This window comes from Balaenoptera acutorostrata, chromosome 7 (genome assembly GCF_949987535.1).
Source record: "Balaenoptera acutorostrata chromosome 7, mBalAcu1.1, whole genome shotgun sequence".
In the NCBI taxonomy this organism is placed as follows: domain Eukaryota; kingdom Metazoa; phylum Chordata; class Mammalia; order Artiodactyla; family Balaenopteridae; genus Balaenoptera; species Balaenoptera acutorostrata.
This window is the reverse complement of record NC_080070.1, coordinates 62,213,929-62,358,107: the sequence shown is the minus strand read 5'-3', so window position 1 is coordinate 62,358,107 and position 144,179 is coordinate 62,213,929. Positions and strand designations below refer to the sequence as shown.

At 38.7% G+C, this 144,179-nt stretch overlaps 1 pseudogene; it reads right to left on the bottom strand.

The window, feature by feature from the left end:
• Positions 1-67,619: 67,619 nt before the first annotated feature.
• Positions 67,620-139,321, bottom strand: LOC103020062 (liprin-alpha-2-like; annotated as a pseudogene).
• Positions 139,322-144,179: the final 4,858 nt, after the last annotated feature.

Below are 144,179 nucleotides of genomic sequence, written 5' to 3'. Positions count from 1 at the left end.
TTCTCTCTGGAATAAGAAAAGGAAAGTGGTGCTCCCATCTCAGGGGTCTATTACCAGAAGTAGAGAAAACATTGACAGTTGGGCTAGCTGCTGTTTCATTGTCTTCAGTGGGGTTTAGTTTTTTCAGTCCTGAAACCTCCTCATCACTGAAGTAGCTGGAAGAGCACTGACTGATGGCATCCTTCTGTCTGAAGGAACACTGCTGCACCTAGGAAGAGAGGACTAAAGAGGAAATGACCTGAGCTCAATGTGCATGCTTCCAAGAAAGGATGCCAAGGTTACTGACAGTACATGAAATACTGTGTATATTTCCTTTTCTGGGGGAAAGAGAGGTTCTGGATATGAAAGGGTATTTTGCCTGTTGACTACTACCTGATGCCCACTGAGCCTAGTTTAATTCTCTCCTGCATATCCCTTTACAAGGATGAGTTCTCCACCGCTGTCCATGATCTAAACTGAAGAGCATGTCACTCTGGATATGTGTGTCTGTGTGAGGGACATTTGTAAAATAAGAAATGAATGTTGGCTCATTCAGTGTGCTTTCTTACTTGAAATAAGAATACTAGAGTTTCCCCATAATTTTAATTTGGAAACTCTAGGCAAGCATCTGATAATCAGAGTGAACCTTTTTGAGGCAGAAAGGATAGTGATTTAAGAGCACAGGCTCTGGAAGCAAACTTCCTGGTTTCTAAACCTGGCTCCACTGTTCACTACTTCTATGGCCTTGGGTGAACTTACTTAACATCTCTTCACTCTTGCTTCCTCATCTGTAAAACAGGCAAAAGTACAAATACCACAGAATTGTGGTGAGCACTACATAAATTACTACATGTAGTAAAAAGTATATATATAACCAGCACATAGTGAATACTCAAAATCGAGCTCTTATTAGTTAGAATTCAGGCAGTCAAAAATGAGGGGTTGTGGTCATCCATAATTCAGGAAGTGAGACCAATAATGATTATTCTCACATAAAATTGCTTTGGTTTATAAAACCACAAATTTAAGTTATGTGACATAAGATGTTCTGTAGATTTTCATAGTCTCCTCAAAATCCTTTGAGATCAAGTGTTTAAAAGGTCCCTGGAAATCATCTACTCTACACATTTTAGAGCTAAGGAAAGTGGATTTCAGAGAGGTTAAATGACTTGGGTCAAATGACAGCAATAGCACCTAAACATCCCTTTAAGGAGACTGCTTAACAAAAGAAGAGAAGGTGAGATTATGAACAAAACAACTTCCCATCCCTCACCCAGCCTAACTCTTCAGAACTCCAGCTGAGTGCAACCAGAACCAGCAGACCAAGGAATGGAAATCCAACCAGAGAGAGGGAAGAGCCAGGAATTTGCTGGAGCTCAATTAGGATACAAATGTATTGTGGACCTGTGTATGTTCATTCCTCAAACACTTGTTGGCCACCCAATATCCACACTGTGTTTTGGTTAGAAAGCTCGACATCAATTCTTTTATATGCAGGAACACTTGAGCCTCAGATCCCTCTGTCTCATTCATGTCTTAAGATCTGGTACATAGCAGTAGTCACAGATGAAGTCTCTCTCCATGCAATGGTGTGGCAACATGGGAAAACATGGGGTTTAGAGTCTCCAGTATGTCTGCCACTTAGGAGCTCTGTAATCTTTTTTTTTTGAATTTTTGAATTTTATTTATTTTTTTATACAGCAGGTTCTTATTAGTTACCCATTTTATACATATTAGTGTATATATCTCAATCCCAATCTCCCAATTCATCACACCACCACCCCCCATCCCACCACTTTCCCCCCTTAGTGTCCCTATGTTTTTTCTCTACATCTGTGTCTCTATTACTGCCCTGCAAACTGGTTCATCTGTACCATTTTTCTACGTTCCACATATATGCATTAATATACGATATTTTTTTTTCTTTCTGACTTATTTCACTCTGTATGACAATGTCTAGATCCATCCACGAGTCTACAAATGACCCAATTTCGTTTCTTTTTATGGCTGAGTAATATTCCATTGTATATATGTACCACATCTGTATCCATTCGTCTGTCGATGGGCATTTAGGTTGCTTCCATGATCTGGCTATTGTAAATAGTGCTGCAGTGAACATTGGGCTGCATGTGTCTTTTTGAATTACGGTTTTCTCTGGTTATATGCCCAGTAGTGGGATTGCTGGATCATATGGTAATTCTATTTTTAGCTTTTTAAGGAACCTCCATAGTGTTCTCCATAGTGGCTGTATCAATTTACATTCCCACCAACAGTGCAAGAGGGTTTCCTTTCTCCACACTCTCTCCAGCATTTGTTGTTTGTAGATTTTCTGATGATGCCCATTCTAACTGGTGTGAGGTGATACCTCATTGTAGTTTTGATTGCATTTCTCTAATAATTAGTGATGTTGAGCAGCTTTTCATGTGCTTCTTGGCCATCTGTATGTCTTCTTTGGAGAAATGTCTATTTAGGTTTTCTGCCCATTTTTGGATTGGGTTGTTTGTTTTTTTAATATCGAGCTGCATGAGCTGTTTATATATTTTGGAGATTAATCCTTTGTTGATTCATTTATGAATATTTTCTCCCATTCTGAGGGTTGTCTTTTCATCTTGTTTGTAGTTTCCTTTGCTTTGCAAAAGTTTTTAAGTTTCATTAGGTCCCATTTGTTTATTTTTGTTTTATTTCCATTTCTCTAGGAGGTGGATCAAAAATGATCTGGCTGTGATTTATATCAAAGACTGTTCTTCCTATGTTTTCCTCAAAGAGTTTCATAGTGTCCGGTCTTACATTTAGGTCTCGAATCCATTTTGAGTTTGTTTCTGTGTATGGTGTTAGGGAGAGTTCTAATTTCATTCTTTTACATGTAGCTGTCCAGTTTTCCCAGCACCACTTATTGAAGAGACTGTCTTTTCTCCATTGTATATCCTTGCCTCCTTTGTCATATATTAGTTGACCATAGGTGCATGGGTTTATCTCTGGGCTTTCTAACCTGTTCCACTGAGCTATATTTCTGTTTTTGTGCCAGTACCATACTGTCTTGATTTCTGTAGCTTTGTAGTATAGTCTGAAGTCAAGGAGTCTGATTCCTCCAGCTCCTTTTGTTCTCTCAAGTCTGCTTTGGCTATTCGGGGTCTTTTGTGTTTCCATACAAATTTTAAGATTTTTTGTTCCAGTTCTGTAAAAAAATGCCATTGTTAATTTGATAGGGATTGCATTGAATATGTAGATTGCTTTCAGTAGTATAGTCATTTTCACAATATTGATTCTTCCAGTCCAGGAATGTGGTATATCTCTCCATCTGTTTGTATCATCTTTAATTTCTTTCATCAGTGACTTATAGTTTTCTGCATACAGGTCTTTTGTCTCCCTAGGTAGGTTTATCCCTAGGTATTTTATTCTTTTTGTTGCAATGGTAAATGGGAGTGTTTCCATGATTTCTCTTTCAGATTTTTCATCATTAGTGTATAGGAATGCAACAGATTTCTGTGCATTAATTTTGTATACTGAAACTTTACCAAATTCATTGATTAGCTCTAGTAGTTTTCTGGTAGCATCTTTAGGATTCTCTATATATAGTATCATGTCATCTGAAAACAGTGATAGTTTTACTTCTTCTATTATGATTTGGATTCCTTTTATTTCTTTTTCTTCTCTGATTGCTGTGGCTAGGACTTCCAAAACTATGTTGAATAATAGCAGTGAGAGTGGGCAACCTTGTATTGCTCCTGATCTTAGAGGAAATGGTTTCAGTTTTTCACAATTGAGAACAGTGTTGGCTGTGGGCTTGTCATATATGGCCTTTATTATGTTGAGGTATGTTCCCTCTATGTCCACTTTCTGGAGAGTTTTTATCATAAATGGGGGTTGAATTTTGTCAAAAGCTTTCTCTGCATCTATTGAGATGATCATACGGTTTTTCTTCAATTTGTTAATATGGTGTATCACATTGATTGGTTTGCATATACTGAAGAATCCTTGCATCCCTGGGATAAATCCCACTTGATCATGGTGTATGATCCTTTTAATGTGTTGCTGGATTCTGTTTGCTAGTATTTTGTTGACAATTTTTGCATCTATTTTCATCAGTGATACTGGTCTGTAATTTTCTTTTTCCGTAGTATCTTTGTCTGGTTTTGGTATCAGGGTGATGGTGGCCTTGTAGAATGAGTTTGCGAGTGTTCCTTCCTCTGCAGTTTTTTTGGAAGACTTTGAGAAGGATGGGTGTAAACTCTTCTCTAAATGTTTGATTGAATTCACCTGTGAAGCCATCTGGTCGTGGACTTTTGTTTGTTGGAAGATTTTTAATCCCAGTTTCAATTTTATTACTTCTGATGGGTCTGTTCGTATTTTCTATTTCTTCCTGGTTCAGTCTTGGAAGGTTATACCTTTCTAAGAATTTGTCCATTTCTTCCAGGTTGTCCATTTTTTTGGCATAGAGTTGCTTGTAGTAGTCTCTTAGGGTGCTTTGTATTTCTGCAGTGTCAGTTGTTACTTCTCCTTTTTCATTTCTAATTCTGTTGATTTGAGTCCTCTCCCTCGTTTTCTTGATGAGTCTGGCTAATGGTTTATCAATTTTGTTTATCTTCTCAAAGAACCAGCTTTTAGTTTTATTGATCTTTGCTATTGTTTCCTTCATTTCTTTTTCATTTATTTCTGATCTGATCTTTTTGATTTCTTTCCTTCTGCTAACTTTCGGGGGTTTTTGTTCTTCTTTCTCTAGTTGCTTTATGTGTAAGGTTAGGTTGTTTATTTGAGATTTTTCTTGTTTCTTAAGGTAGGATTGTATTGCTATAAACTTCCTTCTTAGAACTTCTTTTGCTGCATCCCATAGGTTTTGGATCATCGTTATTTCATTGTCATTTGTCTTTGTGTTTTTGATTTCCTCTTTGATTTCTTCAGTGATCTCTTGGTTATTTAGTAACGTATTGTTTAGCCTCCATGTGTTTGTGTTTTTTACATTTTTTTCCCTGTAATTGATTTCTAATCTCATAGCATTGTGGTCAGAAAAGATGCTTGATATGATTTCAACTTTCTGAAATTTACTGAGGCTTCATTTGTGAGCCAAGATGTGATCTAGCCTCGAATGTTCCATGTGCACTTGAGAAGAAAGTGCAATCTGCTGTTTTTGGATGGAATGTCCTATAAATATCAATTAAATCTACCTGGTCTGTTGTGTCATTTAAAGCTTGTGTTTCCTTATTTTTCTGTCTAGATGATCTGTCCCTTGATGTAAGTGAGGTGTTAAAGTCCCCCACTGTTATTGTATTATTGTCGATTTCCTCTTTTATAGCTGTTAGCAGTTGCCTTATGTATTGAGGTGCTCCTATGTTGGGTGCATATATAATTATAATTGGTATATCTTCTTCTTGGATTGATCCCTTGATCATTACATAGTGTCCTTCCTTGTCTCTTGTAACATTCTTTATTTTAATGTCTACTTTATCTGATATGAGTATTGCTACTCCAACTTTCATTTGATTTTCATTTGTATGGAATATCTTTTTCTATCCCTTCACTTTCAGTCTGTATGTGTCCCTAGGTCTGAAATGGGTCTCTTGTAGACAGCATGTATATGGGTCTTGTTTTTGTATCCATTCAGCGAGCCTGTGTCCTTTGGTTGGAGCATTTAATCCATTCACGTTTAAGGTAATTATCGATATGTATGTTCCTAATACCATTTTCTTAATTGTTTTGGGTTTGTTTTTGTAGCTCCTTTTCTTCTCTTGTGTTTCCCAGTTAGAGAAGTTCCTTTAGCATTTGTTGTAGAGCTGGTTTGGTGGTGCTGAATTCTTTTAGTTTTTGCTTGTCTGTAAAGCTTTTGATTTCTCTGTCAAATCTGAATGAGATCCTTGCTGGGTAGGGTAATCTTTATTGTAGGTTCTTCCCTTTCATCATTTTAAATATATCATGCCACGCCCTTCTGGCTTGTAGAGTTTCTGATGAGAAATCAGCTGTTAACCTTATGGGAGTTCCCTTGTATATTTGTTATTTTTCCCTTGTTGCTTTCAGTAATTTTTCCTTGTCTTTAATTTTTGTCAATTTGACTACTATGTGTGTCTTAATGGTTTCTCCTTGGGTTTATCCTGCCTGGGACTTGCTGCATTTCCTGGACTTGGGTGGCTATTTCCTTTCCCATGTTAGGGAAGTTTTCGACTATAATTTCTTCAAATATTTTCTTAGGTCCTTTCTCTCTCTCTTCTCCTTCTGGGACCCCTATAATGTGAATGTTGTTGTGTTTAATGTTGTCCCAGAGGTCTCTTAGGCTGTCTTCATTTCTTTTCATTCTTTTTTCTTTATTCTCTTCCGCAGCAGTGAATTCCACCATTCTGTCTTCCGGGTCACTTATCCGTTCTTCTGCCTCAGTTATTGTGCTATTGATTCCTTCTAGTGTAGTTTTCATTGCAGTTATTGTATTGTTCATCTCTCTTTGTTCTTTAATTCTTCTAGGTCTTCATTAAACATTTCTTGCATCTTCTCAATCTTTGCCTCCATTCTTTTTCCAAGGTCCTGGATCATCTTCACTATCATAATTCTGAATTCCTTTTCTGGAAGGTTGCCTATCTCCACTTCATTTAGTTGTTTTTCTGGGGTTTTATCTTGTTCCTTCATCTGATACATAGCCCTCTGCCTTTTCATCTTGCCTGTCTTTCTGTGAATGTGGTTTTTGTGCCATAGGCTGCAGGATTGTAGTTCTTCTTGCTTCTGCTATCTGCCCTCTGGTTGATGAGGCTATCTAAGAGGCTTGTGCATGTTTCCTGATGGGAGGGAGTGGTGGTGGGTAGAGCTGGCTGTTGCTCTGGTGAGCAGAGCTCAGTAAAACTTTAATCTGCTTGTCTGCTGATGGGTGGGCCTGGGTTCCCTCCCTGTTGGTTGTTTGGCCTGAGGTGACCCAGCACTGGAGCCTACCCAGCTCTTTGGTGGTGCTAATTTGGTGGACTCTGGGAGGGCTCACACCAAGGTGTACTTCCCAGAACTTCTGCTGCCTGTGTTCTTGTCCTCATGGTGAGTCACATCCACCCCCTGCCTCTTCAGGAGACCCTCCAACACTAGCAGGTAGGTATGGTTCCATCTCCTATGGGGTCACTGCTCCTTTCCCTGCATCCTGATGCACACACTACTTTTTGTGTGCCCTCCAAGAGTGGAGTCTCTGTTTCCCCCAGTCCTGTCGAAGTCCTGCAGTCAAATCCCACTAGCCTTCAAATTTGATTCTCTAGGAATTCCTACTCCTGTTGCCCGACCCCCAGGTTGGGAAGCCTGACGTGGGGCTCAGAACCTTCACTCCAGTGGGTGGACTTCTGTGGTATAAGTGTTCTCCAGTTTGTGAGTCACCCACCCAGCAGTTATGGGATTTGGTTTTATTGTGATTGCGCCCCTCCTACTGTCTCATTGCAGCTTCTCCTTTGTCTTTGGATGTGGAGTATCTTTTTTGGTGAGTTCCAGTGTCTTCCTGTTGATGATTGTTCAGCAGTTAGTTGTGATTCCGGTGCTCTCGCAAGAGGGAGTGAGCACACATCCTTCTACTCTCCCATCTTGAACCAATCTGAGCTCTGTAATCTTGATTTACACCTTTATCATTTCATTTTCTTTTCTTTGTTTCCAGAGTAAGGATAATGTTAGGCTCTGAAAGGAGGACATGTCATTGAGGTGAGATATTCTGAGAACTGATTTCAAGGGGCCCCACGAGTCGGATTTATTGTTTCCTTTCTGAGTCTTGTTTTTCTGGTGAGATTCTTCATGAAGATAGCAGCTCATCTGATGTCACTTGTTTTCTCATCTCTTTCCAGAAATCTGAGGCACTCTCCTTTCCATTTTGCCTCAGTGCTTTTATAATCTCTTTTTGTGACTAGTCATTAGAGGTCAAGCCTTTTAGCTTTTCCCTGTGCCCTGTGTGGCCTATCTGCCATTCTGGTGCTCTTCAAATTTAGATGTTGGGATACTAGGCAACAGAAGACAGATATGAATTTGAAGAGGGGAAATCCTCAGAACAAAGACTCCAGAAGCACTCTGAGCCATCTGGGGACATTTAGAATGCTGGTAGTCCAGGACAGCTGTTCCAAGAGAGAACTTTCTTATCCAAAGAAAGATAAGAGCACTAGATCAGCCATGGAAAAGAAAAATAAAAACTCTCCTTCTACCTCTGTTGAATTTCCCAGCTGTTTAGGGATGTGCGTTGTTATGGCAACAAAAGCAGAAGCGAGAGAAGATACTGAAAAGAAAGAAAGGTATCTGGCTTTATAAAGGTTAGAAACTTAGTCACCCAAAGCTTGGCCATTTCGCATGCTCAAACAAGAGATACTCATAGCCATCACAAGATCAATCATAAGACTCAACAATGGATTTGTTACCCCTATAGCAACAGGGAAGCCAAAGACAGTAAAAGAAATAGGACTGGAGGGGAGGGGAAGAATACTACCTACCTCTTCAGGTGATTTTGAAGATTAAATGATGTAAGAGAAAGCACTGGGAAAATTATAAAGTAATACTACATAAAAACAACTTGATATTAAAACAGTAGAAGACCCAATGGCAATACATGGATTAAGAAAAGCCAAATTATTGATACTAAAACTTTTAAGATTAGATGTGTAATGTAACTTACAAGTTATGGATGCTTATTAAATTTGTTTAATTTCTAAAAATTTTTCTGTATAGTCAACCATTATTTACTGTAGGGACAAATTAATCCTTTTGCAATATTTTTTGTTACACTTATTTGGAGACATGCTAATCAAGGCTCAACTATTTGCTGAATAGAATGGAATTCACCTTATTTATCATTTTCCAGTTGATGAGTTACTTTTGGATACATATACCTTGATCCCTGTAAGAATGGGAGGTCCTCAGGGAAGATGACATCATCCCCAGTTTGGTGAAAAGGAAATCAAGGTTCAGAGGATAAGGCACAGGTCACTTGTTCAGGACTGAAGTTCACAAGAAGTGTAGCTAGAATTTACATACAGACTTTCTGACTCCAAATTCAGAATTCCCTCCACTACCTTGTGTTATTCTTGGTACCATCCTTTGGTAAATAAAAACTTTGCAGCCTCCAGGCTGCACAGACTAAGGTATTTGTCTGAATGAAGCTAAATAGATTGACAATCCATAATTCTGAATTTGTGCTGTATATGATTCAGTAAATCATCACTATCATTAAATGTTCTATATATGAAGAAGCACTCACTTTCCAGGAAAACTCAAGTGACATACAGTTGGCCACTCCTCTCAGGAGGTTTCACATCCACAAATTCAACCAACTGGGTATAGAAATTTTGACCTGCAGTTAGTTGAATCCGAAGGAGAATCTGCAGGGGGCTGACTGTATATTTATTGGGAAAAAAATCTACATATACATGAACCCGTGCAGTTCAAACCTGTTGTGTTCAAGGATCAACTGTATTCATTGTGCTGCACCCATAAGGGACTTGAGCATCTTCCAATTTGGTATCCTCAGGGGCTCCTGGAATCCCCCACAGATATTGAGGGAGGACTATAATTGTAGAACACCCACTTACCTAAAGCAATACTATAATCACGTGGTTCTCAAAGTGTGGTCCTCAGACCAACAGCAGCATCACCTGGGAATTTGTTAGAAATACATGTTCCAAAGCCCCATTGCATATTGGCCTAATCATAGGCTTTGGGGTTGGGACCCAGCAGTCTGTGTTTTTACAGTCCCTCAAGTGGTCCCAGTGCACAGTCAAATTTGAGAATCCTTTTCATAATCTATTTAAGGGAAGACCTGGCATTCTATAAAGAATGGTGCCCTAGCATTTCCACCTCCAGCCAAGGTTTGGATGCAGGTGTGTTTCCACTGAATGTCATGCTCTATAATAAACAAATGCTGAGGGGGGTGAGGGGAGGTGGGGGAGAAGAAATGGAATTTGGTGCTCATATTTACCTGATACAATATATATTAAAAAAGTTAAAGCAAATATGTATTTTTAAGGCAATAGTTCCCATATTAGAGAGCTTAATTATTATGATTATTTAAGGTCATTCTTCCTCTATTCTTAAAGTCTCTTCACTTAAAACTTGGAAACAATCTCTGGATTTTTGCTTGAAATCCACGGAAAATGACAGATCATGATGACATAAGTACTCCCCTCTTTTCCTCTTCAAGAAGTGAAGCTGTTTGTCAGGGTGTAATCATCCATAATTTAGCAATCTGGTTGTTGCTGATCACCCTTTTCTCCACAGCATAGCCAGGGTGACAAGTCTCAAAATATCGGGAAAGATATTTAAAATCATACCTCCAAGGCCCTGGTTAAGAGGCCATCTTTGTTCACTTGACTTGCCTTGAGTAGCAGCTTAGGAGTTCATGGCTTTACATGGCTTTATTACTTTTTTTTCTTGGAGAATTTCATCTTCAAGAGTGTTTAAGATTATCATTTAACATCTATGTTCTTCTTTCTGAAAAAGTTGCAAAGCACCCTTAACCTTAATTTCTTTTTTACGATTATTGTTTCAATTCCTGTGTAATTTGGATTGTAAAAATGTGAATTCTTCATTACTATTTATTAAAATAAGTGTAAATTGTTTAGCAACTGTATATTGCTCTCTGATAACTAAAATAAGGCTTGTTCATTAAATATACTAAGGATATATCAGAATTTTTTAATAGGGATAAATATTTGAATTATAACTGCTATTAAACTTCACTCCCAAGAAAAATGGGCTTTGGTCCTGGGCTGCCCCAATGTGAAACTCACTATTTCAGAAGCTGGGTTGAGTGTAAGTCACATCTCTGACCACAAATGGGAGTAGATTCCTTGTGATTTTGCTATGCAATTATGGTCCCATTATGTTCCGCTACAGCAGGAACATTGCCAAATTAGTATCAGCAAATAAAACAACTAATGAGTGTATATCCTAAGAGCCTATGTTTCCTGCCTCATGATCTAAGCTCGGGCCCAAGACTGAGGTAAAGAGAAAAATATGCCATGTGCTAATGAAGAGTTAGGGTGTGTGTGTGTGTGAGATGAAGCTATTTATCCAAGGTGTGCGACACCTAGAGTGTGAAAGAGTGCTATATGCAGAGACAGAAAATCTAGGATCAAATCTAGTTCTTCTGTTTCCTAGCTGACTAACCTTGGGCAACTTCCTTAATGATTTGGAACTCTGAATGTCAATGGAGAGTAGTAACTTCCTTAGAGATTAATTAGGAGAAAGGTACTAGCTCCTGGATAAGAACGACTTTTACCAACTGTCTAGACTTAACAAAACATGGCAGTCATTTGCTTTATTACGAGCTACAGTTCTGGTTCTGCAGGTGACCCAGTTTTTTTCCCAGAACAAACACCTGAACGTGATTAGGAAGGCAGACAAGTTGAACTGCTGCTGCTTTCTGCTGCCAAGCACCATGATGAAGGCACAGTATTTTTCTCTAGCAGCTGTAATAGAAATTTCAGCTTCCAGATCCTAGTTTGTTGGGTGTCAAGTGGCAGTGTATGCAGCTTTTTTTTTTTTTTTCCTGACCAGGCCCGATACCAAAGCAATGTTATTTTATTTTATGTTTTTAACATCTTTATTTGAGTATAATTGCTTTACAATGTTGTGTTAGTTTCTGCTGTATAACAAAGTGAATCAGCTATATGTATACATATATCCTGCATTGACATATATACACTACCAAATATAAAATAGATAGCTAGTGGAAAACAGCTGCATAGTACAGGGAGATCAGCTGGGTGCTTTGTGACCACCTAGAGGGGTGGGATAGGGAGGGTGGGAGGTAGACGCATGAGGGAGGAGATATGGGGATATATGTATATGTATAGCTGATTTACTTTGTTATACAGCAGAAACTAACACACCATTGTAAAGCAATTTTGTTCTAATAAAGATGTTAAAAAATAAAAAAATAAAAATCTGTCAGTAAATTTCAAATATACGATACTGTATTAACTATAGTCACCATGCTGTACATTAGATCCTTAAAACTTATAAATGAAAGTTTCTTCCATTTAACTTAGCTTTCCCCACTTCCTCCATCCCCTAAACCCTGGAAACCACCATTCTATTGTTTCTGTGAAATCAGCTTTTCTCTTAAGATTCCACGTAAAACTGATACCATTCTCTGCTGTCTTGTCATTCTCTCTCTGGTTAATTTCACTTACCATAATGCCCTCCAGGGTCATCAATGTTGTAGCAAATGACAGGATTTCCTTTTTTATGGCTGAATAATATACCATTGTATGTATATACCACATTTTCTTCATTCATGAAAGGCAACCTACAGAATGGGAGAAAGTATTTGTAAACCATATATCTGATAAGGGATTAATATCCAAAATATATAAGGAACATCTGCAACTCAATAGCAAAAAAAAAACTGATTGAAAAATGAGCAAAGGACCTGAATAGACACTTTTTCAAGGAAGACATATAAATGTCTAATAGGTCCATGGAAGGTGCTGTATATCACTAATCATCAAAGACTTGCATATCAAAACCTCACTGAGATCACCTCACACCTGTTAGAAAGGCTATCATCAAGACAGGAGATAGCAAATGTTGGTGAGAACATGGAGAAAAGGGAACCCTTGTGCACTGATGGTGAGAATGTAAATTGGTACAGCCACTATGGAAAACCGTATGGATGTTCCTCAAGAAAGTAAAAAATAGAACTACCATATGATCCAGCAATCCCACTACTGAGTATATATTCGAAGGAAACTAAATCAGTATCTCAAAGAGATCTGTACTCCCATGTTCATAATAACCAGGCTGTGCAAACAACCTATGGAAACAACCTAAGTGTTCATGGATAAATGAAAATAAATTTTAATAGCAAGTACTAGAATCACCTTTTGCTGTAGGATATATAAGATTTATTATTCAGAAATTACATTTCTGGCTATTTGTCCTGTCCAGTATCTTTTAAGTACCTTTCTGTATTTTGATACATTTCCACATTATGAATCTGTCTTCCTAAGGAAAAATTAAAAACAAATTTTTCCCAGCATCTCTTGTGGGTTGTGAATATACAGCCTAGGTTCCAGTAATTAGATGTACCTACAGGAGGCTTGGATGCAGATGAGAGGAACATGAGGAGGTGTTGGAACCCAGTGAGATCTACCACTTGGCAAATACAGAAGCATCTGTTCTTCTAGAGCTTAGGATGTCTAGCACCAAGCATGATCAGCATCTAGGAGGTAGGTAGCAGTAGGACTGGTATCTGCACTATAACTATTCTGCAGTATATATAGTTCAATGTCTTTCTGGTTATGCAGTCCCTGGTCTAGTAGCATCCATACCTGCTTTTCAGGCTCTCTGAAAGATTCATTGCACTACCTAATATCCTTTGATAAATTCTGTTGTTTGCAACTGAAAATCCTGATTGAGTAATCATGTAGTCTTTTTGTCTTGTGATTCTTACCCGGCTAATATCTGCCCTATATTCTATAGTACTTTTCCATGGTTCATAGAATTATAAATTCTTTTGAGCTAAAAGAAATCTCAGAAAAACCACCCAGTAGCCACCTTACTACCTGCCATTTTATAGATGTAGAATCTTAGTTGAGAAAGGTGAATTGGCTTGAAGAATAGTAGGTCTGGATTCAGAGCCCAAACCCAGGTCTCTTTAGCACCAGTATGGTGTTTTTTCTAGTGTTCATTCCACTATGCACTGCTCTCTACCAGAGAGAATATGCTGAGCTACAGAGGAAAGAAAAGGATATATGCCAGAGAACTTGGTAAGAGAGCATTGAGGTCTTTATTTAAGAATGCTTTAAATCATTCTCATAAAGGAATAGTAATTATACTGTCTCAGTCCAGTGCTATCCCAACTTCAATATTGTAATAAGCACCTTAAAAGTACATTTTACCCCAAACTCTCAAAATGTTGAATCGAAATCTACCCCTTTAACAATGGCAAGTGACAGCTTATGAAGTGTAGCAACCTGCAATCATCTCTAAAATTATGCATGGTTTTCCAAATTAAACTCCGTAGTGCATTCATACTTTGTACAAAGGATATACCACGACTGATTGATAAGTTTATGGAGGCAAATATTAATTGTAGGTTCATTGCAAGTTAACAGCTAAACGACTTAACTACTTAAGTAATTTGCATTGTACATGCTTCAGTATTCTACTATTTACACTTAATAAAAGTTTTATTAGATTACAGCATTCTCATTGTTAAAATTATGGAAATATACAAAGCAAAAATATTAAAGCCCTCCCACTGTATAATCTCAGTTCTCTGGCTGGTATGTATCTTTCCTAACAATATGTAATCTCTACCACCTGGAAATCCACTTAATTATGGGCGTTAGCCTCCTTCTGTGCTTCTCTAAAAGTTACTTTCTTCTAGTATATTTAGGTATTTAATTCATCTCTCCACTGAGATCTACTCTTCTACTTGCACTAGCTCCTAATATTTATTTTCGACTATGCCCTGACCTTCCATTCACTTTGCCCTCAGGCACTGCCTGTGGCTTGGACTTCCACCTTCCTTTGTATGAGGTGGTTATTGCCATTCGGGCCTCAGAAATATAGCAGGGAGATCACGCTTCTCTTGTCCCAGGTCCAAACTTTAATTCCTCATTCCACCAGTGGCACAAGGGTGTTGTGTATGACAGACCTTTTGAAAGTTTGGCGACAACTCAAAGGGATTACATTATAGGGGGGAAAAAAATCTTAAAACTGGGATTTAAACATGATTGCTCCCAGAGTCTGCAAAGATGAGAACCTTGTAAAAGGATCATCTAATGGGTACCCAACCCAAGTATTCCTTTCCTATCTTGCTTCATATGTAGTCCCGTCCCCTGCTATACACATTCTTCCAAGGCCAAATAAGAAATCTTAAGGATTATAAAGTCTAAATTTTACTATGTGGTGATAACTTGCAGAACCCCCCTCCCAATACTTGTTTCTCACGTCAAAGTCTGATCCAAGTTTGGCAGCCTTCCTGAATCTCCTAGGCATGCCATCTAGAACACAGGCCTCCAGACTCGATAATGGGGAAGAGAAAGAGAAGAGACACTTGAGCTCTTAACAGCCTTTGCCCAGAGGTGCTGGTACCTTGTTCCATCACATTTCATTGGCTGTAACCAGCCACATGGCCCCAATCTAAGATTAAGGGAGGCTGGAATATGTAGTCTGTGTGTCCAGGAACAGGAAGTGGTGTTGTAAACTCTGCCATATGTATAAGAAGGAAAAGAAATAGCTCCTGAAAGGCAGCATAATCTACAAAGATTATGCCCAAATATACCTTTTTACATTATTACATACAGAAGTCTCATTTCTCCTTTTGATAACTTTCTGGTTTCAGATTATCTCTGGGACCCAAACAGTACTTTAAAATATATATATATATAACCTCTATAAGGGAAGGAATTTTTTTTCCTGCCTTTTTAATTTTTCCCCACTACTGAATCTTCAGAATCTAGAATGGTGCTTAGCAAGTAGTAGGATTTCAAGAAATGTTTAGTGTTGAATGAATATAAAGAAGGCCCATTAAAGCCATCCTTTGTGTTCACTTACACTCAGCTTCTAGGCATCCTATAGGTAAGTCCTCTGAGAATAAACCATTAACCACCTCCCCTATCATAATGAAAAGCTGAGAGGGGACAGATCAGCTTGGGTTAATCCTTTGAACCTGCTTGAGAGAGATTTCTTGGCTCACCCAATCATACTAGTGGCCTCCCTCTAGCTTCTTCATGTTGTTGTAAACCCTGAAATAATGCCAACAATCTGGAAACCTGAAGGATTTTGTACTCACACGAGGGTGTAGATGAGCAGAAAAATCTCTGGAGGTTTCAGATGGTGCTAGGAGTTATGGTCAAGGCAGGTGGATCCAACAGGAAATAACATAATCAGCTGCAGAGGTTTCCTGTCCAGGAAGTATATTCTGAAGATGGCAACTTTAAGACTTGAATGTTCAGGCCATACTTAAGACTCTCATTCCATTTGGGAAAGACCCATAGAAGGCAGCCAGGTATGCAAGGTTTGGTATCTTGTGTGTTGCTCTGCAGAATCCAGTTGACAATGGTGGATCATATCTCACGGTAAAGTGTAGTGGTTATACGCTTGGACTCTAGGGACAGATTGTCTGGGTTTAAAATCTGGCACTTATTTACTAGTTGTTCACAACCTGGGAAAGATAGCTCGGCTCTCTGTGACTGTTTCATCAACCGTAAAATGAAGATAGTAGTACCTACTTCATAGGGTTATTGTGGGAATTAAATGTGATCATACCTCTAAAGAGCTTAGAGCAGTGCTTGGTGCATTGGGGTCAGTAAATGTTACCTACTTTACTCAGTGGTGTGTTGTATTGCTTGGATTTTTAACACACATTAATGCAGAAGGAAGAGAATATCCTTGGCATTCTTTACACATTGATGTGCTAATTAAACTTTTCTCATACAGATCACTGATAATTTTAATGATGAGAGCAAGAGTACTTGAGCAGGCTTTAAACACTGACAGGTGGACAATAGTGTCTCTAACACACAACCTGCATCCACTTCCTCCTCCTCCTCCATCAAACAAAGCTTTGCTAATTTGCCATTTAGAGGCTCATCCTCCCTTACGTTTTGTACTCTTTCCAACACAGACGCAAAGAGATAGTATGTGGAGGACAAAGGAGAGAAATGTGTTAGAAGAAAACACACTAAATTTTGACCCCTGTAACCCAAGCCTTTGAAGGGAAGGCACATGTCCTACATTTTATTCGATACTCAAATTGCCTATCATGTACCAAGTCCAGTGCTGGGCACCTAGAAGGAATAGGAAGTTTCTCCAGATTTAGTCCCTGCCCTAAGAAGAGCTCACAATTTGGTGATGGAGGCAAAGAAGGGTGCAGACAACAGGAAGGAACCCCACAGAAGGAGTTGGGGTGGGAACTACAGGTGGTGAGGGGGGCGCTGTTTGGAGCTGGAGTCTTGATCCTCTCCTTGGGGGCACCCGTCAGTCCATCCATTGGGGGTGGTCAGTGATGATAGTGTTGCTTGGGCTTGAAAAGAGGAGAATAGGTCCAATAGAGAAATTTCTTAAAAATAAGTACATAATTTTGTTTCCTTCCTGAGGTACCACATGATTACAGTAGAACATTTAGAATTAAAAAGAAAAAAGTAAAAATAGCCATTCATCTCATTCCAGACGTAACCATACATCACACACTGATGTATTATCTTCTAAATTGTTAACGTGTGTACACACATGTAGTTTAAAAATATTTTGAAATCCTTATGAGGAATGGAAGGGCTAATTTTAGAGGCAACACAACTTATGTGTGTTATTTCTTTTTCACCTACTTTCCCTTAACAAAATATCCTGCATATCTTATTATGTCACTTAAAATTATAATTTTAATTGTTGTGCAACAGTCCACTGAGTATATAAGCCATAATTTATTACATAAATCCCCAATTATTGGAGAGTCCAATGTCACTATTACATCACAGCAAATATTACTTATTAGCCTTGATTATTTCCTTATACTAAATTCTTAAAAGTAGAATCGCTGAGTCTAAAGTTCTCACATTTTAAAGTCAAATTTTGATTTATTAGAGAAGTCACTTTGTTATTTTGGCAAGATATAACAAAATTTACCAGTTTAACCATTTTTAAGTACACAGTTCAGTGGCATTAATACCTTCACATTCTTGTGCTGCCACCACCACTACCATCTAGCTCCAGAAATTCTCATCATCCCAAAGAGAAACACTATACCCCTTAAACAATAACTCCCCATTCCCAACTCTCCTCAGTCCCTGATAACCTCTATACTACTTTGATTCTGTAAATTGACCTACTCTAGGTATATTTTGTAAGTAGAAACACACAATATTTGTCCTTCTGTGTCTAGCTTATTTCATTTAGTATAATGTTTTCAAGACTCTTCCATCTTGCAGCATGCATCAGAGCTTAATTCCCTTGTAAGGCCAAATAATATTCCATTGTATGTATATACTACATTTTATTCATTCACTTGTTGATGGACATTTGGATTGCTGAGCAGCCACTTTTTTTGTTTTGTTTCCAATACAATTTATTATGAGACAAAGTAGTAGGTGGAAAAAAATTCTTAATATTATTCTTCAGGCAGATATAACAGGTAGAAAAGCATTCCATTTAAAACATGTCACTGCAGGAGTGACTTAATTATCCATTTTGGCTTCTGAATTGTGTGTTCAAGCTTTGTAACCTTTTGATGAAAAACAAACAAAACAAAACAACAAAAAAATCCCTGCCATTTAAATAGTAGTTTAGGGGCTTTTTTTTTTTTTTTAACATCTTATTGGAGTATAATTGCTTTACAATGTTGTTAGTTTCTGCTGTATAACAAAGTGAATCAGCTATATGTATACATATATCACCATATCCCCTCCCTCTTGCATCTCCCTCCCACGCTCGCTATCCCACCCCTCTAGGTGGTCACAAAGCACCGAGCTGATCTCCCTGTGCTATGCAGCTGCTCCCCACTAGCTATCTATTTTACATTTCGTAGTGTATATATGTCAATGCCACTCTCTCACTTCATCCCAGCTTGCCCTTCCTCCTCCCCGTGTCCTCAAGTCCATTCTCTACGTCTGCTTCTTTATTCCTGTCCTGCCCCTATGTTCATTGGAACCTTTTTTTTTTTTTTAGAATCCATATATATATGTTAGCATATGGTATTTGTTTTTCTCTTTCTGACTTACTTCACTCTGTATGACAGACTCTAGGTCCATCCACTTTGCTACAAATAACTCAATTTCATTTCTTTTTATGGCTGAGTAATATTCCATTGTATATATGTGCCACATCTTCTTTATCCATTCATCTGTCAGTGGACACTTGGGTTGCTTCCATGTCCTGGCTATTGTAAATAGTGCTGCAGTGAACATTGTGGTACATGACTCTTTTTGAATTCTGGTTTTCTCAGGGTATATGCTCAGTAGTGGGATTGCTGGGTCATATGATAGTTCTATTTTTAGATTTCAAGGAACCTCCATACTGTTCTCCATAGTGGCTGTATCAATTTACATTCCCACCAACAGTGTACCCTTTTCTCCACACCCTCTCAAGCATTTATTGTTTGTAGATTTTTTGATGATGGCCATTCTGACCAGTGTGAGGTGATACCTCACAGTAGTTTTGATTTGCATTTCTCTAATGATTAGTGATGTTGAGCATCCTTTCATGTGTTTGTTGGTAATCTGTGTAGCTTCTTTGGAGAAATGCCTATTTAGGTCTTCTGCCAATTTTTGGATTGGGTTGATTTTTTTTTTTTGATATTGAGCTGCATGAGCTGCTTGTATATTTTGGAGATTAATCCTTTGTCAGTTGCTTTATTTGCAAATATTTTCTCCCATTCTGAGGGGTGTCTTTTCGTCTTGTTTATGGTTGGCTTTGCTGTGCAATAGCTTTTAAGTTTCATTAAGTCCCATTTGTTTATTTTTGTTTTTATTTCCATTTCTCTAGGAGGTGGGTTAAAAAGGATCTTGCTGTGATTTATGTCATAGAGTGTTTGCCTATGTTTTCCTCTAAGACTTTTATAGTGTCTGGCATTACATTTAGGTCTTTAATCCATTTTGAGTTTATTTTTGTGTATGGTGTTAGGAAGTGTTCTAATTTCATCTTTTACATGTAGCTGTCCAGTTTTCCAAGCACCACTTATTGAGGAGGATGTCTTTTCTCCATTGTATACTCTTGTCTCCTTTATCAAAGATAAGGTGACCATATGTGCATGGGTTTATCTCTGGGCTTTCTATTCTGTTCCATTGATCTATATTTCTGTTTTTGTGCCAGTACCATACTGTCTTGATTACTGTAGCTTTGCAATCAAGCTTTGTAGCTCCAACTCTGTTTTTCATTCTCAGGATTGCTTTGGCTATTTGGGGTCTTTTGTGTTTGCATACAAATTGTGAAATTTTTTGTTCTAGTTCTGTGAAAAATGCCAGTGGTAGTTTGATAGGGATTGCATTGACTCTGTAGACTGCTTTGGGTAGTATAGTCATTTTCACAATGTTGATTCTTCCAATCCAAGAACATGGTATATCTCTCCATCTGTTTGTATCATCGTCAATTTCTTTCATCAGTGTCTTCTAGTTTTCTGCATAGAGGTCTTTTGTCTCCTTAGGTAAGTTTATTCCTAGGTATTTTATTCTTTTTGTTGCAGTGGTAAATGGGAGTGTTTCCTTAATTTCTCTTTTAAATTTTTCATCATTAATGTATAGGAATGCAAGAGATTTCTGTGCATTAATTTTGTACCTGCTACTTTACCAAATTCACTGATTAGCTCTAGTAGTTTTCTGGTAGCATCTTTAGGATTCTCTATGTATACTATCATGTCATCTGCAAACAATGACAGTTTACTTCTTCTTTTCTGATTTGGATTCCTTTTATTTCTTTTTCTTCTCTGACTGCTGTGGCTGAAACTTCCAAAACTATGTTGAATAATAGTGGTGAGACTGGGCAACCTTGTCTTGTTCCTGATCTTGGAGGAAATGCTTTCAGCTTATCACCATTGAGAATGATGTTGGCTGTGGGTTTGTCATATATGGCCTTTATTATGTTGAGGTATGTTCCCTCTATGGCTACTATCTGGAGAGTTTTTATCATAAATGGGTGTTGAATTTTGTCAAAAGCTTTTTCTGCATCTATTTAGATGATTATATGGTTTTTATCCTTCATTTTGTTAATATGGTTTATCACATTGATTGAGTTGTGTATACTGAAGAATCCTTGCATTCCTGGGATAAACCTCAATTGATCATGTTGTATGATCCTTTTAATGTGCTGCTGGATTCTGTCTGCTAGTATTTTGTTGAGGATTTGTGCACCTATGTTCATCAGTGATGTTGGCCTCTCGTTTTCTTTTTTTGTGTGTGACATCATTGTCTGGTTTTGGTATCAGGGTGATGGTGGCCTCGTAGGATGAGTTTGGGAGTGTTCTCCCTCTGCTATATTTTGGAAGAGTTTGAGAAGGCTAGGTGTTAGCTCTTCTCTAAATGTTTGATAGAAGTCGCCTGTGAAGCCATCTGGTCCTGGGCTTTTGTTTGTTGGAAGATTTTTAATCACAGTTTCAATGTCAGTGCTTGTGATTGGTCTGTTCGTATTTTCTATTTCTTCCTTGTTCAGTCTCAGGAAGTTGTGCTTTTCCCAGAATTTGTCCATTCCTTCCAGGTTGTCCATTTTATTGGCATATAGTTGCTTGTAGTAATCTCTCATGATCCTTTGTATTTATGCAGTGTCAGTTGTTACTTCTCCTTTTTCATTTCTAATTCTGTTGATTTGAGTCAGCTCCCTTTTTTTCTTGATGAGTCTTGTTAATGGTTTATCAGTTTTGTTTGTCTCCTCAAAGAACCAGCTTTTAGTTTGATTGATCTTTGATATTGTTTCCTTCATCTCTTTTTCATTTATTTCTGATCTGATCTTTATAATTTCTTTCCTTCTGCTAACTTTGGGGTTTTTTTGTTCTTCTTTCTCTAATTGCTTTAGGTGTAAGGTTAGGTTGTTTATTTGAGATATTTCTTGTTTCTTAAGATAGGATTGTATTGCTATAAACTTCCCTCTTAGAATTGCTTTTGCTGCATCCATAGGTTTTGGGTTGTCGTGTTTACATTGTCATTAGTTTCTACATATTTTTTGATTTCCTCTTTGATTTCTTCAGTGATCTCTTGGTTATTTAGTAGTGTATTGTTTAGCCTCCATGTGTTTGTAGTTTTTACATTTTTTTCCCCTGTAATTGATATCTAGTCTCATAATGTTGTGGTTGGAAAAGATACTTCATACAATTTCAATTTTCTTAAATTTACCAAATTGGTAAAGAAATTTACCAATTTTCTTAAATTTGTGACCCAAGATATGATCTATCCTGGAGAATGTCCTATGAGCACTTGAAGAAAGTGTATTCTGTTGTTTTTGGATGGAGTGTCCTATAAATATCAATTAAGTTCATCTTGTTTAATGTGCCATTTAAAGCTTGTGTTTCCTTATTTATTTTCATTGTGGATGATCTGTCCATTGGTGCAAGTGGGGTGTTAAAGTCCCCTACTATGATTGTGTTACTGTCGATTTCCCCTTTTATGGCTGTTAGCATTTGCCTTATGTATTGAGGTGCTCCTATGTTGGGTGCATAAATATTTACAATTATGATACCTTCTTCTTGGATTTATCCCTTGATCATTATGTAGTGTCCTTCTTTGTCTCTTGTAATAGTCTGTATTTTAAAGTCTATTTTGTCTGATATGAGAATTGCTACTCCAGCTTTCTTTTGATTTCCATTTGCATGGAATATCTTTTTCCATCCCCTCACTTTCAGTCTGTATGTGTCCATAGGTCTGAAGTGGGTTTCTTGTAGACAGCATGTAGACAGGTTTTGTTTTTGTATCCATTCAACCAGTCTGTGTATTTCGGTTGGAGCATTTAATCCATTTACATTTAAGGTAATTATTGATATGTATGTTTCTATTACCATTTTCTTATTTGTTTTGGGTTTGTTATTCTAGGTCTTTTCCTTCTCTTGTGTTTCCGGCTTAGAGAAGTTCCTTTAGCATTTGTTGTAAAGCTGGTTTGGTGGTGCTAAATTCTCTTAGCTTTTGCTTGTCTGTAAAGGTTTTAATTTCTCCATCAAATCTGAATGAGATCCTTGCTGGGTAGAGTAACCTTGGTTGTAGGTTTTTCTCCTTCATCACTTTAAATATGTCCTGCCACTCCCTTCTGGCTTGCAGAGTTTCTGCTGAAAGATCAGCTGTTAACCTTATGGGGATTCCCTTATATGTTATTTGTTGCTTTTCCCTTGCTGCTTTTAATATTTTTTCTTTGTGTTTAATTTTTGATAGTTTGAGTAATATGTTTTTTGGCATGTTTCTCCTTGGATTTCTCCTGTATGGGACTCTTAGTTTTCCTGGACTTGACTGACTATTTCCTTTCCAATATTAGGGAAATTTTCAACTATAATCTCTTCAAATATTTTCTCAGACCCTTTCTTTTTCTTTTGAGACCCCTATAATTCGAATGTTGGTGTATTTAATGTTGTCCCAGAGGTCTCTGAGACTGCCCTCAATTCTTTTCATTCTTTCTTCTTTATTCTGCTCTGTGGTAGTTATTTCCACTCTTTTATCTTCCAGGTCACTTATCCGTTCTTCTGCCTCAGTTATTCTGCTATTGATTCCTTCTAGAGAATTTTTAATTTTATTTATTGTGTTGTTCATCATTGTTTGTTTGCTCTTTAGTTCTTCTAAATCCTTGTTAAACGTTTCTTGTATTTCCTCCATTCTATTTCCAAGATTTTGGATCATCTTTACTATCATTACTCTGAGTTCTTTTTCAGGTAGACTGCCTATTTCCTCTTCATTTGTTTGGTCTGGTGGGTTTTTACCTTGCTCCTTCATCTGCTGCATATTTCTTTGTCTTCTCATTTTGTTTAACTTACTGTGTTTGGGGTTTCCTTTTCACAGGATGCAGATGCAGGTTCATAGTTCCCGTTGTTTTTGGTGTCTGCCCCCAGTGGGTGAGGTTGGTTCAGTGGCTCATGTAGGCTTCCTGGTAGAGGAGATTGGTGCCTGTGTTCTGGTGGATGAGGCTGGATCTTGTCTTTCTGGTGGGCAGGGCCATGTCCAGTGGTGTGTTATGGGGTGTCTGTGAACTTAGTGTGATATTAGACAGCCTCTCTGCTAATGGGTGGGGTTGTGTTCCTATCTTACTAGTTGTTTGGCATGGGGCGTCCAGCCCTGGAGCTTGCTGGCTGTTGGGTGGAGCTGGGTCTTAGCATTGAGACGTATATCTCTGGGAGAGCTCTTGCCGATTGATATTACATGGGACCGGGATGTCTCTGGTGGACCAGTATCCTGAACTTGGCTCTCCCACCTCAGAGGCTCAGGCCTGACACCAGGCCGGAGCACCAAGACCCTGTTAGCCACACGGCAGAAATATAAAGAACAGTTTTATCCTCAAGTGGTTTATTGCTTTGAAAATGAAGGTTCAGAACTCATCACTTTCCACCTGCATGCAAGGCAGTAATCAACAAGGCCACATAACTCACTTCACAAAGCCCTAGATGATTCAGGAAATGTCCCTTCTAATGCAGTCTGTCTTGGTGTCTGTGGTGCAGTGGGTTCTTCAGCCTCAACCCCGTGTTGTAGGACTCTCTCCGTGATGTCCTGTTCATGGATAGTTAGCTCTTACTGTGAGAGAATGCCAAGTCAGGAACCACCTCATTGCCATCTTGATGACATCACTGAGCAGCCACTTTTAAACCAACATGGATTCAATGAACTGATAGACAAGGTCCACTTTTTTTTTTTTTTTTAAAGGAATCTTACTTTGTGTGGTCAAAGCTGGCTAAGATTGGACAGATTTATTTATAAGGTTTATTTATTTATTTATTTATTTATTTTGTCTTTGTTGGGTCTTCATTTCTGTGCGAGGGCTTTCTCTAGTTGTGGCAAGCGGGGGCCACTCTTCATCGCGGTGTGCGGGCCTCTCACTGTCGCGGCCTCTCTTGTTGCAGAGCACAGGCTCCAGACGCTCAGGCTCAGTAGTTGTGGCTCACGGGCCTAGTTGCTCCGTGGCATGTGGGATCTTCCCAGACCAGGGCTCGAACCCGTGTCCTCTGCATTAGCAGGCAGATTCTCAACCACTGCGCCACCAGGGAAGCCCACCTGATCGGTTTTGATTGTAACTGAAAATTTGTTTGAATCAAAATCAAACTCTGGAGTTAACACTACTAGCAATAATTGGAGATAGATAATCCTCTTCAAAAGTCTTTAGTAGACAATGCTGGTGAAATGTTGATAGCTGTTGAATGATGGATATACAGGGGGTTCATTGTACTATTCTCTCTACTTTTATGTATGTTTGAAATTTTCGATAATTAAACTTTCTTTAAAGAATAAAAATTATTTATATGACCTTGGGCAATATACCAACATCACCTTGGTTAGAAAACAATACAATGTATCGACTTAAAAAAGAAAAACAAAACAGTATGTTGCAACAGTTTTCTTATGTGACAGAACTTTGCTTTAATTATGGCTTGGTATCCAAGTCTTTTCTTGTCTGTGTCAGGGCTTGGTGCTAAAAAAAAAACCTGCGCCCAAAAACCCTGACAGGTGTGTTCAGAGCTGGGAGCTGAATGAAACCTCACCTATTTCCAAAGCACCACTGGCAGCAGGGTCCCCAAAAAAACTATCTTGATTAGTTTGTGAGCCTAGAAATGCTTTGCAAATATATACATGAACAAAATAAATACTACATGACTGTGAAAAATAGCGTTCTAGGGCATCTAGTATATATCATTTTAAAGCATACTTAGCTTTTAAATGTTTAACAGCTTGAAAGGTTGGCAGGTTTGAAAACTGATGTTCTTCATCCCAGGGCAGGCAGAGCAAAATGTTTCTGAGTAACTTTTTTTTTTTTCCTGTCAAGTCCTCACATAGTTAATAATCTTAAATTATACTCTATTACATGAGAGATGGAAGTGCTCATTTTAAGGACATAACAACAGTGCAAGTAAAATTGAGAGATTACATCTTCTGCTAATATTTAGTGCTCTTTGAAGGATATGGCACAAAAAATGGGAGGGATGGATGAAGAAAATGTTGGCCTTTATCCAGTGATTTAGTGAGCTTAAAATAGGTTGAATCTAGTATTAATCATTACTGAGAATAGACAAAAGATCAAAGGTGTGCCTTGGCAGATTTGGGGCCAACAATGTGGACTGGTAGTTTAAGTGGGAGACTATACAAAAACCAAGGCAGATGTTGAGAAGTATCGAGCCTCATTTTTTGGAGGGATTTATCTAGACATTCATGTACTGAGTACGTGGGGTTAGGAAACATATAACCAGTTAGTCCTGTGTATTGCGTCACTTTAAGTAGAGAGTTAGAGCTTTGTACTAGGGTGTAGGGTGTTCTATCAAAAAAGGAATATAGTCTCTGCCTGCAAATTAATCTGCAAGTAGAGAAATGAGTTCTGAAAGGATGAAAACCCCTCATTTTGAAATAGACACACACATAGGGTTTGGTTGTCTTTGGATTTGGGTCCATATAAGTAATGGGAAGACTTTCTTCAGGGTTGTGTTAGAGCTTTAGATTTCAAGTGCTAGAAACCTAACCTATACCAGCCTAGGTAGAAAAGAGCTGGCAAATTCTGAAACACACAAAAGGCAGGGTGGACCTGACTTGAGGATAAATTAACCAGGATCTGACTCTATTAGCCCATCTCATTCTCTCTCTAATCATTTTCTTTTTAGTTGGTGTGTGTGTGTGTGTGTGTATATATATATATATATATATATATATATATATATATATATATATATAAAATTCACCATTTTAAGTGTACATTTCACATTGCACCTTGTTAAGTACATGCACCTTGTTCAACCATCACAGCTAACCACTTCCAGCCCTTTTGCATCATCTCAAGTAGAAGCTCTGTATCCGTTAACAATAACTCTGCACTCCTTCCCTCTCCACCCCTTGGTAACCACTATTCTACTTTGTCTCTTTAAATTTGCCTATTTTAGGTATTTCATATAAATTATAGAAATCATAAAATAATTGTCCTTTTGTGTCTGGCTTGTTTCATTTAGAACAGTGTATTCAGGGTTCATTCATGTGGTAACATGCATCAAAATTCCATTTGTTTTCATGGATTAATAATACACTATTGTATGTATATACCACATTTTGTTTATCCATGTATCTGCTGATGGACATTTGGGTTGTTTGCATGTTTTAGCCCCTGTGAATAGTGCTGCTATGAACTTTGGTATACAAATACCTGTTTGAGTTCCTGCTTTCAATTCTTTTGGGTATATGTCTTGGAGTGGACTTTCCAGATCATATAGTAATTCTGTTTAACTTCTCGAGGGATTCTTTCCCGTTCATGTTTGCTTCATTCTCTCAGAATAACACCTCTACAAGGATTTAAACCATGGCTGCTAGCAGCTCCAGGTACACATACTCACAATGTTGGGACCAGAGGGGAGAGGACTACTTTCCCCGAGTCAAGGTCCAAAACCCTGGAAAAGAAAGGTAATTGGCTAACTTGGTTCTTACCCTCTTACCTGAAGCAGTCACTGTAGAGAGGCAGGGGTAGGGCATGGATGTGGATTCTTGGGTGATTGGATTAGGTAGAGAGAGACTCCTACTCCTTGGCTGGGGAAGTGGGGTCTTGTAAAAAAAAAAAAAAAAAAAAAAAAGACAGTGCCCATTTGGGATATGTGTCTAAATCTGGGAGGAGGAGAGTACAACTACCAAAAAGGAGGAGGGCAGGAGCAGCCTGGACATGGATCCTGGAGAAATACTGTGAGCTAAGTGATTTCAAATCCACAAATATCAAAATAGTTTTGTTTTGTTGTTATCCTTTGTAGTTCACATAGGATAGGTTCGTGCATACGTGAGCACGTGTGCACACACACATACACACACACAGAAAGGATCTTGTCTGAATGAGACAGTTTAGGACATTTCATGCAGCAGTCCATAGTAAATTTCTTTGAACACTTGTTTAACATGTACAGTGGTATTTTTCAGGAAAAAAGGCTGAAAATCTTCATATATCACTTCATATAGATAGATGGTTGAAGGTTGCATATTTTTAAAAATATGTTTCCTATATGAGCTGGTTTTTCAGCTTTAGTAACACTATGGACATATTTACAAACTATAGAGCAGCAGAGAATAAAAGCTGCTTACCTTGGCTTTCATCTTGTTTCATTTCCATTTTAAGCTGTGCCTGGGATTCAAATTATGTCAGATGGAAAGTGCCTGTAAGTATCTATCGAGAATTGTGTAATGAGCAATTTCTTACTTCTACAGGTTTGGAACACAAAGCCAAGAGTTGGTGTAACTTATTCAATTGTTCTATCAAATCAAGTTTAGTAAACTATTGACCTTATTTTAGGATTCATGAGGTTTCTTAGGCTTTTGAAACTTCTGCTTTATATTTATACATCCAGCAAGATGAGCTATCCTCTCTAAGTATACAATAAAGCCCCCAAATATATCTATTATTTATTCTCTAGCACCTTATCCCAAGTAATCATCTTTGTTTCTTTTCATAATTATATTATTGCTCTATTTATTTCCTGTTTTTAATTTTGTGATTCACTCTGCGTCTCACATTTTCCATCTTAAGCATCTTTTCAGTTTTAGGCTTTCATTCCATCATCATCCATTTCATATCCTTTATTCATCTCAGAGGTCATTCCCTCTGTATCTTAGTTATCCCCACATAATTAAGAACTATAATGTTCAAAAGAATGCCTTGATCACATGCATTTATGCGCATACTTGATTACTGCTTTTTCATAAAGGAAAGGGGAAGATAAGAGTTCAGAGAAAGAAAGCAAAGAGGCCCAAATTGATAATGACCACTCATTTCCTCATTAAAAACAATGCTGTCTAGTTATAAGTAGACTTACAGAATTAACTTTTTAAATATTAATATTAGTGTCTTTCTTCCTCTGTTGCTCTCTAGTTCTCCCCCTTCAACGCCTCTATCTTCCTCCCTACCTCTCTCCCAAATGCAAACACTTAAGTTTTCTTTTCCTAGAAAATTTATCTAAGTTGATTCTCTACTTCTCTTCAGTTTAAACAAGCAGGTAGCAAAGAAAGGATTGAGTCTGTCTGTTCTCCTTGGAGGTGTATCTGGAAAGGAGAGTACTCTTATTACCCTGGATTTGAGTAGGAAACCACAAATTGCGGCTACCACCAGACTCACTCACTTTCTGATAGAATGTGGAGGCAGTCTTGGGGAACTGAAAGGCAAGGGGTCTTAAAAGGGGAAAGGGAGACTTTGAGAATTTTCAGGCACTCCGCTAACTTTGTCTCAATATGAAGAGATTTCAGTGTACTTTCAAGTAATCAGTTGAATGTCAGTAACTATTTCCCATTGCTTCTTTCTCTCTCCTTCCCTGATTGGTTATTTTTTTCTCCCTTGCTTAACCTCACTCATCATATTGATTGCCTTTTCACCAACTAATTATAAGAATGTACCTTTCAAAATTATAATTTGACATCCTGACCTCTATCTGTATTTCAGTCATGGCATGCTCTTCCTTATCCTTTCTCAATCTAGTAGCTCATATTGGGCTTTTTAATATTTTAATATTTTTTTTCTGATGGCTTTGCCTACCCTGTGTTGTAGACAGCCTTGCTTCTTACCACACAGTACACTGAAATTTCCCATAATCTTAGGCTCTTCCCATTCAGGGAGAATCTCCTTGCAAAACTAGAAAAATAAGGGCCCAAATGCTAGTTCTTCATACACTTTGGTGGAAGCTTTGAACTTCAGACATTTCTTAACAATTTCATACAAGGCTTTTAACATTTTTAGTGGATTCTGTTTCCTACTCTTTTAATTATTTCTGTTTCTTTTTCTTAAGGCTTCTCACTTTTCAAGATAAAGAGCTAAAGCCAGACACATTAGGCTAATAAGATTCTGGCCAGTGTGGCTATAGTGAGAAGGTTCCCACAACACATAAGTGCTAATCTTTTACTGTACTCTGTCATGAATGCTTTTTAGTACATTACAGGAAACCCAGATTTGTGATTTCCAGTACTCCCACTCATATGATTCTTTCCAGACTCCTCAGACATCCACTTCTAGAGAGACTGTTGGCCTTTGTGTTGTCTCATGGTCTTTTTTTCTTAGACTCTCTTCAGAAGTGTTTCCTGTAGCTGGGCCTAGAGAGAACAGGCACTTCTTCCAACTCTCCTCAGCCAGTTTGGAAGGAAACTTGAATTGCAAGGCATCCACAGGCCTGGAAGGGTGGCAAACAGGACTGGCTACATAATATTCAGGACCCAGTGCAAAATGAAAATGCAGGGCCCCTTGTTCAGAAATTAAGAATTTCAAGATGGTGACAGCAAAGTGTCAATATTAAGCCAAGCCTGGGTCCCTTCTAGATGTAGGTGACTGCACAGGTCACGTGCTCATGAAGCCAGTCCTGGTGTTGAGAAACTCTGGGGAGTGGATTGGTGTCATAATGTAAGTCTCTTCCTGGTTTTCTAGACATAACTCATTAGTGCATGAGGAGCGAGTGACCCCAATTTCCTAGTCATTAAGGTATCAAAATGTATTCTGCAATATGTGAGGCATATATTTCCTTGATAATTAATTTCAAGGGGTGGTTTCCTCTCTTTATCATAGTAAGATAATTTTCCCCCTTTCCCAGTATACTGACCTGAATTTAGTTTCACTGAATTTTTTTTTCTTATAAAATATACCATTCTTTCCTAAAAATACACATAATTGCACAAAGGGAGTACATGAAATGCATATTGTTTGCCTAGTACAAACAAAGCTGTTGAATACAAATATGTACAAAATACAGCTCTTACCAAGCAAGCAGGGGACTTCCTGCTTGAGAAGACAAGATAAAAGAAAAAATGAAGACCTAAATATTACTTCAAAATCCCTATAGAAGACAACACTGTGCTATATAGAAATAGTAATGTTGCATTGACTTTGTCCGATTCTGTTTTAAATCTCAATTGTGATTTGTTGGGATAGGGTTAGACCAGCCTCTTCTCAAGCACTACTTTGTGTCTTAGTCCTTTGTTCTCAAGTAGGTAATAAATAACTTAGGGATTAGTTCTTAGGTTCATTCAATACCTCCACCTGTCCTATCATAGTACAGAGTTATAACACAGTTCATCATAGAGTAGAAAGACCACTGGATTAGGAATCTGCTAAAGTAAAGTTAGTAATGCCTGAATTAATTCAGTATGCATGTTTAAGGGATTTCTTTCTATGAACGATATAATCTGAGAGCTGTAGACATTCTCAGACACAGTCCCTGCCCCTGAAGGCCTTATCACTTATTTAAAAATTAGAGACAAATATAGTAGGAAAAATTTATAAAAGAAGGAGGAATAATAAATACCATAAAGAGTTCAGGATGATTAATGAATTCAGAGTATGGAAGGCGGGAAGGCAGTATATGAGAGGAACATTGGACTTGAGCCATGGGTAGGCTTTGTCAGAAAGGTGGAGGGTCAAGAAAACATACTCTAAAAAGTGGAAAGAATATCAGTAGGGATATTGAAGAACGCAAAGGAAGATTGTTCTAACTAGAACTTAAGGATTGTGAAGAGCAGAGAATGCTGAGTTAGGTCATGGATGGCCTTGACTATACAACTGCAAAGTTAAAAGTTTTTTCAGCATACAGTGTAGAGTCTCTGGAAGAGTTTGGATAGAGAGAGATATATTATCCAGTCAAATGAGATGTTGTATGGGAGAGCAATGTTAAAAACAAGTGAGATTATGACATAGTTGGCATTTAATAAATTCTTATATCTTGTTATGTGGATTATGTATACACTCATGACATCAATGTACCAGTTGGCAGTACCAGTCGGGTGTTTCCTGAGGTGTAGTGTCTACTCCTGCCAAATAGTCTTGCATTTAATTTTGCTTTCCAAGGGATTGGAAAAAATCAATCTCACTTGTTATTTCAATGGCTAGAACGATGAAAAATAACCCATGTATACGAAAGCCTTGTAGATGCCAGAACCTTGGATTTTGAAAAAAATCTATGATGATACTGGGAAAAATGGCTGAGCCAAAGTTATCAGAGAGAATATAGTGACAAATAATAAAAGTACAATAACAAGAACAACTACCTCCTATCGCACACTTGCTGTAAGTTAATTGCCTTAACTACATTATTAAATCTAGTCCTCACAGCAATCCTCTAATAGAGATTTTATATTCTCTACAGCTGAGGAAAGTGATATTTTTACAGATATTAATTAACTTGACCAAGACCACACAGCTCTAAGGCATTGGTGCTGATTTTCCAGCCTAAAGTGTTTTATAACCAGAGCCTGAGCTCTTAACAACCTTACTATTTGTTTTAATTTTTATTTTGTTTCCTAACTTTTCTGCAATGAACATATATTACCCATGGATTTAAATAATGAACTCACTACATTTTTTAAAAATAAAAAATCACACTAAAGAACAAGATTTGCCACCAGTCTGATCTTGATTATGCTTCTGCTTACATATTTTAGGGTTAAGTTTTGTCAAGATGGAAGGATCTTTTCATCTTTGTAGTCGTGCCTGCCAAGACCACATTTTGAATATGCCCTAAAGAAGCACTTCTAAGCTATTTTACTTCCCTGTGTGGCTCTGACTTAAAGTCTAAAGTGCAGTATTTTAAAACCTTGGATCTTAGCTGTAGTGGAGATGTAAGAGAAGGCTGATTCCAGTGAGAATGTAGGTCTGGTGGTGATGGTGACAGTGGCACTGGCCTGCAGGGTCAAACACCTTTCTGTCTGTTATCTGAGTGTAGAGAATGAGTGAGGAACTTCCCCCTGTCTTCCCCTCTCAGCATAGCTCACATGTGTCAGGTCTTCCTGCCCCTTCAATGGCCTTGAGGAAGGAGGAGGAGCAGCCAACAAACAGATGCCTTCTTCTCTAGGGGTCATTGAATGATGGATATAGATGCAACCTCAGGGATGGTCTCATCCAATGGTTGCCATTACAGATGAGGAAGCAGAGTGACTTGATCAAGGTCTCCCAGTGAGTTCGTGAAAGTTTCAACACGGTGTTCTTCTATAAACTTCAAGACACCCAGGAGTGAATACAACTAACTTAGACAAGTCCACACACATGGTGAGGGACAGAAAAGTGAAGGAGTCGAGGGTCAAGGAAATATCTTAATATTGTAATATAAAGTGAATTCAGAACTGCTTCATGTTTCATTCAGTTTGTGTGTGTGTTTTATACAATCCTACTTTTAAAAAATAAAGATAAGCCTTCAATTTCCAAACATTCACAAAGGCTAGTGCTGGTGTATTCAACTAGAATGCAAGACATTTTTAACCCCCAAAGTCTACATTAAAAAAAAAAAAATTTCTCTAAATCACCTGAATGGGCTTGTTTTGCTTCTGGTGAGAGTCAATGTCTTTGTTCACCCGTCAGCCTCATTTGGTGGGCAAGCTGTCTTTGGAAACTTCCTCCTCACCAAGTCTCTCGTTGATTGTCATTTGAGTCTGTTAGTCATATGTCCTTAGGTGAATGGTGGGCGGCAATTAGCATCTCCTCAAGATATCTCCTGGTGCACGTGGCCTCCTTGTCAGTTTGTTAGGAGAATGGCTAGGTAATAATTGTCACCTCCCTGTGATCTGCATTTCTGAACGTAGGATTGGCATCTCTCTCGGATTATGTTCATTAAAAATTGTGTTGTCAGCTTACCTGGGAGAAGCAGCACTCTCCTTAGGCATGAAATTTGTTCCTGTCACATTCATTATAATCTAGTGTCAGTTGGAGGAAGTAGCAACTTCTCTAGTGGGCATACCAGAGAAACAGATGTGGAATCTGTAGGCAGCAGCTGTTGGAAAAAGAAAAAATAAAGTTTGGTGACATCCAACAAAGATGCTTGAAATCTGAAAATACTTGGGAGCTCAGATTGGTTCCTAACTCATTGTTGGCATTCTTTGATCTTAGAGGATGACCAAGTACTAGACATTAGCAAATAATTTGCAAATTCATATGAAAAACATTTTCTGAAATTAAAGCTTTAGATATCTATAGCTCTTCAATTTTGACAAGTTAGAATTAAAATTATTTCCTCTGTTATCAGGAACAGCATAGGATGTCTAGAAAGACATGTTCAGAGCCACCCACTACTTAGGCTAGAGGATCTTCTACCTGTCCTTTGGTACTTAAGGATCACAACAATCCCCCACTTCTGGCCCTAAGGAAGTGTGTGGGAGAGGGAATTGATCTGCTCTTGCCCCCTCTTTTCAATTTGCTTCCTCCTCTGAGGATTTAAGGCAGAGCCTTAAAAAGCCTACATCTCCTCTATTAATCCCTAGGCAACACCTTCTCTACACTTCCATGGTTAGAATGATTACAGTACTCAGCAATTTGGTATTTGAAGATATACAGATATCTGGCTGTTAGATGAATCTTGAGAAAAGATTAAAGGCTCTGTGGTTTTGAGGACTTATACAAAACTGATTAATTCCTTATGCTTTTCTCCTACTTATTTCCAGAACTTTGTTCATGGTATTCTTCATTTTGCTGGTCAACAGTTGATGAGAATGCAAGTTGATCCCATTTTATGTGTTAAATAGCTTCCTAAAAATTCTGTATTTGTGCATTAAACCATATTTCTAATTTATGATATTAAAATTCTGAGCTCACTGCCCAAAGACAAAAATGATAACCCAAATAACTTCATCTCAAAGTTAAATACACATAGATTACACAAATACAGAATGTTTCTTTAAGTCAAAAATGTAATAAAATAGCAAGTCAACCTTTTTATAATCGCATATTCATTTAAAACTGCAGATACACCAAAATACAGATGATAGCACATTTATGCTGTCTGTTTGTAGGTAGGATACTTCCCTGAGCTTGAGAAGAAAAGTCAGGGCCTTGTATAGAAATAATAAAGAATTTTCCAGAAAATATTACAAATTAATGCATGAAATCAGGAGAGAATATGGATTTCAAAGCCTATATGTGCACAGTGGTTCTTATTCAACTTCTTATGGCTAAGAAAGCAGCAACATGAATCAAACAGAAACAAACTGTTTCACTTCCTTTGATCACCTATATGGCTCTGGGTATTTCTGATGCCATCAGTGTACCTGTGAAAGCAGACCACGTCAAAAACCAATAGCTTCAAAAAAAAAAAAAAAAAAAAAAACCAATAGCTTCTAGGATCAAATCTAAGTGATTACCATTATCTATCTTCGTTAAAATATTTTTTTGATGCCGCCATTTAATGACTTAGTTTTTTTTCTATATTCCACTTCATTTAATATATATTTATTTTTATGATGACAGGAATAACTTGTACATCTTTAACCTTGGAGAAAATCCAGTTTCCTAAATTGAAAATATCAAGACTGTTAATTACTTCTTATCTATTCATCTATGACATTCAAATGACATTGTTACAAAGTTTTAAATCAAAACAAGGACAGTCAAATGACATTGTTACAAAGTTTTAAATCAAAACTTTAAAACAAAGTTTTAAATCAAAGTTTTAAATTTAGACTTATTCTGATTAGAATATTTATATCCTTCATACTTGTGCCCCTCTCCCTGGATAGGTTTCCTGATGGAAGGGACCATGTCACAGATATTTCTGAACCTTTAGTTTCCTATTTGGACTCTTGAAGATACTTCCATGGTAGTAAGGAAACAAGAACTTAAATTAAGACGATTATACAAACTTATAATATTGAGATATACTGCCTTCATACTTTACTAGAACATCGAGCCCCACCCGATATTTCAGCTATATTACTATCTCACTACTCTGCTTATGATGTCACTGATTCTTCTTCACATATATAAGAAGCCTCATGGGACCTTTGCAAAGGCCCAAATGGGGTTGATGCTGAGCTTCTGGCAAGCCTCTCACTGAGGAGCAGTTTCTCCTAGCTGGCTCTATATGTAGGGAAATATTGGGGTGGGTAGGCGGGTCGGCAGCTGTGAGGCCTGATTTAGCTGACCCCATTCTGGGATGGAGTGTCCTGGAATACACTATAACCCCAACTCAGGATTCATCTGGCTGTGTTTTTGCAAGACTACAGTTGCCTCTGCTGTTTGTCCAGGATCATTTCCAAGCTGAAGAAAAAAAAGCACACTTTTTAAACACAAGCACTTTCTATCAATACTAAATCCTTATATATTTAAAAGGAAATATAGTCATCTTATGTAGGATTCCAGATACATAGGATGATTCACCAACAGAATTTAAAGAAGCAACTTATTTTCTAACTTGACAAACTTCTTCTGATTTTATTTGCCCTGGAACTTCACTGCTATTGGTATTCCGCACGATAAGCATGCTTTGACTCAAAGTGTGCGTGCACTGAATAATACACGAGACTTCGGCAAGATGAGTTAGAAGTATACTAAAAAGGAAAGGCAACAGTCACAAAGGATTGTAAATCTTAGATTAAAGTACAGAAGAATTTTATGTAAGGATCAGGTATGACTTAGAGAAAAATTTTTACTTGGCTTAATTATTTGTATTGAATATACATTCAATATAAGAATATATATTAGATATAGAATATATATTAGAATATATATTAGAATTAGAATTAGAATATATATTAGAATATATATTCTATATATTCTTAGCCACAGTTCTGTATGGACTACCCTCATGGGATTTTTTCCCTTAGCTATGCAGGTTAGGAATTAATGAAAAGATCTCACCCCATGTAGACCAATCATCTGGACTTTGACAACAATCTCTATTTCTCATTAAGATACATGAAGTCAGTTTCACAGGCACTCATCTAATTCTTTCATGTTGGATGAGTGTGCATAGAAAGGTCCTCTGCTACTAACTTGCCCGTGCAGAGATCTCACATCATTGTCACTTGTCACTACTTATACTCAAACTGCTTATTTGAGCTGTCATAGAAGATTTGCCAAATCTTTTTCTTTTTTTCTCTTTACTATTCATATGTTTCGCAGAAACTGCTTGGGCAAAAGGAATTACCATTTTTTATCAGGAGAACTAAATCATCAGGTGGCCTTATTTCTAGCAAAACTATAACCAGAAGCAACTCTTCTTGGGGTTCAAGGTGATTAAAAAATTAGAAAATGGGAATAACTTCCCTCCCTCCATTTTTATATATGTTATTTCCCTTTTTGGAAGAGTGGCTGTTTTGGGGGAAAGCGCAAAGAAGGTCTTCTGAAGCCATTTTATCCTTCCAAAAATAGTAAAATTATGTAAAAGTTCAGGAAGATTACCTAGAACAATGCCTCCCCTCCCAACTCCCCATCTCATTTTATCCCGTTTCAGGACCTTACAAACTTCCAAGAAGAAGGAAATAGCAAATCTAGGGCACCCTTGTCATGACAGATTAAGGAAGGACTCCTCTAAAGAAATAGACCATCCCCAAACTACAAGAGCCCTAAATCAAATTGCTTTTAATGTGGGAGTCCTTGTTTTTACCAGAACTTGGGATATCTATATTATCTAGGCCTAATGCTGTTGCTTGCATGGTATCATTTCAGTTTTGGGAAAAAAGGAGGACAGTTGCTTAGGATGCATGTGTCATCTGAGATCCAGGGCAGCTCCCATCCAGGACTGACCAAAATTAGAAGCCTCAGTGACCCAACACGTTCAACAGCCGAGGCAGATGGTGGAGTGGGAAAGAGCGTGAGGGTGGGAATCGGATGCACCTCAGTTCACATCTCAGCTTTCACTAGCTGTGTGACCTCAGACAGGTTACGCAACTTAGGTATGCTTCACTTGCTCTATTTTTAAAACAAGGATAACATCAACTTCATATATAGCATGAATGATTTGTATCTTTTAGTTGTAGTCCCCAGGGGCCCTAACATTGGAAGAATTTACTGGGCATCCCATTTCTGTGGGAATAATATAGGTCATGGGGCACCTCTGTATTTTGAATTTGGAAAGCGATTAGGAATTCACAGTTGGGATTTTTGAAAACCATAAAAGAAGAACTCATTTGACTGATTTTTGTTGTGGATACTACCAAGAGCTCTCGTTTTTTGTGTCTATACCTGAAACGATACATATAGGAACCTTAAAGGAGACTCCCTGAGACTCATCCCTAAATCTTCCTAGAAAGGACATCAAGACAATCCAAAGAAGAACAAGAAATTATATGCCAGGTGGAATATGTGGAAGAAAATGAATGTTGAGGGCCTCCCTGGTGGCGCAGAGGTTAAGAATCCACCTGCCAATGCAGGAGACACGGGTTCGAGCCCTCATCCGGGGAGATCCCACATGCCGCGGAGCAGCTAAGCCCATGTGCCACAACTACTGAGCCTGCGCTCTACAGCCCGCGAGCCACAGCTACTGAAGCCAGTGCGTCTAGAGCCCATTCTCTGCAACAAGAGAAGCCACTGCAATGAGAAGCCCGCGCACCGCAACGAAGAGTAGCCCCCGCTCACTGCAGCTAGAGAAAGCCCGTGCGCAGCAACGAAGACCCAACGCAGCCAAAAATAAATAAAATAAATAAATTTAAAAAAACTTACAGGAGAAAAATAGGAAAAATATTTGTTGAAATCTTAGATTAGGCAGATTTCTCAAATACGGCAGCAAATCATGATCCATTTAAAAAAAAAAAAATAGAAAACAAATCTTGAACCAGCCCCTACTGTGGTCAAGACTTTCTGAGGGGTATTTATATCCCCTTAATATTTATATATTAAGCCCTCATTGGACTTCCATTACTATGTTGAATTTATATCCCAGAGGGCACTCTGGGCAGATGTCCATATTTTTTTCCATAAAATTTGGCAGCTGTATTGAATATAAACTGAAGATTATAGACTAGTCAGTTTGTCACTAAATATTAAGTACTTTTATAAAAATTATAAAATTTATAAATGATGTAAGCAGGGAGCAAAAGCGTTAATAGATTGGAGCCCAAGCACACAGTAAATATTTGGAAAACCAAGCTGGAAATCATAGGCTCTGAAATCTATATCTTTATTCGGACATTTAGAAATCTGCTCTAATGGGTTTAGGTTTATCATTGCCATTAAAATTTATTTTAGGGACCCTACTGATACATAGATATATATTTTTGACACATAGTTGATTTACAATACTGTGTTAGTTGCAGGTGTATGACAAAGTGATTCGGTTATATATAATTTTTTTCCTGATTCTTTTCCATTATAGTTTATTACAAGATATTGAATATAGTTCCCTATGCTATACAGTAAATCCTTTTTATTTATCTATTTTATATATAGTAGTGTGTATCTGTTAATCCCATACTCCTAATTTATCCCTCCCCTTTGGTAACCATAAGTTTGTTTTCTATGTCTGTGAGTCTGTTTCTGTTTTGTAAATAAATTCATTTGTACTATTTTTTAGATTCCACATATAAGTGATATCATGGGATATTTGTCTTTGTCTTACTTCACTTAGTACAATAATCTCTACATCCATCCATGTTGCTGCAAATAGCATTATTTCATTCTTTTCTGTGACTGTGTTGTATTCCATTGTATACATATACCACAACTTCTTTATGCATTCATCTGTCAGTAGACATTTAGGTTGCTTCCATGTCTTGGCTACTGTAAATACTGCTGCCATGAACATTGGAGTGCATACATCATTTCTAATAAGAGTTTTCATCTTTTCCAAGTACATGCCCAGGAGTGGGATTGCTGGATCATATGGTAACTCTATTTTTAGTTTCTTAAGGAACTCCCATACTCTTTTCCACAGTGGCTGCATCAATTTACAGTCCCACCAACAGTGTAAGAGGGTTCCCTTTTCTCCACACCCTCTCAAGTATTTATTATTTGTAGACTTTTTGATGATGGCCATTCTGACTAGTGTGAGGTGGTACCTCACGGTAGTCTCGATTTACATTTCCCTAATAACTAGTGATGTTGAGCACCTTTTCATGTGTCTATTGGCCATCTGTATGTCTTCTTTGGAGAAATGTCTACTTAAGTCTTCTGCCCATTTTTTGATTGGGTTGTTTGTTTTTTTGATAGTGAGTTGTATGAGCTATCTTTATATTTTGAAATTAAGCCCTCATTGGTTGCATCATTTGCAAATATTTTCTCCCAGTCTGTAGGTTGTCTTTTCATTTTGCTTATGGTTTCCTTGGCTGTGCAGAAGCTTATAAGTTTGATAAGGTCCCATTTGTTTATTTTTGTTTTTATTTCTTTTGGGAGACTGACCTAAGAAAACATTGCTACCATTTACGTCAGAGAATATTTTGTGTATGTTCTTTTCTAGGAGTTTTATGGTGTCCTGTCTTGCATTTAAGTCTTTAGCCTTTTTGAGTTTACTTTTGTGTATGGTGTGCGTAAGTGTTCTATCTTCATTGATTTACATGCGGCTGTCCAGCTTTCCCAACACCACTTGCTGAAGTGACTGTCTTTTCTCCATTGTATTTTTTTTTGCCTCCTTTGTCAAAGATTGACCATAGGTGTGTGGGTTTATTCCTGGGCTCCCTACTCTGTTCCATTGATCTATATGTGTTTTTGTGCCAAAACCATGCTCTTTTGAATATTGTAGCTTTATAGTATTGTCTGAAGTCTTGGAAGGGTTATGCCTCCAGCTTTGTTTTTTTTTCCTCAGGATTGCTTTGGCAATTCTGGGTATTTTATGGTTCCATATAAATTTTAGGATTATTTGTTCTGGTTCTGTGAAAAATATCATGGGCACTTCGACAGGGATCACATTGAAACTATAGATTGCTTTGGGTAATATGGCCATTTTAACAATATTCTTCTAATTCAAGAGCATGGGATATCTTTCCATTTCTTGAATCATCTTCAGTTTTCTTTATCAATGGTTTATAGTTCCCAGCGTGCAAGTCTTTCACCTCCTTGGTCAGTTTTATTCCTAAGTATTTTATTTTTTGATGCAATTTTGAAAGGAATTTTTTTTCCTTCCCCTTTCTGATATTTCATTGTTAGTGTGAAGAAATCAACAGATTTCTGTATGTTAATCTTGTAACCTGGTATCTTGCTGAATTCATCTGTCAGTTCTAGGAGATTTTGTGTGGAGTCTTAAGAGTTTTTTATATATAGTATAATGTCATCTGCATATAATGACAACTTTACCTCTTCCAATTCAGGTAACTTTTCTTTCTTTTTCTTGTCTGATTGCTGTGGCTAGGACTTCCATTACTATGTTGAATAGAAGTGGTGAGAGTGGGCATCCTCATCTTGTTCTAGAATTTGGTGGGAAGGCTTTCGGTTTTTCACCATTGATTATTATGTTGGCTGTCAGTTTGTCATAAATGGTTTTATTATGTTGAGATGTGTTCCCTTTGTACCCACTTTGGTAAGAGTTTTATCATGAATGGACATTGAATTTTATCAAATGCTTTTTGTTCATCTATTGAGATGTTCATGGGGTTTTTGTCCTTTCTTTTGTTAATATGGTATATCACATTGATTGATTTTGCATGTGTTGAACCATCCTTGTGACTCTGAAATGAATTCAGCTTGATTACGGTGTATGATTCTTTTTATGTGTTGTTGGATTCAGTTTACTAATATTTTCTTGAGGGTTTTTGCATTTATATTCCAGATGTCCATATATATACTGCTAACTAGAGCTTTTGTCCCAAATCCCAATAGGGTCAAAAGATATCTTCTGAGAAATATCTGCTTTGGGGGAAAACTTGGAGAAACAGTGACTATTTGGTAGTTACCTAAAATCCTTTAGGAAATAAGGTATGACTAGAAGTTAGAAGAGTGGGGAGGGGAGAGGAAAAGACAGCAAGAGAGAGGCAAAAACTATTTGGCCTAAATAAGAAGAAGCTAAAAGGAGATTTTACTTGTCCTTATTCCTATGAAGGAATATTACAGGACTGACCATTAGACCACTAGTGGGGTTTTCTTCCCCCCCATTTTCTACTAAAAATAGGAGAAAATGAACCTGAATCAATTCAACCACTTACTAAATTGAAGTATAACACAGACCTTATAGAAGTCATCTTAACCTCTCCAGATCTGTTTCCTCATCTGTACAAGGTTAGGAGTAGACTGATCCCCAAGATTACTTCCACGTCTAATTTGTAATTTGAGATTTTAGAGTAGGTGGCAGAGAATTTATGAAGGCCCTTTTACTGGAGATTTTTTTTTTTTTTTAGAAATTCACGTTCTTTTATTTATTTATTTATTTATTTATGACTGTGTTGAGTCTTCGTTTCTGTGCGAGGGCCTTCTCTAGTTGCGGCAAGTGGGGACCACTCTTCATCGCGGTGCGCGGGCCTCTCACCATCGCGGCCTCTCTTGTTGCGGAGCACAGGCTCCAGACGCACAGGCTCAGTAATTGTGGCTCACGGGCCCAGTTGCTCCGTGGCATGTGGGATCCTCCCAGACCAGGGCTCGAACCCGCGTCCCCTGCATTGGCAGGCAGATTCTCAACCACTACGCCACCAGGGAAGCCCTACTGGAGATTTTTAAGCAATAATGATGACTATTTTTTTGAGATGCATTGCATAGAGTGTTGCCTGAAGGTTTGAGGATAGAGTCCATGGCATCTAAATGTTCTCTCTAACATGTATGGAGTGCGTAGGAATAGGTGAAAGCCTGATGGCAATCTGGGAAGTCTTCCAAGAGGAGGTAAGCTCTGAGCTAATTTAGGAGACCTGCTAGAAAGGACTAGAGAAGGGATCATGTTACCAAGAAAAAGTATGACTCAGCCAGGCAAATACAGGATATGGTAAGGGGAGGGTGGAAAAGCCCAGAGGGAGAGCAAATCACTTCTACAACATTCCTCTACCTTAGGAAGGACACCGTGTGTGTAAAAATCTAATTGTGCCATAGCTTTGGTATCATACATGTTCGAATTTGAGTGTCAGCTCTGTATCCTTGAGGAATTTCCCTGACAGGGCTACAGATTTCTTACCTGTAAAATATGGATAATAAAACTTACCTCTATTAGGTTATTGAAAAATTAAACAATATAAGATATACAGTGTGTCTAGCATCATGCCTGTAATTGCAGTAGGAGAACAACAAATGTTAGTCACCACCCTTCCCTCCCCAGGACAAACCAAACATCCTGCTGAAAACTCCACACACAAGAGCACTGGGCTGGAAGTTAGAGACCAGATTTGGGATTGCAGATGTGGGTTCTAGCCAACTGTATGACCACAAGCATGTGATTCAATATTGTTAGATTCAGTTTTCTCGTTCTAGTAATTTTGAGTTTGTAATAGATGATCCCTAAGTTCCCTTATAGCTCTAACATCCTACATTCAGTTCCTGCCCTTATGTTGTTACTAACATACAAAGAGAACAAGCATGTAAAAGAATTTAGTGCCAGTCCAGCCTGAGAAAAAAGCAACATGAAACAGTGGCACAGTGGCTGTAGCTTTCCAGCTTAGGAATGTATCTTTCTAACTGGGAGGAAGTAGAAGTCCAAAAACTTGTAATGTATTGCTCTGAACATATTAAGGACGTTAGTCTGCATGATTCACTCGACTAATATTCATTGAGCGTCTGCTATGTTCCAAGCACTGTACCAGGCCTGGGGATGCAGAGTAAGTAACACAGGCTCCCTCCCCAGTCTATAGGGGACCTGGCTGTCATAGGGCAGTGTGTTAAGCCCAATGATGTGTATGTAGGGCATGCTATGGGAGCAACAAAAAGAGTAGACCCATCCCAAAGTAGAGGGAAGGAAGCCTTTGAAGATTTCCCAGATGAAGTGACAGGTCAACGGAGGTTTAAAGAGTGACTAGAAATCAGATACCTTGTGTTTTAAAGAGCAACAGAGCTTTACACCAGAAGTCCACGCAAGGAGGCAGAATATCCACAGCTGGGGCTGATGGCCCAAAGGCAAGCAGGTCTCAGGCAGCTACTCAGTTCCTCAAAGAGACTAGCTCTAGAGCTTCCTTTGCTTCTGGCACCAACCTTCCCTTTCAACAGAACTTTTAGACAAGAGATGATAACTCCAAATACTTTGTGGCCACAGTCAAGGTTTTGGTTACCAAAATAAAAATCAACTTAGGCTAACTTCGAGGAAACAAATCTGCTTTAGAATATTGGGTAGCTCATAGCATTGATGAAGAAACATGAAATCCTAAAAAAAAAAAAAAAAAATAGGAACGAAGGGAAGCAAAGATGGCCAAGATCACCCAACAAGACTAGTCTACTTTGAATTCTACTACCATCCTCAGAGTTCATTTGTGGCCATGCCTGGACTCTGCTGCCCCTGGACACTTGCACTTACTGTTAGACTCTTAACTTTAGCCATGCCGATATGGGTAAACTCTATCCATGCACCTTCGTTTCATTCCCATGCCTGCACCACAGTTTCTACAGAGCTTGTGGGGAAATGTGCGTACACACACACACACACACACACACACACACATACACATACAGCCACTAAACTTTGTCTCCTGCCTGGCTCAAAACACAGATATTTTGAGTATTTGTAATAATAAGCATTAAATATATGGAAGCAAAGTGTTATGTAAGTATAAGGTGTTATTAACATCGGTGATTAACTTTAGTCAGTGAAAATTATAAATCATCTCATTTATGCTCTTTGTAACAAGGGAACAGTTGTCATTTTCTCTGAAATGATCTAAATTAGCTACATTTTGAAGTGAGGCTAAATGTCATTACAACATAATATGCTAAACCTGTCCATCAAAAGGAACATTTGCGCATTTAAATTTAAATGAAGTAGGGATAGACCTATTATCTCAATGTCCTAGAGGATAACAGCATTATTATTATATAGCATGTCTTCTGTTTATAGACATTATGCTACTTTGAGTAACATATTTTAAAGATCATTTCAATTTTTTATAAAATATCTGGAAATAACCTTAAGGATAGAAAGTATTGTATGTGTTGATTTGTAGCATTTATATAAATTTGCTGTTCTATTATCTCAGTGCTTTTGATGTCAAGTTACTATGAAATCTGAGAGGTCCGTTTGTATTAAAGTAAGTTAGGTCAGCTCTTATAACCAACCAGGAAAATCCCAATGGCTTAAAATGTTGAGGGAAGATTCGTTGCTCACATCACAGTCTAACGTGGGCCAACAGGAGTATCTTCTTCATGCACATGTTCAGAGACAGACTCTCCCTATCTAGTAACTCAGCTTTACCCTAAGGCCTGGGAACCCTCCACTGGACACCTGCATCCAGCCAGATGACAGGGAAGCCAGAAGACAGGGAAGAGAGAATATAAGGAAATATAGGGCTGGTTTTAAATATCTGTATTTATTTATCCTGAAAGCAAACACAGGTTTCTGGATCAGAGAACACACTTTTATTGCCTACAGCAATAACTGAGCTGGTTTCCTCATGCCCCATTTCCCCCCATACAGAGTTGTACAGTGAGGGAAGATGGACACTGCAGATGAAAAAGTGATTTTTTTTTTTTTTTTGGCCAATGAGAGGAGCTCCAAAATTATGAAACTGCCAGCTTATATAGGAGCTAGACATCTAACCTTCCTCCCCTCTAAGAGAGGGAGAGAAATTTATCTTTCTAATGTAAACAGATCTACTCCAGTTTCCATAGAAGAAGTGTTTACATTCAAAAAATAAGGTTTCTTTATATACAAATCAATTTTCACTGCAAAGTAAAGGAGCTGTTACAGTGGAGGATTACTGGACTGAATGTCAACATTATGACATAGTATGAGTGTGTTTCATGTTTGGTAATTGCAATCATTGTTGCTTTTGTTGTTGTCATCCATGTACAATGCTTGGTGTCAGTCTAGTTATCTCTTGTAAAAATAAAATACAGTGTGTGTGTGTGAAAAAAAAAAATAAGGTTTCTTTATCTTGAAGAAAGTTTTATTTAAAGATAAGTTTTTCCTCATCTTGGCTTGGGAGTGGCACACGTCATTCTAATCCACATCACCTTGGTCAGAAGTCAGTCACATGGCTATACCTAACTGCTACACAGCCTAGAAAATGTAAGCTTCCTGTGTTCCCAAGAAGAAAACTAAATGTTTCAGTAAATCCATATGGAAATTTTCCTGTGCTTGTGGGTAGTTCAAAGTAGGAAGCATGGTGCTTGCCACAATTCAGATACCATTAAGCTCCAGGCTGGTGTGCAGTTACCAGGTGCTATACTTAGTTGACAAAGAAATTGAATAGTGTGTGCTCCTGAGGGACAAAGGTAAGAGCAGTGGTCCAGGTCAGGTCTGGACCCCCACCTCTTAAGCAGGGAACCCATTAGCTTCCGCAATCTTGAATGTTTTCATGTAGGCATTCCTCAATACCTGGAAACACCATATGTTAAGGTTCTAATATAACTGAGGGGTTGCTCAGAGTGTCAGAAGCCCATCTTTTTCTTTCAAATGATACTCCCCTACAGAGAAGAGTGAAAAAGATGATTTCAGTAAAATGAATGTCTTGAGTCACCACAGGTACCAGGGCCTGGCTGACACAACCCGAATGTGGGGAGAGCAGTCCTGAGACTGCAGATGGCAGCAGCAGCAGCAGCAGGTCTTCACCATGGATGGGTTCTGGCAGGGCCTCCACAGGAAGCTGTGCGGTGTGTGCTATACGTGACAGTGCCCAGATGATGGGCAAGTGAGAACAAAAATCCAGCCTGCGTGTAGCTCACCAAGCCCCGCGCTCTGGCACACGAAAGCAACTGCTTGGGGGAAGGGGAGCCTTTTGAGTTGCCAGAAAGTTGGTCCATTTGTCAAGCTGTACACTCAAAGAATGCATAGCCCAAAGGGGTGCCCTTTTTTTGGGGCCACCCAGAGAAAAAGGCATCTTTTCCTAATATTCACAAAGGCATCATATAGGCTAGTGGGTGGCCCTGAACCCTAAGTTCAGTAAATGAGAAAATGAGAGCAGCCTGGAAGTCAACAGTGGAAGCAACACCATAAAATATAGCCCGGGGAGCATCTGGCTGCAGAAGGCATAAGATGCAAAGAAGAAAAGAGTTCAGCAAAACAAGAGTGCTGGAGAAAACAATTCATATAGGCTGAGTGGCAGTAACAAAGAGACCCCAAAAATTCAGTGGCTTATAAAACAAGTTCCTTTCTTTCACATAACAGTCCAAGATGTTATTCAGAAGCTTTCAGTAGATGAACCACTGGATTTTAAGGTCACCATGGTCATGCCCAACCCAGTCAGGATGGGGGAGACATCATGGAAGACCTCACAGAGGAGTATTTTTTTTTTTGAAGTATAGCTGAGTTACAATGTTGTGTTAGTTCCAGGTGTACAGCAAAACAGTTCTATAGATTGTTTTCAGAGTCTTTTCCCTTACAGGTCCTTACAAAATATTGAGTATAGTTCCCGGTGCTATACAGTAGGTCCTTGTCGGTTATCTATTTTATATATAGTAGTGTGTATCTGTTAATCCCAAACTCCTAATTTATCCCTCCTCCCGCCTTTCCCCTTTGGTAACCAGAAGGGATTTTGACTCAGGAACTGGCTGACTTCCACTGGCTGGAACCCAGTCACATGACCACACTTAACTTCAAAAGAGGCTGCAAAATGCAGTCTGGGGATCAAGAAAGAAGATGACAGATTTTGGTTGACAGCTCACAGTCGCTGTCACATGGACTCACAGAGACTCTTAGCAACAACATAGGAGAGAGTAAATGCAGAGGGAGCTCTCTGATACATTAATTAAAACGGGGAAAGAAGAGACAAGGACAGTTGGCTGACCTCTGTACTCTTAACCCTCTCTGTGGGGCAGGGTTGGCTGACACAGCTAAATTCTCATTTCATCAGTATGATACCTGTGAGTTTTCCTCTTCAGTGTGACTAACTGATCAAAACCACTCTTGATTTCAAACACTATTTAGGAACTCTGGTAGGCAGAATAATGGTCCTAAAAGATGTTCACATCCTAATTTCCAGAATCTGTGAATATGTTACTTTACATGGCAAAGGGGTTAAGGTTACAGATGGAATTAAGGTTGCTAATCATCTGCATTTAATATTGGGAGAGTATCCTGGATTATCCAGGTGGGCCCAATATAATCAGAAGGATCTATGACAGTGGAAGAGGGGCAGGAGGTCAGAGTGATGCCAGGTGAGGAGGACTTGACCCACCATTGCTGGCACTGAAAATGGAAGAAGGGGGGCATGATAGAAGGAATGTGGGCAGCCTCTAGAAGCTGGAGGAGGCAAGGAAATGAATTCACCCCTAGAGCCTCCAGACTGATAAACAGCCCTGCTGACACCTTGATATTTATCCATTAAGATCCATGTCAGACTTCTGACCTAAAGATGATGAATTTGTGTTGGTTTAAGCCACTAAATTTGTAATAATTCATTACAGCAGAAACTGTAATAGGTTGTCGCCCATATAAAACATATGAGAATGAGAGGAGCCTACAGAAACACTGGTCACTAGAAGGGCTGCCCAGCAGAGGCAGCTGAGCCCATAAACCATACTCATACAGGAGAGTTGCCCACAAGGTGCTACCACTGTCAGAAATGTTTCCTAAACTTGCCGAGATAATCACTCCATCCTCTTGTACCTGAGATGTGATTCTGACTACCTTTTTAAACACAGAGCTTCTTTAGTAGCTAAAGAAACAAAGTCCTCTAGGGTCCAGCTGAAAACTGATATTAGGTAACATCAAAACACAGCTCGGCTTACCCTTGAATCCTTTCGACCTGTTTATGTCAAAGTAGGAGTTGAGAAAAGCCATCAAGGTATGAAACAGGAATTTATTGCAACTAAATCTCTTACCTTGTACAAAACATGAACTCCAAAAGAGTAAGTGCATCTATGCCTCCAACTCTAAAATCTTCCATTTTACCGCCCCCAAAGAACTCCATGAATGAGTGTTCTTCTCTTGTTTTATATTTATGTAAATAAATATTTTATATGTATTTTATATTTACATATTTTCACGGTGGGCAGTCTTAGTATTTACATCAAAGTGTTACGTTGTTTCTACCTGGGAGAAAGCTGTTAGCTGGTTTAACAAATCCAGGATAATACCATCTGGATGTTTCCCAGAGCGTTAGCAATAGGGTTTTAATCAGCGTTGAACTTTCGGAAGAATCGTGTTAGATAAACAAAGACAGAGAACATATAAATATATTCCAGTCTGCTGGCCCAAATAATGATAAACCAGAAATATTGCAACAGAACGAAAAGCTAAAGAACTTCATTTAAAATTGTTATGCTCTTTTGGGAAAGTTAATAAAAAAGAAGGCAGAGAAGCAAAGAGTCTTTTGTGTTGCCACTCATCTCTCAAACTGACAGAATATCCTTGTGGTTCATAAAGGACCTTGATATGGCTAGAGTTTGACTTGATTACATCAAAAAATAATAAAATGTGCAGTGATGAGAAAAAAATATTACAGGCAAGGTTGAGCCTGGTTTTTGTGTAAACAATTTTCACATCCAAAGAGCACACAATGAGACAATACTTTGATTTTCTTTCATGATTATAAAGTATTTAGTTCTCAGGAAACTTTGTCTTGAGGCAGTGCCACCACATTGGTGAAAAGTTCCAGCCAAGTTAATTTCTTTCTGGTATAAAGCCGAGCCAGAGTTGATTTTTTTCAAGGTCATCCATTTAAATTAAGAGCTATTCACTCCAAAGTTTAAGGTAAATAAGTAGTTTTAAAGTGAAGTGTTTAGGCCACACATATGAGAACAAAGTTCACATAAATAATAATTGCTGAAAACAATTTTGAAAATAATTAACTTCCATTTTTATGACAATCTCCTTTTGTACGAGAATTTTAAAGTTCTTCAGAACATTAGAAAAAGGTTAGGATCCTTTCGTTAGATTTGCAAAGCAGCAAGACTGATGCAGTGCCGATACTTACAATGAAGGTCCATTTGCACTATTTTTGAAGCTTTGAATAGAAAATTAGAGGCTGCTTTCTTCATGTGCTCTGGAAATCTATATCACTCTTTTACATCCTTATTCCATACATATATGTGTAGTCTCCCCCTACCCCCCACCATTTCCCTAGGCCACATCTGCCTGAGAGGTAGGAAAAATAAATCATGTCACAACCATGGTCATCTCATGTCTTGTTGACCTCGTTTGGGAAATCACTAAACCCTAGTCACACCAATATTTCCTTTCTTGTTCAAAAACCATAGGTCCTCATCCAAACTATTCCAGGCCATAATAGCCTTCCTTTGCTACTTAGGAGTAGGTGGTAGACCCTAGCTAATTAACATAACACAACCCTTTTGGTTGTCTGCATTACAGAAGATGAAGAAGCTAAACTCTAGAGTTCCTGGCCTGCCTTTGCATTGGTGTGGCTGTGCAACACATTCTGATCAATGATATGTAAGAGGATGTCTCCTGGTGCAACATTTTCCCTTTCTCCTTTCTGCCTGGGACATAGGATGTCTTGAGATGCAGTAGCCATCTTGTGCCCATGCTAGATGTGGCAGGCAGATTATAAGGTGGCTCCCAAGATCCTCACTTCCTGATGTTCATGCCCTCCCCTTGAGAATGGGAGGGACCTTGCTTCTAACCAATAGAGTACAGCAAAGGTGATGGGATGTCGCTCTTGTGATTGTGTTACATCACAAAGAGGATAACATCTTTCTGAGAGACTCTCCTGCTAGCTTTGATGAAGAAAGTGGCCATGATGGGGGACCTACATGTGGCAAGGAATTAGAGGGAGCCTCTGACCAGTGACCAGCTAAAAATTGTAGTGGCCTCCAGCCAACAGCTAGCAAAAAACTGAGGCCCTCAGTCTAACATTCCACACGGAACTGAATGCTGCCAAAGATGCAAGCTCAGAAGCCATCCTTTCCTTAGTCGAACTTTCAGATGAGAACCCAGCCCTGGCCAGCATCTTGATTGCAGTCTTGCAGAGGACCCAGCTAAGCCATTCCCAGACTCCTGACCTACAGAAACTGTAAGATAATAGAGGTGGTCGTTTTAAGTTGTTAAGTCTGTGGTTACGTTGTTGCACAGCAATAGACAACTAATACACCAAAGGTGAAGGAGAGGATAGAGAGTCCTAATTCCTTGAAGGCACTTACCACTGGTACCCCAGCTCTGGACTACCTATTCTGGATTTTTATTGAATGAGATAAATAAACATCTATGAACTTAAGCTCTTCTGTTTCTCACGTTTTCTGAGGCTTGGACTTAAAAGCAATCCTTATTGGTACAAGATGGCTTGTAGCCCAAATCGTTTTCTCAGCTCTGAGTACAGCCTTCCTCTTGTTCATGATAACTCAGTGGTTGTAGCAGCTATTTGCATAACTGTCTCAAGACATGCTCCCAAATGTTATGGTTCTAACTCTTCTTTTGCTCCAATAATTGTTAAGGTGAGTTAAGGGAAAGGCTCTCCTTCATCCAATATTAAAGGAGAAGAGAAGGAAAGGGAAAGGGAGAAATGGAAAGAGGAAGGAAGGGTTAATATTTTTAGCACCCAAACTATGCGTCCAGACCTTCTGAGTTTATTATGAACGTATATATGTGATTATAACATGTTACAACTTTCATCAGACTTGATGTATTTGACATCTTTCACTTCTGCCCCAACCTCCAAACCTGACACAAGCCCCCACAGAATATTCCTTTTTACACACTGACTTCCTACTGCAAGTCCTTATCACTCCTAACATAAGTCCCTTCTAACCTTTGGGAGATGAGGGCTCCACTTTCTCCCGTGACTTGAATAGTACTGCAAATTTCCCAGCAGCCCTCCAATCCCCTGAGCCTTATCCACTGTCATGCAAACTGAAGTCAGTGAGGTCTGGGGGCGTCCTCACTGCACACTTGGAACTCTGGCCACCCAGGTGAGCACTTTTGCATGAAGACTCTTAACATATACCTAGTTAGGTAGTATAGTGTTCACTCCATTATAGAGAGAGGAAACTGAGATGCAGAATCAAAGTCTTAGCTTTAGAAGAGACATTTAAATGACTCCAATGCTCTTCTCACTGTACAAAAGAGGTGCTGGGGAGGAAAATGAATTGAGTATGACTTCAGTTCTTGTAATGGCTCCAACATTTATAGTCCTGTGACCTTGATAATATCCTTTACCCTGAGGCCTTCTCTCTGATGAGTGATACTTCTTGTCTCCTCAATAGTGTTGTGGTACAGACTAAAAGGATTCAAGAATATGAACAGTTTTTGAAAGCTTTAAGCACTACAGACCACATAAACTGCAGGAACATTGAAACCCACACACTTTTTTTTTTTTTTTTGAAGTATAGTTGATTTACAATGTTGTGTTTCTGGTGTGCAGCAAGGTGATTCAGATATATAGACACTTTTTAAGATTCTTTTCCATTATAGATTATTACAAGTTATTGAATATAGTTCCCTGTGCTATATAGTAGGTCCTTGTTATCTATTTTATATATAGTACTGTGTATCTGTTAATCCCCTACTTCTAATTTATCCCTCCCTCCCTCCCTGTCCCCTTTGGTAAACATAAGTTTGTTTTAGAGTTCTGTGAGTTTGTTTCTGTTTTGAAATAAGTTCACTTGTATCATTTTTTAGATTCCACATGTGATATCATAATATTTGTCTTTCTCTGTCAGACTTACTTCACTTAGTATGATAATTTCTAGGTCCATCCATATTGCTGCAAATGGCATTATTTTATTCTTTTTTATGGCTAGGAATATTCCATTGTATCTTCTTTATCCATTCATCTTTTGATGGACATTTAGGTTTCTTCCATGTCTTGGCTATTGTAAATAGTGCTACTGTGAATATTGGGGTGCATGTATCTTTTAGAGTTAGTTTCCTCTAGATATATGCCCAGGAGTGGGATTGCTGGATCGTATGGTAGCTCTATTTTTAGTTTTTTAAGGAACCTCTATACTGTTCTCCATAGTGGCTGCACCAATTTACATTCCCACCAACAGTGTAGGAGGGTTCCCTTTTCTCCACAACCTCTCCAGCCTTTGTTATTTGTAGACTTTTTAACGATGGTCATTCTGACTGGTGTGAGGTGATACGTCATTGTCGTTTTGATTTGCATTTCTCTAATAATTAGCGATGTTGAGCATCTTTTCATGTGCCTGTTGGCCATCTGTATGTCTTCTTTGGAGAAATGTCTGTTTAGGGCTTCTTCCCATTTTTGAAACCCACACACTCTTGAATACACATTGTACATTAAAGCTGTGCACTATCCCATGTTTAATGACACTTCAAAAAAACACAAAATGCCGAAGTCTATAATCTTCACATGGGAGCTGTACTAATAATATCTGCAAATGCATTTTCACAAACAAATACTTTGAGCAAAGTTTTCCATTTTTCCATTTTGGATTTTTTTAAAATTGTCTTGATTTGGTAGATGTATTTGGTCTTTCAGAGATATTTTGTCTGTAAATCGCAGTTTTTACTCCTCAGTGATTGGATGTCTGCTTTTTAAAGAAAGGGACTAGTCAGTATTGGTTCACAGCTGACTTCAGATACCATACCAGTTACTTAATTCTCAGGAACTCTAGACATAAATTTTATTTACTAAGTCTCTTATTCAAAATACCTGTCATGAATATATGACCTTTTAGTAGTGGGGTAATTGCCTACATATTGAATATTTTAAAATAAAACAGACAATAGTAAAAGAAGACAGTCTGAGCCTAGAATTTATGGATAATAGACAAACCGAGGACTTTTAATGTTGACTTGTCCTCCCTTTGGGTTTTAGGCTAATCAAGGAATGTCACTCAGCAACTGATATATAAGGATAGTCAACATGGGTTCTGACTGTAATGAGTTACTTATTCTTGGTGAGTTCCTAGCAGCACAGGCACACATGAGGAAGACTAGTCTAAAATATCCATCAGGATTATTCCATGCCTCTATTATTGAAAAAAGAAGTTCAAAATTAATGTAAGACTTTGCTTCATATTGCTCATTATGGGGTATACCAAAAGATGAGTTTGACGTTTTGTTGGGTTTTTTTAAGAATAGGTAAATAGAGGAATTTTTGTTTGTCTTCCCTCAGGATCTTAGCCTTAAACAGCAAAAACAAACTTGAAGCCACCTCAATTCTATTAGATTCTAAAACCAGCTTTCACTTCCTATTTTAGTGATTGCTACAGTCCCAACTTGGAATTTTCCTTTTTTCATTGCTTTAAAGTTGGAACTGTGTGTGTGTGTGTGTGTGTGTGTGTAGACGGTGGAGGAGTTGGTACAAACAGTCCATGAAAATCTGGAATTGATGTCTCCTGGCTTCCCAACCTTCTCTGAGAATCAGTAAATTAACATCCCTATGCCTTCACAACATTAACCAATTCATCATGAGATGTCATCATGCCTCAGAAAGGAAAAATGCCCAGAAGCCAGAAAAATGTTTGCACCTGCTTCTGTGATGCTATTAGCTTTTGCTCTGAGAACCTAGACATGAGAGACACATCTTCTCCCCAGGTGACTGGGTGCTGTGAGAGTGAAAAGCTACACTAGGGCAGGCTACATCCTCCCTACCTTTTCATGCCTGTTTAACCTGTTTCCACCTGCCATGAGATGCTGCTTGATAGAACACTGCATGAAAAGTGTTGAAAATTAGAAAAAGTCATCAGAGAGAGAAACAAGATAAAACATGTAAGGCAATGAGCACAGTGCCTAACACATTATTCACCTCGTGAATTTGGGCTGTTCTGTCATTTTCAATGATGAAAGTAGCATTTTCCTTTAACCATTCTTGCTGTTTTACCTCCAGCTAATATTTGTTCGGTGTGCAGGCCATGAAACATTCATCCAAAATCCACAGATGTAGACATTTCATCTACTTGTTCACTACGGAGCCCAGCACAAGTTCCTACCATGTTTTTACATATGTTCATTTGCCCTGCCTCTAAAAATAAGATCAATAACTATTTGAACGCCTACATTTAAAGAAATGCAAACTATTAAAAGTAACATGTAAATGGTATTCTGAGTAGCAATTCTCTCTGGCATTTAACTACTGGGATTGTGACATCATTTGAGATGGTAGCAGTGGATTTCTGTCAAGCATAAAAAAGGCATTTACACCAAAAAATAGTGCAAAGAAAATGTGATTTGCCTATAAACCTAGTGCATTCTTTAGTAATTTTGTTTGCAAAAGAACCAGCAGTTCTACGTGCTTGTGAGTTATTTTATCATGTAACTGCTCAAAGATGCCAATAACATTGGCAATGAAAAGTGGAGATGTTTATGAGAGCTCACCTGCAATCAATGGTGACAGTGAACTCTGTACTTCTTTGCTGATTTTCCATTACATTCAGAAAGCAAGGGAACCAAAATGTTGGTCAGTAGCAGCTGAATTTAAGAAAGTCTGTCTGTTTTTAGACTTTGCTTGACTGCAATTTTGGAAAGTAGTTGCTGTTGGTTTTCAGTTATTTCTTGATCTTTTTTCTTATGTGATTTTAGAACTTGGAATTACCATTGTTTTTCTAAGACTGATTCATACTCTCCCCTTCATCCTCTCTCCTTCTATTTTTAAATGTAAATCAAATGTCAATACTCTCATTTATCAATCACCTGTTTCAAGGAATGTTCTTGTTGGATTCTTTGAAGGGAAAAATTAAGAACTTACTATGACGTGTAAGTGGAAAATGAGTCAAAATAGCTGAAAGTGGAATTTTTAAAACCATTGTAGCTTTGTATAGAGAAATCTGTTCATATATTTATTCATGATAGAAAAAAAAAAAAAGTTGTTGGAGGAAACTTTGTTCTTGTTTCAGGGCAGAAAATGGCCTTGGAGAAAAATGAGGTCCACTTCTCGTCAAGCCTTAAGCCTCGACTTCCTATGTCCCAGGTGTGTCAAACCCTGGAAGTCTCTCATTTATATCCTTACTAAAGCCCCTATTCTAAATGTTGTTTAAACTATAAAATAATAAGATACAAGATAATAAGGAATAAGTTCTTTCAGAAGGAAAGTGGATTGTAAAAACTGTGCCTATGAAATAAAAAACATCAAGTTAGGTACTTACTCAAGGTGGGAGACAACTGCCAGGGATGAATAGCAGGGGCTCTAGAACAAAGGTCAACATATTTTTTTCTGAAAAGGGCCACTAGGAAATATTCTCAGCTTTGTGGGTTAAATGACCTCTATAGTCTTTGTAGCATGGATACTCAAAACTATAGTGGCACTCAATACTGCCTTTGTACTTTGTGGAACAAAAGCCGCCACAGGCAATAAATAAATGAATGAATGCGGCTGGGCTCTGATTACATTTTTAAATGATTGAAACATGTTGAAAAATTTCTTAGTTCATGGGTTGTAGAAAAATAAGTGGCAGGTCAGAGTTTGCCACTTCTCTGGTCTAAGGAGTTGGAAAGGGGCCTTTGTTCCATAGTCAGGTGCCGCTAGAATTACTGTTATGAAAGGGTGATGATCCTCTCCTTGAAGAGAGGGGAATAGTGTTTTCCCCCTTATAATATTTGAAAATTTGTCACAAAACTTTAGGGGCTCTCATTTGCGGGTATTTTCTATGATAGTTTTTCTTATTCAGGCACACAAGGAGATCAGATGTGGGAGAGTCAGAGGAAATGGCAGATGATTCCAGCTGAGGAAGAGTCATAGAGGGCTCTGTCTTCAATTATTCTCCATAGACAGATAGTTTCCCAGTGTTCAAGACGAAGGAAATTAGGCACAGTGGTCAGAATGCTGAGGCCAAACTGTTAGCAGGATTTATTTTTAACTCCAAGCCTAAGATTCTGGAGCTTAGGACAAGTCCTTAAAGGGTCTGACTTCAAGGTAAATATTTCAAAGTGTGTTAGAAAGAGATACGCTAATCAAATCCTATAATTAACTAGGGCTAAATTAAATAATCACAGTGACAGTCAAAAATTAGGGGAAAGGGGAACAATTTACTTTTTTACCTTAGGCCTGCTTAAAGGCTTGCTGTTAATGCAAATCCTTTAAGCCTAGTTCTGAAAATGGTATTAAATATAGATATATCAAAGAAGTATTCTATTTTGACTTAAAAAAGCAAAAACTGTTTGATTTCCTCCTCCCCCCTCCTCCTCCTGTTCTTCCCTCTCTCCTTTCCTTCTTCTTCCTTTTATCACCCATTTTTCCTCCTTTCCCCATCTGTGTGGGTCACTGAAAGCATGAGAATGTCTGTCGGTTTGGGTTTGGTTTTTCTGTTTTTGTTTTGTTTTGTTACAAGCTCTGCAAGTGATTCTTGGTGATAAACACCAAGATTTAGGAAGAATTGCGTTAGAGCAGTGGCTCTAAAACTTGAATGAACATCAGAATGATCTAGAGAGCTTATTAAAACAGATTGCTGGGCTCTACTCCTGTGGGTCTGTAATGGGACTTAAACATATGTTTGTTTTTTTTTTTTTAATGATTTTTTTTTAATTTATTTATTTCTATTTATGGCTGTGTTGGGTCTTCGTTTCTCTGCGAGGGCTTTCTCTAGTTGTGGCAAGCGGGGGCCACTCACTATCGCGGCCTCTCTTGTTGCGGAGCACAGGCTCCAGACGCACAGGCTCAGTAACTGTGGCTCACGGGCCTAGTTGCTCCGCAGCATGTGGGATCTTCCCAGACCAGGGCTCGAACCCATGTCCCCTGCATTGGCAAGCAGATTCTCAACCACTGCGCCACCAGGGAAGCCCCAACATATGTATTTTTAAACAAATCCTCAGGTGCTGCTGGTCTGAAGATTACATGTTTTTTGAGAATTGCTTCAGGTTGTATGACCAACACTCCTGTTTCCAATTGAGCACTTATCCTTAGCCTGGGCTCAAGCTTTGAACTACTTCTTAAAAGTTTCATCTGCAATTGTAAACATCTAAAAGCTTATACCAACCATCAAGCCCACCAAATAGTTCCTAAAGATAAACACCAAGATAAACACCAAAAGCTGGACTTTTGTTGCTTAAACATTCAGTTAACAGAATATGCACTTAGCAAAGCGCCATGACACCATGTAAATGACTCTCATAGCCAGTCTGATCAGAACACTCTGGAGGTGAAATGCGTCCATAGGCATTTGCTCTTGTTTGGTGCATTTGAATTCTATCACCTCCTAGAGAGGGCTTTGGGGTTTCTCAGAAGCAAAGTGTGGTAGAAATTAGACTTGATTTAATTTCTGTGTAAATAGAAGACCAAAATGACAAATCTTTCCATAAAAAAAAAAAGCCTCAATATAGGTCATTATTTTTATATCCTTTGAGGATTCATTGGGATCATTCAGATTTTCTCTCCTTCAGTGCATGGATTAAATGCTGAAAACAATTTCCAGAATTTGAAACATCATGATGGCTACTTCTCTGTACCTGCTCTTGTTTGTGTCTCAAACGTAGATTTGTTGCCTGCAGGAACTAGAGGATGAGTTGAGTGACATCTGAGTTACCTACTATTTATCTCATTTAACACCCACAATAACTCTACGAGGAAGATGGTAAGAAAACTAAGGCTCAGAGATGAATTCTCCCAAGGAAACATAAGCAATAAGTTGTGGGTCAGGATTTATACACAGTTCGATCAGGTTCTACCATGCCTTGCTGATACATAGATTCAGAGTTCTCTGGCAGATACAGAATCTGTTAAAAATAATAACAAGCCAAAAGAGAACTAGAAAGTGACACAAAATCTTCTTAATTTCTTATCAGAACTTTCCTTGATTTTATTTGAATTACCTTGATTTTTAAGACCTGCACACATACATCAACAAACTTATTTTTGTGGGTATTTAAAAATTCTGATGTTCAATTCGTTGTTAGAACACGTAAAACTTCCTGTGCAGGCAGTGATGAAAATCATCAAGGTCTATAGAAATGTCTTAGAATATGCTGATTCTGAGCTATATTTACCATGGAGAGACATTTCTGTGAATGTCATGATCCTCTGCTAAAATGTCAACCTTCTCCTCTGCATCCAGAAGTTCATGAAAATGGGAGAGGCTCCAAAGACTCAAGGTACAGGGACTGCTGGGCGTAGGATAGAGGGAGTTAAAGGGAGCGTGATCTAAGAAGGCTAATGGGGGGTACACAGGGGAAGTTGCCGCTAATGCCAATCATACAGCCTCAAAGGAGCCATGGTCAGAGTCTCTGTAGACTCCAGCAAACCCATAAAAGGCAGGAGCAAAGCAAGGATGTTTTCATCACATGCCTTCTGTATAAGGATACCTGGGTGGTCGGCAATATTAAAATAGCTTATTTGAAATTGACAGCTTCCAGAATTTGTAGCCAAGCTCTGTTTGCTAGAAACACAACTCTGGATACCAACAGGCTTGTCTTGCTTGGAATAGGAATTACACATTTGCTTATAAATATGTATCTCTGAAGAGATCTCTTTCTTAATGTTTAGTCTCCCCATAAGCTTTTGCTTTACAAAATTATTATGAATTTTAGCAAGTACTTATTTTGTTCCAGGGATACCATGCAGAATGCTTTCAATGGGTCATTTCATTTAATTCTCACAACAACCCCCTAGATAAGTGCCATTATTATCTTCCCTATTTGACAAATGAGGATATAGGGGCTTAGTAGTAACATATCCAAGGTCCAACGGAAAGTGGCAAAGCTGGGATTCAAACTCAGGCAGTGGGAATCCAGGGTCTGCATCCCTAATTACACCATTCTGCCTATCAATATTTATGCAAACCTAGAGCAGTAGTTCTCAACCCTGGATGCACATGGGAATCATCCGGGACATTGCATTTTGAAGAAAAAGAAATCTGATGATTGAATCCTGCCTTAAGAGTTCTGATTTAATTGATGGAAGGTGGGGTTAGTCACAAGTGTTTTCAAAAGCTCCCCCAGGTGAGTCTAATACACAGCCAATACTTGAGCTTCAAATATACTGATGCCTGGGTCCCACCCTCCCCACTCCCGAGGTTGTAATGTAATTGGTTTGGAATATGACTTGGGCTTTGGGATTTCTAAAAGATCTCTGTCCCCCACCCCACGCTGCCCCCGGTGATTCTAATACACAGACAAGTTTAGGAACGTCTGCTCTAGTGACTCTCAAACTCTGGCCAGTATCAGAATCATCCAAAGAACTTTATTAAAGTACAAATGCCAGGCCCTATCCTACTTAGTTGGGCCTTGACCTCTGTGTATCTCAAACTTTTTTGCACATCAGAATCATCTGGAGAGCTTGTTAAATGACCATTTCCTGTGTACAACCCCAGAAATTCTGCTTCAGCAGGTCAGGGTGGGCTTAAAATTTGCATTTTTAGTAAGCTCGCAGATGATGTCAGTGCTGCTGGTCTGGGGATCACAGGGAAATGGAATTTTCTCCCCAGGGACATTAGTCAATGTGTGGAGGCATTTTCTGTTGTCCCCATGGAGGTTAGGGAAGAGTGCTATTGGCTTCTAGTGTACAGAGGCCAGAAGTGCTGCTAAACATCCTACAATGCACAGGAGAGACCCCGTAAAACAATTATCCAGTCCAAATGTTAGTAGTGCCAAAGTTGAGAAACGCTGCTCTAGACTTTAGAGGAATGTTTAGGTCATTATAAACCAGAGAATTTGAACATAGTTTTGGAGAAAAAGATCTAGAACTCTTGAATCAGTATCGTCTTTAAAATTGAAATATAGAACCAACTGCATGGCTTAGATATACTTAGAAGTTGTAAAACATTGTGATTTCTATTTCAAAACAGAAGACTAACACATGGAAAGACATTACTTCTTTGGCAAACTTTTTGCTGTAGCATGAATTATTATTATAGCATTTGGATGCCTTCCAGAGGATTCCAAATCCTCCATGCGTTTGCTTTGAAATTTTTTTATAAAAAAATCTGAATTTACCAAGGAAACTATTAGAGGATAATTATCCTTTTTATAAAAGTACTGAACAGAGGACCTCATTAAAAAGTCAGTGTTCATAGTACATTTTAAAGGAAATCTAAATTACCTTGAAAAATATCTATTCTCTAAAGCGAAATCCATGAATATTTATCCCACATTGATTTTGTTGTTTTATGTTTAAGAAATCTACTAGGTGGTAAGGATATAGGAACTTTAAGAAACCAAAGACCTGTCTTCAGTGGGTTTAAAGCTAAGACGTGTGTGTGGGTCTCTGATGTGAAGCAGTAAGTAAGAAGTGCCTTGGGGTTGACAAATATGTTCTGGAAATGCTTTTGAAGGCATCACTTAGGTAGAGAATATTTTGCGGGAAAGGTGAATTCAGGACTGGACCCAAAACAGAGCAAAATCTAGAAACTAGATAGCTAGTCTGGAGGTTATGGGTGGTTGAGGCAAAACACTGGGTGTCCCCAACAGGGAGCAGATGATCCTAAGGGGAAGCATCTGTCCTGCCCAGTGGCTCAGGCACTAGACCAGGAGGCTGTCCTTGGATATGGCTCCACCCACTTCTCTAGCGGAAGTGGGTGTGACGATGAGTGACTACGTGCAGAATTCTGGGAGTGTGGGAAGTGTGACACCTTACTGTGAACTTTATTCCAAGTCTCAACGAAGACTCAGTGGCAGACCACTGAGTGGTGCAACCAGGGTAAAGTTTGGATCTGGCAGCTCTACTGGGCAAACCCAATCATCTGCAATTTAGAAATAAAACACAAGCTCAGGGACTGGGCCAAAATTTCAGAACAAATTAAAATTAGGTGAAATGTTGGTAGCCCTCTCCCACCATCCACTTAACGCATTTTCCTCTCTGACAAGTGTGTCATTCAAGGTTGTGCTCCATTGTTTGAGTGTCATAATTATAGATCTATTTTAGTGATAGCAGACACCAGCAAAGACTGATATTTCCCCATAGACTCTTTTTTCCTTGCCATCTCTCTATTTAGCTCTTTTCTAGTTATTTGCCGTCTTTTAGATACTGTGTGGGTGAAGAAATATTAGTTCTAATAACCCCTGGTTCCCATTGAAATGAAAAGATACAATTAGGTGAAATCTGTTGGCAAAATTGTGTATTTGTCCAAAGTGAGCAGGGAGGATATTTACCTCCTGCCTTTGGAAGCTGCATGATTGTCAGCATTTGAATAACAGCTGGGCTCTTTCCCTTTGTTAGGATGCATCTTTTACATCTATTGATTATTTCAAGGTGATTGTATGAGTAAATTCCTCCGTACTTCCAATACTAAGGTGAGGCAGGTTAGAGAACTATTCTTCTTTGTTGTCAAGTTAGTGCTTTACAATAGAACTTGCAGCAAAAGGCTCCTGCTGGATTTTTTTCTTGTTTTCTCCAAGACTAAAAAGTTAAATAAATCAGCAGTCTTTGAAACCTGCTGGCAGGGTTCTGACACTCATTTGAAACATGGAATCTCAGAAGCATTTGGCTGTTTTAAAACCAACAAAGGACTTAAGCCAGTCACCTGGAAATTAATAAATACCTCTCTGTATTTCTCTGTGACGCTCTCTGAGAATTGGTCTTTTTTCACCCTCTTAGGGTAGACAAGTCCTTCTGCCTTGCTCTTTGGATTCAAGATGATGCCACAAATAGAGGTTTCCACTGTGTAGATGAGTGAAGTGCAAATTGCATTTTACCCATCAGCCCTCCGGCCAAGTGCTTCCTGACCAAGACTCAGCTCCAGGCAGATAGAAAAGTGAATTAGGTACTTCAAGGACTTGAGCGTTCACTGGAGGAAGTAGACACGCCTGCTTAAGGCATTTGCCAAATCCTGGTTGGAATTTGGTTCCTTTGAAAATAGTAAGGCACAGAGTTCTAGGAACTGAGAGACAAAGAGCAAAGGGCTTTTCCACTGCCTTTTTATTCTCTGTTCAAAATAACATTGACGAACTTTTTAGGAATCCCCATTTGGATTTAGCTCTCGCTGGAAGGTTTTCTTTCTTTGAAATATATGAGCAGCTCTGGACTTGGAGGTTGGCGACAGGAGGAAGGAAGGGGCACCGTAATAATCCCTAGGGTGGAAATGCAGGGCCATGAGAACAGTCCACCATAATATCTCATTCAGCTAGGTTCACTGGAAGTTATGCCGCTGTACACTGGCAGACAACATAATTCTTAGATAGAAGGAACTCTCCCAGGAATTTTACCAGCATTACATGCCCATTTGTTGCATCATGCAAGCATTTTCCTCTGAGAAAGATGCCAAATATTTTTGTGTGTGACTTTCCAAATAGAGAATAGCCACAATTGCTAAACCCACAATTGTTTTTCATGAGAGGGAAAAAAGAGGCCCTAATTGTTTAGTGAATGTTAGGAGGTATGTTTATGCCCTTTATAGGGCCATAAAGCAGTTGCCTAAAATAATGCCCCATGTAGCTCCTTTGTTCAAAGGGCGTTGCGCCCCATCCTCTCCTTGCATGTCACAAATCAGTAGCTAGATCTTTAATATTTAGGAGAGACACACAGCCAAAACCATGGACAGCATACCTCAGAAAAAAGTTAAATTTTAGTGATTTTTGTTTTTAGTGTGTATACAATCCCAGTTGAGTGGGTTTATCCTAAAGCTTCCTGTTGATACCAGCAAAATGTAGGCAAAGTTTTAAAAGAAAGAATCCAAGTGAAAATACTTGGAGCACGTAAATTCAATACCATGGATAGTTTTTAGATGTCTTTCATGTGAATTTAGGGATTCACAGTGAACAGAAAACATGAGATACAAAGGTTTAAGTATGCAGAGCCATAAACAAAACCATTTTTATTTTTCAAAACTAAGAATTAATGCTATATATACATAGGTAGTTAAAATATCTAAGTATTCAAATATTTTTTATGATAAACCTTGGCAAAATAACTCAGAAAAATCAGAGTTTAAAGTGACTAGAATTTCTATTAGTTTAGTACAAGGTGTTACTAAGCCATTGTTAGTTGAAGTGTCTGGAAATGTGCATTTTAGAAATTCGATGTTATTTTTTTGTTTGTTTTTAGGAAAAACATCTTTTAATGTAGTAAAAACATCTTTTAGGAAAAACATCTTTTAATGTAGTAAAAACGTGCACTGGTGTCTTACAATATAATCATGGTAGGAAGGTTTATGCCTGGAGATTGTGAGTTGACATAAATCTGTCCTGCTTTCCCACAGACAGCTGTGTCCCTCCCCCTTCTGGTTATGCTGCATATGTCCTTGAAGCTTTATTTTTCTGTAGGTATAAAGTAAGATTTTCTTCCTTGTCCTCATACATCCTACTTATAAACTCCTTCATAATTAATTGGCTGCCTGGGTCAAGTATGAACTATGTGTCCAAAGGATGGAGGAGTTATTTCTCCTACTTCCTATTAGCCAAACAAAACATATTTGCAGATTTTGATATCCATGATGAAGCTACAAGCAGGGCTGTGATGATGTGTGTGTGTGTGTGTGTCCAGGTATGTATCCCATTTTGAATTTTTAGAATCAGCTAAGTGTACTAGAATGATCACAAGACAAATACGTTGTTTTCATATGACGGTCACCAAAAAGCATCATGTATGGCTAGAGTATTGGGAAAGTCAGGGTTTGTTATGTACCTTATCAGCTACCCAAGCTTCACTCACTTGCATGGAGTGTTTGTCATTAGGTAGGAAATGTTGAAGTTTTATCCTAGACTTGAAAAGTGAAGGAAATCCATGGTTATAAGGGGATGTGCATGAAGAAGTAAATCCCTAAGGAGTTGTAAAGAAAGCTTGTTCAGTCTCTTGTTGAGAGTGTGTCTACATTGGGGAGAAATGGGCACACATTCTGATTTTCAATTTTTTCCCTCAGACATAACCCTCGTCACAGCCCTCTCCCTAAGTGTATTAGTCAAATTTATTTTGTTTTGAAAAATTACGGGTGTATATAAAGCCTCTCTATCTTTAAAATAACTTTTCTTGACAAGTTCAAAAATGTAAGACATGACAGAACAGAAATTTTCTTCACTTATATAGTTTTATTTTCCACAGTGCTGCAGCTGAAGTTTGCCCTGTTGTCAGTTCATACATGAGTCCTGTTGACACTTCTTTTCTCTTAAGTGCCAGGGGTTTGGCTTTGAAGCTTTTCCTAACTCAGTCTTTAGGGACCACTCTAATTACATTATTAAACAAGATGAAAATAATTCAGATAACAAAACCTTCTTTAGAGATACCCATCCAACGAATTAAGTATAAAAAACTTATTCAGTAGAGTATATTGCAAAACAAAAGGTTAAATGAGACTTAAAAATGGCAAATTATCTTAATATCCTTTATTAGGACATGTAAGAACTAATGCAAATGTGATGAGAAATAGCTGTCAGGTTTGTAAAAGCAATTTTTGACTCACTGTTATTCTCTCTCTTTCTGGATTTTCTTTAGAGAAATATTTGAACTTTCATGCTATAATATGAATTTATTCAAGCCTAAAATGTTATTTTGTTACATTAAACATTTATATTTATCAAACATAAAACACTGACCAGAATATTTTAACATTTCAAATGGTTCATATCATTTAAATGTTTTATGTCACAAATTCACACAGAAATCATACACTAATACTGTGTGTGTCTGTGTGTGAGAGAGAGAATTTTATAAACAACTAAAACATGCTTTCTAAACTAGAGGAAGAAAAAAATTGTGAGGGAAAAGAAGTCATCCAGCATACAAGGAGGCAAGGGAAAAAGAGAAACACAGAAGTGGAAAAAATACTGCAAAATAAGAAAATACAAATGAATACAAATATATCAGTCATCACAATCTATATAATTTGACTAGGGTTCCAGTTAAAAGCTGAGATCTTTAGATTATTTTCAAATTAACTATATATTATTTACCAGTATACATTAAAAAATTCATAATAAGGACACTGAAAGGTAGTGAGTGAAAAGATGGGAAAATATGCACTAGGCAAATACTAACCAAAGCAAAGTTGATAGAGCTAAAGTGATACCAAATAAAACAGGCTTTAAGACAAAAACAATGTTCAAAATAAAGAGGGTCACAGGTATATACAATTCCCAGTTCACCAAGAAGAGAGTATATATAATTCTGAAGTTATATATACCTAAAATGTAGCTTTTTAAATATAGAGAGTAAAATTAGGAAAAATTACAAGGATAGAAAAATCCACCAGCACAGTTAGATTATATCACACCAATTTCAGTAATTGATTTTAAAAGTAGGCAAAAAAAAAAAAAATCACTAAGGATGAGGAGGATTTGAACACAATTAAAAAGCTTGATCTGGGGCTTCCCTGGTGGCGCAGTGGTTGAGAATCTGCCTGCTAATGCAGGGGACACGGGTTTGAGTCCTGGTCTGGGAGGATCCCACATGCCGCGGAGCAACCGGGCCCGTGAGCCACAACTACTGAGCCTGTGCATCTGGAGCCTGTGCTCCGCAACAAGAGAGGCCACGATGGTGAGAGGCCCGTGCACCGCGATGAAGAGTGGCCCCCGCTTGCCGCAACTAGAGAAAGCCCTAGCACAGAAACGAAGACCCAGCATAGCAATCAATCAATCAATCAATCAATTAAAAAAAAAAAAAAACCTAAAAAAAAAAAAAGCTTGATCTAATGTGCATATATAGAATTCTGAGCTCACTATTAGAATACATTTTCAAGTACATATGGAACATTTTTTTTTGAAATGCATTATGAACTGGACATAAAGCAACTCCTTAATTTCAAAAATCTATATCATACATATCCTAATCTCTGAACTCAAGGAAATTAAGGTAGATGTAATTACCAAAAGGGGAATTTTTAAAATTCATGCATTTGAAATTTAAACACATGCTTTAATTACCCGTGGGTAAAAGAAACCACACAGAAATTTAAAACACTTAGAACCAAATGTGAATGAAAAACTATATATAAAAATTTCCAAGATGCAACTAGAGCATCTTCATATTAAAAGAATACTTTATAGCTTATTTTTTAGAAGTCTGAAAGTGAAAAGGATGCTATATAAAGGCTGCAGAAAACAAGCAGAAGTTATTTTGAAGCAGATGTAATGGTTCAAAATCTAAAATGATAGAACACACTAAAACTGACTCATGAAGAATTAGTTAATCCATATAGTCTATGACTATATCAGTCAGGGTTCATTCAGGGAAACAGAAAAAACTAATATAGGAACTGTGTAAAGAGGTTTTAGGACAACTGAGGCAACAGGGATAGTAACAGCAGGCAGTATCTCTTACTTCTAGAGCTGTGGGAAAAAAGGAAGAGGTTACTAATTTTGGAATCTAACAGCTTGGAAAAGAGACTCCTCAGAGCTGGGACCCAGATCTCTGATTAGAGGGTGCTGCCAAGCAGGTGCTGATGTTCAGGAGTTCAGAGGAAGCCCCCCACCCCCGCCCCGTCCCTACAGATCTTCGAGTCAAACCACTGAGGAAGGAAGCACTGGCCATCTGGTGCTGGTGTCTCTAAGGAGAGACAGTGATGCTGGTTATGGGACTATAGAAAAAACTGGAGCAAAAAATGTCACTGCCAAAGTAAAGAAACATTGCTGGGGTACCATCAACAGGAAGCAAACACAGAAGGGACAGGTTCCTTCTCCTTCCTCCAGCCTCCTAGTCTCCCTTTAGCAGCTGTTGGAAGAAACTAACAGGCAACCCAAAGGAAAGGAAAAATGTGGTTTGAAGAGTGTCAATTCCAGTATTGCAAAACAAAATAGAGAACAGTTTTTTTTTTTTAAGTTTTATTGGAGTATAGTTGATTTACAAGGTTGTGTTAGTTTCAGGTATATAGCATAGTGATTCAGTTATTCATATACATATATTCATTCTTTTTCAGATTCTTTTCCCATATAGGTTATTACAGAACATTGAGTAGAGTTCCCTGTGCTATACAGTAGGTCCTTGTTGGTTCTCTATTTTATATATAGTAGTGTGTGTATGTTAATCCCAAGCTCCTAATTTATCCCTCCTCCCCTCCCTATCCCCTTTGGTAACCGTAAGTTTGCTTTCGAGTTCTGTGAGTCTGTTTCTGTTTTGTAAATAAGTTCACTTGTATCATTTTTTAGATTCCACATATAGTGATATCATATTATACTTACCTTTCACTGGCTGATTTACTTAGTATGATAATCTCTAGTTTCATCCATGTTGCTGCAAATGGAATTATTTCATTTTTTTTTTGAAGGAAGGTAATCCACTTGGTATTTATAAAACATTAAATACTGAGGTACTTTCATAATTATGAAAACTGCTTAAGAAGTAGGGAGTTTAGCATTACAACTACAAAAAGTACTAATGCCTATAGCTCATCTCCTGAGATGTTAGATTAAATTAAAAAGAAAAATTCTGAAAAAGAGTAAACTCTGGGTCTTGTTGCTTGGCAGAAAAATCTAAACTTTAGAGGCTAGCTCAAAAGTCTATCTTGGTTGCAGGCTTCAAGTCTGGTAGGAATCACGGCTCCTCAGTTGAAAACCTAGTAAGGGTAGCAGCAAGGTTAATGAAGAGCAAGCTAAATCTCCTCAGAATAATTCACGCTGCCACAAATTTGCTCTGTGGACTTGGAGGTGCTGCTATTCACCCAGCACTGGGAGAGGGAAGGAGCACAGATGGACTCACGGTTTCGGATGTCAGAGGAGCTGAAGGACTGGTTAGGGAAACCATCTCCTGGATTGCTCATTTAGAGCTTTAAGTGATGCAGAGGATTGCTGATTCCAATTTCTCTCTGGATCTCAGTGTCTGATAAAGCAGACGTAACGGCACCGCTCTTCATATTGGCTCCGCAGGCTGCCACGTACCAAGCAGGCATTCCCAACCAGAGCTCTAACCACGCGACTACAGTGGGCCCATCCCACTGGGCAAAAAGTAATCCCTTTCTCCAAGCTTCTTCTAGAAGTTCATGCTTTTTCTTCAGTCTTCTATCCTCAGTTTGAATTCCAAGTTTGCCTAGCCCCGGGGACTCCTGAGCTGCAGCTTCAGTCTCCATAAAGCCTCGGAGCTGCCCAAGTCGAGGTTTTTCTTTTTTACCAAACAAACGTCCTATTGAAGACTTGATTCCTTTCTTCTTGGGGTCTTTGTGAAGAAAGTCTTGGCTGCTGTTGGCACTTTCCAGCTTGAGGGAGGCAGTTAAACTACTTCGGGCATCATTGCGGTAGGAAGAAGGGAGGGTGTGAGTCATCCTGTTGGCCTTAGGGGGAGGGGGAGGAGAAGTTCCACATTTAATTGTTGATTTATCCTCCCGACCATCTTCTTCTACCACTGCAATCTTTCTCCGATGTTTCCTTAGATCACTTGGCAGTGTCATGACTCCCATCCGATCCATTTCCCTGGCAGGACTTCGAGGGGTGAGCTTTGGTGTTGGGTGTCCACTGGGGGGAGATGAACTGTTCAGTGAAGAAGCTGTAACCGAGGCAGTGATGGAGGTACCTGGATGGACCCTCGCTAAATTCAGGTCTTCCAGACTTACACTAGCCACTCTATTCTCAATTTCTTCAACATGTAACTCTGTATTGTTTTTCTTCCTGAATTAGTCTGATTTCTTTGTTGATAGCATCCAGTTGTCCCGGAAGCATCATGGCTAGAGTCTGGGCATCAGAATGACCACTTGGAGAGTGAAGATCCATTGAGCTAAAAATCGTTTCTCTTTCATCATCATCAATGTCAGACATTTCTATGTCACTTTAAAAAGGGTGACTGCTTAGCACTCCAATTTGTTGTGTTCTGTTCCATTCATGATCCCCAAGAGATTTCACCTTTGGCTCATCTCTCCGCACACCCATGTGACCCCTCCTTGGTCTTCTTATTACTTTAGTTCTGCAATCAGACTGGCTGTCCACTAGGGATCCAACAGAGTACTGCAGCTCAGCTGAGGTGTCTAGATGAGTTCTTGATATTGTGGGTTCAATTAAAGAGTCAGTTCTCATTTTTATCTGGTCAAGTTCAGATCTCAGCTTTTCAATTTCTTCTGCTAATCTTTCCTTATCATTGAAAGATTCTTCCAGATTCTTTCTGAAAGTTTCTGATTCTTGAATTAAAACATTCCTCTCTTCTAGAGCAGCCATTCGTTCCTTTAAGTGTAGCTGTAAGCGTTTGTTGGATTCAGTCAGAAGTCTATCCACAGTATCGGATAATCTTTTGTTCTACTCCTCGTTCATTTTCTCTCTTTGCCTAGCTCTTTGAAGTTCTTGCTTTTTCTCTTCAATTTGACCTTCTAGATGCCTCATACGTTCTTCAATGTTTCCATGTCTTTCTTCAGCCTTTGTCAGGGCTGCAATTCTCTGAGCCAGTTCAGCCTCTACTTCAGGTAAGCTCTCAGCTTTTCCCATAATTTGCTGTAACTTTTGCTCAGCCAGCTCAAGACGCTCTCGTAACTGTCTGTTCTTCTCTTCCATCTGCCATAGGATGGCCTCTTTATTTGCTAACTCATTTTCTAGTTTGTCATTCATGTCACGTATGGAGGTAGATTCTCTCTGAGCACTGGGGTAACGCTTCTCAAGGGTCGTGATTCTTTCTTCCATAACTTCCTTCTGTGCCATGGCCTCCCTAATGTCCCTTTGATACTTAGTGTTCATTTCTTCTGTTTTAATGAGAACCTTTCTTGCTGTCTCTGCTTCCTGTTCCACCTCTCCCACTCGAGAAGAAAGGGCTGCTAAATGTTCTTTCATTGGGGCCATTTCGTGGTTTTGTTTTTCAAGCAATTCTTGTAGTTCAACTATTGGACTTGTTTCATCAGTTGAGTCTATAGAGCCATTGGACAAACGCTTTTCATGGACTTTCTGGCCAGGTTCCATCCCTTCAAGATGTTCTGACTCTGTGGATCCCTCACTTGATGCCATTTTTCTTTGTATATGAACATTTTTTTCATGCAAGGCAACAGTCTCCTGATTAGCAGCAGCTAGTTCTTCCAGTGCAGAGACTCTTTCTAAAGAAACCCTCAGTCGCTCCCTTACCTTTCATCCAAGGCCTTGAGGTGCTCAAATAAAGATTTCAGCGCCCTGAGAACCTCAACTTCGCTGGACACTCCAGAGGGGGACGGGGCTTGTCGCTTCACCACCATCATTCTTAGTGACCTTTCATATCGTGACACAAGGCACTCCAAATGCTTCAGTAACAGTCTTGTATTGTTTCTTTCAGCTTTAAGTTCAGAAATTTCTTCTTCCTTTTCTAGAACTTGTTCCCTGCAGGCATTTAATTCTTTTGTCAGTGCAGCAAATTCCGGTGGATCAACCCCCTTAGAACCAGTCAGCCCTCCTGTTAGGGATTCAATATCCTGCTGGTGTTGGAGGGTCTCCTGCAGAGGTGGGGAGTGGCTGTGGCTCACTGCGGGGACAAGGACACTGGCAGCAGAAGTTCTGGGAAGTACTCCTTGGCGTGAGCCTTCCCAGAGTCTGCCATTAGCCCCACCAAAGAGCCTCTAGGCTCCAGTCTATTCCATTCTTTTTTATGGCTGAGTAATATTCCATTGTATATATGTACCACATCTTCTTTATCCATTCATCTGTCAATGGATATTTAGGTTGCTTCCATGTCTTGGCTATTATGCAAATAATAGCTATTTGCTACTATTGCAAATAATGTTGCAATGAACACTCTGTATCTTTTTGAATTATGGTTTTCTCCAGATATATGCCTGGAATGGGATTGCTGGATCATATGCTAGTTCTATTTTTAGCTTTTTAGGGAACCTCCATACTGTTTTCCATAGTGGTTGTACCAATTTACATTCCCACCAACAGTGTAAGAGGGTTCTGTTTTCTCCACACCCTCTCCAGCATTTATTGTTTGTAGACTTTTTGATAATGGCCATTCTGACTGGTGTGAGGTGATACCTCATTGTAGTTCTGATTTGCATTTCTCTAATATTATAATTAGCGATGTTGAGCATCTTTTCATGTGCGAGAATTGTTACTTTTGAGCACAGAGGAGATAGTTCCATAGTCCTGGGTACTTGTGGTAGAGAAGAAGAAATTGTGAAAATAAATGAGCTAAATATACAACTTTAAGAAGTTAGAAAAACAGAATAACTCTAAAGAAATTAGACAGGTCTGATTAATAAAGATAAAAATAAGTGAAATAGAAAATAAAGATTCAATAGACAGAATGAGCAAAGCCAAAATATAGTTCTTCAAAAAGAATAAGAAAATTGACAAAACAAAACTGAAAAAGAAAAAGGCATAGGTAAATAATTTGGGAAAAGGAAAAGGAAGACATACAAATACTGCAGAAATCAAGCAGAGGGTATTATGAACAACTGTATGCCAAAAACTTTTGAAATATGTGAAATGGTCAAATTACTAAAACAGTCTCAATAAGTAGAAACTCTAGTCTATGGCCATTGAAGAAATTAGACTTGTAGTCATTTTTCCCCCACAAATCAAACACCAGGCTCAGATTGTTTTATAGGACAATTCTACTTCTTTCAAGGAAAAGAAGAATTTTTCACAAACTCTTTAGGGACTATAAAAAAAAAAAAACAGAGTAGAATATTCCTTCTAAGAGTTACAACTTAATACCAAAACCACAGTTAGTAAAAGAAAAGATATAGGCCAGTTCAAAGAACAAATTTGTCAGTGTATATAAAAAGACAAGATGTATTCAGTAGTGAAATGCTAAAAGTGTTCTCCTTAAGGAACAGTATAAACATACTCACTGTCATCATGGGTATTCAACATTGTACTGGAGGTCGTAAAATAATGCAACAAGGAGAAAATGGTAGAAAAGTAATGGAAGGGGAAAAACGTCATCTATAGATGATATGATCATCTACATAGACAACACAAAGGGGGATATACAAATTACTGAAATTATTATGGAAACCTGTCAAGGTGACAATACATAAGATTAATACACAAAAAACAACTGCATTTCTATATACCAGCAACAAACAGAAAATTCAATTTTTTTAAGTTACTATTTACACAGCAACTGAAAATAGATGGTACTTAGGAATACATATATCAAACAATAAACAAGCCTTCTATAGGGAAAATAATAAAACTGAGTCAAAAGACATTTAAAGAGTTCTAAATAAAGAGAGATACATGTTATGTTCATCTATTGAAGAGTTAATATTGTAAAGATATAAGTGCTTCCTCAAGTTATTCATATTTACTGGAATTACAGATTTTTTTAAAAGATTTAAAAATTTAGATGGAAGAGTAAAGAGCCAAGACAGTCCTAAAGAATCAAGTAGAGAGAATTTTCCTGCCAGAAAAATTCATAATAATTAAAACTGTAACTGGTGCAGAGATAGAGCAATGGAATAGAATGGAAAAATAAGAAAATGGTCTCTGCACATAGAAAACTTGACATAAGGCACAACTAAATTCAGGATTAGTGGGAAAGGACAGATTATTCAATAAATGGTTCTAGAATAATTGCTCATCTATAAGGACAAAATTGTAAACTGATCCTTAACTCATACCTTACACAAAAAAATCAGTTTCTAACGTATCAAGCTGTAAGTACAAAAGGCAAAACATTAGAAATTCTAGAAGAAAATAAAAGAGAAAAACCTCTATATCCTTACGGATTTCTTAAACAAAAGTTATGTAAACTATAACAAGTATTAAGAAATTCAGCTTCATCACAATTCAGAACCATGCATTAAAAGACCCTTCTAAAGACTTGTGGTTGCCAAGGGGGAGGGGATTGGGGGAGGAATGGATTGGTAGTTTGGGATTAGCAGATGCAAACTATTATATGTAGAATGGATAAACAACAAGGTTCTACTGTACAGCACAGGGAACTGTATTCAATATCCTGTGATAACCCACAGTGGAAAAGAATATGAAAAAGAATGTGTATATATGTATAACTGAATCACTTTGCTGTGCAGCAGATACTGACACAACATTGTAAATCAACTATACTTCAATTAAAAAAAAAAAAAAGACCCTGTAAAGAGTGTAAAAGACAAACCACAAACTGAGAAAATATATTTCTGATACACGTAACAAAAAATATAAAAAGGACTAGTGTCTACGATATATAAAAACCTCATGTGTCAATAGAAAAATATAAACAATCAATTGTTTATTTATTTATTGGGTGACACAAATAGCCAGTAAATATCAAAAGATTCTCTACCTCATTACAATCAGTGAACATTTAAATAATGATATACCATTTCACAGCTGCCAGACTAGAAAAAAATTAAAGTCTGACAAAACCAAGTGATGAGAGGAACATAGAACAGTAGAATTTCTCGGAGCAGGTAAGAACACAAATTGGGACAATAATCTTGGGGAATAATTTACCTACCATTCAACTTCCATGTGCATAAACCCCTTGCCCCAGCAATTCTAATCCAAATCTTTGCACATGTGCACCAAGAAACATGATGAAAAATGTTCATAGTAGCATTGTTCATAATAGCAACAAACACTAGACACAGCTCAATTGTCCATTGAAATTAGAATGAATAAATTGTAGTATAATCACATAATGAAATACTGTGCTGTTATAAAAATGAACTACAGCTATAGGCACCAAGATAAATGAATTTCAGAAAAAAATTTGAGCTCAAAAAGCAAATTGCAGAATACAGAAGTACAGTTCCATTCATATGAAGTTCAAAAATAGGCATAGCTAAACAATATATTGTTCATGGACACACACATGTGATTAAAATATGAAGAAAAGCTAGAGGGAGATTATCACAAAACTTAGGATAGTGATTGAATCTGGGAAGGAGAGAGTGGTGTCGCTATCCTGGAGGGGTACACAGTAGCCTTCAAAAATATTAATAACGTTCTGTTTTTTAAGCTGGCTGATAAGCAAAGTTTGTTCTTTTTATTTTTGTTATTTTATACAGTTATACACTTTTACTCTGTATGATACACTCATAATGAAATATTTTATAAAATTTAAAAAATTTTGCTTTCATATTAGATACTTGGTTTGACTTTAAAAAGGAGCCAATGGATTTGTTTAATATTTTTCTTTATCCTAGTCTGATAAATTTCACTGCCTCCTTGGGTTACAACATTAAACATTTTAAACCACCGTCCTCAAAAAAAAAGTCTAAATAATTTTGAACTATTTAACTTTTGGTTTTTTACAAACATGTATGTATATACATATATATGAATTTTAAGATGACACCTATGAAAGAGTTTAAAGACATACATACCTATACAAACGCAAGCTAATATAGACATGGTGCATGTATTTTTTTTTGAATTTTTGAGTTTTCTTTTATATATATTTTTATACAGCAGGTTCTTATTAGTTAACCATTTCATACATATTACTGTATATATGTCAATCCCAATCTCCCAATTCATCACACCACCACGACCCCACCCAGCTTTCCCCCCTTGGTGTCCATACAATTGTTCTCTACATCTGTGTCTCAATTTCTGCCCTGCAAACTGGTTCATCTGTACCATTTTTCTAGGTTCCACATATATGCATTAATATACGATATTTGTTTTTCTCTTTCTGACTTACTTCACTCTGTATGACAGTGTCTAGATCCATCCATGATCTGGACCCAGATCCAAATGACCCAGTTTTGTTCCTTTTTATGGCTGAGTAATATTCCATTGTATATATGTACCACATCTTCTTTATCCATTCGTCTGTTGATGGGCATTTAGGTTGCTTCCATGACCTGGCTATTGTAAATTGTGCTGCAATGAACATTGGGGTGCATGTGTCTTTTTGAATTATGGTTTTCTCTGGGTATATGCCAGTAGTGAGATTGCTGGATCATATGGTAATTCTATTTTTAGTTTTTTAAGGAACCTCCATACTGCTCTCCATAGTGGCTGTATCAATTTACATTCTCACCAACAGTGCAAGAGGGTCCCCTTTTCCCCACACCCTCTTCAGCGTTTGTTGTTTGTAGGTTTTCTGATGATGCCCATTCTAAGTGGTGTGAGGCGATACCTCATTGTAGTTTTGATTTGCATTTCTCTAATAATTAGTGATGTTGAGCAGCTTTTCATGTGCTTCTTGGGCATCTGTATGTTTTCTTTGAAAGAATGTCTATTTAGATCTTCTGCCCATTTTTGGATTGGGTTGTTTGTATTTTTAATATTGAGCTGCATGAGCTGTTTATATATTTTGGAGATTATTCATTTGTCCATTGATTCGTTTGCAAATATTTTCTCCCATCCTGAGGGTTGTCTTTTCATCTTGTTTGTAGTTTCCTTTGCTGTGCAAAAGCTTTTAAGTTTCATTAGGTCCCATTTGTTTATTTTTGTTTTCATTTCCATTACTCTAGGAGGTGGATCAAAAAAGATCTTGCTGTGATTTATGTCAAAGAGGGTTCTTCCTAAGTTTTCCTCTAAGAGTTTTATAGTGTCCAGTCTTACATTTAGGTCTCTAATCCATTTTGAGTTTATTTTTGTGTATGGTGCTGGGGAGTGTTCTAATTTCATTCTTTTACATGTAGCTGTCCAGTTCTCCCAGTACCACTTATTAAAGAGACTGTCTTTTCTCCATTGTATATCCTTGCCTCCTTTGTCATATATTAGTTGACCATATGTGTGTGGGTTTATCTCTGGGCTTTCTATCCTGTTCCATTGATCTATATTTCTGTTTTTGTGCCAGTACCATATTGTCTTGATTACTGTAGCTTTGTAGTATAGTCTGAAGTCAGGGAGTCTGATTCCTCCAGCTCCATTTTTTTTGCTCAAGACCGCTTTGGCTATTCAGGGTCTTTTGTGTCTCTGTACAAATTTTAAGATTTTTTGTTCTAGTTCTGTAAAAAATGCCATTGGTAATTGGTAGGTTTATTCCTAGGTATTTTATTCTTGTTATTGCAATGGTAAATGGGAGTGTTTCCTTAATTTCTCTTTCAGATTTTTCATCATTAGTGTATAGGAATGCAAGAGATTTCTGTGCATTACAGCAAGTTGTATCCTGCAACTTTACTAAATTCATTAATTAGTTCTAGTAGTTCTCTGGTGGCATCTTTAGGATTCTCTATATATACTATCATTTCATCTGCAAACAGTGACAGTTTTACTTTTTATATTCCAATTTGTATTCTTTTTATTTCTTTTTCTTCTCTGATTGCCATGGCTAGCACTTCCAAAACTATGTTGAATAATAGTGGTGAGAGTGGACATCCGTGTCTTGTTCCTGATCTTAGAGGAAATGCTTTCAGTTTTTCACCATTGAGAATTATGTTGGCTGTGGGTTTGTCATATATGGCCTTTATTATGTTGAGGTAGGTTCCCTCTATGCCCACTTTCTGGAGAGTTTTTATCATAAATGGATGTTGAATTTTGTCAAAAGCTTTTTCTGCATCTACTGAGATGATCATATGGTTTTTCTTCAGTTTGTTAATATGGTGTATCACATTGATTGACTTGCGTATACTGAAGAATCCTGGCATCCCTGGGCTAAATCCCACTTGATCATGGTGTATGATCCTTTTAATGTGTTGTTGGATTCTGTTTGCTAGTATTTTGTTGAGGATTTTTGCATCTATATTTATCAGTGATATTGGTCTGTAATTTTCTTTTTTTGTAGTATCTCTGTGTGGTTTTGGTATCAGGGTGATGGTGACCTCATAGAATGAGTTTGGGAGTGTTCCTTCCTCTGCAATTTTTTGGAAGAGTTTGAGAAGGATGGGTGTTAGCTCTTCTCTAAATGTTTGATAGAATTCACCTGTGAAGCCATCTGGTCCTGGACTTTTGTTTGTTGGAAGATTTTTTTTTTTTAATTTTTGGCTGTGTTGGGTCTTCGTTTCTGTGCGAGGGCTTTCTCCAGTTGCGGCGAGTGGGGGCCACTCTTCATCGCGGTGCGCGGGCCTCTCGCTGTCGCGGCCTCTCCCGTTGCGGAGCACAGGCTCCAGATGCGCAGGCTCAGTAGTTGTGGCTCACGGGCTTAGTTGCTCCGCGGCATGTGGGATCTTCCCAGACCAGGGCTCGAACCCGTGTGCCCTGCATTGGCAGGCAGATTCTTAACCACTGCGCCACCAGGGAAGCCCCTGTTGGAAGATTTTTAATCACAGTTTCAATTTTATTACTTGTGATTGGTCTGTTCATATTTTCTATTTCTTCCTGGTTCAGTCTTGGAAGGTTATACCTTTCTAAGAATTTGTCCATTTCTTCCAGGTTGTCCATTTTATTGGCATAGAGTTGCTTGTACTAATCTCTTAAGATGCTTTGTATTTCTGCGGTGTCTGTTGTAACTTCTCCTTTTTCATTTCTAATTTTATTGATTTGAGTCCTCTCCCTCTTTTTCTTGATGAGTCTGGCTAATGGCTTATCAATTTTGTTTATCTTCTCAAAGAACCACCTTTTAGTTTTATTGATCTTTCCTATTGTTTTCTTTGTTTCTATTTCATTTATTTCTGCTCTGATCTTTATGATTTCTTTCCTTCTGCCAACTTTGGGTTTTGATTGTTCTTCTTTCTCTCGTTCCTTTAGGTGTAATGTTAGGTTGTTTATTTGAGATTTTTCTTGTTTCTTGAGGTAAGCTTGTATAGCTATAAACTTCCCTCTTAGAACTGCTTTTGCTGCATCCCATAGGTTTTGGATCATTGTGTTTTCATTGTCATTTGTCTCTAGGTATTTTCTGATTTCCTCTTTGATTTCTTCAGTGATCTCTTGGTTATTTAGTAACGTATTGTTTAGCTTCCATGTGTTTGTGTTTTTTACATGTTTTTCCCTGTAATTGATTTCTAATCTCATAGCGTTGTGGTCAGAAAAGATGCTTGAAGTGATTTCAATTTTCTTCAATTTACTGAGGCTTGATTTGTGACCCAAGATGTGATGTATCCTGCAGAATGTTCCGTGTGCACTTGAGGAGAAAGTGTAATCTGCTGTTTTTGGATGGACTGTCCTATAAATATCAGTTAAATCTATCTGGTCTATTGTGTCATTTAAAGCTTCTGTTTCCTTATTTATTTTCATTTTCGATGATCTGTCCATTGGTGTAAATGAGGTGTTAAAGTCCCCCACTATTATTGTGTTACTGTCGATTTCCTCTTTTATAGCTGTTAGCAGTTGCCTTATGTATTGAGGTGCTCCTATGTTGGGTGCATATATATTTATAATTGTTATATCTTCTTCTTGGATTGATCCCTTGATCATTATGTAGTGTCCTTCCTTTTCTCTTGTAACCTTCTTTATTTTAAAGTCTATTTTATCTGATATGAGTATTACTACTCCAGCTTTCTTTTGATTTCCATTTGCATGGAATATCTTTTTCCATCCCCTCACTTTCAGTCTGTATGTGTCCCTAGATCTGAAGTGGCTCTCTTCTAGACAACATATATATGGGTCTTGTTTTTTGTATCCATTCAGCGAACCTGTGTCCTTTGGTTGGAGTACTTAATCCATTCACATTTAAGGTAATTATCGATATGTATGTTCCTATTACCATTTTCTTAATTGTTTTAGTTTTTTTTTTTTAGGTCTTTTGTTCTCTTGTGTTTCCTGCCTAGAGAAGTTCCTTTAGCATTTGTTGTAGAGCTGGTTTGGTGGTGCTGAATTCTTTTACCTTTTGCTTGTCTGTAAAGCTTTTGATTTCTCCGTCGAATCTGAATGAGATCCTTGCTTGGTAGAGTAATCTTGGTTGTAGGTTCTTCCCTTTCATCATTTTAAATATATCATGCCACTCCCTTCTGGCTTGCAGAGTTTCTGCTGAGAAATCAGCTGTTAACCTTATGGGAGTTCCCTTGTATGTTATTTGTCATTTTTCCCTTGCTGCTTTCAATAATTTTTCTTTGTCTTTATTTTTTTCCAATTTGATTAACATGTGTCTCGGTGTATTTCTCCTTCTGTTTATCCTGTATGGGACTCTCTGTGCTTCCTGGACTTGGGTGACTATTTCCTTTCCCATGTTAGGGAAGTTTTCGACTATAATCTCTTCAAATATTTTCTCGGGTCCTTTCTCTCTCTCCTCTCCTTCTGAGACCCCTGTAATGCGAATGTTGTTGGGTTTAATGTTGTCCCAGAGGTCTCTTAGGCTGTCTTCATTTCTTTTCATTCTTTTTTCTTTATTCTGTTCGGCAGCAGTGAATTCCACCATTCTGTCTTCCAGGTCACTTATCCGTTCTTCTACCTCAGTTATTCTGCTATTGATTCCTTCTAGTGTAGTTTTCATTTCAGTTATTGTATTGTTCATCTCTGTTTGTTTGTTCTTTAATTTTTCTAGGTCTTTGTTAAACATTTCTTGCATCTTCTCGATCTTTGCTTCCTTTCTTTTTCCGATGTCCTGGATCATCTTCACTATCATTATTCTGAATTTTTTTTTCTGGAATATTGCCTATCTCCACTTCATTTAGTTGTTTTTCTGGGGTTTTATCTTGTTCCTTCATCTGGTACATAGCCCTCTGCCTTTTCATGTTGTCTATCTTTCTGTGAATGTGGTTTTCATTCCACAGACTGCAGGATTGTAGTTCTTCTTGCTTCTGCTCTCTGCCCTCTGGTGGATGAGGCTATCTAAGAGGCTTGTGCAAGTTTCCTGATGGGAGGGACTGGTGGTGGGTAGAGCTGGCTGTTGTTCTGGTGGACAGAGCTCAGTAAAACTTTAATCCACTGTCTGCTGAAGGGTGTGGCTGGGTTCCCTCCCTGTTGGTTGTTTGGCCTGAGGCAACCCAACACTGGAGCCTACCCAGCTCTTTGGTGGGGCTAATGGCAGACTCTGGGAGGGCCCATACCAAGGAGTACTTCCCAGAACTTCTGCTGCCTGTGTTCTTGTCCTCACAGTGAAACACAGCCACCCACTGCCTCTGCAGGAGACCCTCCAACACTAGCAGGTAGGTCTGGTTCAGTCTCCTATGGTGTCACTGCTCCTGTCCTTGGGTCCCTGTACACACACTACTTTTTGTGTGCCCTCCAAGAGTGGAGTCTCTGTTTCCCCCAGTCTTGTCGACGTCCTGCAATCAAATCCCACTAGCCTTCAAAGTCTGATTTTCTAGGATTTCCTCCTCCTGTTGCCAGACCCCTAGGTTGGGAAGCCTGACGTGGGGCTCAGAACCTTCACTCCAGTGGGTGGACTTCTGTGGTATAAGTGTTCTCCAGTCTTTTAGTCACCCACACAGCAGTTATGGGATTTGATTTTATTGTGATTTTGCCCCTCCTACTGTCTCATTGCAGTTTCTCCTTTGTCTGTGGATGTGGGGTATCTTTTTTGGTGAGTTCCAGTGTCTTCCTGTTGATGATTGTTCGGCAGTTAGTTGTGGTTACGGTGCTCTCACAAGAGGGAGTGAGAGCACATCCTTCTACGCCGCCATCTTGAACCTATTTTTTCAACATGGTGCATGTCTTAAAGGATAGGTAGAATCACTATTGTTTTTGGATTAAGCAGAATGTGGCTAAAGATCAAATTAGATGGTTATACACTGAAATCTCGGGTAAACCTCTTTCTTGTTTTTGTTTTAATACTATGAAGACAAGATGGTTTTGTCAACTAAAAAAAATGCACAACCTTAAAAGTTGAGAATTATGTTTTATTAGGTGGCTTTACTGAGGACTGTAACATGGGAAGCAGCCTCTCAGATAGCTCTGAGGAATGGTTCCCAAGAGGTATGAGAGAAGCCAGGGTATATAGGAGTTTTAGCTGGGGTGGGGGTGGAGAAACATGTAGTAGAACATCAAAAGATTACTGCTAATCACAAAAAGCAGACATCTCAATTTAATGATTTTAATGATTTTCTGTATATGGGAAGATGCAAGAGTCTGGGCTTATTGATATCATTCCTTTGATATGCGCCTTAACTTTATAGGGCCAGTATCATGTTTTTCTCCATCCTGAATTCCCCTCAGGGTGCACGGGGCGGGGGGCTGATGCAGTGGCTGATGGCTTTATGGCCACAACATCCTTTGTTTACTGAAATAGCAGGTGACATTCTTTGTCCACATTTGAGAAGAGCAGAGATGGGAATAGAACCTCATGTATCTTTGCAGAATAAACTAGGGGTTCCTGATATGTGACATAAATGTGGAAGGAGGAGAAGAGAAACCATTTTCCCTAAAAGGAATGAAGTAGTTAAAGTACGTCTCACTAAAAAGTCAGAAGTTCTCCCACCTTAGTCTCTATACCTCCCCATTCCCACCAAAAATAGGATTTATCAGGCTGGGTGTATAAGAGTTCAGGAGATCATTCCAAGAAAAAGCGCCAAACTTTGGTGAAAACTGATACATCCAAGATGGTATGCAAGGTATTTAACAATCAGTTCAGTGCATGACCAGTCAGAAATTATGCTAGCAAGCCCTTAAGCTGTATCAGTGCATCCTAATATCAAGACTGGTATTTGTCGACCTTTTAATTTGCTTTATAGAGGTGGTGTCTGTTTTTTATCCTAGAATAGTGCCTTGCACACAGTAGTTGCTGAATAAATATTTGTTGAATGAATGACATGTTTAAAATTTTAAAAGCAGAGAGTAAAATCTATAAAAGCTGTTAGAACAGAGTAAATATTTATAAAGGCATTTCATGTAGCCTGAGAGTAATAGCAGGAGATGAAAAACAGCAATTAGGAATGCTAGGGAGCAGAACACAGAAACTGCAAGGTACATGGGATTTGGAGTCTGAAAGATGTGAGTTCAAAACTCTTTGCTGGCTACTGGATTTGTAATCTCATATAAAGCTTCTCTGTTGTTTTACTGGCTGTTTTGGGGGTTTGGTTTGGTTTTCCTGCATGTGTTTTGTTTTAATTTTTATTGGAGTATAGTTGATTTAAAATGTTGTGCTAGTTTCTGCTGTACAGCAAAGTGTATCATTCATACATATACATATATTCACTCTTTTTTAGATTCTTTTCCCATATAGGTCATTACAGAATATTGAGAAGAGTTCCCTGTGCTATACAGTAGGTCCTTATTAGTTATCTATTTTATATATAGTAGTGTGTATTTGTCAATCCCAATCAAATACAGGCTGTTTTTAAGGTCTTTGTCTTTCATCTTCAGCATTTTCACTAAGATGAAATGTAGGGTTCTATTCTGCTTGGGACTCACATTTTCTGAGCATGAAGATTCCTGTCTTTCATCAATTCTGGAGATTCTCAGCTAATATTTCTTCAAATACTGACTCTTCTTTTGATCTAAAATTGATTTTAGACACATAGTGAGCCTTCTCTTTCTCTCCTCCATGTCTTAAACTCTTTTATATTTTCCCTGTTTTTATCTTTTCTGTGCTACATCTTTGATTTCAATGATTTTCTGTGTTTTGTCTGAACTGCTGTTTGACTTTCCCACTGAGACTTTAACTTCAGTGATCATATATTTCAAGTCTAGAAGTTCTATTTGTTGTCTTAAATCTCTTTTCCCCTTTGTGTCTTGTTATTCTGTTTCTATTTATTTCATGATAAGTGGGACTTTGCCTGTGGGAATCTTTTCTGGTCTGAGCTGAAGAGGTTTCTCTCTAAAATAGTTGTACGTTTGTTTCTGACAGATCTATCAGGCATATTCCTAGCCCAAACCCCTTTCATGCTACTTCCTTAACTGGAATTTCATACTCTACATGGTAGCATCGATTAGAATTGCAAACTCTAGGGAAAAAGTGCCCCCAAGTGTAATGAATTCTTAGGGAAGCCCTTTTTGTTTCCTCTACTCGGAGCCAAAGCAAAGGCAGACAAGTTCTTTCCTTGCCTATCTGTGCTGAAGGGCAGATTTTTTTTCCCTAAATTTCCCTTTAACTGAGGATGTAGTTATTCAAAGGTCCCTGCTTTTTGTAAGAGTTTCATTTCCATGTCCTGTGAACCCTCCATTTTCTCTATGAGCTCAAAGGCTTTATCTCATGGTCTTTCCTGGATGTTATACCTCTAACCTCCCGGGGTTTCTTGCTGTTTTCATTTCCGAATTTGTACTTGCCTTCTGGGGATTTCCTCTTATTGAAAACTCAGCTACGCGCAGTTCGTTTTGTTGAGGGGAAGTTCTCAGGGTATCTTCCTTACTGCAAAAAATGGAAATCTCCCACTTCCTAATATTAGGTCCAATTATATGACTTGTTGATATTTGACCATTTTGACCTATACAATTTTATGTTTCATAATATCATAATTCTTAAATATTTAACTTAATTATTTTCTACCCCTCAGGGTTGATACAAGGATTAAATGAGATAATATATGTAAAGATCTTATCAGTTTGGACGTGTAGTTAACAATAAATGGTAGTTTCACATTATAAACATATATGTCCATAAATGCATAAAATACTATGTGAAGGATACATATCACAAATATGTGTACTCTTAGCAGGATTTGCTTCAAGGGAGGGGAATTTAATTGCTGGAAACAGGGAAGGAAAGAGACAATTTTTCCTGTAAACTCCTTGGTAACTTCTGAATTTTGAACTATTTGCATATATTCCCTATTCAAAAATTATTGTAGAAATGAAAAATTATAAACCCATCAAACTGCCTGACATGCTATATATAAGGTAGAGCATGAGATTTGGGGATGGATTTTCACTTTTCCGCTATATATTTGGTGATGTTTGAATTTTTCTAATAAATGTGTTTATATGCTATGTTTATAACTTAAATATTAAAGCTAAAAAAATCACTTGGACATATGTCCATATGGGTATGACACATTATTTTAACCTATTTGTATGTCAGAACCAAGGTCACCATTAGCTTAAAGACAATCAGTGGGCAACTCATTCTGATTTGGTGTGAAGAGCAACAGCAACAAAAGATTTTACACAAGGTAGCTTCAAAAGCTAAACTTTAGAGACAGCAGAGATATTTTATAGTCAAAAATTACATTCTGTGCTTTGAATAGTTTAGAGAAGATATTCAGCCTCAGAGTAGAAGCAATCATTGCCAAGACATGGTAGAAAAAAATAAGACATTGTTTTGTTGTGTTGGCAATTTTTCTTAAAACAAAGCAACCACTGCTTTTTAAAACAGGCTCTCACCATGACTCCTCTGTATGGCGTGATAATGAAGACATTTACTACAAAGATGCTAATGGATTTTTTAAGCTGTACCTTCATTTGGGGATGTTTCCCTAAAACATATGAGGTCATTAAAAGAAGTTATCACAGCATTTTAAGTGCCCACCATCCTTCTAAGTACTCACCCAGTATGGCAGGAGGAGAGCCATCTGGGTCTCTGGACAAGTAGAATTTGCGTTAAATTATTTTTCCTTAGGCATGTGAGGTAATGTGGTATTGTATTGATATTTTCCCCCCGCATTCGGTCTACATCAAGCTTGCTTCACCTCTGCACTACTGACATTTCAGGCCTGCTAACTCTTCCTGGTGGGAGCTGTCCTGCGCCCTGTAAGATGCGTAGCAGCACCCCCAGTTTCTATCCCTAGATGTTAGTAGCACTCCCCCTCCTCAGTTTTTTCTACAGACATTGCTAAATATTCTCTGGCGGACAAAATTGCTCCTGATTGAGAGAGATTTGAACAATCTACCTCTTGCTAAATTCTTTGGTCTGAGTCTATATAGGTGAGTTGTGTCAGGATTGAGAAGAAACACCTTGAAAGTCTTTCTGTGGCTTAATGAGGAGGAAACTCATAGCTTAGCCTGGTTCTCTCACTAGATAAACCAAAGAGACACAGTGGCAACATCCCAGTGCTACTCAAAAGAAATGCCAGTGTCCTTCCATTGACACTTATGAAATGTCAGTTTGGAAGGTACTCCTGCTGGTCATATAGACAAAGTCCATTTGTAAATAGTACCTGGGCATTCTTTTGGGTACAAGCTCATATATAAAGGAGCACAGAAAAGACTGGCAGGAAGGTCTTAGGCCATATTCCCCTCCTTGGCTCGTTAAGAAGAATCACATTATGTCTGTCTTCTCAGCCAAATATACCCATCTGCACACAACACAGCTTAGAAATGTTTGCTTGCTCTTAATTCAGCTAGTATATATTGGACAACTTAAAAATTCTAGGTTGAGGATTTCTGTTTAAAACATTGCCATCCACTCATATCATGTTCATTTCCAAATTACTTAAAACTTTGCACTTAAGAATATTAACTTTGTAAAAGTCTAACTTGGCGTGGAAAGAGAGAGCAAATTTGGGAAAATTTCTCTTTAAAAAGTGAATCAGGGCTTCCCTGGTGGCGCAGTGGTTGAGAGTCTGCCTGCTGGTGCAGGGGACACGGGTTCGAGCCCTGGTCTGGGAGGATCCCACATGCCGCGGAGCGGCTGGGCCCGTGAGCCACAACTGCTGAGCCTGCGCGTCTGGAGCCTGTGCCCCGCAACGGGAGGGGCCGCGATGGTGAAGGGCCCGCGCACCGCGATGAAGAGCGGTCCCCGCGCCGCGATGAGGAGTGGCCCCCACTTGCCGCAGCTGGAGAGGGCCCTCGCACGAACCGAAGACCCAACACAGCCAAAAATGAATAAATAAATAAATAAAGTAGCTATAAAAAAAAAATGCTAAAAAAAAAAAAAGTGAATCAGAGACTCATTAATCTAGGAGTTTTTCTCCCTTGTCCTACCTTCTTTAAAGAATAGTAAACATTTTCATGCAAAATGGAATTACTTGTAGGGATTCCTGCTCTGAGCATAGTAAATAAACTATAATTTTCAAAGTCCATTGTCAAGGATCAACATTAAAAAGTGAATAATCATAGTCAATTGGGTGCAAGTTTTTATCATTTAAATATCACCGAATATGCTTGAATAGGCATATTTAATTTTTAAAAATTAAAACAGTAAAATTATTCAGGGTTTTTTTAATAAAAAAAAAATTTTTAACATCCTTATTGGAGTATAATTGCTTTACATTGTTGTGTTAGTTTCTGCTGTATAACAAAGTGAATCAGCTATACTGTACATATATCCCCATATCTCCTCCCTCATGCGTCTACCTCCCACCCTCCCTATCCCACCCCTCTGGGTGGTCACAAAGCGCAGAACTGGTCTCCTTGTGCTATGCGGTTGCTTCCGCCTAGCTATCTATTTTACATTTGGTAGTGTATATATGTCCATGCCACTCTCTCACTTCGTCCCAGCTTACCCTTCCCCCTCCCCGTGTCCTCAAGTCCATTCTCTACGTCTGCGTCTTTATTCCTGTCCTGGCCCTAGATTCATCAGAACCTTTTTTTTTTTTTCTCTTAGATTCCACATATATGTGTTAGCATATGCTATTTGTGTCTCTCTTTCTGACTTACTTCACTCTGTATGACAGACTCTGGGTCCATCCACTTCACTACAAATAACTCAATTTTGTTTCTTTTTATAGCTGAGTAATATTCCATTGTATATATGTGCCACATATTCTTTATCCATTCATCTGTCGATGGACACTTAGGTTGCTTCCATGTCCTGGCTATTGTAAATAGAGCTGAAAAGATCATTGTGTTATATGACTCTTTTTGAATTATGGTTTTCTCAGAGTATATGCCCAGTATTGGGATTGCTGGATCATATGGTAGTTCTATTTTTAGTTTTGTAAGGAACCTCCATACTGTTCTCCATAGTGGCTGTATCAAGTTACATTCCCACCAACAGTGCAAGAGGGTTCTCTTTTCTCCACACCCTCTCCAGCATTTATTGTTTCTAGATTTTTTGATGATGCCATTCTGACTGGTGTGGTCATTGTAGTTTTGATTTGCATTTCTCTAATGATTAGTGATGTTGAACATCCTTTCATATGTTTGTTGGCAATCTGTATATCTTCTTTGGAGAAATGTCTATTTAGGTCTTCTGACCATTTTTGGATTGGGTTGTTTGTTTTTTTGATATTGAGCTGCATGAGCTGCTTGCACATTTTGGAGATTAATCCTTTGTCAGTTGCTTCATTTGCAAATATTGACTCCCATTCTGAGGGCTGTCTTTTCATCTTGTTTATGGTTTCCTTTGCTGTGCAAAAGCTTTTAAGTTTCATGAGGTCCTATTTGTTTATTTTTGTTTTAATTTCCATTTCTCTAGGAGGTGGGTGAAAAAGGATCTTGCTGTGATTTATGTCATAAAGTGTTCTGCCTAATGTTTCCTCTAAGAGTTTTATAGTGCCTGGCCTTACATTTAGGTCTTTAATCCATTTTGAGTTTACTTTTGTGTATAGTGTTAGGGACTGTTCTAATTTCATTCTTTTACATGTAGCTGTCCAGTTCTCCCAGCACCACTTATTGAAGAGGCTGTCTTTTCTCCATTGTATACTCTTGCTTCCTTTATCACAGATGAGGTGACCATATGTGCATGGGTTTATCTCTGGGCTTTCTACCCTGTTCCATTGATCTATATTTCTGTTTTTGTGCCAGTACCAAACTGTCTTGATTACTGTAGCTTTGTAATGTAGTCTGAAATCAGGGAGTCTGATTCCTCGAGCTCCATTTTTCTTTCTCAGGACTGATTTGCTATTCAGGGTCTTTTGTGTTTCCATACAAATTGTGAAATTTTTTGTTCTAGTTCTGTGAAAAATGACATTGGTAGTTTGATAGGGATTGCATTGAATCTGTAGATTGCTTTGGGTAGTATAGTCAATTTCACATGTTGATTCTTCCAATCCAGGAGCATGGTATATCTCTCCATCTGTTTGTATCATCTTTAATTTCTTTCATCAGTGTCTTATAGTTTTCTGCATACAGGTCTTTTGTCTCCTTAGGTAGGTTTATTCCTAGGTATTTTAGTCTATTTGTTGTAATGGTAAATGGGAGTGTTTCCTTAATTTCTCTTTCAGATTTTTCATCATTAGTGTATGGGAATGCAAGAGACTTCTGTGCATTAATTTTGTATCCTGCAACTTTACCAAATTCATTGATTAGCTCTTGTAATTTTCTGGTGGCATCTATAGGATTCTCTATGTTTAATATCATGGCATCTGCAAACAGTGAGTTTTACTTCTTCTTTTCCAATTTGGATTCCTTTTGTTTCTTTTTCTTCTCTGATTGCCGTGGCTAAAACTTCCAAAACTATGTTGAATAATAGTGGTGAGAGTGGGTAACGAGGTCTTGTTCCTGATCTTAGTGGAAATTGTTTCCATTTTTCACTATTGAGAATGATGTTGGCTGTGGGTTTGTCATATATGGCTTTTATTATGTTGAGGCAAGTTCCCTCAACATAATAAAAAAAAAAAAACGCCAAAGGCTTTTTCTGCATCTATTGAGATTATCATATGGTCTTTCTCCTTCAATTTGTTAATATGGTGTATCACATTGATTGATTTGCATATATTGAGGAATCCTTGCATTCCTGGGATAAACCCCACTTGATCATGGTGTATGATCCTTTTAATGTGCTGTTGGATTCTGTTTGCTAGTATTTTGTTGAGGATTTTTGCACCTATATTCATCAGTGATATTGGCCTGTAGTTTTCTTTTTTTGTGACATCTTTGTCTGGTTTTGGTATCAGGGTGATGGTGGCCTCATAGAATGAGTTTGGGAGTGTTCCTCTCTCTGCTATATTTTGGAAGAGGTTGAGAAGGATAGGTGTTGGCTCTTCTCTAAATGTTTGGTAGAATTCGCCTGTGATGCCTTCTGGTCCTGTGCTTTTGTTTGTTGGAAGATTCTTAATCACAGTTTCAATTTCAGTGGTTGTGATTGGTCTGTTTATGTTTTTTATTTCTTCCTGGTTCAGTCTCAGAAGGCTGTGCTTTTCTAAGAATTTGTCCATTTCTTCCAGGTTGTGCATTTTATTGGCATATAGTTGCCTGTAGTAATCTCTCATGATCCTTTGTATTTCTGCAGTGTCAGTTGTTATTATCCTTTTCATTTCTACTTCTATTGATTTGAGTTTTCTCTCTTTTTTTCTTGATAAGTCTAGCTAATGGTTTATCAATTTTGTTTATCTTCTCAAAGAACCAGCTTTTAGTTTTATTGATCTTGCTATTTTTTCCTTCATTTCTTTTTCATTTATTTCTGACCTGATCTTTATGATTTCTTTCCTTCTGCTAACTTTGGGGGGTTTTTTTGTTCTTCTTTCTCTAATTGTTTTAGGTGTATGGTTAGCTTGTTTATTTGAGATTTTTCTTGTTTCTTGAGGTAGGATTGTATTGCTATAAACTTCCCTCTTAGAACTGCTTTTGCTGCATCCCATAGGTTTTGGGTCGTCATGTTTTCATTGTCATTTGTTTCTAGGTATTTTTTTATTTCCTCTTTGATTTCTTCAGTGATCTCTTGGTTATTTAGTAGTGTATTGTTTAGCCTCCGTGTGTTTGTATTTTTTACAGATTTTTTCCTGTAATTGATATCCAGTCTCATAGCATTGTGGTCTGAAAAGATACTTGATACGATCTCAATTTTCTTAAATTTACCAGGGCTTGATTTGTGACCCAAGATATGATCTATCCTGGAGAATGTTCCATGAGCACTTGAGAAGGAAAGTGTATTCTCTTGTTTGGGGATGGAATGTCCTATAAATATCAATTAAGTCCGTCTTATCTAATGTGTCATTTTAAGCTTGTGTTTCCTTATTTATTTTCATTTTGGATGATCTGTCCATTGGTGAAAGTGGGGTATTAAAGTCCCCTATTCTTATTATGTTACTGTCGATTTCCCCTTTTATGACTGTTAGCATTTGCCTTATGTATTGAGGTGCTCCTATGTTGGGTGCATAAATATTTACAATTGTGATGTCTTCTTCTTGGATTGATCCCTTGATCATTATGTAGTGTCCTTCTTTTTCTCTTGTAATAATCTTTTTTTTAAAGTCTATTTTGTCTGATATGAGTATTACTACTCCAGCTTTCTTTTGATTTCCATTTTCATGGAATAACTTTTTCCATCCCCTCACTTTCAGTCTGTATGTGTCCCTAGGTCTGAAGTGGGTCTCTTGTAGACAGCATATATATGGGTCTTGTTTTTGTATCCATTCAGCCAGTCTATGTCTTTCGGTTGGAGCATTTAATCCATTTACATTTAAAGTAATTATCGATATGTATGTTCCTATTACCATTTTCTTAATTGTTTGGGTTTGTTTTTGTAGGTCTTTTCCTTCTCTTGTGTTTCCTGCCTAGAGAAGTTCCTTTAGCATTTGTTGTAAAGCTGGTTTGGTGGTGCTGAATTCTCTTAGCTTTTGTTTGTCTGTAAAGGTTTTAATTTCTTCGTTGAATCTGTATGAGATCCTTGCTGGATAGAGTAATCTTCGTTGTAGTTTTTTCCCTTTCATCACTTTAAATATGTCCTGCCACTCCCTTCTGGCTTGCAAATTTTCCCCTGAAAGATCAGCTGTTATCCTTATGGGGATTCCCTTGTATGTTATTTGTTGCTTTTCCCTTGCTGCTTTTAATATTTTTTCTTTGTACTTAATTTTTGATAGCTTGATTAATATGTGTCTTGGTGTATTTCTCTTTGTATTTACCCTATATGGGACTCTCTGCACTTCCTGGACATGATTGACTATTTCCTTCCACATATTAGGGAAATTTTCAACTATAATCTCTTCAAATATTTTCTCACTCCCTTTTTTTTTTTCTCTTCTTCTCCAGAACCCCTGTAATTCGAGTGTTGGTGCATTTAATGTTGTCCCAGAGGTCTTTGAGAGTGTCCTCAATTCTTTTCAGTATTTTTTCTTTATTCTGCCTTGTGGTAGTTATTTCTACTCTTTTATCTTCCAGGTTACATATCCATTCTTCTGCCTCAGTTATTCTGCTACTGATTCCTTCTAGAGAATTTTTACTTTCATTTATAGTGTTGTTCATCATCATTGTTTGTTTACTCTTTAGTTCTTCTGGGTCCTCAAGGTTATTTTTAAAGCACAAATATTGATAAAAAATTTTAAAAGCTAGTTTACGTTAGGATGAAGTTATATAAAAGAACTTCAAGTTATTTTAAAATCTTCATAACATCTTATAACTTAATATCTTAAAATCCATCACTTCATTAATATGGAAAATGTCTTTAAGACCTAGACATTTAAGGATAAGACGGTTTTATTTTTCCTGTTATGTCCAGAATTGTTTTAGCCTTTCCACCTATGTATGCATCAATCAATTTGCTTTTGCCTCTCAAGTTCAATATGATTCTGCAAAATAGTCTTGGAATACTGTGTGATTTGCAGTTTATAGGGGGAAAATCACTTGTCTTCTGCTTTATTTGTAAAATACTGTCCTCAAAATTCTATTTCAGTGTCAGCAATTGTGATATTAGACTGAATATACATGAACTGAACACATTTATAAGTTAAAAAATCTTGTTTTTCTGAAAAGAATATGCCACTGTTCTTGTTTCTTTCTTGGATCTTTGCCCTGCTCTTTTCTGTCCAGCTATAAAAAGGGTGCTCCCTTCTTTCTCCTCACTGTACTTATTCTAAGAGTTAACTACCCACACTTTAGCTCATGAGAGGCAAAATAGATAATGAAAATAAACTGATTTACAGAAAACTAAGAATAGCTGCATAAAAGGACTTTGCTCTCCTTTGGTCTTCTCCATCACTACAAAGAGTAGGCTCTGGTAATTAGGTAAAATTTTCTAGAATGTGAGGTGGTAGCAAGAATGGAGATAACCCTTAATATCCTTTGGTCTAGAAGAGGCATAGAAGGGATTGCCTCTTAAGTGATAACAAGCAAGTTATATATGATGATGACTTGCATACACCTGGAAGGGCCACTGCCTACATCCCAATGGTGAGGCCAAAAGGCTCTGATATCATCTTCCTGGGTAGGAGACCTCAGGGAAGTTGGTGTATCTGCCATTCAAGCTGCCTAAAGCATGCTCCATGACCAAACAGCAGTGTGACCTTGGGCAAGGTTCTTAACCTCTCTGAATCTGTTTTACTTCCTAGGATGTTGCACAGATCAAATGACAGAATGTAAAACACATAGTAATTGAATCATAGTGAACATTTGACAAATGGCAGGGAGGTGGGGAGCCCTACCTGTTGGTAACACCTCTTTGTTCCACTTCCCCTCCCTGTCATCCTGTCATTCCTGCCAGCTCACCCTGTAGGGGAAATAAAAAAAGAGGAGAGGAAGGGGAAGTATGAACACATGCTGAACTGAAAAAAAAAAAATCAAAATTAATTTTGGGTTATTGCACTGCACATTGAATGTAGTTGCCACGCTTTTGACTGCTCTCCTTATCTCCCCTCGATTTATTACATTCATAGGCTGTTTAGCACATCTCACATGGGAGTTAGGTCCTTTACGAAACTGACCCCCTGATGATGTATTTCCAAAAGGAATCCTGCGCACTTCCAACATGGAGGCTAGATCTGGAGGGTAAGCAATTAGAATACAACAGCTCCTTGATATGGAGATTTCTAGGGACAGTGCCTCTCTTTCTGCTGCTTCTTCCTCTTAGCTCCGATGAGGAATTAGCTTGCTGGTGGCAGTAACACTCCCCTCTGCTAGTTGTCCCATTTGATCAGGACAGCCCTGGAGGAGTTACAGGAGCGGCCACTGTCTCCTGTGAACCATCCTTGGGACTGCAGTTGGACAGTTTCGGCCACTTCCCTGACTCTTCATGAAACTGTCAATTTCCTCATTTACTGTCATGTCTCAGTGTTAATTTCTCTTTCCTCACTGGTTTCTAGTTTACAGCTGTCTGTTCTCCATCGATCTAAAAATGTTAACTTCAGTGCAACTAACTGGAAAATTTTCATGTTTGTATATTTCATCATATATTAACTCCAACGAAGGAAAATTCTGATGCATTTCCTCGAGAAATTTCAGTCTTTAGTCTTCAGAGAGAATCACATTCATAGCAATTTTTCTATCCTCTTGTCACATCAATAAGTTATAAACATTGACTGATTATAATATAGAGTTTTCAGCAACGTGGAAATTTTTATTTTCAAAGAAAGTTTGGGCACAGTGAGTGACTAACAAGTTCAGAGGTCAAAATGAAATTTCGGAGATTAAGTAATTGTTAAGGAATGATTATATTCCTTTATTTTTATATTCCTTAATTCCTGTAATTTTTAAAGTTTGAGTGCCAAGATTTTCCTATTAAGATTTGTTTTTAGCATAAGTCAGGTTTCCTGAATATGTAATGAATTTCAGTTTACTTTTAGTTCCACCATCAACTATATCAGAAGAAAACTTCTCTTACCACTCCCAGAAAAGTCTGTTAAACGAAGACTCTAAAGCTCAGGCAGGTTTTATTTCTAGTCATGTTGGTGCCTTTATCACAGAGGGGATTGGGAAGGGGAGTGAGGAGGTGGGGGTAAGCATTCACCCTATATCCTTTATAACATGTAAATCATCGAAGTGGAGGAAAAGGAAGTAAAAAAACTGCCAGTTTCTGGTGCTATTGAACAGTTAAGAACTATACTCAGGAAGCAGAAGACATTTTGGTTAGGAGAAAATTAAAATCTATTCTCATTTCTTTTAAGAGTGGAGAATGATAACTTGAAGACATATAAGAAATGACTTGAAAAAAAAATTATACTCATAATAAGGTATCCAAAGTTGGCCAGAGCAGTGTCAGTTTCTAACAGGTATACAGGAATCCTGTAGTCATATCTACCCTGAATATACCTGTAGACAAACAGTAAATCTAAATAATCTGATAGTAAATCTGAACAGTAAATCTAAATAATCTCCCAGCTCTCAGCCTTGCCAGAAAACTTTTTTTTTAATTTATTTATTTATTTATTTTTGGCTGTGTTGGGTCTTCGTTTCTGTGCGAAGGCTTTCTCTAGTTGTGGCGAGCGGGGGCCACTCTTCATCGCGGTGCGCGGGCCTCTCACTATTGTGGCCTCTCTTGTTGCGGAGCACAGGCTCCAGACGCGCAGGCTCAGTAGTTGTGGCTCACGAGCCTAGTTGCTCCGCGGCATGTGGGATCTTCCCAGACCAGGGCTCGAACCCGTGTCCCCTGCATTAGCAGGCAGATTCTCAACCACTGCGCCACCAGGGAAGCCCCAGAAAACTTTTAAAGGCTCTCTGCCAACTTATTATGTGAAAAGGTGTATGAGTTAGCCACAGACTCCAGGGCAAATTTCTCTGGGGAGGAAGAAGTCACTTGGAACCCAGAACTTTGGAAAAGATGCTCATTTTGTAGTGGGAAAACATGAACATCTTAGTGGACCGCTGAGCACCCCCTCCTCCCATCCCTCTCAGATAAAGGATGGGAGGGGGAGGAGAAGGGGAGGAAAAGGAAGTAGCCTCAGCTCTTGGTTTCTTCTACCCTGAAAGACCATGGCCTCCATCATTCCATACTGGTCAGAAATAAGGCCATGAATCACACAGCAGCTTTGCTTCAAAGATCTCAAAACAAACAACTTACCACAGTTTTCAAGTAGGAATAATTTTATCATTTGTATAGCTAAGAAATGTCCTCACCAGTGATCATTACACTTTGAGCTGCCAAATGTTGAAACCTTTACCTTACTTAGAGGAAGTTTGGACCAGGCAAAATGATCAAGATAATCCATTTACTCCAAAGGAAATGAAACTTCCAAGTTCAACGGAGTAAACACAGATACATCTTTCTCATCTGTCTGTGTCCCCATTGTCTTTGTCAGGATGCCCAAAATATATTCTTTTGCCAAGAACTTAATACAGGCATCTGGAAGATCAAGATTTGTACAGTTCCAATAAGCACCTGGGACAGATCCATATGAAGAACCAAGGGGAGATCTTTTCCGCTTGTTCTATTTCCAACATGGGTTCTTTCTCCTTCCTCTGATGGATCCCACCATTTTAACCTCGGTGCTCCAAGCCTATTTTATTGTTAGAAATGTTAAGGAAAGTAGAAAAATAGACTATTGTGTGTTTAACATGGGTTCTTTCCCTTTTCACATAGGGAATTTCACGTTTGCTTTGAAGTAAATAAAAAGTTTTCAATCTAGGGAAGGAAAATGGCCAAATGATTCCCAAGCCAATGGGAGATGAAGTGCAGAGCATCACTTGGACAGCACAAAGATGTGGCTTTGGGTAAACCATGACATAGCTCACTTATGCATCTCTTCCATGGGCGTTAGAGTTTTGCTTCTAGAACAGGCATTTGGTTCTAGAGAAATAGTTAATTTTTTCCCCTTGCAGCAGTGCTTAATTAGATGTGCCCTGAGGATACTATCAGTTGTCTCTGTAAGGTCATTGTAAATTATGTGGGTGTTGTAATAGGTGTGGTTCTACACATGGGAAAGCCTCATAGCCTAGATGTAGGAGTTAATCTGTCAAAGTTGGACTTCAGGTTCTTGCTGCAGGCTGTCTTAGCATAGCCAGAATCGCACTGTCTTCAGAAGAGCAACTGAACCCAGAACTGCAGGGTGGCTTAGTACATTGTTTAGTTTATTTAATTTTAAAGATATTTTCATTTATCCTCACCAGTATTAGTGTAGGTAAATTTCTTAGGTAACTAGATGAATAATTTTTAACATTTCTTCATAATATCATTGTTGTGAATATATACAAACCTTAAAGATGGAAAAGGAGAAAACAATAAACACAACATTTTATCTTGCTTCCGAGAAACATTGTTTATACCACAGTGTTACACCACAGAGACTATTTTTATTTTTTTCCTAAAACATAATGTAGACCATAAAATTATTCACAAAATAAGCCAAGGTCTCATTTATCAATTCTATCAGACATTAAAAATATTTATCTCATTTGCAGAATGTTGGGAGGAAAAATTACACGTTCACTGCTACATTCAGCATCATTTTTTTTCCCTGCTGTCAAAAATGCAAACAGTTTACTTTTCACTGGAGCAAATGCATTATAATCTTACTCTATTAAAGGCCAAACTTGAGGATTATACATCTGAGCGAAGAAATTTCCTTCAATTTGTTTAAAATATACTTTTAGTATGTGGGAGTGAGCTGACTGGGTAGTGCTAAAACTTCCACTGGTGTGTAGACTATGATTTCTTAAAAAAGAGTGTAAATCTAAAGAAGACACACACACTGAGTGTGCTACTGGGGAGATGCCAAAGCAAAAGAAGTAACTGTTAAGGGGAGGGGGGTTTAAGATGCGTGAAAAGAAACCGGTTAACTGGAAAAAAAACACACAACCTAAGAGTTGAGAATTATGTTTTATTCGGGGTCCTTACTGAGGACTGTAAGCAGGGAAGCAGTCTCCCGATAGCGCTGAGGGACTGCTCCCAAGAGGTAAGGGAGGAGCCAGGAAATATAGGAGTTTTTGCTCAAAAACAAACAGACAAACAAACAAAAAAACCCAATACCAAAAAAATGTAGTCAAACATCTAAAGATGACTGCTAATCACGAAAAACCAGACATCTCAAGTTAATGATTTTCGTGCTTTTCTATGTATGGGAAGATGCAAGAGTCTGGACTCACTGAAATTATCCCTTTGATATGCATCTTAGCTATCTAGGACCAGTATCCTCTTTTTCTCCATCCTGAATTCCCCAGTTTGGTTGGGCTGAAGTCTTTTCTTGATGAAAAGAAGGTCATGAATAAAAACTTCTTGCTCAGCATAGGTGGCTGAATCTGCTGCTATTAATCGCACACTTGCTATCTCGTCGCACCCTAACTCAGCTGGTCGTGCAGGTTCTGTTCCTACTGTCTCTGACCATGTTAGGAGAGCATAGATGGGAAAGATACAGAAAGGAACAGAAAGATGAATCTCAGGGGAAATAGTAAAATGTCTGAGAGGTGGGCCTTTTGAAATGGGACGTCCCATTTTTGTTCATCAGCCACTTCAGATGTGTCACAAATATCCCCCAGTCAGCGGTCAGAATAACCCCCTCCATCCTTTATGTCCCATAGGATTTGTTTATACCTCAAGGGGAGCACATGTGCCACAGTGTTATTGTTTGTTCATGTGTGTCCTCCTCCCAGCAACACTTAGATTTCCTAGTGGACCATCTCTGTGAAGTCTAGTTGTCTGTCCAGCACCTGGAAAAGGGTCTACACACAGTATTTGCTTAATGCATACTGCATGAATGAACAATCAAGTACAAAAATAAATTGACTCTACCCAGAGGTTGGATTCATCGCCTATTCCCCCTGTATTCTCAGTACCCAGCACAATTCCTGACTAGCAGGGTCTTGGTATAAACAAGTAGGTAAAAAAGATCTGTGGCAAACAGAGCCACGTTTGAACACCAGCCTGAAGCTGGAACAAATTCCTTTACATCTCTGTGCTTCAGTTTTCTCACCTTTAAACTGGGGTTAATGATTGATTAACTCCGTAATACATGCATTAACGGTTTGCCACAGTACCAGACAGGAATAAGGCCTCATTAAAATATCAGCAAATCTTACAGTAAAGGCTATAAAATTGACTTAATTCTTCACTCTCGATTTAGCTTGAATGTTTATTTAATTTTTAAGTTCCAAAATTCTATGAGAAAAAAGCTAATGTGATAGTAAAAACCTTTGTATATCTGGCATGTTATTCACGAAAAAGTTGAATGAAGTGGAATTACCCCAAAATCAAGGGGCTATAATTGTCACAAGTAAACACATTAATTCCAGTTAAATCTAGGTGTTTGTTTAGCTGACCCCGCTGTTCACATGGTCACTGTATGTTACCGTCACCCCCAACTCATCAAATCCTTTCCATTGTATCACAAGTTAAATTTATTTATCACTGTATATCCCAGAAGCATTCTCAGAGCCTCATACACTGAAGCTTTAGTTTCACAACATTCTTATGCCTGACAGAGAAAATATGGTTTTCATTTACAGAATGGAGATAACTGAAGTTGGGCTTAAGTAATCTGTCCTAAGACAGTAGATACTTTTGTAAGGAAATACCCAACTAGTAGTTGGACAATAATTAGCAGTTGGATAATCTGGCCCAGGGTCTAGGTCTACCTTAACTAGCTGAGTACACTTGGGCTCATCTTTTAAATTCTCTGAGTTTTGGTGTCTTTATTTATAAAATGTGAGTAAAAGTCTCTGCTGCTTTTAAATGGCATAACTTTTGTGACGATCAAATGATGTCATATACCTGAAATTTTTTTTGAAAATATAAGACAAATATTAAATCCTACACCTAAGTATCTCATATTTGTTGCTTCTCTCTTTAAAAGAGTCTCATTTGAAACACTGCCAGGACGTAAACAAATATTGCCACAGTGTGCCTTGGAGAGCTCTTTTGTTAACTGGGTCAAAGATCAGTTCTCCAAGTATAATCTAGCATGATTATATTGACTTAACAAATGAGGAAACTGGAACACAGAGGTGTTCTGACTTGCTCTGATTTTACACATCATGCTAGTGTAGTGGCTCCTATATCAAGAAACACAGCCTAATTCCTTCTGTTCACTGCACCAACCACACAATGAGGAGACCTTTGTATTTTATGTGTAAAGAAATAAACCCAGAAGTAATGGGCTGACATATATAGGCCACCTGCTTTCCCAGAACTGAATCTCTTGAATACTCAAACTGAAGATACATGATTTAGTAAATGGAAAAATATAGAGAATTTACATTTATTAGGGGCAGCATCAAGAATTGGAGCTTTTATAAATGTTTCCTTGAAGGAAGAATCTCTAGAAATTTGTGCTGAAATGCATACAGATCTGGTGGAACCTTGTTTGCACCTGCTTTTTTTTTTTTTTTTTTTTTTTTTTTTGGACTGCATAGGATATTTGTGCTGTAATTGAGGCTTTTGCTGTAGTAGGTCCTAGAAGGTCCTTTACTTCTGTCACAGACAACTAAAAGCAGCAGCAGCTAAGAGAACCTGGGAGAAAATACCAGTAGGTATCCTGGATCAGTGGTCATTAACTAGTGTCTCACGGCCTAGACAGAATGTTTTGGTATGTCACCCTCTGGTAGGCCTGTAAGCATTTCTAGCTTAAATAAAGATTTGATTTTTCTCTTTGAATACCAGCAGGGACAAACAATTAATTTACTGATTGGTTAATGGTGTGTGTTCAGCTCTGTTGTCAAGATAATCAGCATGTTTAATGAGACTCTGCCTTCATTAAAGTCATCAGAGTCATATTTAATAAGTAAATATGTGCCTAGATTTCATAGAATTTGTACCTCATAATAAAGACTAAGCTAAGTCTACATTTCCCTGAAACAAGCACTTAGAAAGAAATTGAGAAAAATGAAGTTAATTCAACGATAATAATTTTTCCCTGGAGTCAGAAATCACCAGTCTCCAAGAAGGACATATAAAATGAGCCTTGGGACATGATACTATGCACAGAAGATCCTAAGGATGGCATCAAAAAACTATAATGTTAGAGTTCATCAATAGTTCGGTAAAGTTGCAGGATACAAAAATAGCATATGGAAATCTGTTGTGTTTCTATACACTAACAACAAACTATCAGAAAGAGAAATTGAGGAAACAATCCCATTTACCATCACATCAAAAAGAATAAAATACCTAGGGATAAATCTATCTAATGAGGCAAAATATCTGTACTCTGAAAACTCTAAGATATTGATGAAAGAGCTTGAAGACGACACAAACAGAAGGAAAGATATACTGTGTTCTTGGATTGGAAGAATCAATATTGTTAAAATGACCATACTACCCAAGACAATGTACAGATTCAATGCAATCTCAAATTACCAATGGCAGTTTTCACAGAACTAGAACAAAAAAATTTTTAATGTGTGTGGAAACACAAAAGACCCCGAATAGCCAAAGCAATCTTGAGAAGGAAGAACTGAGTTGAAGGAATCAGGCTCCCTAGCTTCAGACTCTACTGCAAAGCTACAGTAATCACAGCAGTATGGTACTGGAACAAAAACGACATATAGATCAATGGAACAGGATAGAAAGCCCAGAAATAAACCCACCCACTTACTGTCAATTAATCTACGACAAAGGCAAGAATATACAATGGAGAAAACACAGTCCTTTCAATAAGTGGTGCTGGGAAAACTGGACAGATTGATTGATTGATTGCTGTGCCACAAGGCATGGGGGATCTTAGATCCCCGACCAGGGATTGAACCCATGCCCCCTGCAGTGGAAGCATGGAGTCTTAACCACTGGACTGCCAGGGAAGTCCCTGGACAGCTACATGTAAAATAAAGAAATTAGAACATACTCTAACACTGTATACAGAAAGAAATTCAAAATGGATTAAAGACCTAAATGTAAGACTGGATACTATAAAACTACTAGAGGAAAACATAGGCAGAACACTCTTTGACATAAATTACAGCAATATTTTTTGGATCCATCTCCTAGAGTAATGGAAACAACAACAACAACAACAAAATGAGACATAATTAAACCTAAAAGCTTTTGCACAGCAAAGGAAACCATAAACAAAACAAAAAGACAACCTACAGAACGGAAGAAAATATTTGTAAATGATGTGACTGACAAAGGATTAATCTCTAAAATATACAAACAGCTCATACAGCTCAATATCATAAAAACAAACAGTCCAATCCAAAAATGGGCAGAAGATCTAAATAGACGTTTCTCCAAAGAAGACATACAGATGGCCAACAGGCAAAGAAAAGATGCTCAACATCACTAATTATTAGAGAAATGCAAATCAAGACTACAATGAGGTACCACCTTGCAACAGTCAGAATGGCCATCATCAAAAAGTCTACAAACTATAAATGATGAAGAGCATGAGGAGAAAAGGGAACCCTCCTATGCTGTTGGTGGGAATGTAAATTGGTAACAGCCACCATGGCTGCACCTTGTGCATTGGCTGGTGGGGATATAAAATGGTACAGCCACTGTGGAAGACAGTATGTATGGTGGCTCCTCAAAAAATTAAACATATAATTACTAGGTGATCTAGCAATTTCACTTCCAGACATATACCCAAAAGAGTCGAAAGCAGCAAATGGAGGAGATATTTGTACACCCATGTTCATAGAAGCAGTATTCACAATAGCCAAAAGGTGGAAATAACCCAAATGTCCATTGCTGGATGAATAGATAAACAAAATGTGGTATAGACATATAATGGAATATTATCCAACCTTTAAGGAGAATGAAATTCTGATATATGCTACAGCATAGATGAACCTTGAAAGCATTATGCTAATTAAAATAAACTAGACACGAAAGGACAATATTGTATAATTCCACTTATATGAGGTGTCTGGAATAGGCAAATTTGTACAGAAAAAAAGTGTGGTGAGGACTTCCCTGGTGGTGCAGTGGTTCAGAATCTGTCTGCCAATTTAGGGGACACGGGTTTGATCCCTGGTCCAGGAAGATCCCACATGCCGTGGAGCAACTAAGCCCGTGTGCCACAACTACTGAGCCTGAGCTCTAAAGCCAATGAGCCACAACTACTGAGCCCATGCACCACAACTACTGAAGCCTGCGTGCTCTAGGGCCCGCATGCCACAACTACTGAGCCTGTGTGCTGCAACTACTGAAGCCCCTGTGCCTAGAGCCAGTGTTCCACCACAAGAGAAGCTATCGCAATGAGAAGGCTGCACACTGCAACGAAGAGTAGGCCGTGCTCACCGCAACTAGGGAAAGCCCGCACACAGCAAGGAAGACCCAACACAGACCACCCCCCCCCCCCAAAAAACAAATGTGGTGAAAGAGTGGTTACCAGGGGCTGGAGGAGAGGGGAATGTGGAGTTGTTGTTTGATGGGTACAGAGTTTCTCTTTAGGAAGATGGAAGTGTCAAAAAACCATTCAAATGGTAAATTTAATATTACGTATATTTTATCAGAATTTTTTAATGTTGAATCTGTAGTCTTTATTTCCACAATCTCTTAGCCCATTCTCCACAGAGCAGACTTTTTAAAAACACAAAGTAGGTCATGTTTCTTTACCACTGGAAACTTTCCATGGACTTTCCATTGTACTTTGTGTGAAATCCAAACTGCTTTTCAGGGCTCCTAGTCCTATAGGTCCTGGCCCTGTCCCTACCACTTCCTCTTCTCTCTGCTCCAGCTGTACTAGCCTTGCTGGACCCTAAAATGTGCCAAGCCCAGCCCTGCTTGAGGTCTTTATACAATACTTCCTTTCCTCTGCCTGAAATATTCTTTTATCCCCAGAGTTTCATGTCACTTGCCCCTGACTACTAATCAAGTCTTACTGAATTGTCACCTCCTCGGAGAAGGCTGTCCTGAAAACCATCCTAAGTTAGCACCTACCTCATTGGATACCCAGTCATTCTGTCTTCTCACCCTGCTTTGTCTGTCTTCAAATTGCTTCTTATTATCAAAATTGTGTTATTAATTTATTGGATTGCCTTTTTAATCTAAATCCCTCCCTAGAATGAGGGTAGCGACTTTTCACCACCATATCGTTAGTACCCAAAACAGTGCCTGGCACATTAATAAATACTATGTGAATGAATTAGTTCTGATAGTAGATATCCTGCCTTTCTGAAATGGGCTCCATTTAAAGCCCATCAAGCTTGCATCAAGTAAAGTTTATTTGAAGTGGATGGGGTCGTGTGACAGACATGGAGGTACACCACCCAGAAACACTTTCAGAAAGGGCATGTGACATCAGCTGCTGGGAATGATGTCAGTAGGTGGTCAGTTACTTCAGGAATTGCTGCAACTGCAGGGGGTCACCTGCTCCAAAATCAATCCTTCCTGGGGTAGATCACATACACTGGCATATAAAGACACAGCCATTTCATCCCAATGCAGACCAACTCCAAAGGACCATCTTAGCTCCGGAGCAAGGGTGGGGTCCGCAGAAACTGTCCTCAGGGCTGACTCATATTGCCACTTATCCTTGTGCCCCATCTGCTTCCTCCCCTCCTTTTCACAGGTCTTGATCCCAAAACACTCCCAGATGGACAACCTGCACACTACCCTCCATTTCAGCATCCCAATGCACTTCCCTGGGAACTCAACCTGTATCACCTTGTATGCATACGAGAAGCAAAAACACCACCTTCTGAATTTATCCCCTTGAGTTATAGATGACCAAATATAGTTCGTGTCAACTTTGTTGAAAGCCTGAAACCAATCAGGCTGATTGGTCAACCAAAAAGCCTGACACTTCATAGCAATTCTGGTGTGGCTGGAGAAAGCTGCAGTAGTGACAGAACTTTGCCCGCTTAGGAAGGATTGTCCATGATTTGTGGGATCTAAGGTTGTGTTTATTTCATGAAATGTATTACATTTGTGTGACTCCTATATTGCCTGCCCTGTAATTTGTAAGCAGGGATGAAATAAGTGGCAGAAGTGGCAGATGCTTTCTGATACCTTGAGGGAGAGATGGACAAGGAAGAATGCGTGCTTGGTGTGGTGCAGAGCCCAGAGGAGATGACTTGGGCAGTTTGCTAAGAGGGAAGGCCGAAGGCATTCACCAATTCACAGATGAGCTTTAGGGGATGCAGGAGTTCCCTAAAAGTACAGGGAAGATATTGTACACGTGCGTGCTTTTCCAGGAATCTAGATTATCAAAAGGGCCAATGCAGTAAAAAGGGTTACGGGGACCTTGAACTTTGAGAACTTTTGTCTCCAATCATGTCCTGTAAGATTTTCCTGTCTTTTCGTTGGTATTTGCACCAAAGATTTATGACTACTTTCAGCCACTTGGATTCAGGTAACGGGTCTCATCTGCCCCTTGAGTTTGTGTGTTCATTTTTGTTCTGGGTTGTTGGCTTAATGGATTTGACTCTAGCAGTTTACTTTTACTGTTTCATCTGTTTTCCTGGTAGAGTTTTACCTTCATTTTTTTCCTTTTTGTCTCACATATCTTACTATCTTTTACTTTTAAAATGAAGACAAGCTAGCACAAGGGGGATAGTCTCAAGCACAGCCCTGCTATGAATGAGGAATGAATTTTTATTCCCCAGTTTACTCCTTAGGGGCTTTCCCAGTGTAGCAAACACAACTGCCAGGTTAGTGGCAGGCATTTGGGGTAAAATCAGATTTCCAGGAAAGCCTCATTTTAAACCAAATTTTGGCCCCAATGCACATAACATAAAAACACACATGTATACACATAAGCAAGGAAGGATTTGTACCTTCCTGCCATACCACCACCCCAAGAACAAATTATAAATGCAAACATATAAATTAAACCTACTCTTCCCACCTCTAAAATTGGATTTGCATATGAACTCTCTATTTCTTCTTAGAGACAACTAACATTTGTTACCTAATTTGGGCAATTAGCCATATTAGACTGACCCTGAGTAAATCATGAAACAGTTTTTTGGGCATCTCGACATCTTGTTTCTTGCATATCGAACATTTGGCATTTACTATGTACAGACATGAATGAAGCATCATCCTTGCCCTCAAGATGCTCACGATTTATTGTGGCACCAATCTGTGCCTAGCACATGGCTGGCACTGATTAAATAAGAGAGCAAATTGTGTCTAATTGTATTGCAAGGACATGTGTATAGGTAACTTTACCCCGGGTCCAACAACTTCTTGGTTGCCTCTTCACTGGTTCTTACTGACACTCATTACTCATGAATGGTCCTATCACCAATGTCTCCATTTTAAGGTCCCACCTCAGACAAGTTCCATAAGGTGGTCCTGATATTAATTTTTATATTTCAAAGAGCCATTCCTTAGGTATTTAAACTCTGAAACTTTCTGTGTCCTAACATTTAGTTCTGTTTTTATATTTGGAAAGATATTCCCTAGAATGCTACTAACCATTTTTTGGCGATATCATTTACATCTGTATTTGTAGTTATGTTTAATTGGCTTGATAGTTGATCTTATAACTTTACAATAATTTCCATGTCATATGTATATAATATTTACTTAAAATGGCAATTTTTGCTTGTGAATTGTATGCCTTGTTGCTTTTGGTACCCACGCCAGTTGGGCTTTGTAAATATGCACTAGATATGGTGGGTGAGTGGATATATGCTTGCCTTACCCCCTTATTCTGAATTATTTCATTTATATGTTGAAGAGCAGATTGCAGACTCTCCCCAGACAAAATGCCATTTATGTTTTAATACTTTATTTGATATAGGTATACTTAAAGGAAGCAAAAACCATGGAATAGAAATTTAGAACAGATAAATTAGGGTTTAATTCTTCATTTTACATGGGAATTGATACAGCATTCTATTAAGCAGCAGTTTCTCCTATTGTGTTTACAGTAGGTATGACTTTAAAATATATGTTAAATCTTAGGTCATTAAAATAACCCTTCCCATGTTTTCCGAGGTGGAAGAATCCTTTATGTTCCTCTCTTGGCCATGGAGCTTTTGCGGTAGTGGATAGGTTCACGAGTAGATATAAAAGTGGGAAGTTGGGAAAGGACTGTAGACATAAAGGAAAGATCAGAGGGGAGCAGTGTGAGGCAGCGTTAAGGAGAAAGGTTTCCAAGAGGGAAAGAAAGAACAGAGGATACAGTGAGAGACAGAAGACAGAACAGATAGAGTTGCACAACTGCTGAAAAAATTTTGTTAAGTTATAGAAGAAAGAATTGGGAGCAACTTTTTTTAAATTGAGATGTTCCTGTTCCCTACTTCCTCAGTGCATTTTTAGTGACTATCTTATTATGTGATTATGTGTAGATTAGATCTACAGGGTAGAATGAGCATATGTGTTTAACAATCTTCACATTACAAATCCCTTAAAATATCATAAAACACAAGTTTAAAAATAAAACTTCATAATAATACTGGGAGAGTCTGGATACTTAATATTCAAGAACTTAAAATAATATGAGTATATACTTATCCCCAAACTCATTGAGTTGTATATATTAAATACCTACAACTTTTTACATGTCAATAATACTTCAATGAAGTGGTTTAAAACAAAAAGAATTAAAAGAGATAAATGATGTCAACATGGGGAACTGGGTGAGGAGAGACATTAGTAAATGGTTAGGTTTTTGACCTGTTCAGTGAAAGGGTAAAGACAAAAAACTAATTCTTAACAAGAAGATAAAAAACATAGCTTCAACATATTCTTCAAAATATTAATAGTAAGCACTTAAGGATAGACATAGGGTGTGTAACTTCAAAATGATTAGAGAGAAAATAGAACACTCCACAATCAACACCAAACTTGAATCTGACAAAACACAAGAAAGGAAAAGAAGCAAAAAGGAGACAGTGTGTGGTGTATGAAGCTTAAGTTTGACTTCATGTACAGAAAACCTGAAATAGCAGTGAGTTAACATTTAAGAAATGCATTAACTAATGACAAAATAACAGGGGTAGGCAGTCCAAAACACATAGAGGTGCTCCAAAATTCTCATGAAACAAGGTTCCTCCTACCTCTCAGTAGGATGCTCTCACCCACCGTGTGACTTCTTTCTTTAAGGCCACTTAATAATATAAGACAGCTTCTGGAACTCAAACTCAAACTTGTATCTATGTTGCAAACCAAGTGAAGAAGAAAAGAACAAAATAATTGTACACTTTCCAATGAATCAAACACCCTATAAACGGTTTTCCCAAAGAAAACAATGGAAGCAAATAAGGGGAGTCATCACATACTCCCCCAAAGTGCTCTGAACTGTTACCTGGGCCACCAGGAGAATGAACAACTGCTTCTTCCCCAATCCTGGTTTCCTAACATCTAAGTTTTTATGAAACAAAGAGGTCAGGTAAGCTAGTCCTTGTGCAACGACCTGGTGTTTGACTTCATGCCAGCTCTGACCCACGTCGGGGAGCAGGGGGGACAACACGACAAGCCAGAAGCTCACTAGAGCAGGCAGACCTGTGACCTGTGTCAGCCCTGTTGGAATCATTGTGTCCTTTTCTCTCCTGACATTATTTTTTGTGTATGGTACAAACCACTTCCAAACTCCTCCTGAGACCGCCCATCAAAGTAAACCTACTTGGGGTCTGTAGCCGCCTCTCCTAATTACTATTCATGCGTTTGTATGTGGTTTATCTCATTAGAATGCTGTTACCATAAACAGCCAGCGCGTGGAGAATGCATTATGCACAGTGCCGCTTTTACCAAGAGTCTTCTTTCTCTTTGGTCAAATCCTTTCCTTGCTTTTGCCTGTCTTAACATTTGTAGTTTAAAAAATGCAAGTCATTCCTTGGTTGTGTTATCCCATTGTAGTAACTCTGTTTCTTTAAGGGTCTTGTTAACTTTATCAACACTCACTAAACTTGAGTAAAGAATACTCCTATGATTACCCCCTCACTTCTCCCACTGCTAAACAATTCCCACCTAACATTTATCTACTTAAATGTAAAGAGAAATATCTGGAAAGATGTATATTCAACTCTTAATAGTTGTTACCTCTACAGAAAAGGGTAAGATGGGGAAATGGAGCGCTGTAGTGAAGAACTTTCACTTTTGAGTCAATATACTTCTGAATTGCCTTAATTTATGACAGAGAAAATGTCTTTTGTGTTATATTTTTAAAAGAAAGAAAAGATATTTAAAATTCTGCGTTATCCCTTCACGCTTTTGAATTAGATTTTTGGTGAAAGGTTTATGGGGGTTTCTTTTTTTTTTTGGTTGGTTGTTTTATTTTCCTTTTTTATTTCTTTGTTAAGGTAACTGGACAATTGCCTTCAAGTCAGACAGAGAAAGACAGAGGGACTAAGAAACCCAGTCTTATTTCAGTTACATATTTAGAGCTCATATTTGGGGTTTGGGAACTGAGGTGTGTAGAATAAGTGAAAAACAACCAACCAATCAACCAACCTTCACCATGCCTGACAATGAAATTGATTTATGGAGCAAGAAAAACAAATTCAAGCTGACACAAGCTATAATGGTCCTTGGAATACCACCTCAAAGCCAGAAAGAAATTGGGGAAATTACTCTGAGATGAGAATTCAACCTGTAGGAAAAACATGCTCTCTCTGTGGTTAGATGCTTCAGGCAGACAGCTAGGTATACCCAAGCTGATGTGAATTCGAAAAGAAAAAAGGCCAATAAACTTCCACTCAGAGATGTAGACTAAAAATTAATTTTTAAGCCAGCATTGCATTGCATCGACATGCATTTCTTTGCGGAATCCTTCCTGAATGGGGAGGTAAGCTGGTGTTCCTGAGCTCTGAATGGTTCTAGGTCTTTGCTCTACTTTAGGTTTGAGAAAGGACCCCCAGGTAATGCTGTCAGTGGGTGAGGAGGCCCTTTGATAACATCACCCTGTACTTGTCCCTCTGCCTCTTCTTCCCTGGCTGCAGGCACTTCTGTTCCAGATCTCTCCTCCCCTACCTCATTCACTCTGAAGCTGGTGTGCTTCTCCTGTTGCACACTCACTGCTTTCCAGAGCTGGTCAGGAGGGAGGTGGGCTGCCTGTGTAGAAGAAAGAGGGTAGGCGGGAACCATAGTCCTTCATCGGTCAGCTTTTCCAAGGTGCTGGGGGTTAGAGAGACCTCGTGATTCTTTTGTTGGGTCCTTAATGGGTAACTGGAGAGACTAGAAGGGGGAAAGTGGGAGAACAATTAACATTCTCAGGGAATAGGTAACTGTTGGCTTTAGAGGCAACCAGAGGCAACATTGAGGTCAGGAGATGCCTTCTTCCCCGGTTTCTGTTTTTGTGCTTTGGTTCTATCAATTAGGATACCTTCATCTGTAAGGAAAAGACTGACTCAACTGGCTGAAACAACAAGGAAATTTACTTTTGATCTTAAGAAATCCAGAGAAGATAATTCTTCCACTGTTGCCTAATTCAGTGGTTCCACGCTCTCATCAGGAATAGTCTCCTTCCTCTCTGCTCCTGACATCCTTAGAAGTAACTCCCCTCAGGGTCACAAGATGCTCCCACAGTTCCAAACTTTACATCTGGACACAGCATCCAATGTATGAAAGGTCATTTTGTCCCAAGTATCCCTTTTAAAAAACAATGAAACCTTTCCCAGAAACCCCCCTTGGCAGACTTCCGTCATGTTTCATTGGCCAGATCATGTCTCCTTGCCTTTGTCTGACACAGTCACTGGCAGGGCGGTGAGATCACTGGAATTGTCTTGGGTTTGTCAGGAGTTAGCCTGAGCTGGAGAGAGGGTCACTCTCCCTGAGGAATAAACACCTATACAAAATTGGGGTTCATTTAAAGAGAAGACTAGGATAATGGATATTGGAGAGACAATATGAATTTCTGCTACAATGGTTGATCATACGGAAATAACAACAGCAGCAATAATGTTTATTAGGTATGTTGTACCATGTGCTTGGCTCAGAGCTACCTACGCACTTTGAATGAAATATCTTAAGAACAAACTTATGAGATAGGTGTTAATATCCTCTCCAATTTATAGATAAACTTAGAGATATGTAAATAAGCTTAGAGAATGTAAATAACATGTCCAAAAAAATAAGAAGAGGTGGAAATGGACAGAATCCGTGCTCTTAACTACTTCAAATAATACACTCCTTCACCTGTTCTAAAATGGTCTCTCATGTACATTTTTTCCTTTCTTTGTATATTTGCTTTAAGAATGCTTGCTTTTTAAAAATTTATTGTGATAAAGGCTGGGGATGTTATTCTCTATTGCAAACCATAACTGCTGTAAGAGCCTGGATATGTTTTTATGAAGCTCACCTAGTAGGGGATGTGATCATAAGGGTCCTTTTCTGTTGTCTTCTCTTTCAAGTTCCCAATGCTATTTCCTCTACAACTTTTTGTTCCACTCTCATTTCCCCTTCTTCTTATAATTTCAATGAAAAGAGCTGGAAATAGCAATCTCTATATTTTAATTATCATTCCCTATGCTCTCCCTTTTCATCACCAGTTCTGTATTATGAGCTATGTCACTAAAGTGTCACAACAACAAAACATATTGTTTCACAACACGGTATTGGTCCGGCAAAACCTGAGGTCACAAGTGGGGACACCGCCAGGGACTTCATTGGCATCCGTCTCCTGGCAGAAGCTCCTCCTGGGCCCCTGCACAAGACGGAGCTGTGGAGGTCAGAAGGCGCTACTCTAGGAAAGGGGGAATGAGGAAGTGTACATTCCATTATGTTTGACGTTTTGTGCCTGAACCTTGCTACAGGCTATTAATACCAAGCACTGGATTGCAAAGATGGGATTTTACAAGCACACAATTTATTTCTTATTTAAAGCTGTAATTTTTTTAAGTTTTTAAGTCTGTGTTTGCTCACTCTTCGGACACGTTTCAGTTTCGGAGAGGGGAGGGTTAAACTTTGCAGGCGATTCATCAAAAGTTCGGGTCTTAAATCTGACAAATGGGGGAGGTTATGTGCTGTATTGAATTTGGATGGTTCTGAGTGAGCTTCAGAATCAAAGATGAATTATCTAAATGTGAGTTATTTAATTTAGCATTTCTTTAGAATTGAAAACATTACAATCGTGTGTGTGTGTGTGTGTGTGTGTTTAACATGAAGGGTGATACTAAACACTGAGATTTTTTTAAGTGTGTCATTTGATGGTGAGACTAGAAACGGCCATTTTAAAGTTATGTCATTTTTTCTGCCTCCTTAGAAGCAAAAGCTTAAATTATTTCTGAGGAAGTGACTTGTTGGACAATGGGAAAAGTTGGTCTGGTCCAAAATGCTTGGTTTGTCAATAAGAAAGCAGTTGAAGAGGCTTCCGCAAGGTCACAGTGGTAATTAGGATCAGAATTGAACCAAGACCCTAAGTTTCTGCTTCACAGACCAAGGCATTTTCTCTTCATCCACACTGTCACCCATAACTCCCCGGCTCAGAAGGGTCCTGTACTTGGGGTTTAAAACTCTTCAGCATTTTTATCTCTGAATTTGCAACTGAGGTCCAATGGAATAATGCCTAAAGAGGTTCAAGTTGGTTTCCTGATTCTTGCAACTAAAAGAGATTTGACATATTTTATACACCTTTATAGGCCTATGAAATATTCACTTAGGAGGCTGGCAAGGTACACTAATTATCAAGTACTCCTGTCACATGTCAGAATTTGATTTGAAGACAATATATCCTATGAGGTTCATTTGCATCAAATTTTAAACCTTAGGATGGTTCCCTACACTTCTAGCACGTTGGCATGTAAGCTGCTTCATCATTAATTGTACGAGAATTTATGGATTGCAACCTTTTGGAGAAAGAAAACACCAAAAGCCAAAACCTCATAATTTATTCAGAACAAAAACAATGGAATTATTTGTCTAAAAGAGATGGATGTTTGTCTTAAATACTGCCAATTAGGAGTGATGCAATTAAAAGGAAAGTAGCTTCCATTTGGAACAGATGATGACATACACCTTCCTGTTAATCCAGAGGCGAGAGATAGACTGTTTTCTTCATCACAAGGTACTAAAGTATAAAATGTTGACTGTTTTTCTGCAGAGAAAGAACACACATTTTTTTCAAAGTTAAGATGAGACAAAATAATGAAATTTCCTTCAGTGAAAGAAAGCCTTTCTGGCAGGCTAGCATATTCGTCAGGTTATCAAATCCATGCTGTTATCTGTGCTGGCATTTGGCGCTCAGGCCCTGAGCCCTTTCCTTGGCTCGGATGAAAGCCTTGCTTGGCTACATATAGACCTTGCTCAGCGGTGTTTGAGGAAATCCCACCCTGGGACTCCACAAGGTTTCCACTAAGTAAGCCTAATAAAGCTGTGTTTAGCATTCCTGAGAAAGCAACGGCCGGCAGCTCTCCAGAGCACAGCACAAGACTGTGCTGCCTGCACCTGCACTAACTTTCAGTTCTTTTCTCTTAAATGTGGGTGGATTTTTCCCATTAGCCCCAAATTGAAAAGATTTCTTCCCATTTGAGAAAGAAAAAAAAAATCAATTCTATCTCATCTACCATAGTTCAGTGCTATTCTGCAAGCACTGATAAAATTTTCTCCAGAACAAATGGAACTATTAACTCTTTACATGTTACGAAGGTACAAGGAAACACCAGGTTTCCTTCCTGGAATTTTCCAAAGACTCTATTGCACGTAATTGTAAGTCGGCAAATCATTTGTTCAGTCCATCAATCCCAGGTGAGTTAGTGTTAGGAGAACTCCAGTCAGTGGTGTTTGTTTAAAAAGCAGAGTAAAGCTCTAGACATAGTATCCAATCTCATGTATCTGTTTAGTCACTAACACTAACATTGCCTAACAAGTCCTTATTGACCAACTAACGAAAATTCCTATCATTTGCGGGTACTGTAGAATTTTTATAATATCCCTGCCTAAGAGCAAGGTGGTCCAAAGTCATTCAGAGTATAGATAGAGTGCATGTGCAAATGTGGTGGGCGAGAGGTCGTGCTCATTTTTTATGTATGTTAGACATTAGGCAATGTTTCATGCTCAAAGAGAAGCAAATCACAAGAACACTTTCTTCTGTGTTCCTCACTACTCACACTTTATGTCAATTGTCAAGGAAAGTACAAGGTTGAAGATTCATCATACTGTACCTGCAAGTTTCAGAGATAAGACGTATTCTGATGTAAAAAAAACAGCCTTCCATATTATATACAACGTGGCTTCAGGAGGAAAACCAACCCAAGACCTTGAGAAGAAGTTTGTAGAAATAGTGATATGATAAATAATGATTCTAGCCTGACTTTGACTTAGTATCCAAGTCAGATTTAAAATGACTTTGTAAATCAGTCCACAAATATTTACTCAGCAGTTACAGGAAAGTGTGTTGCCCACGGCACTGTCAGCTGGAAATCTGAGACATCACTTCTCTGTCATCATTACTTTGATCGGGTAGGGAATTGACTCATAAAAACAGGACACACATTGCCAAAACACCCAGGAATGCATGCTTATGTCCAGGAGACATAAAATTGACCCTGGGATTTTATCCTAAAGAAACTTAGACTTCCCTGGCCGTTACGTGGTCCAGTGTGCCTCACAAATTGCAGAAAATCCTTTCTCTAAACTTCTCAATTCTAATTGCACACTGGGAGGCCAGAGGTCACAAGGTACAACCTTCTGAAGCTTCTGGGTACCAGGATCTGCACTCAACAGGGCCAGTCATGAGCACGATAATGAAGTAAGCCTAGATGATCTTTGATGCTACCCCCTCTTTCGTTCACCAGCATCATTCTAGGCCTGTCCTAACTCTTCCTACTTTGTGTTCCGTCCCTTTTCCTTAGAAAACTCTCTCCATGAAGGGCTAACAATTTATGCTAGTATGTCCATTTTAACTGTAACCTACCAGAAAGGCTTGGTAAGATTTCTGTGTCATTTCTGGAAATATAAAGTGATGAAAAAATAGGCATAGATGTGGAGTAGAGAAACCTGGGTTCACATTTGGTTCCTGCACTCTGTATTTGAGTGATCTTAGATGATATTCCTGAATTGTTCGAGCCTTACTTTATTTTTCTACAAGATGGAAAATAATAATATTAATCTATCTCATTTAAGACAATTTATGTGGGAGTGTTTTTTAACCTTTTATTTTGAGATAATTCTATATTCACATGCCGATGTAAGATATAATATCAAGGGATTTCATGTACCCTTCACTCAATTTTCCCCCAATGGTAATATCCTGTATAACCATAGAACAATATGACAGTGAGGAAATGGACACTTACACATTCTATCAACTTTATTCAGATTTGACCAATTTTCATGCATTTATGTGAGTGTATTTAATTCTAACAGTTATTCCCATGTGTAGGTCTGTATGACTGCTACCATAGTCAATATACAGAACAGTTCCAGTACAATGATGCTTCATGCTACCCTTTTACAGCGAGAGCTGTCTGCCTCCTGTCCCCACCCCTTCCTGGCAATGATTAATCTGTTCTCCATTTACAGATTTGCTATTGCAAGAATGATATATAAATGACCTCACAGTCTGTTGCCTTTTGAGATGACTTTTCTCACTTAGGGTCATTCACCTGTGATCCATCCAACTTGTTGTGTGTATTAATGGCTCCTTTTTGTTGCTGAGTAGTATTTCATGGCATGGGTGTTCCAGAGTGCGTTTAACGATTCACTTGTTGAAGGACATTTGGAGATTGTTTCCAGTGTTGGGCTTTTATAAGTAAAGCTGCTATAAACATTCATATACAGGTTTTTGTGTGAACATTAGTTTTCATTTCCCTGGGAGAAGTGACCCAAAATGTAATTGTTGAGTCACATGTTAAGCACACGTTTAGTTTTGAAAGAAACCACCATACTTTTTCTCACAGTGACTGTGCCATTTTACACTCTCACCAGCAATGTACGACTGCTCCAGTTGCTTTGTATCTTCATCAGCATTTGGTGTTATACCTTTTTTATTTTATCCATTCAGATAAGAGCGTAATAGTTCACTGTGGTTTTAATTTGCATTTTCCTAATGGTTAATGACATTGCACAATTTATCATGTGCTTATTTGCCATCTGTACGTCCTCTTGGGTTAAATGTCTGTTCCTGTCTTTTGTCCATTTTCTAATTGGATTGTTTGGATTTTCTCCTATTGAACTTTGAGAGGCCTTTGTTTTCTATATTAGTCCTTTGTCAAATATACGGTTTGAAAATATTTTTACCCCACCTGTAGCTTGTTTTTTCATCACCTTCACAGAGTCATTGGCAGAGAAAGTTTTAGTTTTGATGAGGTCCAGTTTACCAGTTTTCCTTTTATGGACTTTGCATGGGGGTATCAAGTCTGAGGACTTTTTGCCTCGACCTAGATCCTGAATATTTTCTCCTATGTTGTAAGAGTAATTTGTTGTAAAGAAAAAAGAGCTGTTCTGATATCAGTCATCATCTTCTCAACAGTTTCTTTGTCAATATTGTTTTATCCTTCTCAGAGGCTCTCTGAGGCCAAAGATAGTTTTTCAAGAAACCTCTGAAGCAGTTCCATTCTGGTCTAGGCTCTTAGAAAAGCCAGCAAAATGCAGCCTGAGTTTTAAAGCCAGAAACAATGAAGATAATATGCTATTAACTTCATTAACTGTAACAGATGGTGAGTGTCTGCTATGAGCTGATCAATTTCTAGCCTCCAGGGAAACTAAGATGAACAAGACTAGGTCCCCGCTCTCTAGGAACTCAAAATCAAGCCAAAAGATGACACCAGAACAGCATGGAAACTGACCCATACGGCACTCACCATATGGCAGTTTCCTCCAATTCAACAAGCACTCACTGAGTACCAGCTGTGTACCAGACATTATAGCTGGGAATACAAAAATGAACCATACTTGGGCCCTGCCCTGAGAAGCTTATTGTCAGTGGAAGAGAGCAAGACATGTGAGAAATATCCACAGCATGAGAACATGATGGTGCAGTGGGAAAAGCATTTAATTTGAAGTCAGAAAAATCAGCGCTCTGACACTCGCTAGTTGTATAAACTTGGGCAAGTTACTTAATATCTGTGAGCCTCAGGGTCATTCCTGACAAAATGAATATGTTAATACATAATTCGCAGTTTTGTTATGAGTAGTAAGCAAAAAACATATGTAGAGAATATTTCAGAGAGTAAACATAAATATAATTCGAAGTTCATGAGTGATAAAGTGGAACGAGTGACCAGTATATACTGACTGGGAGGAGAAGATATCAGAAAAAGCTCCAAAGACGAGAGCACACTAGGTGGCCAGATGGAGGGGTGCATGTGGGTGTTACAGGGGTAGCAACAGGAGAAGCACTATGACTAAAACCGTATCTAGTTCAGTTTTGCTCAAAAGAAGTGAGAGGAATTGGAGAGAGATGAGGAGATAAAGCAGGAGATGCAACCAAGCCCCAGTGGAACCAAGAGTGGTCCTTCCCCACCCCACAGGGGATGGACGTTTTGGAAGGTGACTGTTGCTGGCAGATAGCAGTCAGAGGACCAGGGATGTTAAACCTCCAGCTGTGCAGGGCACAGTGAATAATCATCCTATCCAAAATGTCAGTGGTCTCCCTGTTGAGAAACTGAGTGAGCTAATGAGGAGTGGTGTTTACAATAATTTTGATGATGGCGATAATGGCTGTAATGAGGATAACAGCAACCATGACAATAATAGCCCCTACTGAATGCCAGACACTCTGCCAAGCGCTAGAAATGCAGTGTCACCTTTAATCTTCCCCATATCCTGATGAGATACTTATTGATACCATTCTTATTCTCATTCCGCAGATGATGAAAACTAGAAGTCAAATAACTTGCCCCAGATCACAAACCTAGTAAGTGGTGAAGCCAAGAGTAGGGCCCAATTCCATCTGATTCCAGAACTTACTCTCTTGAGCTCTATGCTGTACAGCTTTCTGTAGATTCTCAATCCTGGATGCCCAGAGTAAACAATATTATGGATGCCTCATTGTACCCCCAGATCAATTAAGTTAGCCTTGGGATTGGATCCCAGGCATCAGTATTGTTTCAGAGCTTCCTAGTTGATTCAAATGGCAGCCAACTCTGAGCACCACTGCCCTGGTCCAAGTCCAGTCAGAGACCAGAGGCAATGAGTTTTAAGCAGAGATGAGAAGTTATCATGTTTGTACTGTAGAGAGAGTGCACCCTAGTTCTGGCTGGAATGAGGAGAATGAATTCGAGGGGAGAATTTACTAAAGTTAGGAATATCAGTGAGAGGGCACTTGCAGAAGCTCTACCAAGAGTTGCTAAGGGTATGGGTGAAGATCACAACAAAAACAAACAGCAGGTAATTATTAGGAGGGAAAGTCAGGATTTGGCGATCAATGGGATGTGTATGAGGCGGTAGGAAGAAAGAAGTGCAGGTGGTGTCCTGGTTTCTCACCCTGGGATGAGAACACATTGTCCGTAGGTTTACCCTAAGTTTTCTTAGGGCTAATGGAGCCCTCAACAGCCAACACACACACACAGACCAGAGGAAGGACTTTGGTTGTTTGGGGACGGGGACACACTTGGTCAGGAGGGAAGGTCAGAGGAAGGCTTGGGGGAAGATGGAGACTTTGGTGCCCGTGCAACCTCCAGGAGGAGGTGCCTGATAGTTGCAAAAAAGCAATCTGAGCTTAAGTTAAAAGTCTAACCTGGGGTTTATCCCAGGAATGCAAGGATTCTTCAATATATGCAAATCAATCAATGTGATAAACCATATTAACAAACTGAAGGATAAAAACCATATGATAATCTCAATAGATGCAGAAAAAGCTTTCAACAAAATTCAACACCCATTTATGATAAAAACCCTCCAGAAAGTAGGCACACAGGGAACTTACCTCAACATAATAAAGGCCATATATGACAAACCCACAGCCAACATCGTTCTCAATGGTGAAAAACTGAAACCATTTCTTCTAAGATCAGCAACAACACAAGGTTGCCCACTCTCACCACTATTATTCAACATAGTTTTGGAAGTTTTAGCCACAGCAATCAAAGAAGAAAAAGAAATAAAAGGAATCCAAATCAGAAAGAAGAATTAAAACTGTCACTGTTTGCAGATGACATGATACTATACATAGAGAATCCCAAAGATGCTACCAGAAAACTACTAGAGCTAATCAATGAATTTGGTAAAGTAGCAGGATACAAAATTAATGTACAGAAATCTCTTGCATTCCTATACACTAATGATGAAAAATCTGAAAGAGAAATTAAGGAAACACTCCCATTTATCACTGCAACAAAAATAATAAAATACCTAGGGATAAAGCTACCTAAGGAGACAAAAGACCTGTATGCAGAAATCTATAAGACACTGATGAAAGAAATTAAAGATGATACAAACTAATGGAGAGATATACCATGTTCTTGGATTGGAAGAATCAACATTGTGAAAATGACTCTACTACCCAAAGCAATCTACAGATTCAATGCAATCCCTATCAAACTACCACTGGCATTTTTCACAGAACTAGAACAAAAAATTTCACAATTTGTATGGAAACACAAAAGACTCCGAATAGCCAAAGCAACCTGGAGAAAGAAAAATGGAGCTGGAGGAATCAGGCTTCTGGACTTCAGACTATACTACAAAGCTACAGTAATCAAGACAGTTTGGTACTGGCACAAAAACAGAAATATAGATCAATGGAACAGGATAGAAAGCCCAGAGATAAAGCCATGCACATATGGTCACCTTATTTTTGATAAAGGAGACAAGAATATACAGTGGAGAAAAGACAGCCTCTTTAATAAGTGGTGCTGGGAAAACTGGACAGCTACATGTAAAAGAATGAAATTAGAACACTCCCTAACACCATACACAAAAATAACCTCAAAATGGATTAAAGACCTAAATGTAAGGACAGACACTATAAAACTCTTAGAGGAAAACACAGGTAGAACACTCCATGACATAAATCACAGCAAGATCCTTTTTGACACACCTCCTAGAGAAAGGGAAATAAAAATAAAAATAAACAAATGGGACCTAATGAAACTTAAAAACTTTTGCACAGCAAAGGAAACCATAAACAAGACAAAAAGACAGCCCTCAAACGGGAGAAAATACTTGCAAAAAAAGCAACTGACAAAGGATTAATCTCCAAAATATTCAGGCAGCTCATGCAGCTCAATAACAAAAAAACAAACAACCCAATCCAAGAATAGGCAGAAGACCCAAATAGACACTTATCCAAAGAAGGTATACAGATTGCCAACAAACACATGAAAAGATGCTCAACATCACTAATCATTAGAGAAATGCAAATCAAAACTACAATGAGGTATCACCTCACACTGGTCAGAATGGCCATCATCAAAAAATGTACAACCAATAAATGCTGGAGAGGGTGTGGAGAAAAGGGAACCCTCTTGCACTGTTGGTGGGAATGTTAATTGATACAGCCACTATGGAGAACAGTATGGAGGTTCCTTAAAAAACTAAAAATAGAACTACAATTCAAAAAGAGTCATGCACCACAATGTTCATTGCAGCTCTATTTACAATAGCCAGGACATGGAAGCAACCTAAGTGTCCATTGACAGATGAACGGATAAAGAAGATGTGACACATATATACAATGGAATATTACTCAGCCATAAAAAGAAACGAAATTGAGTTATTTGTAGTGAGGTGGATGGACCTAGAATCTGTCATACAGAGTGAAGTAAGTTAGAAAGAGAAAAACAAATACCATATGCTAACACATATATATGGAATCTAAAAAAAAAAAGATTCTGATGAACCTAGGGGCAGGAAAGGAATAATGACGCAGACGTAGAGAATGGACTTGAGGACATGGGGAGGGGGTAGGGTAAGCTGGGATGAAGTGAGAGAGTGGCATGGACATATATACACTACCAAATGTAAAATGGATAGCTAGTGGGAAGCAGCCACATAGCACAGGGAGATCAGCTCGGTGCTTTGTGACCACCTAGAGGGGTGGGTTAGGGAGGGTGGGAGGGAGACACAAGAGGGAGGAGATATGGGGATATATGTATATGTATGGCTGATTCACTTTGTTATAAAGCAGAAACTAACACACAATTGTAGAACAATTATACTCCAAAAAGATGTTAAAAAAAAAAAAAAAAAAGTCTAACCTGAAAATAAACAGCCATTAGCAAATAGTCACCCATCTTGGTAACACCAATCATGATGCTCCAGGATGCTCTCTGTTTGCAAGAGCAGGCAGCTGGAAATTTCTTAACTTCCAACCCTGGCAACCTGTTCACTGAAGCTTCAGTCTGGACTTGTTTAAAAAAAAAAAAAAAATTTTTTTTTTAATTCAACCACAATTGTCCTGTTACAAGTTCCCTTTAGAAGTATGAAGGGTACATCTAAATATATACTGTAATCCGTTAAAAAATGTCCACTTATAGATCATGTGTTTCTGGACTTCTTTCAATAAACCACAGCCTGTAAAATCCCTTATATGAAGATAGCACTCTTCAGTTTGCAAAACCCTTTTCTATACATCATGTCATCTGATTCTTAGAGGAGCTCTTCCAAATGAGGAAACTCAAGCTCAAATTGCTGAGACAACCTGACCAAAATGCTGCCATTAGTAAGTGGAAGCTGTGGGACTCACGTTCGCTTCTTCTGACCCCTAAGCCAGCGCTCTTTACCAAGTGGTAACTGGGCTTCAGCATGTCCCATCCTGTCAGGCTCCCAGAATCAAACTTTGTGGACTCTGATTGCTTCAATATTCTGAAAGGCTGATGGGAACTCTACTTAAATAGGTATTAGGGGAAAATGGATACTCCCAAGAATTTAGTTGAATGTTCAGTATTAGAGTGGGCTACTGGCTCGAGGCCCGGAGAAGAAAGCGTGGCTCTAAGAAATTCTTTCATCCCTCCATGATTTAATTCTGATCAATATTTTATCTCATGTATACGAGAAACTGCCTAAGGCAGTTCTTTTCACTGCCAAGCACATTTATTTTCATTTGTTCTCTCTCTTTGTTCTCTCTCTTTGCTAAAGGTCAGGGTTAACCAAAGAATGTGATATCCATGCTCAGTCTGAAATTATGAAAGATCTCAGAGGTTAGCTGCTGCAATCTCTGAATTGAAAAGACCCCACTTGTTCTCCAGGAACTAAGAAAAGATGAGTCAATCGACACTGTGTACAGCTTCGATTGTTTTTCTGGAGAACAATTTATTTTTGTCTCTTGTCTCAGGTAGCTGTCATCTGCCCCAGGGGATTTGATGAATAGAGTATGTAAAAGTGTGGGCATCAGTGAATTAGCCAGTGATTCAGACCTATTAGAAGGTTGCATCTCATATTTCATGACTTGTTGAAAATCTGAAGTGTTAACAGTGTGGGCTTACCCAAAACAGCCTTGTAGCTCTTACCACAAATTACATGTTTATCAGTAATTTAATCCTATATCTAATAATAAAACAAACATATTCAAAACTCAGTCTAGTTTCTTAAGAATTTAAGTTCCTTACAAACTTTATTACATTACAAATACAGCAAAGTTTAGAAATAATTTTAAGAGGTTTTTGACTAATGATCAGTCCCTATTACAAGCTAATTTAATTACATCCTTTATTTTAACCTGCATTTATAAATTTAACAGTTTTGATTACTGTACATAGCATAGTTTCATTCAAATCCTGTGGGCCATGCCCAGTGTGAGCGAACCTGGGAAATGCATTCCCTACACAGGTGACTATGGGTCCCACTAAAACATGCATAGATTCTATTTTTTAAAGGAAAAAAAGAGAAGACTGGGCACTAAGGAGACATGAGCAGTCTCTGCCACATCTGTGTTTCCTCTAGTGAGTTAGGTCCATAGCTGATCCTCCCAAAATTATTTTTTTCCCAGCATCCCCTTGGGGTCCAAGACCTCTTTTGTAATTACTATGGGAGCCTCAAGCACGTATATACTCAGGATATGGTCCTGGCTTCGGTACGAGTTTCCTAGGTGATTGCATCTTTCTGGTCAAATGATTATGTAGAGATTCATACTATATGAATGTACTGCTAAGGGATATGATTCTGTCATGTATATCAGCTCTACATAATGGACTATGTTTATAGTGATTTTCTTCAGAGATATCTCTATAATAGGGTCTTGAATGCTGAGGATTTTCAAACTCATCCCTCTGTGATCCTATGTATTCAGAACCTTGGTTTAGGGGCGCTAAGAAGAGGAAAATTAGAAAATCAATGTGAGGTCAAAATTCTTCACTTAAAAAACAAAAGCTCTCCATTAAAGTATTTTTTTAATATTTATTTATTTGTTGTGCCAGGTCTTAGTTGTGGCAGGCGGACTCCTTAGTTGTGGCATGCATGTGGGATCTAGTTCCCTGGCCAGGGATTGAACCCGGGCCCCCTGCATTGGGAGCACAGAGCCTTAACCACTGTGCCACCAGGGACATCCCAGCATTAAAGTATTTTTGATGAAGTCAATTTCTGCCTGCTTGACTCAGGCTCTGGAAGGAAAATTTGCATAGACTATGGTTGAGTTAGGTTTGTAGCCATATACATTTAACAACAAATCAGATTTGAAACAAAACAATCAGCTTATTTTATTAAAGGTCTTCAATATTTTCTGAAAGATCACATTTCTACTACTACTACATTTCATATAAACTACTGTTTAGCTTGTGGGATTTTTTTCCCCCATAAACGTTGCTTGGCATTTGAAAAAGTTATTTCTTTTTGATAGCTTAATAAATCTTTAGTCTTTCCTATATCAATAACCTGAGCTCAAATGTAGAATGACTGAGAAAGGCAAGAAGGAATAATGTGAGAATTAAGGATAATAGGACAACCAAGTTTCCTCTCCTTTATCACAAATAATTCTTTATTTTCAAAATATGAATCATTTTGCACTATTTTCCATTATCCCTACAAATTCCTGAAACTATCCACCATGTGAAAAGTTATTATTTCAAACAAAAGCCTCCTGTCATCATAGAATTAGGTATTTTATATTAGATTATTCTCAGAGGTTTTGCTACTATTTTAGATTTTTAATGTCATAATAATTTAGATTTGCAACTTGTTCCATAAAAAAAAAAAGAGACATTTGTACATCAAGCTAGAGATAGTCATTACTTTTTATGTCTTATTTTGTTTCCTTCCCTAGTGGTTGAGCTTGAGTGTTCAGATTTATGTTCCCTGTATCCCTTCACTGATTTTCAGGAGCTTTTTCATTTGTGTAGTGAGCACAGGAGGAAGACCAGTCAGTGCTAGGAGAAGGATGGATTCAGCTTTTGCCCTGGGTGTGTGTCAAGGGGTCTAGATAATGGTTCATGGCATTGTCTGTAAGAACATATTTCCATTTGCTGAGGAGAGGTTCCAAACGTTTTCATTGCTATCTGTGACCCAAAACAGGTTGAAAACTGTGGTCTCTGTTCCTTTTCTCAATTCTTGAGGGCATCGCTGCACCTCTAAGGAAGTCGTGCCTTTGTTCCACGTCTCCTTTCTCCACCTGTGGTGAAGTCTGGGAGAAAGACTAAGACACGAGTGTTGGCTGTGGAGGGACAGTGGTGTAGAGGTCCCACCTCAGGGGCACCTGCAATTCTGCTCAGACTGGGCCCCTCCGTGACATTCCTCCACTCAGTGCTGCAGACTCTCCATTCGTAAACAGTGTATACGTGGGGCAGGAAAACTCCACGTAGCCCTTTTACCATCAAGATGTATATTTTCGATAGCAGTTTACATACAGGAAATATATACATCTCCTAGACTCTCAGCATCGCGAGGGCAGAAGCCATCTTTTCTCCTTTTGAGACCACACTCTCCTGCTGTGTGCCTTACACGTAGTAAGTTCCCATAGAGGTTTATTGAATTTGAATTAAGCAAAACAGATATGTTTTATACTGTGTGTTTATCAGGTCACTTGGGATTTATATAAAATCCTGTTTCTTTGACTTATTAAACAGGTGACATTTCCCTTGGGCTTCAAGTACTGTACAAAGTAACAAGTTCAATTAAGTCTGGCAGCAAAATTCCCCATGGACAAAAAAGTACTTTCATACCCACTAACAGTCTTTTCACCTAACACAGGAATTAGCCCTATACATGCTAGATCTTCCTCCCTTCATTTCTTCTATAAATCTAGACATGTGGACATGTCCAGAAAAAAGAATAATCCACAGAAAATAGCCAGCCCTTGATCTGTTGAGATTTGAATCAGGAGATATTATTTTATTACTGGTTGTAGTTGATGTTTAACATGATATATCCACCTAAGGTTACATATTTAATTGGCTTTCGTTCTTGTAGCTTCTTTTCTCCTAAGAATGCAAAGACTTGGAAAAAATCAACTTTAAATTAAATATCCTAGTCCTGAGTAATTGACAAGGAGGGCAGAAACAGCAAACAAACGGAAATTAACAGGGGAGGAAGTATATGTAGCCGGAGTTCTTTATCTTCTCTCCAGGGCTTTTATTTATTCTATTTGATGTCACCGCAAGTACTTGCTGAGCACCTGTGGCGGGCTCTGCGCCGGGCATAAGAAACACAGTGATGGATAAGGCAAGGATGATGCCCCCAACCAATGAGGGACACAAAGAACTAAAAATGTCGAACTCGTAGAAACAGGGTCAAGTGGTGGTTGCCAGGGGCTGAGGGGTGCGGGACATGGGGAGATGTTGGTCAAAGGTTGCAAACTTCCTAGTATAAGATGAATAAGTTCTGGGGAACAAATGTACAGCATGGTGACTATAGTTAGCCATACTGTATTATATACTTGAAAGTTGCCACGGCAGTGGAGCTTTAATGTTCTCACCATAACAACAACAACAAAATGGTAATTCTGTGAGGTGAGAGCTGTGTTAACTAACCTTATTGTGGTAAACATTTTGAAATACATACAGGTATAAAATCATCATATTGTATTCCTTAAACTTACATTTGTTAGGTGTTGATTATATCTCAGTAAAGCTGGGGGAAGAAAGAATAGGATTTATCCAACTCACCTGCAACCTCAGCACGTTGATTCTGTTCTGAATAACTTGTATTTACCACCAACTAACCCCATCCCACTTGCCAAATAGACACACACCTTGGAATCCATGTACTCATAACTTGGTCTTCTAAATATTTCAAACGTTAAGCTTTAATTTCATAACTAACTGCTGATGAGAACCGCCCTCACTCCCCTCCCCACCCAGTGACCCCACTCCCACCATCTTCCTTCTGGAAATCATCTAGGAAGCCCTCTCCAATTCTCACGACAGCCAGGAAAGCTTTCTGCCTTCAGGCAACAGCCAAGAGATGTTTTGGAAGTTTAATGGGTTAAACTGAGGAAGAAGAAATTAAAACTCTATTTTAAAATGCATATGCAGTTTTTAATTTCTATTTAAAATTAAAGCAAACGTTTACACTGCAATAAAAAGGAAAACTAAATGTCCAGCAATGGGGGAATAGTAAAATAAATATTGATACCTGTATATATCAAAATACTAGGTAGCAATTAAAATTATTTAGAAAAACATTTAATGATGTGGGAAAATATATAATCATGAGAAATTAAGTGAAAGGAGCAAACCACAAAACAGGATATATAGTATAATCCCATTACTTTTTAAAGTATGTATATAAACAGAAAAAAATTGAAATATAAACATCAAAATATTATGTGATGGGATTGTGAGGAGTTATTTCCTTTATACCTTTCTGTAGTTTCCAAATTTTTAAGCACAAATATATGTTGCTTTTAAAATTATAAAGGTCAAAATTGTTTAGAAGACAGAGGGAAAAGTTTTTCTGAAGCCTACTCAAATAATCTGAAAAATTATTGCTTTAGAATCTCACATTTGACGCAGAAAAAAATGGAGTTGCTGTAGGTCAAGGTAGAGAGAGTTGAATTAGAAAATAATTTTCCCTCTTTCTTTCTTCAAGCAAGATCATTATCCTGCAGAGAATTCTCTACCCCAGAGTGTCCCCTTTCCTTGTCCCTTGCTTATCTACAAGAAGGAGAACCCCCCTCTCCCCACAAAGAATTTAGTGACATCTTTGGCCCATCCATTCCCCCAAGGGCCCAATTTCCAACTATGCCTCCTTAACCTCAGACCCCACATGAACAGACTCTTTTAGTTCTGAGACAAAGACGTATCTTCAGGAAAAAATTAAATTAAGGAAATATAGAAGTCTCTAATGAGTTACATGTGCCCTTAGAGTTAAACAGCTATTATGCAAGGTGAAAACCTCCCATATACCTTGGACTGCTTTAATTCCACCTTCCTACTTTACTGAGAGCTACCTTGTCCTCTTAACTTTCAATGCCTTTCTGTAAACTGAAATGGCTGCCTGAAGACTCAACCCATGGATGACAGAATATGCATGTGTCTGTTTTCCACTGGTCCTAACCTAGTGAATGACTGTTCTAGATGATAGAATTCAGCAGTCCCAAAGCAAAATATGAGAAAAGACTATGTCATTTGTTTTTCAAAAAATAATTCCAGCAGAAAGGGCCTGCCTTTCCAGTAGGACCTCTTAGATTATATGCATGCTTATGACCTAACATCAGGTACAGAAATATTTATTTGGGAGTTAATTTTCCTTATTGTATTATTTCCGGATGATTTTCTTCACCTACCTCCTACTCTTTCTTTCCTCCTTCTAGGCATTTAGCCAGTGATCAACTTCTGCAACCTTTCTAAAAGCTATCTATTAAGGATGGGTATTTCCCCTAAAGGATTAGTTTTCATATCATCTGCTCTGGGCACCAGAGCATCTTCATTAGAACAAGGAAATCTCCAGGTCTAATAGGGATAGATACCTAATGGTAGAATTCTAGATTCTGTGAAAGTTGAGGTGGAAGGAATATGTTTTGAGTAAGAGGTCCTCTTATACTCCCTCAAAGCATTCCTCTCTGGAAACTCCTGGATCTGCCAGCAAGTCAAGCCTCTGCCCCAGACTTGGAATCAGAAATGCCTTCAGCTCTTTTTCAAGGGGTAGGAATGAGTTTGAGTTGACTCAGTTCCTATCTTGGTAGTCCAGCTTGTGACCAGTCATGGTCATCTGTAAGACCAAAAGTGTGCCCCTAATTCCATCTCCCTAAGGATGCGCCCACGTCCAAGAAAAGTCCAACATTATATTTCTCTCTGAGAAGTATAATTTTCCCACAACTTTGCCTTAATCACAATGTAAATATCTTTGGCCAAAGAAGTTGGGCCACTTGGATTAATTCTGGTACTGCCACATTCTTTGTTGGGTAAACTGTCCTATCACAGACCTTGCAGGGCACCAGCATAAGATCAACCAAACAGTAGGAAGCCCAGTAACCCTATTAAGGAAAAAGATCAGATTTGTATTTTTTCACTTATTTTTCTATTCATTTAACTTATCCTTATTGAGAGCTTGCTATGTGTTGGAAATTGTTCTAGGTGATAGGAATTCAGCAGTACAGGGCAGGCGCTGGTGAGAAAAGTATCCCTGCTGTAATGGAATCCCCATCTAATGAGGGGAAACAGGTGACAACAAAATAAGCAAAATATGTATATATTACTTGGTGACAATTGCTATTGTCAATTGAAAAGAAATTGCTCAACCTAAAAGTTGAGAATTATGTTTTATTCGAGGACCTCATTGCTTACTGAGGACTATAGCCCAGGATAGCAGCCGCTCAGATAGCTCTGAGGGATTGTTCCAAAGAGGTAAGGGAGGAACCAGGATATATAAGGGGTTTTGCTGAAAAAAAAAACCAAAAAAACCCCCAAAACCAAAAAAATGCAGCCAAACATCAAAAGATTACTGCTAATCACAAAAAACAAACATATCAAGTTAATGATTTTAGTGCTTTTCTATGTATGGGAAGATGCAAGAGTCTGGGCTTAGTGAAATCCTTCTTTAATATGCATCTTAATCATCTAGGGGCCAATATCCTGTTTTTCTCCATCCTGGATTCCCCTAAGGATGCACCGTCAGGGGCAGCTGCAGTGACCGATGGCTTTATGGCCACAACATTCTTTGTTTACTGAAATAGCGGGTGACATTTTTGTCCACATTATGGACAGAAAAGTGAAGCAGGGAAGGAAGATAAAAAGATTCATGTCTTGAAGGCAGGAGGGGTATTGCATTTTAAATATAGTGGCCAGGGAACGGTCACACTGAGAAGATGACTTCTGAGTAAATACCTGAAGCTGAGAGGAAGAGGGCCACATAGGTATCTGGGCAGAGAGAGAGCTTTCCACGAAGCAAGGGCAGAAGTGCCAGAGCCCAGAGGCCAGGAGTATTCCTATCGTGTCTGAAAACAACAAGGAAGCCAGGGTGGCTTCAACAGAGAGAACAGGAGAATGAAGTAGAAAAGGGGTTGGGTGAGGTCAGGGGGCAGGGCCACGCTGACCACGTCGGGATTCACGTCTTGCTCTGAGACACGTGGGAAGCCGCTGAACCAGTCAGACAGACTAATTTTTACAGCGTCACTCTGGTGGTTGGGTCGAGTATAGACTACAGGAAGGCAAGGGCAAAAGCGCAGAGATCAGAGAGAAGACTTTTGCAAAAATCCAGACCAAAGATGCAGATGAATTGGGCCAGGATGGTAGCAGTGGAAGCGGTAGAAGTTTTAAAACTGCTCAATTAAACATACCATTTATTTTTAATCATACCATAACTACACAGAGAAGAAAACAAGTGTTTGTTCCCCGCCCCTGTGCCCAACTCGAAGAGAATTTGAAGAGGCTTTTATGCTGATTACATTAATAGTTGCATAATCAGTAAAGCAATAGTCAAAGGGTTAACTTCTAGAAGGTCAGTCAGTAAATTTAAATATAATTTCCCATAACACACACATTAAGAGTAACTATAATTTCCCATATCCAGTAAGTATCATAGACTCAAGGTTAAGGGCTGTGTAACAATAAACCATTTTAGTTAAAGTAGAGTCTCTCAGGTATTTCTTGCAAATAAACTAGTCAGCATTCATTTATGACAAGATAGAGAAAAGATATAAATCCGACAAGAAAGCATCTTCACTCCAACTTGTACTGTGTTTCTATTCTGAGTGTCTTTAAGGTAGTCAGTTCATAAATAGACTCCAGACTTCTCCCTTAACTTTAAAGGAGATGGAAAAGGTAGCTCTCCGAGAACATAGACCACTTGGGTCTAGAGTCTCTCTAAAGTTCTTTCTTCCAATGCTGATTGAGACGTGTGGGCTCTATCACCAACTCTAACACTATCCAAGGCTGAATCAAAGAATTGGGGCTCGTGCTTTTTAGTTCTATGCCTGTGCCATGTCTGACCATGAGAAGCTCTCCCTGATAGGGATGATGATCGATAGACCAATTGGATTTTCTCTTTGGGAACTTGAACTAGAGAGAATCAGAAAGACCAGATCAATTGGCAACTGCATAAGTAGAGAAAAGGACAGAGCAGCAGAGCTCTATTAGTGGGAGGGGACAGAAGTGCAGACAACCGAGGTGAATCATGACCAGCCCCCAGGAATGGTCTCGCTGAAGCTGCAGTATTTCAGTCCCCGTTTGCAGATTCCTCTCCCTTCTATTGCCTTAGCAATCCTTGCTTGAGGTTCCCTGAATGAGCTGGCTACTTGCAACTAAAAGTGCTTCCAGGGCTTCCCTGGTGGCGCAGTGGTTGAGAGTCTGCCTGCCAATGGAGGGGACACGGGTTCGAGCCCTGGTATGGGAAGATCCCACATGCCGCGGAGCAACTAGGCCCGTGAGCCACAACTACTGAGCCTGCGCGTCTGGAGCCTGTGCTCCGCAACAAGAGAGGCCACGACAGTGAAAGGCCCGCGCACTGCGATGAAGAGTGGTCCCCGCTCGCCACAACTAGAGAAAGCCCTCGCGCAGAAACGAAGACCTAAGACAGCCAAAAATAAATAAATAAATAAATTTATTAAAAAAATAAAAAAAATTAAAAAAAAAATAAATAAATAAAAGTGCTTCCATGGAGGCTAAGACAAAGACAGAGTACTGAGACTTATTTCTAATTTATAATGGTAAGATGCTTCAAGAACAAAAATGCTTTATTTTTAAAACATACCTCACTAGCCAATGAGCTGTATACAAGGAGAGATTTTTCTGGGACAGGTCTGGGCTTGCTGTAAACACCAGTTGATATCCACGCAGTGCCTGTCCCAATGTCTGGCCAGAAACAGAAGTCTGTGGCCACCACGGAACAGAAAAAAAAAGCAACTCCATCTTTCTTGTCCTCATAAGCTCTGTAAGCAATTTAACTACACTCTATAAATTATCTGTTCCGTGAACCACGTGGCCTTCAGAGTAAAACTGTTGACTGATGGCCCATTCATAAACGTGATATAAATAACATGGCTATGAGCTGCTATTTACCAGTACTTAGTATGTGTCAGGCCCTGTGCTAAGAGCTTTATGTACATTATTGTAATTAAACCTCACAACAAACCTAGGAGGTCATTTTTATCTATTTTTACAGAGGAGCGCTCCAAAGTTTACAGAAGTTGTGTGAGCTGCTAGAATCACACAGCTAGTGAGTAACAGCCAGGCTTTGAATCCAGATATGTCTGGAGGCCACTGCCTTGTTCCCCAACCACATCCAAAATCCAGAGGAACACTGAGGCTAGTTGTGTGGGAGGGCAGGGTCAAGGTTAGAGGACCGTGAATGAGCAGTTGTCTGAAGTGGTGATTTTCTATGGGTACAGAGCCGGTGAGGAGCTGGGACCCCACCTCTCCCTGCTGCCAGCCAGAATTTGTCTCAAGATGCCTAAGTGACCAGGCAGAGAGAGCAGGACAGAGGGTACCTACCTGGGAGGCAGGGAGGACTCAGCCCTGCTCTTCAGGTCTCCCAGTGGTTCACATGGACGAGTATGAGTTTACGACTCCTCCACGTGATGGGCCTTTAACCTCCAGGATTAGTTTCTCTTCTGCCTGCAGAATCTTTCAGAATGCAAAACAGCGCCTGCACAGGCATGCCTTCTCAAAACTTCCCATTTTGTAATCAATTCCACACCTAAATACCTCTTGCCTCTCAGCTACCTACATGCAAAAGCCCACGTGGAAAAGCGTAAAATATGGCTAAAGGTGTTTATTTCTCAGGGAAATCATCTTGCGTGATTACACTTTTATGAAAAGAGCAAGAATGACACCAAAATTTTCTTAACTTGACTGGCTAATTAGTAGCCCAGAGTCTTAGTTCTCAGGTAACATTCCAAGATACGAAATTATTCATAGATAACGTGGCCAGATTCAAGGCTGAGTGCAAGCCCCAAATGACTTGACTATGGACATGGAGTGATTTGCTGTCTGCGAAAATGCATTCTACATTTGCTCAGAAGAGTGTTTGAGGAGGCAAAAGTTTACTAAGTAATACAATTCACAGCCTCACCAACTGTTCTATCCCCTGCCAGCCTCCCACCGACACCCTCACAAAAGGAAAAGGGCAGGCTGTTCATGCCCAGAGCAAGCTGGATGCTGAAGGGACAAAACAAAAAGTAAATAACCTGCAGCTGATGCATCTCCACAAATAAAAACGAAGCACCAGAGGTGCCTTGACTGAAAAAAGCCCAGTGTTTGTTTTCTGACACAGAAGGCCCCCAGGCTGCAGAAACTCCATCAGAGCCTCAGGACTAACCCCTGCCCACGTGCCTCTCCTCCCACCTCAGTCGCTTCCTGGTGAACATCAGTTAGCAAATGAGGACCAGGACTTTTCATAGAGAAGGCTGTCTGTCCATTCCTTTGGATTTAAACAGTCTTGCTGAATATTTTCTCATTACAGCAGCCATTTCCATAGCTTCCGTACCATTTCCACCCCAACTAGAATTTACTACAATTCAATTCTGACACTACCCAGAGTTAGTGTTGGACTTCACAGGTTTAAGGACAAAGTCCTCCACGAGACTGCCCTTACTTCAGATGGCAGCAACAAGTTCCAGGAGTCCTCAGGCCACCCCCAATTTTGACCAACTTGGCCATATATTTGAGGGTTCCCATTGGCACCCCTCAGTTTTGACAATTTGCTAGAACAACTCTCAGAACTCAGGGAAGCACTGTACTTGGAATTAGTTTGATAATAAAGGATACACATAGGCCAAGTTCTGGAAGGGTCCTGAAGGCAGAGCTTCCGTGCCCTCTTCCCATAAACTCAGGACGTGTCACCCCTCCCAGCATACCCATGTGTTCACCAAGCAGGAAGTTCCACCATGTCTTGGTGTCCAGAGTTTTTACTGACAGTTTCATTAGTTTTCATTATGTTGATATGATCAATTAAACCCCATTGGCCATGTGATTGAACATCTCCAGCCCTCTTGCCTTCCCTGGAGGTCGAGCTAGCCCAAAGTTCACACTCTTTAATCATATGGTTGGTCTTTCTGGTGACCAGCCTCCATCCTGAAGCCATCCAGGGGCCCACCGGGAGTCACCTTGTTAGCATAACAAAGACTCTCCTAGCACTGAACAAATACCAAGGGATTTTGAAGCTTTGTGCCAGGAACCAGAGACAAAGAGCAGATTAATTCTTATTTTACCACAGCCTCCATTATTATCTATATGATTCCTGAATTTACATTATCTTTGATCCACAGCCATGAATATCCTGCTCTGTATTTGACACCTCTGTTTGGCTGTCTCACAGGCCCTTCAAATTCAGTATGGACCAAGGTAAGCTAATCTTCCTCTAGCACAGTGTATCAGTCAGCGTTCAGTCAGAGAAACAGAACCACTAGATGTGACAGATAGTAAGATATTCATGACAGAGACTCCAACTGATGCAGTGAGGGAACTGGTTAAAGCATCCGTGGAAGGCTGTTGTCTTTGTCCCTGATGTGCAGCCTCAGGTCAGCAGGGAAGGAAAGGTGGGTGCGAAGGAGGGGAGAGCCAGGAAGTCTGAAACACCTGAAGGCGAGCTGGAACCCTGAAGGATTGGATGGATGCCCACTGGTCTCTCTCTGCTTCCAAGCTTCCACCTTGTGGGATGCAGGGGCCCTGCAATAGAAGCTGGCCCCCTTCACTACAGAGCTACACATATCCCACCCAGGAGTCAGAGAAGCTAAAGGAAGATCCACACCTGGCAGCTGCCTCCATGCTAGACAAGCTGTACGTGTAGAAAAGCGACAACGTGCGTGAGCTGAGACAGGGCTGCTCCCCAACACCGGTCTTCCTGCATAAAAAGAATGTGACTGCTACGTCACTTCCGCTTTCCAACTCTCCTGCCAAATGGCTCGTGCTGCTCTGCTGATTTGGGACTATTCAGGGAAAGGAGTCCGCGAAATGTAGTTCCAACTGAGCTAAACTGATACAATACAGACTGACAGCACACAAACCCAAGGAAAACTCTTCTCCCTGCCATTCTCCCACATCTCATTAAATGGCCCCACCCTCTACCTAGACCTTTAAGTCATAAATACTGGAGAGTCGTTCTCAAATCCTCCCACTTCCACATAACCTATCTCCAATCAGTCGCAAGTCCTTTCGAGGATACGACTGATGGTTGACCCCCTTGCTACCCACCCACCACCACGCAGGGTCAAGTCACTATCACTTAGGGTTTAATTTCTGTAATCGCCTCCTAGCTGGATTCTCCATACCAAATGCAAAAAAGGTAAAGTCAAAAATCATTCCCAAAGCACATAAGGCCCTTCACAGTCTGGCTGTTGCTGCCTCCCCTCCTGCTTTCCTGCCACACTGGGCAGCTTTCAATCCTCTTGCTCCACGCTTTCTCTGCCCCAGGGCCTTGGCACATGCTCTTCCCTTTGAGGGATCACTCTTCTCCTCACTCCTGGCCTGGCTAATGACTCCAACTCCTTTCTGACAGTGAGATGAAATTATAAAGCATTTGCCAGTGAAAAGATCCAAATCTTCCCTTCTTCTTTTTCAAGGAAGAATATGCTCACCCATGTACAACTCTAAGGGGCAGGGCAGGGGGAGGACTGGCTCAATCCTTGGCCCTTCCTTTCTGTGGCAACTGGAGTAATGGGTCAGTTGACAATGGGGAAAAGAGCCAAAGACAATAAATTGCTCTACTTTAAAAGTCCTAAACTGGAGGCAATAGAGAGGAGGACTCAGGAAAACAAAGTTTGAGAAATAATTTGGGGCATACTCTACATGTAGGAGGTAGAGGGAGAAAAGACCAGAAAAGGTATTTTTAAGGAATGTTGCTTTCTGAGGGTAATACAGCATAGTAGTTAAGAGTCAGAATATTTGGGTCTAAATCCAATTTCCATTATTTACTAGCTGTGTGACCTTGGGCAGTTACTTAATCTCCCTGTGGCTCAGTGTCCTTATTTATAAAACAGCAGCATTAATAGTTTCTACCCCTTAAGGGTGCTATGCTTCACATAGAGTATGTGCTTAGTAAAACTCATACCACGTTCTGTAGGAAATCTCTCTTTGATATTTTGTTGAGAAACTGCACTAAGATTTTAATAAATTTTCAATGATTTTTGCAAGCCAGACTGATATGTCTGCAAATGTGACACCACGACAATACAGAGTTATGACGTGAGCCTTCCAGTTGCAACTCAAAGCTGACCTAGGTCAGCTCCCCCATTACAGAATCTTACCTCCTCCCCCAATGAGTTGGAAACACTCATCTCATGTGACATGTCTTTGATGTCCAATCCCCACTAGAATAGAAACTCTACAAGGGCAAGAATCATGTGTCTCTTATTCATCACTGTATTCCCCAGTGGATAGCAGAATGCCTAGAACCTTCTAGGTGCTCAAAATATGTTTATTGAAAGGATAAATGACTGAATAAATGAACAAATCAGTCAATAGCCAAAGGCAGGACAGGAAATATGAAGCACCGGTAGGCTGTATCTCCCAAAAAACAAAAATTGAATCTTGTGGCTAAAGGACAGAACACTGTGAGCACTGGATCTGGAGTGAGAAAATAGTGGTTTGTATCCCAGTTTTGCCAGTTTCATGGGCAAGCCATTCACTTAAATTCTCTGAGCCTATTCCTTCTTTTGGTAACTCACTGAAATAGAGATAATCATACTGAGCTTATGGAGTGGTTAAGAGGATTAAATAACATGTGAAAGCCCCCAACTCTGTAGTTTTCTATAATTAAACTATAGTTGATTTACAATATTGTGTTAGTTTCAGGTGTACATCTTCAGATTCTTTTCCATTACAGGTTATTTACAAAATATTGAATATAGTTCCATGTGCTATACAATAGATCCTTGTTGTTTACCTATTTTATATGGAGTGGTAGGTATCTATTAATTCTGTACTCCTAATTTATTCCTCCCCCTCCCCTTTCCACTTTGGTAACCTTAAGTTTTTTTCCTATGTCTGTGAGTCTACTTCTGTTTTGTAAATAAGTTGATTTGTATTTTCTTTTAGATTCCACATGTGAGTGATATCATATATCTGTCTTTCTCTGCCTGACCTACTTCACTTAGTGTGATAATCTCTAGGTCCATTCTTGTTGCTGCGAATGACATTACTGCATTCTTTATGGCTAAGTAATATTCCATTGCATATATGTACCACACCTTCTTTATCCATTCATCTGTCGATGGACATTCAGGTTGCTTCCATGTCTGGGCTGTTGTAAATAGTGCTGCTATGAACATTGGGGTGCATGTATCTTTTTGAATTAGAGTCTTCACTTTTTCCAGTTATATGCCCAGGAATGGGATTGCTGGATCATGTGGTAACTCTAGTTTTTTAAGGAACCTCCATACTATTCTCCATAGTGGCTGCACTAATTTACATTTCCACCAACAGCATCTATAGCTTGTAGACTTTTTGATGATGACCATTCTGACCGGTGTGAGGTGATAACTCATTGTAGTTTTGATTTGCATTTCTCTAATAATTAGCAATGTGGAGCATGTTTTCATGTGCCTATTGTCCATCTCTGTCTTCTTTGTCTGTTTAGGTCTTCTGCCCATTTTTTGATTGGACTGTTTGTTTTTCTGATATTGAGTTGCATGAGCTGTCTGTATATTTTGGATATTAAGCCCTTGTCAGTCACATCATTGTCTGCCATGTCTGTCAGTTGACTCTAGCAGGGGATCTGACACATGCCATGCCACCTCTTGGTATGGTGTTGAAGGCAGTTCAGGAACTAGGCTTCAGGGGACATAAGAAGCCCATCAGCGATGCCACATTCCCAGTCAGTGGCTATTTCCTTGACCCTTCAATAATTGGCCAACCTTTGATATTTTGGCAAGTATCAAAACATGTAAGATTTAGTAATGAGTGAAGAACCTTCAGCCTCGCAGATTATCTTTAGATATTTTCTTTCTATTTCATTATGATTATACTATTGAGGTATAGAAAAGAATCAGGACAATTATATTGAGCCAAAGACCAAATCCAAAGAAAAATGACAAAAAAATTTATAAGTGAAAGTGAAATACAAAAATATTTTAGTTTAAAAAAGATTTTATGATTTATGACATTAACTGTGTGAAGATACTAATTGAAGATGAGCCCTTTGGTAAATTAAAGGCATATAACTTAATAAATGAGATATTGCTGAGTGTCTCTAATTTACAAGGCTCTATTCACTTTACTGAATTGAGGGACATTATCATTTACTGGCAGGCACTATAGTCAGTACAAAAACCAGAAATGGTGAATTTGATATGATTGTAGCTGACAATCTGAGTGTAACATACTCTTAATTAATCATATTACAAGACTTTAACCCTTTGGCTGTTGTCCTGGAAATTTAATGCAGTCATTTTATTCTAGTGACTCCTGCGTATACTGGTTTTTTTTTTTTTTTAATCAAGAAAGGCCATATTTTTCTCTTTTCTCTAGTCATTCTACCCAGGTTCCCTTTTCTCATCAATATTTTCCCAGAATGTGAACCTTATACTTAATAAAATTGCTGAACATGGATTCAGAACCACCATAACTTGTTTTTCCCTAATATTGCCCCCAAAGCAACCAAAATTACCAGCGATGAAGCATTAATCACAGCTAAATTCGTGTTTTGAATGTAACTGCACAATCTTTCAAAATAAAGTCTCTAGCAGCCATTGATGTGGAATCTTGATTGAAAGGCTAGGAGATACACTTTGGAAAATTGTAAATATTTATTCAATTGACTGAGAAACTACAATCTGGCTCATCTTTGTCAGTGTTGTTAATTCACGTTCAGGTTTCCATAGTCCCTTGCGTGGGCTTTCAGATTCCTTGGGAAAGTGGTAAGAGCTGCTTACCAAACGTTTGCTGGGGCAGTCCCCTTCCTACGCTCCCATTCCTGCTCTCTGGCAGTTCCCCTCAGCCCTGCAATCTGCCCTACTCTAGGGAAGGCTCCCAAAAAAGGAAATCACTCTCCTGAGCCTCTCCTTCAGAAGTTTCAGGGTAGTGCAGGGCTATGAGGCTAGAACAAAAGACATGTGCTCTGTACTTTTCCAGCATGAGATGCTGAAGAAGGAAGAGGGGACCTTGGGCTCCTCTCAGGGTGCACGTGGGCTTCATGCAGCGTTCTCTCTGGATCCAGCTCTGGGGACCCAGGGCTGCTGCTCCAAGGCAGAGGCAGTGCTAACGATAGAAATTACCATCTGGGGGCCCTGTCTATGTGCCAGACACTTTGCTAGGCAATTCGCATACTCTGTCACATGTAATAATGCCAACAACCCTATGAGGGAGGTGCTATTATTATGTCCACTTTACGGGTACATAAACTCTGTCAGAGTCTAAGTAATGTGCCCAAGACATCACAGGGTCTCTTAGTCACCAAGTTCTCTGCTTTTAGTTACTATACCATATCAAGGTCCCATTTAATACTAAATATAAAAGTAAAAATAAATCCCCACCTGCTAAGGCATTCATTGCTTCAGCATGTTTTAAGCATGTGCACTGTGCCCCTTTTATAAGGCCAGCCCCTCCCCTCCCCTGCAAACAGGATCCCATCTCCAGGATGCACTGCAGCAAATCTCTCCTCTCTGCATCATCAACTTTCCCTCTCTACTAGATCATTCCAATCATCATGCAAATATGCTATTATTTCTTCCATCTTAAAGCAATAATTTCCTGGCTCCACATCTCCTCCACCTGCCAAGCCATTTCTCTGTTGCCCTTTTGAGCAAATCTCACCAAATGATTCATGTGTTCTCACTGGCATTCAGTAATCCAAGTGACTTTGTATTCCTTCTACATTCTCTACCAGAATCTGAGGCTTACGACTATGGAGATACCTTCAATAACGTTTACCTCCGGCCATTTCTTTGAGCAGATTGAGCTTTAGATTGTAGTTTGCATTTCAACTGTGGCTGGTTCTTTTTTGGCATTCAGTTGAAATTTAGCAGTAAAAAGACATGGAAATCAATCTTGGAAGGGGCAGCAGAATTCTGTGTACTCCTTGGTCACCCTCTGCCATTTTGCCAACATTGCATGACTCCAGAGTTGGGACGGATCTATGGAAGTCCATTGGCACAACTGAGAGAAAGCACTGGAATAAGCTCCCTCCCAGGGATGTCTGACAAACGTTCTGTTTTTACAGATAGAGCATATTTGATGCAATATTTTGCCATAAACTTTATGTATAAATCATTTTCTGTAAATAAAATTATGTCTTAGGCATAGTTGGGGAGCTTGCTATATAAAAAGATGAAACATAGATGCAAACTATTATACATAGAATGGATAAACAATAAGGTCCTACTGTATAGCACAGGGAATATATTCAGTATCCTGTGATAAATGATCATGGAAAAGAATATGAAAAAATATATATATAAACATGTATATGTATAACTGAATCACTTTGCTATACAGTAGAAATTTACAAAATGTAAATCAACTATACTTCAATAAAATAAGTTTTTTTTTAAAAATAAATGAAACAGCATGAGCAAAAAGAACATAAAGACGCAAAAGAGCATTATGTGAGTTATGGTGGGTCCCTTTGTAATCCAGAAAATACTTTTCTAATGAAAGTATTTATCTTTCCTGCAGCTCTAAATGTTCATGTATCACGTGTACTTTACCAAGCTCACGGCACAGGTAAGACAGCATTATTTGTTACTCTGATTTTATAGATGTTCTCTTTGTATTGCATGATTCATTTGAAATTCTATAAGAGATATATATTTGGGAGTCTTCTCTTTCTCTCTCTCAAATGAATTTTAAATGACTCTCATGGGATATAGTACTCAGAAAGTAACATCATATGGTAATTCTGATATGGCTATTTACATAAACAGTCACAGCTGTTTATACAGTGTACTTAGAAAACAGGTTGGGGACTATGGAATGAGAACAAACTCTCTAAAAGAAACTCAGTATAAAGTTTTTACATAAATATAAACAGTGTGGGAAGAAAGAAAGAAAACAAAAGAAAGAAAGAAAGAGAAAGAAAGAGAGAAAGAAAGAAAGAAAGATAAAGAAAACAAAGAAAAGAGAAAGAAAGAAGAGTGGGAATTAAATGAGGAGGAGAAGGAGGGAGGGGGATAGGAAGAGGGAGAGAGGGAGGGAGGGAAAAGGAGGGGGAGGAGAGAGGAAAAGCAAGCTCTTTACTAGAAAACTATCTTGTTATTACTGAGTACAGAAATGCCTTATGTATAAAAGAAGCAAATCTGGGACCACACTGCTAAATAGTAAGTTTTTCAACAATTAACAAAGTATTAAATACTGCTCTTATCTTTGGATATGAAGAAATGGTATTTGTGTAATTATATCTAGATTTTTTAAATCCTTGCAAAATACACTGTTGAGATACATTTGCAAAACTCCTCCAAATCAATAGGAAAAAGATAATCCAATTAAAGATGAGCAAAAAACTTCAACAGCCACTTCACAAAAGTAGACATGCCAGGAGCCAATAAACAGTGGAACTCAACATGGTTTCTTCTGACGGGACTGCAAATTAAAAGCACCATGAAATACCAAAATGCACCCACCAGGATGAAAAAGAATGAGAGCACCAACCGGAACTCTCATGTCATGCTGGTAGGAGTGTAACTTGGTCCGACACTTTAGAAAATTGTTTGGCATCATCTACTGAAGCGGGGCATATGCATATCCTGTGACCCAGCAATTCTACTCCTCTGTATGTACCCAACAGAATGCATACTTATAGGCACCAAAAGACATGTACAGGAATGTTTATAGAAGCACGATTCATAGTAGCCAAAAACTAGAGACAGCCCATCAGCAGTAGAGCAGATAAGTAAATCACGACATGTTTAAGCATGGAATTTTACACAGCATTAGAAACAAATGAATTACTGCTATGTTAAACAGCATGGATAAATCTGCATGAAATAAGAGGCTGAGAAATATAAGCAAGACAAAAAAAGTAAATATGTATGATTCCTTTTATATAAAGTTCAAAAACAGAACAAACTAATCTATAGTAAGAAAAGTCAGGATGGTGGTTACCTTCGAGGAGGATAGTGTAAATGAGTGAGAAAGGGTGTCAGGGGGCTCTCAGGGTGCTGGTGATGATCCCTTTTTTGATCTGGCTGCTGGTTACATGGGTCTGCTCGTGTTGTGAAAGTGCATCAAGCTGTGTTCTTATGACTCGAGCAATTTCCTGTATGTATATTACAATTAAAAAGTTGATGGCAACGTGGAGACAGACAACCACATAGTGTAACATACCTTCCGTACTGCGACGTAGACAATGGCCATCATTGCCCATCTCCCGGCCTTTCCCTGATACTGCTCCCCAAGTGAGAACGACACTCCCCGCCCCCTTTTAGATGGCCTGTTTGGCCGTGCTCAGAACCCTGACTGCTCTTACAGCATGTCCTTTAAGAAAGAAGATCCCACTGGACCACCTCTGTTTAAATCCCACCCCTGCCACTTTGGGCTTGTGTGACCTCAGACAAGGGATTTAAACTAAGGCCTCAGTTTCCTCATCTGGAAAGCAGGATGAATAATGCACAGGTTTGTTTTGAGAATCACAGGACTGAATTCTGGTCAGCACATATAGCAGTGCCTGGCTTGTAGTGAGCACTCGATAAATGTAAGTTGGTGTCATTATTGGAGCCATGGGCAGGGTCTAGATCATGCAGGCTGTTCAGGCCTTGGCAAGAGTCTGGGTTTATTTGGCATGTGTGGCAAGAGCTGTGGGAAAAAGCCCAGAGTGAGAGGGCTACACAAGGAAGAAAGCAAAGGTGAGGATTGTTAGCTATGCCTCCCCTGTACCTAGGACTCAGGAAATAGGGAGGAACTTGGATGCTTTGACAGGGAGAGCTTTGAGTGACTTTCACTGATGCCATCTATTGGCACCAAACTCCTTGCCAAAGTCAAGAAAAGTTACACCTTTGACTCCATACTGGCAATTATCTGGCTTCCTTCAGAACTCCTCCACCTCCATCCTCTTGTCTCAGATTTGACCATTATTTTTCTAGAGGTGTCCCCTAGTGAAAAAAAAAAAAGCCCCTTAAAAGGGGTGACCATGTGGAAAGCAGGAAACAGGCAACGAGAGGCACTGAAAGTCAAGAGTGGAGAGAAAATCATTGAGAAGAAAAGTAGAAAGATGTTAAAGACAATCTAAGACACTCATACATGCAAATCTTGCCTTTCAAAGAAGCTACTGGCATAGTCCATAGTATATATCATAGTGCTGAGAACTCAAAACATGCTTAATAAATACGTGTGATCAAATTTCCACACAGATCTAATACTTCTCAAATATGGAAGCGTAGATTTTTCCAGGACTCCTAAAGGGAGACACAGTGAATTTAGGACTAACCCAGCTTGGAAGAGTGTAAACCTATTTCAGGTTCAGATTAACAAAACGATATTGCCCTTTTTTGCCATGAGTAAAACATCCTGTTTTTCAAATGACTAGCAATTCTATCTTCAATACTTAATAACATATGGAATTTTTGAAAATTGCAGAGTTAAGTTACACTCTACATCTTGAACAAGTCTGAGCCGAGCACTGAGTTAGATGATTTACACAATACCTCATTTTATCACCACACTATCTTAGTGGTACTCACAAGAGGTCACTGTTAAATTTTCAGGAAATTTGTGAGCCAGTCCTCTTGGTAACTTGAAGTCCCCCATCATGGGAGTATTGACAGGTCAGAAATTGGCAATACCACAATATCAGCCTCCCCTCCATGGAACTGGTTCATTATGCAATTACCAATACACCACTGCATGGATTATTATCTTCATCTTATAAATAAGGAAATTTATTCATGCTTCGACTTTACGTGTCTTCTCCAGAGTTATCCATCTAATACTGCAAAGTCAGATTTTAGAGGTAGCCATGCTTTATCACTGAAATCTGGTTTTATAATTTGAAATTATCATTAATGATCCACTTCATTAGAGATATAATTTGAGTTTAATTGAAATGCCTAACTTGTAATTTAAACAATCATTTTCTTAATTCATCTTACTATCAAAAAAATTATAAGGACCCTTCAAACAGCACAGCTGAGGGAAACTCGCCTAATTATGTTTTCATTAATTTTGCTAAGCCAGACTGATGCCAGTGACTGCATAATTTGGTCCCAGAAGCAAAATTACTTGGAATGCAGGACTTGCTCAGAAAAAGATGACTAGATGACTCCCATCTAACGAGAACAAAGCAGTTCCCTGGGAATAATCATAAGCTGTGAAATCAGTGATACCAAATCCTAGTGTCCGGAAAATTAAGTGAAATCTTAGGACAGGATTTCTCAACCTTGGCTGCACATTACATTTGAGAATGTCTAGAACTCACCCCAGACCAATGTAATCAGAACATCTCGAGACAGGGCCTGGGTATTGTTTTGTTTGTTTTGTTTGTTTTGTTTTTTTTTACCAGTCATTAGGGTGATTGTTCACCCACAACCGACTTCCATCAAAAAACTGTTTTCTTCCTCTTTCATACTGTCACACAATACAGTTGTGTCGACAGTTGGGTCTCCCTCCCTATCAACTCAGGTATGGAATATCCAGTGGCCCTACCGTGCAGTCTGGGTACCTTCTAACTGCACATTCTAGGCTCTGGCACCCCCTGCCAGCCTTCTGCCAAAGAGCTCAGAAATGGACAGAAAAGTTCCTTGCCTACCTTCCTTCCAATCTCACTTACTCTTCACTTAAGATGAGTTACTTACCTTTACACTCCCCATTCACTCATTCATTCATTCATTTCCTTGTTCCATCCAAAAGTGAAAGAGTACATCTTTTGAGTCTGACGGTTTCCAGTTCTACATGTTTTTTTGCCTCTGCTGTTTAGTAGCTGTGTGGTGATAGACAGGTACTTGACTTCAGACCTCAATATCCTTTCCTGAAATGTGTGAGTAACTCTGCCAAACTTTACTAGGTTTGTAAAAACCAAGTGAGGTGTTACATACAAAGTACCTAGCATAGTGTCTGGCCCATGACATATACTCACTGATGAAGTAATAAGTCATCAATTGATTCTTTAAACAAGAGTTTTGAGTCCCACCTATGTTCATAGCAGTACATGATGGACTATTAAAAAAAAAACAACAACAACACAGTAAAACGAGTAAGTTAGGACCAGCCCTCAAAAAGTCTGTAATCTAATGAAGGAGACAAGATGAAGTCATGAATTACAATGAGATAGGCAGTACACACTTCCCTAAAAGAGGCATAGAGACAAAGAGAGAGATGATGTCTTTTAATAGAAAATGAGATGGAGAAGAAAAAATTTTTACTTAATGCTCCCAATATGCAGATGTTGAGCTCCCAAGACTACGATATTCAGGGAAAATTGTCCTCTCACTTCAAATCCTGTGTCTGTGCTGGCTACAAATTTTACCTAGAAGCCAACAGTTTTATCCAAGTACGTATGTATGTGTGTGTGTGTGTCTGGGTGTGTGTATTATTTTTCTTTGTTTTATTGAGATATAATTGACATAGAGCACTGTATAAGTTTAAGGTATACAACAAAGTGATTTGACTTACATACATCATGAAATGATGACCACAATAAGTTTAGTGAACATTCGTCATCTAATACAGATACAAAATTAAAGTAGAAAAAATGTTTTTCCTTGTGATAACAACTTTCATCTATAACATACAGCAGTGCTAATTATATTTGTCACATTGTACATTACATCCGTAGTACTTATTTATCTTATAACTGGAAGTTTGTACGTTTTGACCACCGTCATCCACTTCCCTCTCCCTCTGTCCCCCACCTCCGGTAACTACAAATCTGATCTCTTTTTCTATGAGTTTGTTCGTTAGTTTGTTTTTAAAGTATAATAGATCTACAACTCTATGTTAGTTCATGTTACACAGCATAGTGATTCAATATTACTATACACCATGATAAGTCTAATTACAATAGGTCACCATGCAAAGATATTATATAGTTATTAACTATATTCCCCACACTGTACATTTCATAACCAACTCATTAATTTTACAACTGGGAGTTTGTACCTCTTAATCTCCCTCACCTATTTCTTTCCTCCTCCCAACCTCCTCCTCTCTGGCAACCATCAGTTCTCTGTGTATATGTCTGTTTCTGTTTTGTTATGTTTGTTCATTTGTTCTGTTTCTTAGATTCCACATATAAGTGAAATCATACAGTGTTTGTCTGACATATTTCACTTAGCACACTACCCTCTAGGTCCATTCATGTTGTCACAAATGGCAAGATTTCATTCTTTTTTATGGCTGAGTAATAATCCTTTGTATGTATATACTGCATCTTCTTTATCCATTCATCTATTGAGGGCACTTAGGTTGCTTTCTTCTCTTGGCTATTGTAAATAATGCTGCAGTGATCATAGGAGTGCAAATCTCTTTTCCAATTAGTGTTTTTGCTTTATTCAGGTAAATAGCCACTAGTGAAATTGCTGGATCACATGGTAGTTCTATTTTTAATTTTTTGAGGAACCTCCATACTGTTTTTCATAGCAGCTGCACCAATTTGCATTCCTAACAACAGGGCATGAGGGTTCCCTTTTTTCCACATCCTTGTCAACATTCGTTACTATCTTTTTGATAATAGTTATTCTGACAGGTATGAGGTGGTATCTCATTGTGGTTTTGATTTACACTTCCCTGATAATTAGTGATGTTGGGAATCTTTTTATATGCCTGTTGGTCATCTATATGTCTTCTTTGGGAAAAATGTCAATCATTTACTGAACATCAATTTTTCCAAACTTCTCAGTGCATCCCAGCATGACCTCTGTGCATCCCAGTATGACTTCTGTGACTTAGAACAACCTCTCCTCATTGTCCCTTCTCATTGGTCCCATTCCCACCTCTAGGCCCTGGCTCATGATATTTTTTTCATGTGAAAAACTCATCTCTCCTCTCCAGACATAAAAACCCATGTCATTCTTTTTTATAAATCTTTTTTATTGAAGTATAGTTGATTTTAAATTTTGTTAGTTTCAGGTATACAGCAATGTGATTCAGTTATATATATATATACATATATGTATATATATATTATTTTTCAGATTCTTTTCCATTATATGTTATTACAAGATATTGAATATAGTTCCCTACGCTATACAGTAGGTCCTTGTTGTTTATCTAGTTTATATAT